We start from the raw sequence: 129,555 nt of genomic DNA on the forward strand, positions 1-129,555 counted from the left end.
CATACTGGCTCCAGAGACTGTGAATGCATGAATTATATCAGTGCTGAAGTTGGTCTGTCAATGGTACTCTGGTATCAAGGGTCTTGGGAAAGGAGTTCTCATGCATTTTAGGCCACCCAAGGTCTTCTGATCTCAAGTGGTATTTGGACTTGGCAGTACCTCTGCTGGATCTCAACCAAAGCTAGGATTCTTGATCAGAGCAAAGACAGAACTGTGTATGCTGCCTATCCTTTCCTGGACTCCTAATCTAATCTTCCTGGTGTGACGGATAATACTATCCTGTCAACAGTATGTCTTATCCTGCCAACAGTGTTAGTCATTCTTTGTCTCAGGTAGCAAACAGAGCTTGGTTGGCTTATGCTTGTAAAATTACAGAATGATATAGTTGGAAGAGACCACATGGGTCATCTAGTCAAACCCCCTGCCATGCAGGAAAAGCACAAAGTATTCCTAACAGATGGCCAGCCAGCCTCTGCTTAAAAGTTTCCAAGGAAAGAGCTTCCACCACACTCCAAGGCAGAGAGTTCCACAGTTGAACAGCTTGTATGGTCAGAAAGGTCTTCCTAATGTTCAGGTGGAATCTCCTTTCCTGCAATTTGAACCCATTGCTCCAAGTCCTAGTTTCAAAGGCAGCAGAAAAGTTCCCATATCAGTGGGATGACTAATCTACTCTGGGATTTAAGGTGCACTGTAGAAGTAATACAGTTGAGCTCAGTACATAGGATTTGTAGTTTAGTGATGCACCATCACTCTTTGGCAGTGAAAGTAGTGAAGACCTTGTAAAACTACAAGACACATGATTCCATAGTACTAAGGCAGTGCAGATAAAGTGGCTGTGAACTGCATTAGTTCTACAGTTTACATGTACCCTTAGTTTAAACTTTAAAAGAAGCTAGTTATCTAATCTACTGAACTGATTCAGAAGGAAAGCTTCAGCACCCTGAACAGCTTCTTTCAAATTCAGACAAAGGCTGCAGTGACTTCACTGCCAACCAAGGAGGACAGCAGTCACCATACACTTATGCCTGCCTGTCTGCCTGTGGTAGATGGCTCAAGGGGATCCTGCCAGGACTGGCCTGGCACCCTTTCTGAAAATACTCTCCATTGAAGAGCATCCACAATCAGGCTGCCATCTGGTCCAGTTACTCTCTTGGCTTTACTGTATGTTGCTTCCATACTAGCAACCCATATCATTACAGTTATTATGCAGTGATTATGTCATTTTCTTCTACATTTTAGTTCTTCCTTCCCAAAAGAAAAAATAATGGAAAAAGAATTGGGTAAAGCAGGAAAGTGAAAAATAAAAGTAAAATGTTATGAATGAGGCAATGTACAATGAACACTTCATCTGGAAGAATCCCTTGAGATGTTGGCGCTTTGCGACATCTTCCTTCTCCTGATCATGTATAATTGAAGAACCTCCTTGTGGTCAAAAGTAGAATAAGCTGCAGTAGAATATGCTGCCTCCTTCTCTGAGGATTTCAAAAAGAGTGTGGATGGCCATCTGTTGGGTCAGTTTGATTAGGTGTTACTGCATAGCAGAAGGTTAGACTAGATGACCGTTTGGATCATTTCCAACTCTATGATGCTATGATTCTATGATCTAGTGCAGTGATGTCAGGAACAGCACTGTTTATAGTATGCTAATCTTGAGCATGCTTGAACTATTCATAATTACTTATTGAATTATTTAAATAATTTTTCTTGTTATTCAATAATTTAGCCTCAGAGGTAGCCATAGTAAGCAGCACAGCCATAGTTGCTAGCAAACATAGGGCTTTATGAAAGCTCACAGAGGGTGCATCTATACTATAGCATTAATGAAATGCATTATTACTTTAACTGCCATGGCTCAATGCTATGGAATCTGGAGACTTGCAGTTTAAGGACCAACACTCTTTTCAGAGAAGGCTAAAGACCTTTTAAAACTACAACTAATATCACTGAGCCAGTTAAAGTGGTGTCAAACTGCATTAATTCTACAGTATAGAAGTATCCATAGTTAATTAGTCTTTTTCTGGTTTTTACTCTGATGAAGAGCTACAAGGAAGAGGGGAGCTTGTGAGTTCTATTTCAAGAGCCAAATTAATTTGGCTTTGTCTATGACACTATCTACCTAGACTTTGGACATGTGAGAAACACCATTTGCTACTCTGCTTGAAGCAGCAAAATGACTTGATCATCATGGACCAGCCATGCCCATTCATAAGCCAGATTTTCTCCTCCCTTTTCCAGCTGAAGTTTTATTTGAAGTATGAAAAAATTACCTTTTTATTGCTGTTCCTAGCACTCCCATGACATCGAAACCACATGAAGTTTCATCACCTGTGCAGCTACATTTTTACTGACTTAGGTGCATATAAGCTCCCGAAATAAGCTCTTCACTGGAGTTTATGATGTTCTGGATTTCTGTAAAAATGTTGTTTTTATATTATAGAACATGTGATAATGTGTTGATAGGTATGGTTATGCATTGTGAGTATTATATGAAATAAGATATCTGTTAGGAGGGAATGCTAGAAGTGAGGGATAACTAAAGTGAGTGGAGCAACATGATGTGGATCTTAGATGAGGCCAGGTATCATACCATGGCTGCCTCTTCAGCCTCACCTTGGTGAAACACCCAACCTCAAGAGAAATGCAATGTTATGTATTGCTCACCCCTGTCAGTTGTTTACTTTAAGATCAGCTCAGGGCACTCCTTCCCAAGTCACAGGACTTTATAAGGGCTTCATCCCACACATTTAAGAAATGGCAACCCACAGTGCCCTTCACACAACGCAAGCTTCAACCATGGGTATATACTGTAAGTATTTTTTATACATATAAATAATATTATAATAATAAATAGGTACTATAAACACATTTGCTAACAATTACAATCAAATGAAACATACTTAGTTTTGCAGTATTTACGGTACTTGCAACATTTACATTTTCTAAATTATTACAGTTACAAAACCAGGTGTGTTATTTCTTCACAGTTTTTTCCTTTGGTTTCAATTACAAATACAGTTATAGTTAAAAACACAATTGCAAATTCACACACACACACACACACACATATATATATCAGTTAATATATATATCAAACATTTCAAAATTTTCTTTTGTATTGATTATATCTATCTATCTATCTATCTATCTATCTATCATCTATCTATCCTACAACCCTTCAGTGATCCCAGGTGTGGTCTCTGCCAGCCAGGGCCAGAATTTTTTCCATCAATTAGAGGGCATCCTACCTCATTCCATTTTACTCAGCACTATTTTCTCTACTACCCAATTCACACTAGAGGTAACGTTTACTGGATTTTGAGTTATTTCTTGACATCTCCAAAAAAACAGGGCCAAGAGAACATAAAAGTTGATCAACCTTGTTGTTGACCAAGCAACATCCCAAAAGACCTTCTGGGTGTCCCCCTGCTTTCCCCTCTTCCTCTTCCTTCCTTGGTGTTGACATGGCCCCCAAATATTGGTTTCCAACTCCATTCCAAGTTTGGCCAGTCAAAGACAATGACCACCTTTTGCCAGATCTCTTTGGTTGAAGGGCAGTCCCTGATGAAATGTTCAGTGGTCTCCCTAGACTCATTTCCAGCAACACAGGCTTGTTTCTGGCACAGAAGTCTGGGACAAACTTGTTCTTTTTCTTTCAGCCACAGTCGGTTGTCCTTCACACAGTACATTTGATGGTAAAATCTCCATCAAATGTCCCAAAAACCAAAGGGGATCCTCTGGTCCATGAAATATTCTATTTTTTCTGGGGTTTTTAAATAACTTGACAGATGTTTCTTTGGGGCATTTTTTTCCAACTGTGGCTGAAAGAAAACCCCGCCCACTATCTCCCAATAGGCAAACAATTTCAGGTTCTTAATAACCCCTCTCTCAGCTCGGAACCACTCTGTCAATACATTATTTTGTTAGATCTATCCTTAGACCTCTATTAGGAAATTGGGTCCAGTGTGCTTCATGGCGATCATCACTCGGAAGGGCTCCTCCCTCCACCATTTCTGAGCCCAGCTTTCATTGATCCAGTGTTTTGCAAAAAAAAAAAAAGCAAGCCACCCCTCCTTGCCATCCTGTTGGTTAAACCCCTGGCCATATATTCCAAAATTCTGGAAAAACAGCCAAAAACTTCAGCCATAAAGCTGGTAAATCAAGGCCTCCTTGAGCCATCTTCCTATAGGCCACTGCCCTTGCCAAAGGGAAATTGGCTGTTTCCCAGAGGAACCGGAAGACCAGTTTCTCAGCTTCAACCATGAGGTTGAGGTATTTTGCCATTTCTATAGTGTTGGTTTCCCCAATGATTCAAGGGTGAAAAGGGAGGGGTATAAATATAGGAAATAAAATAAAATAATGATTCCCAAACCGGTTGGCAACTGACTTATTTTTAAATTTTCCATGTAGAAATTGGCAAAATGGCCAATTTCCCCATGTGATGTTAATCCCTGTTGCCTACTTGCAAACAAAATGATGATGCTGTGTGTGGGAGGAGCCAAAATGCCAATTTCTCCAATTTTAAACCACTTTCTATCCTTGTCAATAGAAAGACTTGGGGAAAGATCGGGGTTAATTTAACAAACACTTCCTATGATTACCAATAGAGAAAGATCAGGGTTAATTTAAAACCACTTCTATGATGGCCAATACAGAGACTTGGGAAAAGATTAGGGCTTAATTCTAAACCACTTCCTACAATCTGGGATAATTTTTTTACAAAGATAAATAATCAAAATCTTAGAGGGATAATGGGAGGAAACAAATCTCTACCAAACAGGAGAAGGTGCGATGGGAATAGGAAAATCATCCATTTAATTTCCAAATGGTGCATTGTGAAGCCTAAGTGAAAAGCAACAATACCAAACACTTTACTTATCTCAAGAGATGAAGTCCTAAGAGGGAGTAAACACCCCACCCTCAGTTTAAAAATAAGAACAGGCTCCTTCACAACCACCCAGTTTGTAGGACCTAAAGAAGCCACTCCAGGGCCCCATGTTTCATCAAAAAGGTGACAAGATGTACAATGACTCTTACATTCTCCTCTCAATACCTGTTATTGATAACCTATTTACAGACAGCATCCTGAGCCAAGCACCTGAGTCCCACAGATACAGCATGGGATAGATAAACAACAACAATAAGTGAATGGGAAAAAACAACTACCCAGCCCTGAGATAAGCAGCAAAGCTTATACTGCACTGAGTGGGACAAGTAGGTCATAAGATGAAGGCTGAAAAAAGGCTTGTGAAGGGGTGGCCTAGCTTAAATACATATGACTCTGTCCTGTGCAGGTGCCAGGATCAGCACTTAGCAGCTAACCCATGTGATAAATGCCCTCAAAGCCTGGAGGCCCATCAAAATGCCCCTTCACCTACACCTCCCTTAGCCGAGTGGACTTGGGAATGTATTATCACAAATGATGGGACTGGTGGGATAGGTGAGAGAATTTGGGCACAGTCATCACAAGTAGGACATGAATTTGCTTACTTTTAAATGCCCCCACCCTGCCATCTGCTTTATTTTAGAATTCTGACCATATTTCTAACCAAAGAGGCTGGCAGTCATAGCTAAGCCCAAGGCCTGTGTGTGTGTGTGAGAGAGAGACATAATTCTTCCTCCTCTCCAGAATCAGTCACTACTATGCCAAAGTGGAATTTCTTCTGTTTTCATTGAAAGGGATGGTAAAAGGAAAATTCTGCAACTATAGGAAGTGATTAAGCAAATTTGAAAATGGAGCGGAGGTTATGTACAAAGGAATAGAGATGGAGAGAATGGTTTGCAAAGCTTGCCGCCACCCCCACCCACTCCCCCCAAAAGAAAAAGAGCAGGCTGTTTGCCAGAGCTAGGAAGCATCTGCAAACAAAATGACAGGGGAGATGAATTAGTGTAAAGATGTGAGAATACATGCTTTGGAGAGTATGGCACAATGAGAGAGCAAAGTGCAGCTCCAGCCATGGATAATATCCAATTGCCATGCAGAGGGAGGAACTTGCTCCCTCCTCCGCTGCAGCTGATTGTGCTTTCCAATTAAAAAGCACACTGTTTTCCCCTGCTGATTAGTACTCACCAGCCAGCATGCAAATGCCAACAAACCCTCAGTTCATCATTTCCCAATCTAATTACTGGAGGAGAAGGCCAGCAGTGAGCACTGGAATTGAGTGTGTTATTGACTGCCCCATACATTGTCTGCTGCACATACAAGACAAAGATTACATATTAATTCTCTGGCCAGCTGATGTCCCCTCTAGCCTGTCATTAAATTAATTTTTTTTCAGTGAAAGCTGAGGTGGTTCTGTTCTGCAGTTCTGCTACAAAGTAATACAAGTCTCAAAAGAAATATTTTCAGCCATCTGTTGCTAATATATGTGTATGTGTCATTCCACAAAATGCACAAGTTCAGCCCATTTCCCAGATGTCTACAATTTCACAAGCTGCAGAAACATCCACACCCTTTAAATGCAAACCCTAGAGCAGATGGTGGTTGGGTGCGTCTTGACAATACTACAAGATCCTCAGATGGAGTTTTTAAAACTCAAAACAAGGGAAGTATAAATGACTTAAGACCAAGGTGCAAAAGAAACTGCTTAAGCCATGCAGTGAAGTAACATGTTGCATTCTGTTTTTGAAAATATGCAGCTTGCCATATAACACAAAAGAAAAGCTGGTATTTATGAAATACACGCCAAAGGTCCCCTTGAGGGCACAGATAAAGCTTGGAAATTTTACTGCTGAGGCTACAACTTCCAGAATTTCCAGCCATCATGTTTTATGAAGGATTTGTTGTGTTCAATGTGTTGTTGTTGTTTGCACCATTGAAAAAAATGCCTATAAGAGAGGTTTCTCCCAACCCTACCAAAATGGTGAGGGGGAGGAGGGATATAATGGGCACCTTTCTTCCCACCACATTGCAATAGTTAAGTTTCCATTAACATGCATTGAAGGTATGGTTTGCTGATTTTTTTTAAAACTATTGCTATTTTTTATACAACTTGTGGGCCAAGTTCCTGATATTTCTCCTCTCATTTCCCCCCTATGTTCCTTCTCCCTGGCCACATTGTATCCAATGAAAAGTGTGTGAAAGGAGTATCAGAGATATACCTGATTATGCAGCCAATCCTACATATCTGCAAATTCTCTATCCACAGATTCAACCATCCACAGCTTGAAGTAGTCAAAAAATAGTTCCAAAATGTAATCCTTGATTTTGCTTTTTGTGTATAAGGAATAGTGAATGGATCAATGGAATGACTACAGACTTGATTTTAATGACATGATTTTAATAACTGTTTTTAAATTGTGATGAAGTCCCCGGTGGTGCAGTGGGTTAAACCACTGAGTTGCTGAACTTGCTGATTAAAAGGTCGCAGGTTCAAATTCAGGGAATGATGTGAGCTCCCACTGTTAGCCCCAGCTTCTGTTTGAAAACATGCAAATGTGAGATTAATAGATACTGCTCCAGCAGGAAGGTAATGGCGCTCCATGCACTTATGCTGGCCACGTGACCTTGGAGGTGTCTATGGACAATGCTGGCTCTTTGGCTTAGAAATGGAGATGAGCACCAACCCCCAGAGTCACAAAAGACTGGACTTAATGTCAGGGGAAAATCTGTACCTTTACCTTTTTTTAAATCATGTTGTTTATTGGTGGGTTTTAATATAAATTTTATTATATTATCGATGTTTAGTTTTTTATGCTTTACGTCTAAATGCTATTTTATGTTCATGTTTTAATTTGGTTAAGTTAATTTACAGTTATATATTATTGTCTTGCTATTGTCTTTTGGTTTTTACATGTATGTATGGCATTGAATTTTGCCTTTATAATGTTGGAAACCGCTTTGAGTTCCCTTAGGGGGAGAAAAGTTATATATAAATGTAGTAAATACATACATACATATATATATGAGACACCATTTTACCATGCCTTTGTATATGATGCAAGCTGAAAATCCATGGATTTTGATATCCACTGAGACTGCATTTAACAAATCCTAATCCACTGTGTCTGGTGGATCTTTGAGTTAGGACTGCACTACTTATAGATTAATTTATACAATTCTGTATGCATCTCATCAAAATATTTATATCCTGTTTGGGATTTTATTTTATTTTTTTCTTATTTGGATTTTTTTGCTTAGAAGGCAACATACAAAGGAGTTGCTTGTAAAAACTGCAGATGGGAAGTGTCATGTAAATTAATGTTGGCTCTCCTGTGTATTTTGAATATGTAGGATTTTGGTGCAGCACATATGTTCATGGCCTAAAGTCTCTTTTAAAAAAAACTATTTATTTATGTTTGTTTTAATGTTCATGGATGATTTATATGGCATGCTTCAACTGACAAGTCCTTGGGTGATTGACAAGTAAATAAAGGTTGTTTGTTGTTGTTGTTGTTCTTAAAGGATGGTTGCATCTAGTTAATGCCTCCCGGCAATAAAATAACTTCTGTCAGTGGAAAAGGAGGAGGCAATTTACTCTTTTTCTGCAGCCCCCGTTATCTGTTGTATAGCTGATTTCAGGGAGTAAGACTTCAGAAGGAGAAAGCCAAGGGTATGTTCCACTGCACAAAATCTGTTTGCACAGGATCTCTCACCTTATACAAACAACAAACAAATAAAATACACAGCAGGGCTGTAAAAAAAAGAGAGAGAATACAGATCAATAAAAAGCTATTGGGAAAAAAACATTCCAGATTTTTTTGAAAAAATGATGAACTAGATTAGATGCTTGAAGTACTGATGAAATAGGTGTTTTGTCTGTCTGTGACAGGCTTCGGATTAGTGGGTCTGTCAACCCATATTCCACAGGTAGAGATCACAAGTGAAAAGGTGCTTTCTTCAGATACCACCCACTTAATTTCAGAAGGTGAGCAGCTTCAAATAAAGCTTTTAAAATGATGAAGATAAGAATCAGGCAGGAACATGCACAAGGGAGAAGACAGTCCTTCAGAAATACAGTTTCCAAGCCACCAGGGGCTTTAAGATATAGCGCAAATATTTTCAGTTGTGGCCTGGAAATGAATCAGCAGCCTCTAAAGCTGTTTCAAGGCTAGTATGGTGTGTTTCTAAGGGCCAGCCCTTGTGTGCACAGCATGACTGATGTCTTTGACTCATTTTTCAATTTTCAAATGCAAAGACATGTAGGTTTTTACAGCTAAATTCATAAACAGTTTAAAGTAAAACATTATTTATATTTATTTATTATGTTTACTAGCCATCCCCTGCCATGCGTTGCTGTGGCCCAGTCTGTGTATATGTATTTTGTGTGTGCATATGTATGTGTATATTTTTGTGTATATGTGTATATATGTGTGTTTACATATATGTGTGTCTGTGTGTTTGTGCATGTGTTGTAATGTTGTTTTTTTGCTTTTTAAATCTCTTCTGCTGTGTTTTTCAGTGTTCTTATGAGTGATGGTCAACCATTGGCCTGATATTGTGTCCAAATTTGGTGTCAATTTGTCCAGTGGTTTTTGAGTTATGTTAAATCCCACAAACGAACATTAGATTTTTATTTATATAGATTTATATCTTACTTTTTCTCTCCATACAGAGACTCAAAGTGGCTCACAGTTAAAAGTATTACAATACAACTTAACATATACAAATATACAAATATTAAAACAGTATTAAACATCATCAATATTAAAGACAATTCAGGTTAAAACCATATGTAAAAACACACAAAACCTACCCTGTTCTATTAAGGATTTCATCATGCCAGCAAGACAACAGTGTAGCAAAGACACAAAGCAAAGCAGTGGCAAACCACCTTTGAGTATTACTTGCCTAAGAAATCTCAATGAAAAATTCATGGGATTGACAGGCAACACAAAGGGGCATACAGATAGATAGATAGATAGATAGATAGATAGATAGATAGATAAGGAGAAAATTCAGGAAACTGGCAGTATAGCAATTACTGGCCCAGAAACTCCAACATATGGTTCAGGACCATGGCTAGCAATCCTGCAGCTAAGAGAGAAAATCCACAACATAAGGTTGCACAAGAATATTGTAATATCTTTAAGAACCGAGATAAATAAGTTGGTAGGGCAAGCTTTCATAGACTAAATCTATTTCACCAGATGAGTGCAGTAAAGTATCTAGGAACAGACATTTATATCCATGACTAAGCAAGCTTTTGGCACATCACCTGATTTCTTTGGGTCAAGGTCATACTTTCAGTCAGAATTGTGATGATGTCTTCTGGTGTCCTATTTCCCTCTGGGATCATGTGACTTCTATCTAGAGGCTGACACTCCTAAAACAGAACCCCTAATGGTCCAGGATGTACAAAAACAAGTGGTTTGGTTTTGTTTTGTTTTTTTTTTTGTTGTTGTTGTTTTTTACTATTCTTAAGCTTTGGAGGTTCAAACACACACTCTCTGGATAAAGCCATGGGGGTTTTTTCCATATCAGGAGCAACTTGAGAAACTGCAAGTCACCTCTGGTGAAAAAGAATTGGCCATCTGCATGGACGTTGCCCAAGGGACACCTGGATGTTTGATGTTTTACCATCCTTGTGGGAGGCTTCTCTCATGTCTCCACATGGGGAGCTGGAGCTGACAGAGGGAACTCAATCAGCTCTCCCTGGATTTGAACCGCTGACCAGTCTCTCAGCAGTCCTGTCTGCACAAAGGTTTCACCCATTGCACCACTGGGAGCTCCCCACCATGAGTATGGGCATGGCATTATTTGAGGATACTAAGAACTCCTCTTCAGAATGCTTTTGCTGGTGAGCTCAGTATCTGAGTTTCCTAGTGAGTGGCCAGGGCAGACCATAGTCAAAAGAATCAGCATTATAAGTTGCATGTTTAGTTCAATGAAAAATCACATCAGAGGTTTTGTTTGTTTTTTTAAAAAGGTTTTCAGTTTACCTTTCTTGCCAGCTTACCCCTTTCCCCAAACTGAGCACCCCAACTTCATTTCATTTGTTGTGCCAAAAAAATACCTCATAGTGCCATCTAGTGACATTTTAAGTCAGTGACATATCTTTGACAGCTTTCAGAGTCTTTTTTCGATTCTATCTCAGAAATTCATAGAAAAGATTATTATGCACTAAAAATACAGCTGAGACATATCTTGAATAATGACTGAAGATACCTTTCTTGACTGTTCAAATGGAAGTATAGGGTTTCCCCCAAATCATTTTAATTTTCTTGGGAAACAAATGGCTGCTTTCCATTACCAACACAGGATTTTTGTTATAGCTGCAGATATCTTTTCATAATGTCAGAGATTAGTGCCTGATGGAAGCCCTGAAAATGAAAAGATGAAGAAACTTTAATAAAACAAACACTGTTTTCTTATATTTTAAAAATAAACATACTAGAACTTGTGACCTCAGAAATGAGTGAGTATCCACTACTAATGGACAATTAAGCCATTCTCAGTGTGGGAGTTCTTTGTATTCCCTACACAAATCCTAGGACAAAATCTGTAATCTGTTTAAGATTACATCTGTCAAATATTTCAAATGCTGTTATGCATTCCACAACACCGAGAATTTCCAAAGCTTGTTTTGCTTCCACTGGATGGGAGGAGCCTGGCAGATTTTTTTTTTATTTATGAATATACTAGTACAGGATAAATAGAGGTATCCTGGTTTACATATAATACAAAAGGATTCACAGCAACATTGAACAGATTCCAGGCTGCACTTCCAGTAGCTAACTCCAGTTAGAAAGGTTAGATTCCAGTTGGCGACATACACAGACACAATGGGATTGCATAAAGAGGTATCCTGTACATCCTTGCACAATCCCCCTTGGATGTGCAAGCAGTTTAATCTCTGATAAGTCAACTATGGGAGTATACCTTGATACCTGGCCATTCATTTTCATGCACCCAGGGAGGAAGCCTGATTCTTCTTCTCCATATGCACAAGGGTCATCATAATACACATGGGCATACCCCCACACTGCCTAAGAGTGGAAGAGACAGAGAAGCACTCCTGAGCTTCTTGGAATGTGCTGCATATCTACAAATTAAAAGGGCAAAGTTGTGGTCCCACCATCAAAAGTCCCAATAGTATTTTGGTAAAGACTCACATTTTGAAGGATGTTAAATTGGCACTCAGTGTCAATTGGCACTCAGTCTCAATCGGCCTCCATTTCCCTCCATTTTCCTTATTTTCTTCTTGTTGATAAATGTTAAGCTATAACAGTCCTGCATACCCCAGGGAATCGGTAGTACATAAAGTGACATATGGTATTGAAGTACTCATCCATAAAATACAAATTAAAATCATTGAAAGTGTTCCCTTACAGAGTCAAGCAAACAGACCTGAACACCTTCAGAAATTTAACATGGTTTTTTCGTTCCACTTATTCTCTTTCTGTGTCCTTCAAAAATTACTGGCATCAATTGGAACCTCTTATCTTCAAGCCTTTGGCAATGCAGGGAAGGAAATTTTCATCACAAACATGGTGATGGTGGAAAGAATAAGCCTTCTTTTCTGCACATTGCAGTCCTCATGATAATTGCTTCCAAATATGTACGTCTGTTACGGGCATGGAGACTTTTTAGCATCTGAAATAGTTTGATTCGATGTTGTCTTCTCCCATCCCTTCTTAGAGGAGGGTGACCCTCTCCAAACTGTGGTGGTTATTCATTTAACATGAGAAGAGATTCTCTAGCTTCCCAAATGCTGTTTCCAGACCCAGAAAAAAAGACTGTAGCTCAGTGATAGAGCACATACTTGTATGCAAAAGTAAATAAAATCAGTTTTTTGTATCTCCATTTAGAGAAGCAAAACATTTTTCTCTGAAGTGCAGGCAGGTCTTAGTTAACAAAGTCTCTGACAGTCAGGTTCTCTTTCACAGACTCTATTTACACCCATATATGTCTCTGATGGCACAATGGGTTAAACTGCTGAGCTGCTGAACCAAAAGGTCACAGGTTCAAATCTGGGGAGCAGGGTGAGCTCCTGCTGTTAACCACAGCTTCTGCCAACCTAACAGTTTGAAAACATGCAAATGTGAGTGTATCAATAGGTACTCCTTCAGCAGGAAGGTAACAGCACTCCATGCATTCATGCTGGCCACATGACCTAGGAGGTTCTACTGACATTGCTGGCTCTTTGGCTTAGAAATGGAGATGAACACTACCCCTCAGAGTTGGACACGACTAGATTTAATGTCAAGGGAAACTTTTACTTTACTTATACCCTTTTCCTCTTCATTCTCTGTCACACTAGAACATTTTTAGAAGCATTATTGCGATGGAAAGCTGGAGAAACACAGATTTTCAGTTGCAGAAACACCCTGATATAAACAATACAGTAAACAAACCTTGAGCTCCCAAAGAATGGAACACATATTCAGTCAACCCTACAGTGTGATCCTGTGTGACAACAGGCAAGGTACACAGAAGCTGCCACCAGAATCCTTTACTGAGCATCTGTGGACAGCAAAACAAAAAAGGTGTGATCACCTCACCTGCTGTATTCAGCATGTTAAAAAATGATCTATATACTTGTAAAATGAAAATACTAAGAAAAGTGGAGACTACTGAAAGAAACAAAACATTCTATGGATATATTTCAGAAGAAGTCATCAACTTACTAAAAGATTCAAAAAGTTTTGCTTCTTGGTAATATACACAACAACTGGGTAGGAGCAGATTTGATATGTGAGCAGCTGGAATGGTCGGTCACCCTAAACTCAATCCCCCATCCTCCCCTGGGTAAAACACCACTGACCCTGAGAAAAAGCCCTGCGAATCATAGTTACTCCCAGGTCCAGCTAATCACTGGAAGGTTAGCAAGAAGGTGTAAGCCTCCAAGCTGTTTGGCCTCTGCTGAGGACAAAGACATAAGGCCCTTTCACACAGCCCAGAATACCAAGGCAGAAAATCCCACAATGTCTGCTTTGAACTGAGTCCACACTGCCATATAGTCTAGTTCAAAGCAGAAAATGTGGGATTTTATTCAGCCGTGTGAAAGGGGCCTAAGAAACCAGCCCCAAGAACAGGAGATTCTTTCCAACCCCTAGATTTCGTGATACACAGGAGCAGTTCTTATTTGCTATCCTACACAAAATATATCAGTAAATTACACCCCCCCCCCCCCAAGCTTTCTAGGAAAACCTATTTGAAGGACACCACTCTTAGCCACTATAGGGTAGATGGAGAAAACCCATAAATGGAGAGGGGGATTCCTACCCAGCCCCAAAATGACCTATTAAATTACACTATAAGAGGAGGTGGAAGAGTAGGTTTAAAAAACCAGAAGTGGAAGACTGGGGCAGAGCTATCTTTTAAAGAGCAGAGTAGATGCACCCCTTCACACTGTATCCAACTAATTGCCAGGACAAATCATGCCTGGCCTCCCCACTCTGGAGGCCAGCAAAACCATCTCTCATCCCACCACTGCCTTAGAGTGTGATGAATGGAACTACATAGGCAGGGGAGTGTGGGAGGCACAATTCCTGAGAGGGATCTTGCCTTCTGCAGGATCTGAAGGTATCCCAGTGGATCTGCATTGGCATAGCATTACTCTCTGCCAGCTATAAGTAGTGTTTTTCACCATATATTCTGATACTTACACTACATATTTTGAATCTGATAACTTGAATTATTTCTGCTGCATTTCATGGTTGTTTTTCTTCTTGTTACTTTTCAACTGCATTTTAAATATATTGATGACTGCAGTTAGATAGTTTTGCTTTGATTTTACAGAGATTTGTGAATTGCTCTGAGAGCATAAGCTGGAGAGTGAAGTATACATTTATAAATGAAATATGCCTTTAATGAAAGGCAGGAGGAATTAGGCAAGAACGTGCTTTGTAACTAACTCATGGTGTGGATGAACCATCATGCTACTTATACATCAAATTGTTATGGAGCTACACAAAACCTCTAAAGCCAAAATGTCCTGCTAACAAGGAATGCCAAATACTTGGTGCTTAGGTAATGAGCTAGTAAAATTCTAAATGTAATTGCAAAGAGTGCAGCACTAATATGAAGAAGAGTTATATAGGCCCCTTGGCCAGAAAATGCACATGTGGGAATCCCAGCTTTCATCCAAGCCATGGTGCAATGTGGTGGAAGCCCCCAAGGGCGCCGTAATCCCTTTTTACAAGACACCGCTTCTTTGTGTTTTCACGGCTCCTTCGCTTGCCCTCTTCTTTCTCTCCTGTGCTCTCCTCCTGGCACTGTGTGGATTAAATGCGATCTTCTCTCTTGCTACCGAGGATTAAGCATGTTATCCCCCTGCAGTCATTATGCAGCCGGCTTACCCTTTTCATTTCAAAAGATGCTTTTCATTAGAAAATGTCCTTTCCCCGGCCTTTTAAAGAGATTCAGCGGTGAAGCTGAGAGAGTGCCAGCAGTCAAGCAGAACGTGCACCGGTGTTGCTCTCATTATCGTTCATTAAATCGTGCCAGGAAGAGGCATCACCGGTTCAGGTTTCACAAGCTTGATAGCATCATGCAGCCCTACTTTGTAACCTACCCCTCCCTCTCTATCCTTTTCACTATACTGCCTGTGAGATTAATCAGAAACAAAAGACCATAGCATGGTAGTCATTATAGAAACAGAGACAACATCATGGCAGAATCAGATATGAATGGATGTACCATCACCTAGTAGATTCTTACTTTCTCAGAAGGAGATTGTGCACAAAACCACTACAGTGATATTCTCTACTGCCGAAAGCACAAACTGAATGGGAAAAGTGAGGTTCATGCATGCAATTATTATGGTTTCACATGTTTCAGAGCTGTGTTTTAATACTGAAAACTAGTTGCAATCTAACTCAGATTAAGCCCTCACAAATGGGGCAAATGAAAGTCTGGTAATGTTTTTTTTATCAGTTTTCTGCTAATAGTGCCATCACGGTGGTTTGCCTAGAGATAATACCTGGCAATAAATTGGAACTTTACAACGCAACGTCAATCAGCAACTTTAAAAGCCAGTGTAATCCTAAACTGCATCGATCAGTGTATAGTATCTCGATCAGGCATGGGCAAACTTCGGCCCTCCAGGTGTTTTTGGACTTCAACTCACACAATTCCTAACATCCAGTAGGCTGTTAGTAATTGTGGGAGTTGAAGTCCAAAACACCTGGAGGGCTGAAGTTTGCCCATGCCTGATCTAGATGGGGGGAATTATACCTCTCTATTCTGCTTTGGTTATGCCTCATTTGGAATACTGTTTCAAGTTCTAGGCAAATTTCAATAATGCAGATAATACAATAATAGTTTTGTGTATTCTGAGGAGTAGTCAAATATTACTGATTGAAAATTGTCCACTCTTGAATAATCAGGTGAACCTTGTAGCCATTTCAGTATTGCAATGGATCTTTCTCCTTTAACCAGAACTATTCTTCATTCATCTTTTACAATTCAGACAAACATAGAATCATAGGATTTTAGAGACAGAAGGGACCACAAGGGACATCTAGTCCAACCCCTTGCCATGCAGGAATACATAATTAAAGCACTCCAGCATCTGTTTAAACATCTCCAAATATGGAGAGTCCATACTTCTAAAGCATTCTATTACACATATCAGTGGGAATGAGTAGGGGTAAATTCATAGAATCATGGAACCATAGAACCATAGAGTTGGGAGAGACCACGGGGGTCAGACAACACTATCAAAGCACCCCAACATATAGTCACCCAGCTTCGACTTAAAAACCTCAGAGAAGAAGACTCCACCATGCTCCAAGGTAGCATTTTCCACTGCCAAACAGCTTTAACTATCAGGAAGTTCTTCCTAACATTTAGCTACAGGATTTTTTTCCTGCAATTTGAATCCATTGCTCTGTGTCCCAGTCTCTACAACACCAGAAAACAGGCCTGTTCCCTCCTCACCATGACATCCTTTCAAATATTTAAACATGGCTAGGCTATCATTCCGCCTCTCAGTCTTCTCCAAGCAAAACATTCCCAGTTCCCCAAGCTGTTCCTTATAGGGCTTTGTTTCCAAACCTTTGATCATTTTGGTTACCCTTTTCTGAACGCATTCTAGATCAACATAGATGCAGATCTGCGATAAAACTTCACTGAACAAGATGTTAGATCCTCTATTAAAGGACATCCTACCCAAAGTGATATTATCCACAAACCTTGCACTTCAGGTTTCACTGTCTCCAGCTTTCAATCATTGTGAGATGTGCAATTCCACACAAATGGAAAGTACAGGCAAAGGAAGACCATTCAAAAGCTACTGAGAAAGAACAAGCCAATAATGAAATGAGCCAGTAGGGAACAATGACAAAAAAAAAAACATGCCACTCTCTATAAAGCCCATGGTTTATTTAGAAAGTGAACAATTTAATGAACACATTTATTTTAAAAATGAACAGTACATGCAATAAATTATTTAAAGATAAATTAAATGATGTAGACCACCAAACGCAGCACCCAAACATGAATCAAGGAAGATGAAAGGCACTGCAGACTACTTCAACCAGAGAAGTCAGCCATAGCAGAGCACCTGATGAACCAACCTGGACACAGCATAGTATTTGAGATTATTGCACTGATGAATGTTACCCAAACAACATAACAATGTTTCATGTAGTTTGAAATATCCTACTGAGCCCATTTGAAACAGTGATTCTGTTTAGAGTAGGACTTTGGGGCACAAGTCCATTGCCATATTAAGAACAGAATGGCTTCTAAATACCGAAGTCAGCTCATCTTTGTAGCATTATTTTAAGAGCAGTGGGAGAGTAGGTAGCAGAGGTGAAAAGCAATGGGGAACATTAGTTAACAGTGTTTTATTATGCTCCAGTTTTCCAAAGCATCCCAGGGATTGATCTTTTTGTGTATGTAAGGAAGGAGCAAAGAGGTTTCCTGGGGATCCATAATGCTACACTAAGAAATAACAACCCAGAGCCCAATCATTTGCTTGCAGATGGAGTACACTTCTGTGTAATCTGTTTTACCTTTTGTTGGGTTTTTCTCTTTCTAAGACGAAATAACATTTAAAGTGATTGGCAGATTTTTTTAAAATCAGTGCCTCTTGATATATTTGTGTTTTTAGCAGAAATGACATTTGGAATAAAAAGTGGCTGTTTAAAAAGAACAATGGATTAAACTATGCAGAATAAACTCTATTCTTTAAAAATGCATTGCAAAGGAGGAAAAGAGCTAATTGAAGCACTGTTTCTTAGAAGCAACCATGGGTCACATATAGCAGCAAGCAGACATCTGCTTCCTCTTGTGTACTATTGAAACCAGGCACTTCCTTAATACCTTGCAGTGAAATCTTGTAAGATTTGTTTTATGAAATTAGGAAAAGTAATAACCAAAAAAAGAGGAAATAGGAAAAAGGTGCTGATTTGCACAGAATTTCCATATGTAAAATGCACATTTAGAAATAAATACTCCAATTTAAATAAGAATGCAATATATCTTACCACAGTGGGAAGAATTTGATGTGGGATAGTTGTTGTGCCTCTTTGACCTTTTGCTCAGATGCTTTGAGCCCGTGAACAACTTCAGGATCCCTGATTTCCTTTTGATTAAGCATATGCGTCAGATTCATCTGGGATCTAAATGAGAGTGGAATCTTTGGCCAGGCTCAGGTTCTTCTGACATGACATGAGCTTTTTGGTGAAGCTAAACCTGCCTAAAATCAACATTTTGATTTCAGATCTTGGAAAGATAATAGATTGTTTTAAAAATTGTATAATGTAAGTGGTAAACCAAAAAGAGAGAGGGGAGATTTATTTATTTATTTATTTATTTATTTGCTTGTGTGTTAATCATTTTTGGTGATCCAGACCCTTTCTTACTCCCAGCCATGCACCTTAGAGCAAACACATTGTGTTGCACTACCAGAATTGTTTCCGTGACTGCCACGTGGAAGGTCACTAGTTGGGTCCAGAATAATTTGAGTCCAGGGGTGCATCCAGACAGCCCTTTAAAATCAGGAGATCCTGCTTCTTCAAGTGGAGCGTCCAGATGACGTCCCACAGAAAAACAATTGCATTCACCATGAAGCAGGAAAACCCTGCTTTGTAGTGAATGTATTTGATAGTGGATTTGATCTGTTCCTTCTTGAAAGGCACGGGTCAAATCCACTATTTCTGCTTTCTGGACTTTTGAGAGGGTAGTCCAAACAGTAGCCCCACATTTTTCTGGGCTAAATCAGCCCAGAAAATAGCAAAGGCATCAACTCCCCCCCAAAAAACCTTTAAAAAGAAAATAACTTAGGAGGGTGGCATTTCCCTGCTGCTAGCCTTCTCCTGGTGCTTAGGAATGATAGGCCAGGAGAAGGAGGGAGGAGGAAAATTGGTCCTGGGCCCCCCTTCTCCTGGTGCATCATTCCTAAGTGCCAGGAGAGGGCTGGCACCATGCTAATGGTGGCTGAGTAAGGTATTCTATTTTTAAAAGGGGGTTTGGAGGTTGGGGAGGGAGTCTCCCTATTCTTCCAGTAGGTACTAGGAGGACATGTACACAACACCCATGGAAAGCACTGGCCTTTTTGGCAGTGTGCTTTCCATGGGCATCCACCCGACGCAAGTATTTTTTTTAACCCTGGTTAGAGCGGAATTTTCTGCTGTCTGGAACCACCCTTGGTTTTCCAAGCTACAACTTTATTTTTCAAGCCCTATTTTTTTCTGACAATATTCTGAATATTATACTATCCCCACTGGTAGCATGAAAGCTCCCCCTCCCATTCCACAGTATGCTTACCTGCACCTCGATAATACACATGTCCATTCACATACATATCCATTTACACTTCTACATATGGCCAGCAAAACTACACAGAAAACACACAATTTCTGCCCCCTGGGAAAATTATCCCTTGCCCCTAGTTTCAACTTTTCATCTTTAAACTGAAGTGTTTAGACTTGAAACCAGGACGCGGCAATGATTGTGGCTTCATCAACCATAATGGAGATGGCAATGAGCAAGGCATTATATTAGCAACTTGGGAGCGCAGTCCTGCTTGTTCCTCCCTTCTCTAGCTTCACTTGGCTCAACAAAAAGGTCTGGTTGGTTTGCCAAATCATCAGGGCAGTTAATTGCTTTTATGTTAAAGGTTTGGTGAATCCAATCTGGGATTTATTCTGCAATTCAAAAGAACTATTCAAGAAGCTGGACCTACTTCATAGATAGGGTTCAGCACCCTGGATAGTGTCTTTAAAGCTCAGATCAGATTCACTGAACCCTGAAATGAAAACTCTACCTGCTGACACTCCAAATAAACAAGAAGCCCTGAGTTCATATCTCTGCTTATGACACTTCTGCTCTGTTGCATCATTTTGTTATTCTTACAAGAACTCTTTAAATATAGTAAGTCACTATTCTTTCTGTTCACACATGGGGGCATCAGGCAGAAAAATATTGAATTGTTTTAAATAGTTTTTAATTTACTTGTTTCATGCGATTTTAATGGAATGGCTTTGATAATTGTAACATTTAATTCTATTTCAATAATTATATTTTGTAGATCTTTAAACTATACAATTTTAAGGTTGTGAGCCACTCTGGGATTAGGCTCTAGTCTAAGAGAAAAGTGAGGTACAAATAACAACAGCAACAACAACAACAACAATGAATGTAACTCACAAATGGAACTATGAAAAAGGAGACTGAGGGCCTGATTCTTGCAGCCCAAGAACAAGCCATTAGAACCAATGCCATCAAAGAATTGAAAAGTCAATGACAGATTCCAAATGTAGACTCTGCAAGGAAGCAGACAACATGATGGATCACATACTCAGCTGCTGGAAGAAGATCACACAGACAGAGTACAAACAGAGGCATAATACTGTTGCTCAGATGATCCACTAGAACTTGTGCCATGAATACCATCTGCCTGTGACAAAAAACTGGTGGGGTCACAAGCCTAAAAAGGTTACACAAAATGAACACGTCAAACTGCTCTGGGACTTCTGAATTCAGACTGAGTTTTGGAGCACAATACTCCTGATCTCACAACTGTGGGGGGGAAAGTATGGATCATCGATGTTGCAATCCCAGGTGACAGCAGAATTCATGAGGAGCAATGGGAAAAGCTTACACAATATGAGGATTTAAAGATAGATCTACAAAGTAGCACAAGCCAGAAAAGGTGATCCCAGCGGTGATCGGCACACTGGGTGCAGTGCCTAAAGACCATGGCCTGCACTTAAAAATAATCAGCACTGACAAAATTACCACCTGTCAGCTGCAGAAGGCCCCTGTACTTGGATCTGTATGCATTATTCGCTGATACATCACACAGTCCTGGACACTTGGGAAGTGTCCGACGTGTGATCCAATACAACAGCCAGCATAGTGATCTTGTTTGCTGTGTACTAATGTTGTTGTGTATCAAATAATAATAATAATAATAATAATAATAATAATAATAATAATATAGCTGACTAGAAATATTAAATATGGTCATTCTTCCTCATTCCTCACATGATTTTCTGTTTCAGGCCCACTTTTTCACAGGAACCTAAGTAGGGTTTCTTTTTAAAGAAATGAATGCTGGCAAATGACTCTTGTTTCCTAGCATTGCCTCCATTGGAGCTTGGTAAGATGAAAGCTAAAATATTACCTACAAACCCATCTCTCCCTTGGCCCATAATACTAAGGAAAGACAATTTCAAATATCCATCTTTCACTTTAGACCTTGGCTTCTTCAAACTCTTCCTCATAACCCTAGAGAATGGGGCTTTTGTGCTCCCCCAGCTGAACAGCCCCGGTCTTCGAAGAAGGCCTTTGCTTTCCTCTGTAGGCTGTCTGTGCTGCGAGAATGCACCTTAATGAGGAGGGGAGTTGTGGAGACAGAATGTGCCACTGGAACTTGGCAGGCATCTTACTGACTGCACAATTAGCAGCGAACAACTCCCTAATGATTGTTATAAACTTTTAAACCAACTAATGGGTCCTGGGAAAGAGAAGTTCACAGAAAGTACAAAGCATAAAAGAGTGAACACAAGCTGTGACATTTTAAATGAGAAAGCAGAATCCGGTCTCTCTGAAAGTGATTATGGAATTATAGTTCTGCAGTCGTTATCCAGTAGTCAGTGATGTGCTCAGAATTCAAAGCTGAGGCACTCTTCAGAGCATCCTCTGTCAACGCAGCAAGAAGGAATGATGTATTGATGGTTGTCATGACTGGGGAAAAGGGCTTCTCTTCCGCCACAGGGCCAGTTTGAAAGTGACACCGACACACTCTACTGATTACCATGGAGTATTACAGAAAAGCTGCCTTTCTAGACAGTGGCTGTGAAGGCTAGAAAATTATGGTAGTACAAAATAAAAAAGGGGGAAAATAACTTTCTAAGCACTATATAATCAAAACAGCAGCAGGACCCATTTCAATTCCATGCATTCTACATTCTGAGATCATTAACACACTTCCTTCTTATTAGCTCACTGCCAAGAGCCATTAGGTCAATTGCCCAACACATTAAATTCCATTGATTTAATGAGTTACAATGGGATTTAAGCCATGTGTGTGCATGCCTTCAAGTTCCCTGTTGATTTATGGCAACACCTTGTATTTCACAGGATTTTTAAGGTACAGACTATTGAGAGGTGTTGTCACAACACTCCTCTGAAATTCCTTGATGGTCCCTCATTCAATTAGGCCTCAACCTCTTAACTTCCAAGATTAAACACTATCTCATGCCAAGAGTGTTATATTGTTATATTTATGTTTTAGAGTAGTGGTTCTCAACCTTTGGGTTTCCAGGTGTTTTGGCCTACAACTCCCAGAAATCCCAGCCGGTTTACCAGTTGAAGGCCAAAACAGCTGGAGACCGACAGGCTGAGAACCACTGATTTAGAGAATAGAAGGGAGAAAAATGTCTAAACTATGGCCTTGAATGTGTTGCCGAAGACTTTCATGGCTGGAATCACTGGTCTGCTGTGAGTTTTCCAGGCTGTATGGCTATGTTCCTGAACATGGCCACACAGCCCAAAAAGCTCACAGCAATCCAATGGCCCTGAACTTCTGGAATGAAACTCCATTGGTGGCTCACGAGGCTCACCCTGCAGAGACCTTCAAAGAAGTTCTCAAGATCCAATTGTTTTGTTGATATTTTGAACTGTGGCATTGAGCTTCTATGAGCATGAAGCAATACCTAAATTATTCTGAGTATGGCCAATCTGTGGTTACTTTTGAGGGAATGTAAATATATTACAATCTCTGCTTACGAGGGGGACAGATTCCTGGATTTTGGGTGGATATGTAAAACCATGAATCATAGTAAATCCTATTGAAGCGAATGATTTATGATCTAAGAATACCATAGAATAATGCTGGAGGACCTAGAAAATTGCTAGAAAGTACATATTTTGGCAGACGTAGCTAAATAATCATTTATTCAATGTGACAAATCAGACTGTATGACATTTTTATTTGCAGTGTGGTCATGCTGATAGAAAATGAGTACATTTATCATTTTCATCTTTTTAAAAAAATCAATTTGTTTTTCTAAATTAAAATATTACTATATAGAATTGCACTTCAGCCACTACCAATCTTTTTAACATCATGACATGGTTGTTCAAGAGAGACAATATCTATATGACTTTGATGTAATCTAAACTGTCATTTTATATGTCAGAATTTAACTAGCATTGAGTGTGCATGCCACAAGGTAGAAATGGCTTTGTTTTGCTTACTTATTCTGTGATTATAATTTCAATTTGGTTATTTTTAGCAGAAACACGTGCTTTTAAGGAGAGCAGAACACTTTGGAAAATCAAAACGATTGAAAATGCACAAAATAATGATAAATGTCTCTAGTCTAATCCAGATTGCTTTTTTTACAATTGAAATTTAGAAGAATAGATGATTTCCTAAAAGCCCATCCCATTTCTGCACACGGAAAGCTAAAGAGGAAAGCAGTGAAACTCACCCCATGATGGTTATATCAACAACAACAAAAAAGCTAAACGATTTGCATAGTGTGTTGCACATTGTTATTATCTGCAGTGGTTAACATTATCTATCTGCAACCTTGACAAACTTTTCAAGGTAGCTCAGTTTTTCTATTCCCCTAAGTGAAAGTGGGATGACTGGGGCTGAATAGTTAGCCTAAGGGCTCCTGGTGTAGTCATGGAAATGCCCTGATTCATAACTCTGTCTCTTAGCTGCTGTAGTCATCAATGTCACTAAGCAAGAGTTTTAGACTGACAGTGGAATAAGAACTTGCATGAAGCACCAATGCTTCAAGTAAAGGCCACCTCCATTGTATAATAACTGTTTTTTAGCATCCAGGGATACAGTGGGCCTTTCAGATCCAGTCACTATGGATTATCATGCCCATATTAGTATGGGATTGAGTATTGAACACTAATATCACCACATTTAATAATAAAGGGCATGATTGTCTACTTTTTTTTTCATTTCTGCATTGTGTTCTGGAACCAAAACTCTGGATATGGCAGGTCCACTGTATTTGTTAGACATTGTTGGAGATACAATGGCAGCAAGAGATAACAAGCTTGACGCTCACTTTTAGTCTTTTTCTTAAAAGGATCTACATGACTTAGTATTAACTAAACAGTTTTGGGCACTCAACCCACCAACTGGTATCAGTTAACCAGCTGGTGGGTTTAGTGCTCCAAACTGTCTAGTTAATACTAAATTATGCAGATCCTTTTAAGAAAAAGACCACATTCCCAATTAGTTTGATGTTAGCTTTGACTAAGATAAAACTATGGCTTACAGGTCATTGTGCTAATTCAGTCTGGCTCATCAGGGTCTCTGAACCAGAATCAGCCAGCAACTTGCTGATAACTTGGTTTTCATAGACCTATATTTCCATTATTTTCCATATACTGTAGTTGTGACCCACTTTTGATGTTAGATTTCTACTTACCATTGGACTACATGGGCAATTGAGGTGACCCAGTATGGTCAGTATTTCTAATCTTCACTGTGAATGTAAAGATTTTGCTCTAGATTTAATCATATTTAGAGTGGATCAAATGAAGTCAATATGACTTCACTTAGCTGTGAGTGATTTCATTGGCTTTATTCTAATTAGGATTGAGCCCACACAATCTCTTGGGCAAAATTTCAGTTGGCAAAAACCAAACTGGCAGGAATTCTACTTACCAAACTCTACCACTGTTATCAATCTTGCTAGAGAGGTGAACTTATTTTGAAGAGACATATTGGAATTGTTAGTGTTTTACTCTGCTTTTGAAATGCAAGTGCTCCAGATTGACTTAATGCATGAAAAATGAGTGCGGTCCCTTATGACGATTTGCTGAACATCTATGTCATAAGACAAAGAGATCTTGTACTCAAGGTGAACTTCTGATGTTGATGTCACTTCCATCTAAAAAGCTCCAGAAATATAAGATCTGTGATTTATTTTCTCACCTGTCAAACTATACACAGGGGCTTATTGCAATTTCCTGCAAGGAAGTTACTTCTGTATAGCAGATTTGTCACTTGTGAAATGGCTTCAAGTCAGCTTAGATCCTTGGCTTTTGACTTCTAGGGTCAGAGCATAGGCAATGTGGCATGAGGGCCTTTTCCTTTGAGCTCCTTCCTCTGCCAGCCTGGGGCGATTGCACAGCAATTCTTTCAGCTTCATCTTGAAAAGCTTTTCTCTTCTGCCTTTTCAAAAGCTCTTCATTGGTTCCTGGGGAACTGAAAGCAGGGAGAAGGGAGCGTTCTCCTGCTGACATTTGCACATTTGCTATTTCCTTCCTCTCTTTGTCAGCAGCATGAAACTTTTGGTCCTCAGGAGCATCCTCCATTTCTGCCACAGTCTTCACTATTGCACTTGGGACAAAATAAAATAAAACCTGACCCAGGAAGCTGGTGTCTTATCCACAAAGCAATACAGGGGATGAGATGAATGCTCTGTCAATCTGCAGAAAACTAAATTTACAGCATATCTCTTTGAGCATCAGTCTGAATGCCAAACTTCCTGTTCAAGTCATCCCTCTAATCCAGTTCTGTTATTTGTATGAGAATAAGATATTGGCTAAGACCTTAGAACTGTCAGATATTACACATTTGTCAGATTTATTTATTAAAATATCTGTTATTTATTTTCTCTAAATCTGCCTAGATCTTCCAAGGTAGTGTACAGCAGTCAAAAGCAGACATAGCTTTCCTTATAAACAAATAAAAACAAATTTTAAAACCACTTTTAAAATACAGACAATTAGAAAAGCCTCCAAAGTGAACCTTGGTATTGAAGACCAAAAGCCACACAAAACTGTTCTGTCTTTGTTTCCCTCTCAAAGCTCAACAAAAATGATGGACCCAAACCATTTTCACTTTGGAGGGAATTCCACAAGAGAGGTGTCACTATTGAAAAAGCCTATCTTGTGTGTTCATCTACCTATGGGAGGAATAGTTAATAGGTAGCAGGAGCAGAATTCAAAATGATCTTAACAGATTAGAGAGGTGGACAAAATCTAACAAAATGAAGATCAACAGGGACAAATGCAAGATACTCCATTTAGGCAGAAAAAATGAAATGCAAAGATACAGAATGGGGGACGCCTGATTCGGTGGCAGTACGTGTGAAAAAGATCTTGGAGTCCTTGTGGACAACTAGTTAAACATGAGCCAACAATGTGATGTGGCAGCTTAAAAAGCCAATGGGATTTTAGCCTACATAAATAGGAGTATAGTGTCTAGATGCAGGGAAGTCATGCTACCCTTCTTTTCCGCCTTGGTTAGACCACACCTGAAATCAGTTTTGGGCACCACAATTTAAGGGAGATGTTGACAAGCTGGAATATGTCCAGAGGAAGACAACAAAAATGATAAAGGCTCTGGAGAACAAACCCTGTGAGGAGCAGCTTAAAGATCTGGGCATGTATAGCCTGAAGAAGAGAAGGCGGAGAACTACAATGGCCATATATAAATATGTGAGAGGAAGTCATAGGGAAGAGGGAGCAAGCTTGTTTCCTGCTGCCCTGGAGACTAGGATGCAGTACAATGGCTTCATATTACAGGAAAGGAGATTCCACCTGAACATTAGGAATAATCTCCTGACTGTGAGAGCTGCTCAGCAATGGAATTCTCTGCACCGGAGTGTGGTGGACGCTCCTTCTTTGGAGGCTTTTAAACAGAGGCTGGATGGCCCTCTGTCAGGGGAACTTTGAATGTGATTTTCCTGCTTCTTGGCAGGGGTTTGGTCTGGATGGCCCACAAGGTCTCTTCCAACTCTATGATTCTATGATTCTGAGATGTTATGATTCTATTACCACAGACTTCTGAGATGGAGAATAGGGCCTATACTTAGGATTTCAAATGCCACACAGACTGTATGGGACAGGGCAGATTTTTAGATATCCTGACCATTTTTATTTAGAATCCAGAAGGTCAAAACCAGCACCTTCAATTGACCTCAAATTGGAAGCCAGAGCAATTGGTAAAACACCATATTATTCAGCACTGGCACCACCGATTACAACAATATGCGGTTTCTTAAATCACGTACCAGGCAGCAGTTGCATGTTGCATTAGCTGGGGCTGTTGCATTTGGCATTACTTGAGAGATTCCAAACACTTTAGAAAAGCAGCCCCATGCAGAATTCATTTTGGTAGCCTAACCAAGAGGCAATTAAGGCGTGAATCACTGTGGTTAGAAAGGTGCTCAGCTGGAAGACTATTAAAATCCTACCCATCCCCATATATATGTTAACTAACTTCGCTCAGAGGACCCTATAAATCTTGGGTTAAGCAGATGATTTATTTGGGGGCATGGAAGGAAATTGGTTCTCATAGGCATGAGCCACTAATACACTATTAGACTGAGAGTGCATCTACACTGTAAATGCAATGCAGTGTGCTACCACTAACTGCCATGGCTCAATTCTATGGAATCTTGGGGTTTATAGTTTTACAAGTTCTTTAGCCTTCTTGGTCAAAGATTGGTCCTGTTCCACTAAACTACAAATCTCAAGATTCCATAGCATTGAGCTGTGGCAGTCAAACTGCATTAATTCTACAAAGTAGATAGACCCTGAGGCTAAAATCCTATATATACATTTACCCAGAAGTAAGTTCATCTTATTGTCGAAGGCTTTCATAGCCAGAATCACTGAGTTATTGTACATTTTTCAGGCTGCATGACCATGTTCTAGACGCATTCTCTGCTGAAGTTTCACCTGCAACTATGTCAGGTATCCACAGAGGTTGTGAGGATGCCTCACAATATCTGAGGATGACCTCAAAACCTCTGAGGATGCCTGCCATACAGCCCGAAAAACCTACAACAACCCAAGTTCATCTTAACCAGTTAAGACCCAATACAATAGACCTCAGTAAGATTGCTTACAAATAATGGGTTTTTATTTAGCACACTATATGTCAATTGTAAACTCCCAGGACTTTGAGTCTGATCACGAGGTCTTTGTTAATGAGCAAAATCAAAATATTATAAATAAATAAATGGTAGTGTGATGTAGAAGCCTACATAGCAGGAAATTCTTTTTAAATTTTATGAATCCACACTCTGCAGAATTGGGCTGTCCTTTCTCACAAGTGCTTTGAATTCTAAATCTCAATTTTCTAATCTTCATGATCAAAATGTGCAAGAATGTAGTAGCATAATCTGCATCAGAATCATCATTTGTCCATAGCTATGGGTTTATGGTTAAGTCAAAAGGAAGTACATCTGCAACACTTAGATGAAACTGCCTATTTTATTTATTTATTTATCATGTCAGAAATGAATTGAGAATACAGTTATAATGTATAAAAAACCAAAGTTAAAAACTTGGTATTATACTAAATTCCCTTTGACCAGAAGTTGGCCAAGTGCCTCTGGTGTCGCTGTATGGAAGTCCTCCATTGTACATGTGGCAGGACTCAGATGACATTCTAGTAAGTGGTCTATGGTTTGCTCTTTTCCACACTTGCATGTCATGGACTTCACTTTGTCGCCCCATTTCTTAAAAATGGATCTGCATCTCATTGTACCAGAGTGCAGTCTGTTCAGTGCCTTCCAAGTCACCCAGTCTTCTATGTGCCCAGGAGGGAGTTTTTCATCCAGTATCAGACATGGATTGAGGTTCCAGGTTTTAACCTGCCACTTTTGGACTCTCATTTGCTGAGGTGTTCCTGCAAGTATATCTGTAGATCTTAGGAAGCTATTTCATGATTTAAGGCATTGTCTTGTTGGCTGATATCCAAACAGGGGATGAGCCAGAGATGTCAATGCCTTGGTCCTTTCATTACTGGCTGCTGTTTCCCGACAAATGTCAGGCAGTGCAATACCAGCTAAACTGTAATTTCTCCAGTGGTGTAGAGCATAGACATCCTGTGATACTGTGGCATGTCTCATTAAGAGCAACATCCACTGTTTTAACATGGTAATATGTATACCACAATGGGCATGCGTATTCACCAGCAGAGTAGCAAAGTGCAAGGGCAGATGGGGAATGTTAGAGGAGACTCCCCGCAAAATGGTAACACATCTGGGTGTTCCCTGGGCAACATCTTTGCAGATGGCCAATTATGTCACACCAGAAGTGACTTGTAGTATGCCAGCAAACAAATGAAACTGCCTACCATTGGGTTAAAACCACAAAGAAAGCAGTTACTTAACTGGCCTGATAAGAAGCAAGATCAACCAGTATAGGTGGAACATCATTCAGCAGCTTTAAGCAGTTGTCAAAAGAAAGGGAAGGAGAAGAAAATAAATGAAAGAAGAGAACTAAGTAACTGGCAAATCACAGCTGGATGTTAAAACAGTGGATGTTGCTCTTAATGAGACATGCCACAGTATCACAGGATGTCTATGCTCTACACCACTGGAGAAATCCATCTATCCCTGCACACAAATAAAACTTTCAACTTCAAATAAGACTGGAAAATCAAAGATTAAAATGGGTGTTCTGGGTCTAGACATTCAGCACTTAAATTTCAGTCAGGTTATCTGGTGCTCATCATCCTTTTTTTAACCAATTACCCTTCCCATATACTTGCAATATTCAAATTCGAATGACCAATTAAAAAAGACAAAGAACCACTAGGGACAGAGTTCCCTAGCAGTAGTTTTGAGAAGAGAAAATTGTCCCCAGATATTCCCTGGCAGAACTACCCAACTTGGTTCCCACAAAAATGTTGGTTTCTTCTGACTCTAAGGAGTGGGCTTCAGACTCCTCCACTGGGTATGAAGCTAATGGGGATCATTTCTCAGACAGAGTCTTACTTTTCATGATCTCAGTCTTCAGTAAATAATGAAAAAACTGTATCCTATGGAAACCTGGGATTTGTAATTCAGTGAGATACTAAAATCATAGAGTTGGAAATGCCTATAAGAGCCATCCATGTGTACTTCATAATCATTGATTAAGAGGACAGTTTGGATTTGACTGTGTCACTCAAAACTTGCAAAGTGATCCTTGATTTTGTGTGTCACATTTTTGAAGTATCAGCCTTCTGTATTCGGGAATCATCCTTCCTACACAGAAGCACCATCTCTGCCATGCCCTTCCAAAAGAGTTCGCTCCACTCTTTTTAATATCCTTCATCCTCTCTGTTAAGTTAAAGTGTAGCTACATGGGCCTCAAGAGGCTGTACCTTCTTATCCAATAAAGCAATCACTAGTTTTCAGTTGCTGCAGATACTCTCTCTAGAAAACAAATATGGCATAGATGTAGCAGGTAATTGCAACTACATCATTTTCTTTTATAGGCAGCAGGACACCTTTTCATTCTTCCCTCTCAAAGTCCTGCATACCAATAACATCCCCATGGACTTTATTACAATTACAAGTTATGCAATGGTCAGTGGTAGCCAGTTATTACATTGTAAGGCTTTTCATTTAACTGTCATTCAGTTGACACTTGGCCAAAATTCTGTTTATATTGGAGGTCTGACTGGTGCTTGGTTAAAACATTCTGGTGCACAGTTAAAACCATACTGCTGCTGCTGTTGTTATTTAATTAAAGCCTTTGGGACTTAATTGATTTCATCCAGCTCTACACATGTGCCTGATTTTGAGCTGTTTTAGCTTGTTAAATAATTTAACATGCTTTTACTCTGCTTAAATTGTTGTTTACTGTTTTAAATTTTAGATTGATAAAATTGATTTTATTTGTGCACTACTCTGAGAAGTCATGCTCTAAGCCAGGATAGAAATATCTAAATACATAAATCCCATTTCGGAATTTATAGTGTTTTTCTTAAGAAAATATTTTCCTAAAATTGCTTTACAGGTAATAAATTAAAGAAATTAAATCAATATATTGAGATAATGTTGCTAAAAATAAATTATTTTAAGCAAACCAAAAGAGCTATCCCTGTAGTAACCTATGGTTGTGAGAGCTAGACCATAAGGAAGGCTGAGTGAAGGAAGATAGATGCTTTTGAACTGTAGTGCTGGAGAAAGATTCTGAGAGTGCCATGGACCGCGAGAAGATCCAACCAGTCCATACTTCAGGAAATAAAGCCCTACTGCTCATTGGAGGGAAGGATATTAGAGGCAAAGATGAAGTACTACATGAGAAGACAGTAGGCTTGTTTGATCAAGAAAAAATTTGGTTCTAAACTCGCTTCATTTCCAGGGGGCGCCAGCGTTTCGAATTTTAGAGGACTTCCAAAATTTAAGATTTCAAAATTTTGAAATTTCCAAAATTTCGTTAATTACGTATCAATTCGTTAATGGCGGACGCGATTGCGCAATGCGCAAAAAACACCTTCAAACGGGACAGGGGGAACTTCTGAAGCATCCCTCTCCCTCTGTTGCTGACTGTTGGTGATAAAACTTACAACTAACAGAAACCAAATTAAAATAAATTCAGGATGAAATTAAAATACATTAAGTTAGTAAAAATACAAATTAAAATCACTTAAAATTAATAAAATAATAAAATAAATAATAAAATAAAATAATAAAATAATAAAATAAGTAATAAGATAATAAAATATCTCCAGGAGGAGGAGGAGGAGGAGGAGGAGGAGGAGGAGGAGGAGGAGGAGGAGGAGGAAAGGCAACGCTGGCACCTTTTCTCTCCTTCTTTCCCGTCTTAATAATTACGAAATAATTACGAAAATTTGGAAAAATTGTTTCGATTCTTAATTACTCCTCACACTATTCCTGCATGGCTCGATATTGGATCGTAAGCTAATTTAAATGCGAATTAATAACGAGTTTAGAAACTAACGAACACGATCAAACAAGCCTAGAAGACAGGAAAGCTTAGAGAAGACAATGATGCTGGGAAAAATGGAGGGAAATAGGAAGAGGGGCCAACCAAAGGCAAGATGGATGGATGGTATCCTTGAAGTGACTGGCTTGACTCTGAAGGAGCTGGGGGTGGCCATGGCCGACAAGGAGCTCTGACGTGGGCTGGTCCATGAGGTCACGAAGAGTCGGAAGCGACTAAATGAATAAACAACAAAAAGAGCTATATTAGCATTATGAGAAGAATGGAAATGGCATTTAAAATCCCAGCAATCACCCTGTTGGACAATTACACACTAGTGACTGTTTCATATTCCTGATCGGAATGTGAGGATCAATTGCAATTGCAACCTGCTTCTGCCTGTTGTACATGCAATTACCCATAGGAGGTGGTGGGCGCATCACTCAACTATTTCCTGAACACATGGGAAAAGATCTACAGTAGCAGTGCTACATTGTAATTGGGATTGGGGGTATCAGGATGGGATAGCCCTGTGACTATCGTGTTTACTCATATGTGCATCCCTGGCAATATTTTTGTTTGAAATACAGGGAGAAAATCAAAGTTACCATCTTTAAAGATTTCACTACTGAAAAATATCCTTACTACTGGAAAAGCCCTGCATCTTGTATCTGCTAATCTACTTGAATTTAACAGAAGGCCTGCAAACAAGGTTCACGCAAGTTCACATGAGTGTCGGTGGTCCTTTCATTTTGTGCACATGAAGGGTACTTTGAATTGGTGTACATGGCAGTCCTCTAGAGAAAGCCATCTGGTCACATCCAGCTGCTATGTGCACAAGATTGGACTTTGCATGTTGTTTCAAGTTCAACTGATGTAATGTTATGGCAGCACGCAATGTATCCAAAGTGGTAACAGTTGCACACAATTAAATAAACATAGTGTGGGACCAAACTACATAGCTATTTAAGAAGGCTATTTCATGCCCGAGGGTTAAGCGAGTCTCTCCTACAGCTACAGAAATGAACGAATAAACAAAACAGAAAGCTACTGATTCATCTTCCTGAGTACCATGTAACGTAAACAAGATTGTTATCTCTAGTATATGGAGTTCAGACACCCATGAATGACCAAAGAGATCCAGCCAAAGGCATGCCTGAAGCATATTACAATTTTTTGTTCAAGGGCAATTATATAAGTAAACAAAACTGAAAGCTAAAAATAGATATCAGACATTCATGGTTTTTTTTCTTTAAATTAGCCAGAGGGGATCTGAACCATAGTAATAGGTGTTGGGGGATTGGCACAGTTCTTCTTGCCATTATTTTCCAATCTGAGCCCCTCTCCTGCCCTCAGTGGTTGCTAATCCTTTTTGAGATGTAGATTTATCCCCTAATACTAATCCAGCTAAGTTTAGGCCTATATGTTTTCCTAACAGAGAAAATAATAGTTCCAAAATAGTAAAAGAATAGTTGTATTTGTTATCAATGTTGACGATGTTAGAGAAATGTAGGAGTATTAATGCCCTTATTCCTATTGCTATGACCTCATCAGACAGGTGGTTTTCCCTGTCTTAGGGCACTGCTGGGACAGAGTCTGCCACAGCCCTTTGAATAATGCAGGGCTACTTCAAGTGGGGCTCTGTTGGGCTCCATGCTGGCAGCATGCTGGGCAGCATGCCAGCAACATGCTAAGAGGGAGCCCTGAGGAGTTGGGTGACTACCCATCTCCTCAGTGAAGAAGCACAGAAATATTGTGGGATGGCAGCCCACAACCCACAATGTCAAGAGGATGAATTTGGGCCCTGCCCCATGGTTCCCACTCTGTCCCCCACTGTCCCCAGGCTTCTGGACCTCCATGTGATAATGTCCTCAGTTTCAACTTGGTAGGCCCATTGCATTCCATATGTAGTGATTCACCAATTGATTTAATGGGTTTTGATTATTCAACTAGATTCAGGCCCACATGTTTTTCTAACACATAAAATAATAGCCCCGAGGAGGTAGTTTACATTTTAAACTATAGTATTATGCAGGACCAGATGAGATGGCTCGAGAAATATGCTGCCTACTGGGGGCAAAAATACACCATATCACTCAGAGGCTCACCAGGCTCCTCAAGCCCCATCACCGTCCTCCCCTCATGTTGATTCATGTAGGAACCAATGATACTGCTAGGCATACTTTTCAAAAGATCGTAAATGATTTTCAAGCTCTTGGATCAAAGCTAAAACAATGTAATGTACAGGTGGTTTTTCCATCCCTCCTCCCAGTTGTAAGGCACGGTCCTACAAGGGCCAGAAAAATAGTACAGGTCAATGACTGGCTTAGAAAATGGTGTCAGGAGGAACGCTTTGGCTTCCTCAACCATGACCTGCTTTTCCAGGAGGATGGCCTACTGGCAAGGGATGGGGTGCATCTCACACAAGTAGGAAAACACCTTTTTCCTCACAGACTCGCAAATCTCATTAGGCGCACTTTAAACTAGGTCCACCTGGGGGGGGGGGGGGGACAACAGCCTTGCGAACACTACTTAGCCACAATGTCAGGGAACCGCCAGAAGGCTAAACGGAGGGCTGCACAGACAGAACGAGGGCCAAGTACCAAAAGCACAATAATCCCAATTAAACAGCTCAGAGGAAGATCTCAGGGGTTCACATGCCTTTACACTAATGCACAGAGCAAGGGAAATAAACAAGACAAACTCCAACTTTTGAGTTACAAGCTGGATAGATTCGGGGAATGCCGTAGATGTAGCGTACCTGGATTTCAGTAAGGCCTTCGACAAGGTCCCCTATGACCTCCTGGCAAACAAACTAGTACAATGTGGGCTAGGCAAAACTACGGTGAGGTGGATCAGTAACTGGTTAAATGGATGAACCCAGAGGGTGCTCACCAATGCTTCCTCTTCATCCTGGAAAGAAGTGACAAGTGGAGTGCCACAGGGTTCCGTCCTGGCCCGGTCCTGTTCAACATCTTTATTAATGACTTAGATGAATGGCGAGAAGGCATGATCATCATGTTTGCAGATGACACCAAATTGGGAGGGATAGCCAATACTCCAGAGGACAGGACCAGGATTCAAAACGATCGTGACAGATTAGAGAGATGGGCCAAAACTAACAAAATGAAGTTCAACAGGGACAAATGCAAGATACTCCACTTAGGCAGAAAAAACGAAATGCAAAGATACAGAATGGGGGACAACGCCTGGCTCGAGAGCAGTACATGTGAAAAAGGTCTTGAAGTCCTCGTGGACAAGAAGTTAAACATGAGCCAACAATGTGATATGGTGGCAAAATAGCCAATGGGATTTTGGCCTGCATCAATAGGAGCATAGTGTCTAGATCTAGGGAAATAATGCTACCCCTCTATTCTGCTTTGGTTAGACCACACCTGGAATATTGTGTCCAATTCTGGGCACCACGATTCAAGAGAGATATTGACAAGCTAGAATGTGTCCAGAGGAGGGCGACTAAAATGATCAAGGGTCTAGAGAACAAGCCCTATGAGGAGCGGCTTAAGGAGCTGGGCATGTTTAGCCTGAAGAAGAGAAGGATGAGATGAGATATGATAGCCATGTATAAATATGTGAGAGGAAGCCACAGGGAGGAGGGAGCAAGCTTGTTTTCTGCTTCCCTGGAAGCTAGGATGCGAAACAATGGCTTCCAACTACAAGAGAAGAGATTCCATCTGAACATGAGGAAGAACTTCCTGACTGTGAGGGCTGTTCAACAGTGGAACTCTCTGCCCCGGAGTGTGGTGGAGGCTCCTTCTTTGGAAGCTTTTAACAGAGGCTGGATTGCCATCTGTTAGGGGTGATTTGAATGCAATATTCCTGCTTCTTGGCAGGGGGTTGGACTGGATGGCCCATGAGGTCTCTTCCAACTCTTTGATTCTATGATTCTATGATTCTAGGAGGGAGGCTTTACCTTCCCCTTCCCATAACATGGACTTAATGTAAATCTTTTGAGTTTTGCTTCTTTAAAAGAGAGAGATCAAAACACTGGTTGTGGATTTCCAATATCATGGTGGATATACAGCTGAGCTGGAAATCCTGTACCTCTCCATAAGGTGGCACATGATTCACCCCTGGTTTATCTTGTATTTGACTCCAAGATAACAATCCCTAAAAATCTCTGGGGGGGAAACAGTATCAAATTTTATTATGATACTTTGTTTATAGTCATTACTATTCCATCCACTCATTCTTCCAGGGGTCTATAAAGTTTGCTTACTACTCCAAAAGTTTTAGAGCTACTTTCTGTGTTATCTGCATTGGCAGTTGTTGTCATATTGGCCTGTATATGTTCATTTGCTTTTGTAATTTCTGCCACTGTTTGTTGCACAAAATCACCTTGCACATTGTCAAATCATATCCTGATGTGCCACATCAACATGAAAGGCCCTTAAATATTCTTATGCACAAGCACACTAAGAGCCTCTGATAAGATAAAATAATGTACCAGCGTCTAAAGGAACTATGATTTCCTTCCACATGTACATACAAACACTCTATTTCTTCATTTTGTTCTCTAAACTTGACCCAGCAGAATAAGAAATTTTGAGGTTTATTTAACCACATCAATGAAGTAAAATAATTCTTCTCAAATTCTCTTCTCAAAAGGGACCATGGTAGTGCAGCGAGTTAATCTGCTAGCTGCAAGAAATCTGCTGACCATAGGGTTAGCAGTTCAAAGCCGTGAGTCAAGGTGAGCTCCTGGCTGTCAACCCTAGCTTCTCCTACCTAGCAGTTTAAAAGCATGTAATGTGAGTAGATCAATAGGTAATGCCTTGGCAGGAAGGTAAAAGTGCACCCCATGCAGGCATGCACATAAGCTGGCAACATGATCAGAGAAGTCTATGGACAACAGGCTCCTCAGGATGGAAAAATTGAACAAAAGCACCTCTCCATGGCTGGAGTTGAGCATTGGCTCCTGACACTGGAGATGGAAGGAGGCGGCCTTTACCTCTGTCTGTGTGTTGTATATTATTGTTTACTGTGTAAAAAGGCATTGAATGTTTGCCTTATATTTATAAAACTGTAATCCACTCTGAGTCCCTCCTGGGAGATAAAGCAGAATATAAATAAAGTGTATTATTATTAGTATTAGTGTTAGTATTATTATTATATTTTCCATATCCTCTGCTTATTATAGTCCTCTTTGGCCCCATCTACACTGCCATACAATACAGTTTGAAACAGCACTATATAGCCAGTGTAGACTCATCTAATGCAGTTCAGAGCAGTTTCAAACTGCATTATATGGCAATATCGATGAGGCTCCAGAGTGGTGCTAGGGAAGGAGAATTATTTGTCTATTTCTCATAAGAAGGAGGTAAAGGAATCCAGTAACACTTCTGCCCATCACGTAATTCTGTTTTCTCCAAAGTGTTAGATAATTCTTCTTTCTTCCTAAAATCCACAATCCTGTATCGATTAACTCGAATTCCTCTCTGTGTCAACTTCAAACACTGTTGTTGAAGTTCACAACCATTATCTACTTCTGCTTTTTGATGCATTCAGTTCTTCAACAGATGCTCCTTCATAGCCTTCCTGTGAAGGCAGCTTCTTGTCTGCTTCGAAACCAAGTCCACTTATCACCTTCACACTGCTAGATGTTTTCCATTAATTTTTGCTTCCACGTTTGAAATTCTAATATTTTTGTCTTGTAGATATATAAAACCATGGAGTTGGGCCTGAAAGGACCAGTTTATCTGGCCCTTGTAGGAATACACAACTAAAGCTCTGCCAAAAGATGACCATCATAACTCTCTTTAAAGAGAGTCCACCATTTACAGAGGCAATTTATTTCACTGTTGAACAGCTCCTACAAATAAGTTCTTCATAATGCTTTGATAGAATCAAGATTTCTTCCAATTTGGATCAAGTGGTTCATGTCCTAGTCTCCGAAGCAGCAGAAAATATGTTTGCTTCCTGAATATAATCATCATCAGTGTGAAATCCTTTTCAGATTTTTAAAGAGGACTATCATGTCACATCTCATCCTCCTTATACACTGTCCTTATATCCCAGGATCTGAGCTCAGGTTATCTACTTTGAACTGGATTATATGAGTCTCCACTGCTCAATAATCTGGGATCAAATCCTGGGATATAGGACAGTGTAGAAGGGGCCAAAGACTCTTTCTTCTCCAAGCTAAACATATCCAGTTCCTAAAGTAGTCCCTCATAAGGCTTGATTTGCAGACACTTGATCATCTTGGCCAATAACCACCACTGTTTTGATATGTACAAGGTTGTCAGCATCCTACTTGAATTATGATGCATACAACTGAGCAAAGTATTCCTGATGAGATTTAACCAAAGCTGAAAAGAATAGTAATATTACTTTCCTGTTCCCTGGATCTGGGAGAGAACTGCTCTGAAATAAAGGAAGATAATCTGAGATTCCACAGGACAAAAGCAAAGATAGACACGTCAATCATTCTCTAGAGTGCAGGCAGTAGAAATTAAAACCCGTCAAGAAAAAAGTGGTAAGAAGCTCTTTCTTCCCTTCCTTTCCAACCCCTATCTATGTTCATGCCTCCTATTCATGCCACTCATGTTCAGAGCTTGGAGAAATTATGCTGGGCAGTAACTTCCATAGGCTCTCAACCTGTGATTCTGAAAGTTTTAGTCCAAAATAAATCTTTCCCAAACACTGACCCACCTCAGCTGGAGTAGGTCTTCAGCATTCTTCATCAAGCCTTCATAGCAAACTGCACCAAATTCCCTCTTACGTACATCTGTCTGAGGCCCCATCAACACTGCCACTAAAATACAGATTGAACTGAATTTTATGGTCATATAATACAGTTCAATGCAGTTCATAGAATGATAGAGTTGGAAGAGACCTCGTGGGCCATCGAGTCCAACCCCCGGGCAAGAAGCAGGCAAATCGCATTCTAAGCACCCCTGACAGATGGCCATCCAGCCACTGCTTAAAAGCCTCCAAGGAAGGAACCTCCACCGCCAGGCCCGTAGCCAGGATTTTGATTTGGGGGGTGGGCTCAGGATCTACCTAGCAAACCTTTTGTATCATTGTCCCAATACCCCCATGCATATGGGATATATTGAGCATGGTGATCAGATCATGATATGAATAAACATAACAGTTTAAATAATGTACCAGTAAGGCCTTCTCGCGGACCACCCTGAGAATTTTGGGGAGGGGGCTGAAGCCTCTCAAGCCCCCCTCCTCCCCGGCTACGGGCCTGTCCACTGCACTCCGGGGCAGAGGGTTCTACTGCTGAGCAGCTCTCACAGTTAGGAAGTTTTTCCTAATATTCAAGTGGAATCTCCTTTCCTGTTGTTTGAAGTCATTGTTCCATGTCCTAGGGCGCATCCAGACAGCCTTTTAATCTGGGAACATGCACATTTTAAAAATGCAAATGTTCCCAGGTCCTGATCTACACATGCCCCAGGCAGCATGTGCTTTCTGGGTTGGGTGTCCGAATGTGTTCCTGGAACCTGCTGGGAGAACACCTGGACACCATATTCTAATGTCTCCTCCCCAAAATCCATCAACCCCCTTATCATGGTAAAAGAGCTATCCTGGCATGTAGGAATTATGCACCAGGAGAAAGGAGAGGTAGAAGTGATTTTCTCCTCCCCCCCCCCCCCCTTCTCCAGGTGCATCATTCCTACACACCAGGAAAGCTCCAGCATCATGCTATTAGTGACCGGGTAAGTTCTTTTATTTTTAAAAGGGGTTTCAGGGGGCTTTGGGGAAGGGAATAGTGCCCTTGCCATTTTCTGGGTAATTTAGCCCAGAAAACCATGGGTCTACTGTCTGGACTGCCCAGAATTTTTGAGGGAGCAGTCCAGACAGTGGAAGTAGGGGGTTTATCCCGCATTCAAGAAGGTGCAGAATAATCCCACTCACAATTAAATTCACCACAAACCAGGGTTTTCCTAGTTTATGGCAAATGAATTCATGTTTCTCTGGGACGTCATCTGGATGCCCCCCTGTTAAATACAGGAACTCCCACATTAAAGGGGCTGTCGAGATGCTCTCTTAGTCTCCAGGGAAGCAGAAAACAAGCTTGCTCCCTCCTCCCTATGACATATTTATAAATTGCATTATATGAGTCTACACTAATTATATAATGCAGTTCAATCTGAGTTATAAAGGTAGTGTAGATGGGGCCTCAGCACCCATTCCCTAGTTCTCACTATTGCCTCACCAAGGCATACATGACTAGCATATATCTTGTGTAGAGACAGGGTCTTAAGCACAATGTACCACAAAGTTAAAACTTTAAGAGTACAAAGTGTCTGATGAGGTAAGGGGAAATCAATCATTACATTGGACAGGCTCATTGAAGTGAAGGAGCTGACAGAGAGAGCCAGGTTTAAGCTGCTTCATTAGATTAATTGGCTGTGGCATTTTAAATAAGAAAAGATGGATGGGAGGATAATAGGGTAAGTGTGGATTATTTTTCATTCTCCTTGGCTGCCCTCATCACCTGGGAGGAATCACCTTTCAAAGAGTTACCTTACCATGAATGATTTCCTCCCATGTGTGGCTTTTTTCATGATTAGCATAATCTAAGTGGGAGAAGTCACAACATAGTAGGTGCTCAAGGAATAATACGATTGATGTGGGACACGAATCATTCTGATAAACATTCTGCAGAAGGCACTTTTATCTTAAAATCTCCTCCTTTCAGTCATATGCTATATGAACACGGATTGCAGTGCATCTTGCAGAAAAATCGCCATCTTATTGCAATCTCAGGCTGGGCTTGTATTACTCTGCCCTCACCATACTGTCACTCGGTAGTTCTAGGTATTTAATGTTGATGACCTAACTTTGGAATAAATCTTGCCAATGGTTCTGCAATATTCAAAAATATCAGACATAAGATTCGGTAGAACAATAAGCAAAACAGGGCTGAGGAACAGACCTATCATTCCCCTTCAGGAAAAACCTGCTTTAAAAACACAGAATATTCAACCATCATCCCAAACCTCTGAATCATGATTCATTCTACAGACATTATTCTAATAAAGCTTCAGTTTATTTATTTTTCAGTATGTAGTTATACAAAGGTATAGAAATGACATCTTCTAACATGATGGGCTCCTACATCAAGTTGGGATAGATCGCATTTTCATTGACATAGATGCATCCAGCATGCCTTTGCTCTGATCTGGTGACAGATACTCAATGGCATTCCATGTCAGCCCACATCTAGTCACCTGGGCATATTAGTCACTTCCAGTTATTTACCACTACATGAAATCAAGAATGCAGGCTGCCTGAAGGACTTGTTGTATGCCTCATACAGCCTGTCCTTGCACAATCTCAAGGTGTCTACCCTATTAGCATCATCTATGTTGATGTTGGGAGCCTCTACCCTATGTATGGAACACAGCAAACCCTCAACCTGTCTGGAACCAGGTTAGCTGAATGGCTGCCAATCTTCTGTATGGAAAATGTCTGAGTTTTGATATCTTGTAGAGAGGTCTTCCCCCATCTCTTGCCAATCTACAAAGTCAATACTTCATCTTAGAAATGTTCCCCCTCATATTCAAAAACGAAATTCTTTAATCATTTTTTCCTGAAGGGGCAAAATAACCAAACAATGATAATCTCCAGAATTTGGATGAAGCTAGAATACTTATAACTAGCTAATTTTCCAAAAATTAATTTATAGCATTAGAACTATAATAAATAGATCACAACTTTACTTCTTTTGCATTATGGGTATAATTTTTTGGCTATTTTCATATCGCCCCTCTAAATGGAGGGAAGGATATTAGAGGCAAAGATGAAGTACTTTGGCCACATCAGGAGAAGACAGGAAAGCTTAGAGAAGACCATGATGCTGGGGGAAATGGAAGGAAAAAGAAAGAGGGCCCAACCAAGGGCAAGATGGATGGATGGAATCCTTGAAGTGACTGGCTTGACTCTGAAGGAGCTGGGTTGGTGACGGCTGACAGGGAGCTCTGGCATGGGCTGGTCTATGAGGTCATGAAGAGTTGGAAGTGACTGACTGAATGAATAAACAACAAAAACAAATGGAGGAAGGTTCATATGGTAGCTTCTTGTGTCACAGGATGCATTCTCAGCTGGGACACATCAGATCTATTTACTACAAGCCTTTATAGTAGTGGTTCTCAATCTGTGGGTCCCCAGGTGCTTTGGCGTAGAACTCCCAAAAATCCCGGCCAGTATACACGCTGTTAGGATTTCTGGGAGTTGAAGGCCAAAACACCTGAGGACCCGTGGGTTGAGAACCACTGCTTTAGATAATGCCCTGGTTAAGATTTACCTGTTTCTATTGCCCTTTCTGCAAAATTATTTTCAATGGGCCTTCACATATAAATAGTGTTAGCTCTTTTCCTTTAAATATTTAATACCATGTTGCACTTTGATAGATAGACCTTCCTCCGTATCCTCCAACAGGCCCAATTTTGCAAGAGCAGTCATAATCAATCTTTCACCATTCAAGTTTTACAATTCATTTAAAAAATATCCAAGTTTCTCTCTTTTCACTCTTCCACTTTGCCCTCAGCTTCCTTCAGCTGCTCCAGGCTGAATTTAAAAAGCAGAAGTTGTTTGTACTAGATGGAAGAGAAGAGGAAGGTGAAGAATCTTGCCCTTCCCAGTAGATTTAGACAAAAGCAAACTGCTGTAGACTCTCCTATCCTGTATGTTCTTCTGTATTAAAATAACTTTTGTAATCTTGATCACACTTTGATGTTGGTTTAATCACATGTATCCTGGTTTTGGTGAAATGTTGGAAAGTGTGCATTCTCGATTGTTTTAGCTGCTCTTTATTAATAGTTTTACATATAATTTTATAGTTTTCATTGTGTTTGCATGAAATTTTGGAATCATATCATCATAGAGACAAGAGCCAGCAAATTGCTATGCAGGAATGAAGCATTTCTAAAAGATGGCCACGTAACCTCTATTTAAAAATCTTCAAAGAAGGAGAGTCAGCCCCTTCACATCCCCCAATGCAATCTATTCCATTGGCAAACAGCTCTGATGGTTAATAAGTTAGTTCTAAAATCTAGTTGGAATCTTTTGTCTTGTAATTTGATTTCATTGGTTCACTGGTTCTAGCCCAGCAGAGTCCCCTTCATATAACTTCAAAAATAAATATATAGTAACATTGCAAAACCCATGGAGAATAAATAATGCTGGCTTTTCCCTTATTACTGTGGGTTCCTGGCTTCTCCTCTGATGTTGGATCATGCAACTTACTGACTCATTTGAGACAATTGTGCATACCAAGATATAAAAACACCATTCCTGTCCACATCAAATGCAAGAATGTTACTTGCAGCCAAAGTCCACTCTGTTTTGCATGCAATAAAAGCATCATATCACAGTAGTGGTTACTGGTGTCCATGGAGTGGTGAATCCACTCTGCGTTTTAGTCTGAGTTTTAGAAAGCTATAAAATGAATTGATTATCTCCCAAATTAGTTCATCAATTTAAATAGCTCCCTTAAAGCCCAAGGGTTATTTTAGACTTAAAGAGACTTTGATGGTCATAGAGGTATCAGGGTAAATGAGATGTAAGTCTGATGGCTGACTACTGTTGAAGCATCAGTCAAGATTGTCCACAGATTAAACATTCCAGGAAAAGCTATAAGCATCAATGTTTACCTTAATATGTATGTTTGGTAGCAGAACTATTGCATTTATATGTTTTGTTTTATAATTTGAAATGTTATATTTATTATTTATATGTATAATGTGGCATTGAATTTTGAGATAATCTGTAAGCCTCTCTGGGTCCCCTTCGGGGTGAGAAGAGCTGGGTATAAATATAATAAATAATAATAATAATAATAATAATAATAATAATGACCTCACAATCGTGTTAAAAAACAAAGTATGGATTGTCAATGTTGTAATCCCAGGTGACAGCAGGATTGAAGAGAAACAACTGGAAAAGCTGACACAATATGAGGATTTAAAGATTGAATGGCAAAGGTTCTGGCACAAGCCAGTAAAGGCGGTCCCAGTGGTGATGGGCACACTGGGTGCAGTGCCTAAAGACCTAGGCCTGCACTTAAACACAATCGGCGCTGACAAAATTACAATCTACCAGCTGCAAAAGGCCACCTTACTATGATCTGCATGCATTATTTACCAATACATCACACAGTCCTAGACACTTGAGAAGTGTCCGATGTGTGACCCAATGCAACAGCCAGCAGAGTGATTTTGTCTGCTGTGTACTCATCTTGTTGTGTTTCTAATAATAATAATAATAATAATAAGAAGAAGAAGAAGAAGAAGAAGAAGAAGAAGAAGAAGAAGGATGCAAAGACTAAACACCAAAGGTGAATTCATCCGCCACTGACCTGGAAGCCACTGGATACTACCACATCCAAAAATGTGAAAATGTTACAGCCAGGTCAGCACAGGTGCTGGAATTATTTTTGTGTCTCTACTGCAGATAATGTGAAAACTCTAAATGTAGATCGCTGCCTTCTGCCTGTATGGTTTGGCCATTCTTTAGGCAGCATTATTTCCCTGCCTACACGCAGTTCTATTCTTAGGGCTTTTTCATGCCTGTGAAAGTTCACTGCCTCCCCCAGAACACACAGTGCTGCTTTTGGGGCTTTGTGCAGCCGACTGAAAAGGCAGGCAGCTTGTGGAGTCCTCCTGCCCCACCTTTGACACTGGGCCACCGCAAAACAATCAGCCACTAAGGCCGGGTGGGCACCTGCTGCTCTATGACTTGGTTGCTCCGACCTCTAGAATGTCATGTGTGAGAATGGGCCTTAAGCTAAATAACATTCCTTTAGCACAGGTTCCTGCCTTTTTTTGTTCTGTGACCTGGAAAAAAGTTGCAGTGATATATTCTACACTTTCTGTCTAAAAAAACTGCCATTTGGAAAAATTGAGTTAACACCTCATTAATTTTGCTGTTCAGGCAAGACTAGTCCTCTTCAGGCATCCAGCCTGAGCAGGTTAGATGAATACAGGTAAGAGGGATAGGACAGCGGAGACTGGCCCTGCCAAGATGGAACGTGAGGGCAAGCAAATGACAAAATGTCTAAAAATCACAGTCTGTGAAGAACAGCTGAAGGATTTGGGCACATTTGGCATGGAGCAGAGAACACTGAGAGTGATATCACTAGGGGATTGCTGTGAGTTTTCCAGGTTTTATGACCATGCTCCAGAAGCATTCTCTCCTGACATTTCACTCACATCTATCGCAGGCATCATCAGAGGTTGTGAAGTTTTTTGGAAACAAGGCAAGTTTATATATCTGTGGAATGTGCAGTGTGGGAGAAAAAAACTCTTGTTTGAGGCAAGTGTGAATGCTGCAATTGATTGCCTTAATTAGCATTAAATAGCCTTGCAGCTTCAAGTCTTGGCTGCTTCCTGCCTGAGTGAATCCTTGTTTGAGAGGTGATGGGCTGCCCTGATTGATTCTGCCATAGCAGAGCACTTGATGAACCAGCCTGGACACACAGAAATGCTGGACCACTCTAACAACCACCATTTCAGACTACACAGAGAAGCTATTGAAATCCACAAGCATGTGGACATTTCCAACAGAAAGGAGGAAATCATGAAATTGAACAAAATCTGGCTACCAGTATTTTTAAAAACCCTCCAAAATCAAGTCAGTAAAGAAAGAAGAAGACTCAAAAACAGGAGACTTCCAGAAAAGAAACAATTAAAGCCATACAGCTCAGAAAATTCACAGCAACCCAGTAATTCCAGTCATGAAAGCCTTTGACAACATGATATCACTAATATAAACTGGTACTTATGCATCAATCCAGAGCCAGGTTTTCACTTTCCTTCTGAAGGCCAGGAGGGAGGGAGCTGCTCTAATGTTTATACTGAGGTGTTTGAGATAAACCCAATGTAGCTGCTAGATCCCTCCTCCCCACACTTCCCTTTTAGTAGGAATACCTAGGAAGACACAAAAAGCTTCATTTATGCACAGCATCATCCACACACAAGAAGGAGCTAAATTTGAGGGGATAGCAAAACAGGCCAATCAAGAATTAGTATGTTCAGTGGTCACAAACCACAAGCCAAGATCCTTCAATGAAGATGTGCAACATGAATGTCTGCATGGTTGTGGTATGCAGATTCGTGCTTTGAATAGCAGCATGTTACAACTGAACATGCAGCTAAATAAAGAAGCGAATGGGCAACTGAATGGACAAACAAACATGGGTCCACATACATGTCAACATTCACAATAACTCTCAATATGCAATTTTGAATCCATGACCTTTAAATGAATATAGATGCAGTGCATTGGATGAAAATGTGCAACCTTTTCCACAGGGAACCTGAATACATGAACAAGATGGCACCAGGGATTCCATCCAGAATGTTTGTTAAGGGAGACTGAAAAACTGAGGAAGGCAATGGAAACCTGGAAATCCAGTGGAATCCTAAATACAAGCACTTCAGACTGCAACATATATTTTTTGCAAGTCCTATTTTATTTTATTATACTGTAGAATGGTGTTAAACAAACAAAAACAAAAATAGTAATCATTGCCATAATGAACTGCCATGAGATGTTTGCCTCTGAGTCTGACTGACTAAAGTACAATGAAAATAACCGCAGATGGGTGATGTAGGAGGCTGTGAAAGATAATGTGCTGAACAGCTCATGGAAAATTGAAGAAAGAGACATGGAGGTGGAGCAAGGATGATAAATGACAAGCAGGCAAGAGAAATGGCCGTGTTTAATGATTACAGCTAAACCTGAGACCTTGGATTGCTCAGTCTTGATCCCAAACAGATTCTCATTCAAAGTCAATGCACTTAACATCTTATTCCTCACCTTTCTCAGCAATAAAACAACAAAAATTAATCATATGGCTGATATACACTTCCCAGGGGTACTGCAAACATTAAAAAGGGAGTCCAATATTTTGATGCATTACAAAATCACTCTGTTGTTATGATGACAGTTCTTACCAATAGGTGGCATCTTAGCACACCATATTGGCAATATTAATGGATATCCAAAAGGTACTGGAAGCATGTATGTTTGGGTGATTGGACACACCCAGGGGCACGTTGTTGGGAAGGTAGAAACATGGTAAACATCCGTCATGGACTGTTGAAGACTTTCATGGCTGGAATCACTGGAGTGTTGTATAGTTTCTGAAGTGTATGGCCATGTTCTAGCAGCATATTCTCCTGATGTTTTACCTGCATCTGTGGCTGGCATCTTCAGAGGATCTAATGGTGGTAAAGCAAATGAGTATATGTATATATGTATATATATGTATATGTAAGTAAGTAAACTTTATTATGGTCGATGACCAGATCATAACAGGGGGACCCACATTCACGTCAAACCCAAGGGGTTATATGCTTCAAATTTCAACAAATTTTAAATCTAAGCTAAAAACCACATACAAGTAGTTATTACAACCTAACTCAACCCATGATATCATCCATGTTTGTATGTGTGTTCATGTGTGTGTGTGTACATATATGTACACACAGAGAGACACACAACCCTGCGGAATGTCCAGAGTGGGAGAAAGAGCTATTAACCATGAAGGGTGCAGTTAGGAAGTCTGATTTGCAAGTGTTTGAGTGGGATCCATCCATGCACTGCTTTTGAAAGTCCACTAATTTTCGACAGAAGTTTGAATTAAAATGCAATGTGAAGTCCTTTCACTGGAGGCACTACAAAGATCTATGGATGGTTGCCTCATATGGTGACCTATCAAACTGAAAGCAGGAGCTTCTCAGTGAAGTATATTTGGCCTTCCACTGACCCTATCCATCCAAGTTTTACCAGTTGGAACAAATGTTATCTGAGCATGAAGTTTTCTTGGAGGCTCAGTTAGTCTCATGTTGCCTTTAATGCTAACCTCTGATTTGTCCTTTGGTGTTTGTTACTTCTTCAGCCATTGCTTCTTTATCCCACAAGTTCTGGATACTGATTGCCCCCTCAGTTCAAAATATTGTCCATGGACCAGGCCTGGAACTGTTTCAGTAGCACAATAACCACTGTGGTTGTTGGTTCTTTGGATTCAAGCTTTACCCCTATATCACCTTTTCCATTACTCATAACAACTAAATGACACTAAATGGCCCCAAATGGGAAAAGAGACAATTCTAAATGACACAAGAAATAAACACTGCTGTTTCTTTAAAACTACCTTCATTTCCCTCAAGACATTTTGTCCTTTCTGCTGCTCACACTGCAAAACGGTTGCCAAGGATTGCCACTTTGATGTAAAAAAGGAAGAATGCTTTATAACTGTGAGTAAGTTGGCATTGGCAAGCCAACATGACACTCAGCAAGGTCAAGGGCCAGGGGGTGGATTTCTGATGAAGACCTAATATTTATAGTACTAAACAAACCAGACTTCAGAGCAAGTGGCAAATGCCACAAGAAGAAGATCAATATAATAGTTAATGGACACCGAAGAGCAATTAAATGGGTGTTGTGCTTGATAAATTATTAGTGGGGTTAAGCACACAGAAAGCATCAGAGGCCTGCCTGCTCTGCAGTTAAATGAGTTAGCCAACACAAATTGAGCCCAGATGATTAATGGTTATGAGCTCCATTGTTTGAAAAGTTGACGAGTCATTGGGAGAGAAAAAAGCAAACTGAAATATTTTTAATTGGGTTATATATGCTTCGCCATCACAGTTTGTTAGAATAGGTGTTTTTATTCTCTGCCTTGCTACTTTCTCCACTGGACAATGAAGAACCATTGTGGCTTGTAGCAGAATTTCCTGCCTCTCATGATGTCAGCATGGAGCAGGCATGCTGTGACAATAAGCCAATCTTAAAGTTGGCACAGAGCCTGGAGTTGACCAGAAAGGAGCATGTGATGCCAGATCAGAATGAGCAGATCAGAGACAATGCAAGAAGGAAACAAATGTCAGGGATTGATGAAGATGGATTGGAGAATGGAGGAGCCAAACAGACAAAACCTGGTGGTAGCACATTGGAACTTGGAAGGTTGGACAGAATCAGACCGATAAGAGATAACAGGATAAGCAAAGGTTAAAGGTAGGGCTGGGCAATTCGTTTCGTTAATTCGTAATTCGTTAAAAGATTTGGTTAATTTTTGAATTACAAAACGATAACGAATCAGTCTGGAGCAATTTTTTAAAAAAACGAATTTTTAAAGCTATTTTGTAATTGTTTTGTAATTGTTTCGTTATTATTTCAGCTCCTGGCTGCAAAGGGGCCCGAGCAGGGGCAAGGAGAAGGAAAGGCAGGCGAGAGAGAGAGACTGAGCGAGCAAGCTCCCTTCCCGGCCTGGCTTCCTCCCCTCGCTCCCCTGGCTCCCCCCGCCCCCTTCTTCCCCCTTTTCCCGGCTCACCTGGGCATGCGCACACCCCACACATGCCCGGCCCGGCGCAGGGGTGGTCCGGCGTGCCCGCTCGGCGGGGCCCTGGCATCCGCCGCCCAGCAGCAGCGGCAAGGCCGCTGACTCCCCCGATCGCCTCCCCCGCCGGGAAAAGGAAACGCAGGAGGAGGCGCAGCAACAGCAGCGGAGCAACCACCCGATTCTTCTCTCTCCCTCTCTCTAAAGTGGTATGTGTTCCGCCTCTATCTCTGGCTGTGCGCGCACTGCGTGCGCGAGACGGAGGCGACCGCGTGGGTGGGAGGGAGGGAGAGGGAGGGAGGGATAGAGAGGGGGCGGACTAAAACTATTAGCCCTATGATTTAAGCCCTATGAGATTTAAGCCCTATGAGGAGCAGCTGAAAGAGCTAGGCATGTCTAAACTATTATTAAAAACTATTATTATTAAAACTATTTTTTAAAACTAATATTTTCATGTTGCACAACCGCGTCCGCCATTTTAATGAATTGATTCGTTAATAATAACGAAATTTCGTAAATACTGAACTTTTAAAAAGGAAAATTTTGTAATTATTTTAAATATCGAAACACAAAAAACCCCCAAAAAACGAATTGATTTTAGAAACAAATTTTTGCGTTGTTACCCAGGCCTAGTTAAAGGGGAAGGAAGAGAAAACTGATCGAGTAGGTGAAGGTGACAGCTGAGGTAGTAAAAAGATCACTGGAAGGAGAGCAAAGATGATGCAGGGACAAGAACAACCTAGTAGAGACATGGTATCATCAATAAGAGGTATCATAGGGGCTCAGGGAAATGTATTTCATAGCATCAGAGGGATCAGGAAAATATCTTCCATAATTACATTGATGGCACTAATGTTGACCATTTCCACTACCTTAGCAGCCACCTCTCTACAACAGCTGATATCAACACCAAAATACAACACTGTCTGAGCTCTCTGAGAGCAGTATTTTTTTTAATGAAGCCGAGAATGTTTGAGGATCAGGATGTTTCTGAAGATATCAAGATGCTTGTTTATAAAGCTATTGTACTTCCAACTCTGTTGTACATCTGCGAAACATTGATTGTCGGCAAATGTCAGTCTCGACTTCTGGAAAGATTCCATCAGCATTGCCTCTGAAAAATCTTGCAAATCATCCGTGCTCTCCCCAGATTCGAACCTCCGACCTGTCAGTCCTGCCGGCACAAGGATTTAACCCATTGCACTACCAAGGGCTCCTTCCTTTTAACCTAACAAAACAATAGTGATATGAAAAATGTAGTAGTATAATGGAGGCAAAAGCAAAATGAATAGGAGTCACACATTTGTTTCTACTGATGTTACACAAGTATACAGATGGCAATTTATTCATCTATATAATAAAGTAAGAGTAGAGCTTTAAAATTCTAGTCTAAAAGCTTTTTCAATATTCTTAAGGAAATCTTATGGTAAAATTCTGGAGGCTTATACATATAAAAGGGAGAAATGAAGGGGCAGGAAGCAAGGAAAGTGACAGCACTTTCAAAAACTTCCCTTGTTAAAGATTTGACAAACCCATGGAGAGAGAGTGTGTCTATATATTCACATGGCTTTATACTTCTGCATTTCAGTTGTTGAAAAAAGATAAGTGAGAGGCTGCTGTGGCAGTCATTTTGACTTATGGGCTTCCCATGGATAACTGGTTTGGTGCTATCTATGTGAACAGAACACAGGAGCCTGTTGACACTAGAGATTTATAGTGCCATGGTTTCTATTTCACTGGCATGGCAATGTCCTGTGGACTTCCATAGTTTTATGAGGCACTAATGTTGCCTAGTTGGCAATTCTAAATATCTCTCCTTACATTGCAAATCAAGATATACACCCGCACAGTATGGATCTATGACTTGAGATTTGGACTATAAAGACCAAGGTTCAAATCCTCACTCAGACATGAAAACCCAATGGTTTGGGCAAGTCACATTATCTCAACCTCCAGGGAAGGCAAAGGCAAACATGCTTTGAACAAAACTTGATAGGAATACCCCATGATAGGTTCACCTTAGAGTCACTATAAATTGGAAATGACTTGAAAGTACACAAACATGACAACTTAAAAATAACAGAATTCCATAGGACTGAAAATAGAATGGCAATTAAAATGGAACATAGCACTATCATTGTGTAATGTGAAAAGATTCCAGGACCATATATATAAGCCTTTTGTCTGACTCTCCTTGTATTCTTAAGGAGCCCTAAAAGGATTGCCTTTAGACATGCTTTAATAGTTCTAAAAGCACTGAAGCTTCCTTTGAAGTGATTATTCATTATTATCTGAGATTGTTAAATGCAGTGTGAAGGGGAAGGTTCTTCCTATGTTGAATTTACATGGGATTTTAAAAATTCTGGATTTGGTGCTGCAGGTTATGTGGGAAATGGCTAGCTGCTGAATAACAAAAAGGGAGGAGTATTTTTTACAAAATCATTGTTAGCATCAAAAAGCACTACAGATTAAACATGTGGGTGGATTATATGAAAAAGGCAAAAAGCATTATTCTCCTACAACAAGTGAGGGCTTTGTGTCTTTGTCTTCAGCACATAATCATTCAAAGAAGTATATGTGTCACTGTGATGTTATCCCATTCACGACATGATTTCTATTTGTTTGGTTCACCACTCTGGAAATTTGTGAGAAACAAGATCTTTCAAATGTGACAAACAACTAACAGTGATATGGTCAAGGCTAAAGTATATGGACCCCTCCCTTCCTCTCTTGCACAATGTTCAATGCAGCATAGTCAACAGGAGGTGCTTCTGATGTTCTACCACATTGTGAGGCACCATGACAGACAGGAGGGAAAGGCAGGGCTTAGGCTGTATGGTCTTCTGCTGGAACATATTTTTTTTAAAATATTTTTTATTAAACGTTTTGCACATCAACACAAGGAAAGAGGGAGAACAATAACGAAGAAGATAGAAAAGTAGGAAACCCTCATACCCCCCCCCCCCAAGAAAAAAAAGGGGCCAAAAAACAAAACAGGGCCCAAGACAAAAAAAAAAACATAAACTAACCTAAAATGACTTCCACTCCAGCCTCCGGATCTTCTCTCATTTCTTCTAAAACTCACTTATATTTTCTTAGCCTCTAGTGTTTTTCTATATTTTTCTTTTCATAGTCATAGAAAAAAGTCCAGTCTGTCCTCTTTAACGGTTTTCCGGTATTTTTCCTCAACAAAAAAGTTAATTCGTCCATATCTCTTATTTCTATAACCTTTTCCCTCCATTCATCCAAAATTGGAATCTGTTCATTTTTCCAATGTTTGGCAAAAATTATCCTTGCTGCTGTAGTAAAATAAGTAAATAGCTTATCTTCATTCTCATCCAGTTTTAAATCAGAGTCAGTAAGACCTAATAGATAATACTCCGGCTTCTTTTTAAACTTCCTCTTGAATATCTTTTGTATTTCTTCATGTATTAATGACCAGAACTTAGATGTTTCTTTACATGTCCACCACATGTGGTAAAATGTGCCAGATTGTTCACCACACTTCCAACATTTGTCTGAAACGTTTTTATACATATGGCTTAATTTGTTTGGGGTCAAATACCATCTATAAAACATTTTGTACCAATTTTCCTTCAAATCCATGGCATAAGTGTATTTCAGCTTTTTGTTCCATATTTGTTCCCATTCTCTAAATTGAATGGGCCTTCTCAGATTTTCTGCCCATTTAATCATACATGTTTTCACCTGTTCAGTTTCCGTAAGCCATTGCACCAGTTTATTATAGAGTATTGTTACTACTTTCTTTTTGGTTTTTAATATTTTGTCCCATGTGTTTTCCTCCCAGTCAAAACCAGTTTTTTTATCCTCTTTAAAATATTCTTTAATTTGTATATAATGTAACCAAGTTATATTGCCAAAAGAGCTCTTAAGTTGATCAAAAGGTTTAATCTCCGCTTTCCCATTAAGCAGGATGCCCTTATATCTCGGCCATACCCTCCATCCTAACAATCTCCTTTGGTGGGCCTCCATTGCAGAGACCCATAGTGGTGACATGATTTCTATTTGTTTGGTTCACCACTCTGGAAATTTGTGAGAAACAAGATCTTTCAAATGTGACAAACAACTAACAGTGATATGGTCAAGGCTAAAGTATATGGACCCCTCCCTTCCTCTCTTGCACAATGTTCAATGCAGCATAGTCAACAGGAGGTGCTTCTGATGTTCTACCACATTGTGAGACACCATGACAGACAGGAGGGAAAGGCAGGGCTTAGGCTGTATGGTCTTCTGCTGGAACATATGAAAGGAGACTGTCCTTGGGCCTGGCCTCTAGGTTGAACCCTGCATTAGAGGTCACGTGACTTAGGGATTTAATTGGTGGGTTAGCCTTTGACTAGATGACAGGTTGGAGCGCAACTCAGCAGGTAGGTTCTCCCTGGGGCTCAGGGGTTTTCACCCAGGAAAAATGGAATTGGAGATCTGGTGGGACCAACTGACCCTGCTAGTGTCACATGATATCCCTCCCCCATTTTACAGATCTAAGGGGACAAAGTTTAAATAAGAATTCATTTAAATAGATTGGATTACTGTAATGCACTCTATGTGGGGCTGCCCTTGAAGAGGGCTTGGAAATTTCAATTGGTCCAACAGGTAGCAGCCAGGTTACTAATTGGAGTGACCTACAGGGAGCGGTCTACCCCCCTGTTTAAGGAGCTCCATTGTTATTGCTGATATGTGAGTTATATTAATTGTAGTTTTATTTGCTTGCTGCTTTGTTGTTTACTGATGTGTTGTTGGGCTTGGCCTCATGTAAGCCGCCCTGAGTCCTTTTGGGGAGATGGTGGCGGGGTATAAATAAAGTATTATTATTATTATTATTATTATTATTATTATTATATAAAACGGCTCATATTTTTATCATATTTATTTATTTTTATTGAAAGGTAAAGGTAAAGGTTTTCCCCTGACATTAAGTCCAGTCGTGTCTGACTCTGGGGGTGGGTGCTCATCTCCATTTCTAAGCCGAAGAGCCGGCATTGTCCATAGACACCTCCAAGGTCATGTGGCCGGCATGACTGCGTGGAATGCCATTACTTTCCTGCCAAAGCGATACCCATTGATCTACTCACATTTGCATGTTTTTGAACTGCTAGGTTGGCAGATTTTTTATTGAAATATATCGTCAAATTTTTACATATCCTTTTTTCAGATACGTAAGAATTTTTATTGTTGTTTCCACATTATATAGTTCATTTTGTAAAAATATAATGTAATAGATTAACATTTGAAATGTGAAATCCCCATGTTTGAGTTTTCTTCCAGGGAATGTTTGAAGGGTTCCCAGTCTTTCTTGAATATTGAAGGGTCTTTTATCTGAAGATATTTTCTCAAAATGCCCAGAAATCTTGTGTGCTCTTCTTATTTCATGAGTGGGTCATCATTTACATAATTTAGAGGAAGGTTTCCGGGTGTAGTCTGGAGCCCTGAAGGCAATATTTGGGTTTAACTTTAGAAACATTCCCAGGAGACTCAAGATTGACCAGTTCTTTGCCTCTTTGTATTAAATTTCCTGCACTCTACAGATGGTGTACATCTTCAAATGCAAAAAGAGTTTTACAAAGGAACAATTTCTTTACTAAACATAAACCTTGTGGTTGAATGAGCCTCTTCTTTTCATTTCTTCTGTTTCTGAACTCTAGGAAGATCCTACAGTTCCCTGGATCGCTCTATACTTCTGAATGGGCCAATAAACATAGCTTCACTGCCTCCCAGCATTAAAGTAACTACTCCCTGGTATTTGCAACCTGACAATTTGTGCTTTCTGCCTAATTGTACACAATAGCAGGGATGGCCTTGCAGAAACTGTCTACAAACTGCATCCCTTTGAGCATTTTCTTTCATGCATGCCTGTTCATACAATGAGTAATTCTGCAAATAATTTGTTTACCTGTTATTATATTTATCACACAGTTGAATTTTTATTATGTAGACAATTAATTCATTACACTTGGTTTCCTTTTATTTACTCCAGTAACTATATGAGCAGGAAAGCTGCTGCTGCACATTGAGCATGAGCACTCTCCACTGAGTTACAGTTCTATTAGCACATAACTTACAAAAACATCGATTTGCACTCTGCATTAGTTTTGAGGGAAAATGCAACAAGCAATTGATTGCCTAGAAGGAAGTAGTGATCTTTAGGTCTCATATTTGAGCCTGTAAAAAGGCTGGCATGTATTACTCAGCATACAGGCACCTTGGGAATTGGAGCCAAACATAAGCCAATTAAATTTTAACATTCCTTCCCCCCCCCCCCCCACACACACACACACACACTCCTTTCCTTCTAGTATCCCCCATCATTAAAAATGATACCTCTTCTTTTCAACTCTTGACTGGCACTGTGAATGTTGCTACAGAGACAGAAGCTAGTTTATGGGACCAATTATCAAGGTCAGTCTGACACTACATTGTTCCAGAGGACTGTGTAGCTTCAGAAAGAGGAGGCGGCATTTGGCCTCTGGTTTCTCGGGCTGTTAAAATTCCCTTTCTCAGTTTCTGCGGAAGAAAAAGGCTGATATAGGGCCGCAAATGGTACATCACTAGGGACAGAACTAAACATTGTGAGAGAAACATGGGGAATGGAAGCAGCTACAGATAGTTGTAAAATAATATCTTTGTGGGAAAAGGTGTTTAATCTGTTTTTTTGTGCCCTACCCCATCTGACTTAAATTAATTTTTCTTCAGCAGGTACCAAAAGTGGACATAAAACCAACCCAGGAAGAAAAGAAAACAGAAGAGGCTTTTTGTAAGATATGCATGAAGGGTTAGGGATCTTTCCCCTCCAGATCCTCCTTCATTAATGTTCCCCACCTTGCATTCTTGTTAGCTCAGCAAGTGTAGGTTTGAGACCATAAATTTGCAGTGGCAACATTACTCAGTCACATGAGATCCTATGAATCTTTGGAAATTGGTATCTCTGTTCACTCAAGAAAAGGAAACCAGAGATGATCATGTCCAAAATCTTGTTACAAACATATGTAAGTGATGCATATGTTACCCTGGACCATCCAAACCAACATGATTAGTGAAGTTATGAACTGTAATAATTCCTGGTTAATGCAATTAATGTAATTGTGATAAAGATGTTACAAAAACTATAAGGAAGAAATCAAAGGAATTTTCAGTTGTTTTTTAAGGACTAGTGAAATTTCTTGGAAGATGTACCCTTAGGGAGAGACCCTTTTTAATATATCGCTGTCTTCACAGGTACAGCTGTTCCTGGGCTCTGTAATTGCCTCCCAAGGAAGACTGCAACAATACACTACATGCTATTTTCTCATTGGCAAAGGAATATTTTCTTTACTCAGATAAACTTTCAGAAATGTAGGCTTTTAAGAAAACCATTTGTTAGTGTGCTGTGTTGTTTACAATCATACTGTCCCAGCCTTTTAAAGTGTGTTTTCTCTTTTTAAATATTGAAACAGTCGTGGTTCCCCATCCCTGATCCTCTCTGATGAAAGAGACTGACACATGCCAAGCAAAAAACTTGAGTAAGGTGCCTCAGTGCTTCTGAAAGTAGTAGCAGGCAGGTTAAAGCCTTCTTATTCTGGCAGGCTTTTAAAGATGAAGATGTTTAAGATCAATTCAGGAGGTGCTGTGATTTTTACCTTTGAATTTGTTTTAATGGTTCTTAAATGGGAATGTTTTGACACTATTTATATTTAATCCTGTTTTAATGTTCATATATTTATATATTTTATATTGTTCTGTTAAGGTGCTTTGAGTCCCCTTCAGGGAAGATAAAGTGGGGTATAAATAATATAACAACAACAACAGGGTTGTTGTGAGTTTTCCAAACTATATGGCCATGTTCCAGAAGCATTGTCTCTTGATGTTTCGCCTGCATCTATAGCAGGCATCCTCAGAGGTTGTAAGGTGTGTTGGAAACTAGGCAAGTGAGGTTTATACATCTGTGGAATATCCAGGGTGGGAGAAAGAACTCTTGTCTGTTTGAGGCAAGTGTGAATGTTTCAATTGGCCAGCTTGATTAGCATTGAATAGCCTTGCTGCTTCAATGCCTGGCTGCTTCTTGCCTGAGTGAATAATTTGTTGGGAGGTGTTAGCTGTCCCTAATTGTTTCCTAACTGGAATTCCCCTGTTTATAAAGTGTTGCTCTTTATTTGTTGTTCTGATTTTAGAGTTTTTTTAATAAAAAAAATACTAGTAGCCAGATTTTGTTCATTTTCATGGTTTCCTCCTTTCTGTTGAAGCTGTCCACATGCTTATGGGTTTCAATGGCTTCTCTGTGTAGTCTGACATGGTGGTTGTTAGAGTAGTTCAGCATTTCTGTGTTATCAGATAATATGTTGTGTCCAGGTTGCTTCATCAAGTGCTCTGCTATGGCTAAATTCTCTGGTTGAATCAGTCTACAGTGCCTTTCTTGTTCCTTGATTCATGTTTGGGTGCTGCATTTGGTGATCATCATGTAGACTTGTCCACAGCTGCATGGTATACTGTAGGTTCCTGCAGAGGTGAGAGGATCCCTCTTGTCCTTTGCTGAATGTAGCATTTATTAGATTTTCTTAATGAGTCTATAGATAGTTTGTAGGTTGTGTTTTTTCATCACTATGCGGTCAGTGTTTCCCGTAATGTATGGTAAGAACACTTTTCCTCTTTTTGTGTATCTTTGTCTTTACTCTTATGGCAAGACCAAGAACAAGCATTATGAGAGGATGCTTCTGGAACATGGCCATACAGCCCAGAAAACTCACAACAACCCAGTGATTCCAAAGGCCATGAAAGCCTTTGACAGCACAATAATAATAACCATTCAATAATTATAGTGCAAGTGCACATGGCGGTGGGGAGTGATGTGGGTTGCTAGTTCTGCACATCACATCAGGATGAAAAGCACTGGTCTAGTCCAAAAGCTGACAGTGGAAGAATCTACAAATAAAGTATTCCTGATAAACGGCCATCTAATCACTGTTTAAAAACCTCCAGTAAAGGTGACCCAGTCCCCTTGCAAGATAGTCTATTCTACTGTCAAGCAAATCTTAAACAGTGGTCCTGAAAGCCAATCCCATGCCCCTTGTACTCCACTTTCCAATGTTCAGTAGAAGACAATATCAAACTGTCACTGTTAAAGAAAATACAGCAGCCTTTTCTGCCAGCTCTTGTACATGAAAAGAGAGGTTTCCATTGGGTCTTTGCTTCAAGCAGCAAGTCCTATCCCTTAAGCAGGTCCTACTATTCTCTAGAGATAGAGCAGACTTTTTGGCATTACAATTGCATCCCAATTTCAGAACCCCTTTCCAAAGGCCCAGTTCACCATAATCATGCCAACAATACACACAGACTCACACACACACATGTGGTGCCATAAATATTATGCAAGTGGTGTTTTGCATTATTGGTATTATTTAATAATAATAATAATAATAATAATAATAATAATAATAATTTTATTTCTAACCCGCCCTTTTTCTAACCTGCCCTCTCTCCCCGAAGGGACTCAGGGCGGCTTCTAAAATGTCCCATACAATATAAAACAACATCTTAAATTAACATTCAAATAAAATTAAAAACAGATAAAAACAATCCTCAACACACAAATGGATTATGGCCTCATCAAATGCATTGAGCAGTTAAGTTCTGTTTAAAAATAGGAGCATGAAATCTAAGAATATAAAATGACAAAAAAACCCAACAAAAATGACAAGTGGCACTACAATATAAAATGACAAGTGGCACTACAAATAGAGGGATACTAGCAGGGTAAGCAGTCAGATGGGGGCCATGAAATATTACTCAGCTTCCTCTCCATAAGCGAATGTAAACAAACAGGTATGTTTTAATAGCTTTTTAAGGAGAGGAGTGAAGGGGCAGTTCTAACCTCATTAGGGAAGGAGTTACAGAAAGAGCAACCATGGAGAAGGCCCTCTCTCTTGTCCCCACCAACCATGCTTGGGATGGGGATGGGACCGAGAGGAGGGCCCCCTCTGAAGATTGCAATTACTGTCTAGATTTATAAGCAGAACTGGGATCCTCAAATAGTCTAGGCTCAAACCATTTAGGGCTTTATAGGTAACAACCGGCACTTGGTATTTAGCCCAGAAACAGACCGGCAGCCAATGGAGCTGCCGCAACATTGAAGGACTATGCTCCCTGTGCAGTACTCCAGTTACTAACCTGGCTACTGAACCAGTTAAGCTTTCAAACTATCTTCAAAGGCAGCCCCACGTAGAGAGCATTGCAGTAATCCAAATGGGATGTGACTGAAGCATGAACTACCATGGCCAGATCTGGCATCTCAGGGGCACAGCTGGGGCACAAGATTTGCGCAAAGACGCTCCTAGCCACTGCTGACATCTGGGGTTCCAGAGTCAATGATGAGTCCAGGAGCACCACCAGACTGAGAACCTGTATCTTCAGGGGGAGTGTGACCCTGTCCAATACAGGCTGTAATCCCACACTCTGGTCCACCTTCTGACTGACCAGACGTACCTCTGTCTTGTCTGTATTTAACTTCAGCTTGTTGGCCCTCATCCAGTCCATTACTGATGACAGGCACCGGTTCAGGATCAGGATGGCATCCTTGGCTTCAAGTGGAAAGAAGTAATAGATTTGGGTATCATCTGCTTAAATTTGACACCGAATTCGAAAACTCTGGATGATCTCTCCCAGAACTTTCATGTAAATGTTAAACAGCATGAGGAACAGAACCGAGCCCTGAGGGACCCCACAGGCCACTGGCCAGGGGGTCGAACAGGAGTCTCCCAGCGCCACCATCCAGGACCAGCCCTCCAGGAAAGACCAGAGCCATTGTAGTGTCCCCAAGCCCGATCCCAGAAAGACAGCCCAGAAGGATACCATGGTCAAAGGTATTTAATGCCACTGAGATGTCCAGGAGAACTAACAGGACACACTCCCCCTATCTAGCTCTCTTCGTAGATCATCCAGCAAGGTGATCAATGCCATCTCAGTTCCAAAACCGGGCCTGAAACCAGATTAAAATGGATCCAAGAAACTTTGGAGCTGAGAGGCAACCACCTTCTCTAGAAACTTGTATTGTTAGTTTTGTTATTATTGCCATTTAGGATTTATTATTTATTGTATATGTTCATTATTGCTTACTATTGTTGTTGTTTATTCGTTCAGTCACTTCGTGACCTCATGGACCAGCCCACGCCATAGCTTCCTGTCGGCCGTCACCACTCCCAGCTCCTTCAAGGTTAAGCCAGTCACTTCAAGGATACCATCCATTCAAGCATACTGTTAATCATTTTTAACTGTTTAATTTTTATTGTTAGTACCGTTTTTTACCGGCATTGAATTTTTGCCAGAATTGTAAGCTGCGTTTAGTCCCTTCAGGTGAGAAAGGCAGGGTAGAAATGAAGTAAATAAAAAATAGGATTTGCAATGGCCTTTCACTATAAGCAATAAACTGTTACTCACTATATCATAGGAACAGCTAAAGAACATCATTACTGCCTCTTTCTCTCTCTATCCCTCTCTTTTTCACAAACACACACACAGAATTCAAGAATGGGTTGTTCTATCTGGAGTAGTGGTAATGTTCCTATAATCCTCTTGACTTTTTTTCTCCCATAGCAAAGAGAAACGAATGGATGCAACTATAGTGAGTACATGAGACATTTTAGACATGAGGAGAATTAAGTGATTGATAGGAAGAAAGAGGTGGAAAATGTTTTTTCTTAATGAAAATTGGTCACATGAGATCTGGCTACAGAGTACAAAAAAATATAATTTCTCACAATGCTACATTGAGTGATTAACAAAAAGCACTTTTTTCATTATATTCCATAAAATGCCAATAAAGCTGCATTAGGAGTCATTGATAGGGCATGGAAAAACAGGTAATGTGAGGGATACTTATTCTTTTCTCTATTGTATAATTTCATTTGCCCACATCACCTTCAAACAATTTCTCCAACTTCATCTGGATACCATTCCTGTATTTGCATAAGAAATGAGGAAACAAACTAGAATGGGATATAGTAAGATTTAGGGTGCACCTGCACTGTCAAATTAATGCTGTTTAACACCACTATAGTTGCCATGACCGATGCTACGAAATCCTGGGAGTTGTTGTTTAAGTTTTCTCTCCCAAGGTAAAGGTAAAGGTTTTCCCCTGACATTACGTCCAGTCATGTCCAACTCTGGGGTGTGGTGATCATCTCCATTTCTAAGCCGAAACGCCAGCATTGTCCATAGACACCTCCTAGGTCATGTGGCTGGCATGACTGAAAGGAGCGCCGTTACCTTCCCGCTGGAGCGGTACCTATTGATCTACTCATATTTGCATGTTTTTGAATTGCTAGGTTGGCAGAAACTGGGGCTGACAGCAGAAGCTCAGACCGCTCCCCAGATTTGAACCTGCAGCCTTTCAGTCAACAAGCTCAACAGCTCAACGCTTTAACCCACTGCGCCACTGGGGACTCCCATATAGTGTCAAATAGTGTCAAATATTATCTCCCAAATAGTGTCAAATACTGTCAAATAGTGCTGGTGCCTCACCAAAAGTGTTGTCAAACTGCATTAATTCTACAATGTAGATGCATCCTAAAATAAATTTTTACTACTGCAAAATAAATACATATCTTTTGATTTTTGTATTTGAGTCTAAGCAATTTTTATTTGCTGTGAAGACTTTAAAATATTACAAATCATTTTAAGGATACCGCAGGATGTTAGAGCATGCATATGCATAAATTAATTGGCAAAAAAAAAAGAGTTTCATTACTGACAGATGGTTTGTTAAAGCAATATGTTAGGTTTATTTTGCAAATATTTTTCAACTTTGAAAAGTGTCACACAAATATTACCATTTTTAAAAGGTTAGGAATATAGAAGAGGCATTCTAGAACAGAACAATGGTTTACCTAGGCCAACATATTGGCCAGATGCCAGTTGCCTATTGGAATCACATAGCCTGTGGGAGAGTTATTAACAAGATATGTGAAATTGCACTCTCCATTAAATTTCTCAGGAACTAATAGAAGTATACTGAGACCTTTTCCACACAGCTGTATAGAATCCACATTGAACTGGATGATATGGTAGTGTGGACTCAGCTAATCCAGGTCAAAGCAGATATTGTGGATTATCTGCCTTGATATTCTGGGTTATATGGCTGTGTGGAAGGGCCCCGGCTCTCAAAGAGTAGATGGTATAGCCAAGCAAGTAGAAAATGATGGTTCTAATCTTCATGAATTGACCTAATGTGCTTTCAAGGCTATCCAGAGGTCCTTTCACACTACACAGTTATGGTGCTATGATTCCACTTCAGCTGCCATGGTTCCATTGAGGGAGAAATATTTAGAATTCTCTGCTGTTCTAGCAACCTCTCCAAACTAAAAAAATACCATAATTCCATAGGATATAGTGAGGTAGTTAAAGTAGAATCATAGTAATATTGCTATATAGTGTGAATATGCTGTCTTCTTATGGAAGTAAACTTCGCAGTTTTACTGTGTATTTTTAACTCTGATGTTGAGGTAGAGGAAGAGCAAAGGTGTTTACAATACAAAATTATTCATCTTGACATTTGAAATTTGCTTCCAAGTTGAGACCAGTCCATTTTTCAAGTCCACCTGTAAGACTATCAAAATGTTAGATTTTTGTACGTAAGGAGTTTTTGACACAAAAGACATTTTGACACGAAAGACATTGAAAGATATGGGCTGGCATCCTGCTAGACAGCTGTGAAGTTGATGGCTAGATTTACAACCTTGTAACCATTTGGTATTCAGCTTTACAATCATGGCAGTATTAACATCCCCAAAACCCACCTTAAAATCCAGATGGCCATTCCAGGAGAGAGCAGTCCACAATCCTGTTGAATTGTGCATGGAAGGATGATGTATCCAGTAGGCCTGTGCGATCAATGTTTTGTAACTATGATGAAGTAACAATTTTTTCATTAGGTTTTTTTTTTAGTAACTAATTGAGCAAGTGGGAAACTTCAGGGGATCATTTCTCCCTCATTTTTAGAGCTATTGTGATGAAACTTGCTGTAATTGTACCACACATTTTCTACTGTTTGCCCACCAAGTTTCAGAATGTTACATTCATTCACTCATCTTTGGGGAATTTTAATTTTTTACAAATTATATATATACACACACACACACACACATAAAACTACAATAATTATCTACTTGAATTTTATATACAATGCACAAGATAACAAGTGTATCAATCAGAAAGTTTCAGAAAAATTCATACATCTACTGATTTTGGGGGATTTAGACAAAAATATGTATCCCCCCAAAAGCCACATCAGCAATCCCCTTGAATGTCTATCTAACAATGTGTCTCCATGACACCCAATTAACCATAGTACTTCAATTAGCACAGATTTATACTGTTACTTACTTACTTTAGTCCTCTTTGCAGATTCAATAATTTAATTTATTTATTATCAGACTGACTCTAAACAGCTGGTTGCTGCAGCCCTCATTGGGGCTTGCTTATGCTGCGCACTACATTCTGGGAAATGTAGTTTAGAGCATAGCCTTATAAATTTTCTGCCACAGAGGGCCATGCCTTCCCAAACTACATTTCCCAGAATGCTGTGTCCTCAGTCACACGTCCAGCTCAGCTAGTCCCACCCCAGCTGTCCTTATGACAACCAGTAAGCAACCTTGGTCTTAATTGTGCAAAGCACTAGAAATGGAGTCTTTCATTTTACCAAACTTGCTTAATGCTTATACTGAAAATTAAACTGACTTTGGGAGACTTCCAAATGTTACAGAATCTTAAGGAAAATTATTGGCGTTTTGAGTCTTACTTTTTTTCTCCTCCTTTCCTGCAAGTTTCTTAATAGCTATTCGCTTGCACAAATCTAACAAATAACTAATGATTTTTGGGGACTAACAATAGTTTTGCACATCCCTACTATCCAGTCTCTTCCCACCAATGAGCTGCCATGCAATGAGCAAAAGTAGGGACCTCTGTAGGGTCCTATTGCAACTCACACTACAACCTGCTGGCCAGCACCAGAGAACTCCATTTCTCATCCGTTTAGAGTTTAAGGTTTTGGAGGCTGGATTGAAAGACAAAGCATAGCTACTATATTGTGGCTACATTCTGGTGAACAATCTTGGCCGTGAACTCTCCCCACTATGAAACGGAACAATCCTACAAAGATTTTTAGTATGTGACTCTTCTGAATCTTAAACTTAGCTGTCCTTGTTCTGAACCAATTCTTATCATTTCTTAGAAGTCACTTTCATTATGCCACTGTTATGAACTCTGGATCAATTTCCTCTCCCTTTATCCCAGTTTATTCCCAGTTTTATCCCAAATAGAGAGAATCTGTGGCCTTCTAGACATTGATGGACCACAAATTCACTTATCTTAACCATTGGCATGGTAGATCTGAGGGTGATTGGAGGGGAGGTTCCGTTTCTTCCTCCTCCTCATGACCCCCTTCTAAGCAGGCAAAGGAACTTCCTTCTTTCAAAATATGACAAAAGAATAATTTCTTCCTTCCCCTCTCCATTGCCCTAAAGTTGGCAGGTAAAAAAAACAGTCTGGTCATCATTACTTACCACTCAAAACTACTCCATCCAAAACTCTTGCCTCCCTCATTCTCTTACTTGGCTCAACTTCATTCTCTTGCTACTCTTACTTCACTCACCTTTTTGAGCGAGATGCTGATTTATTTATTTGTTTATTACTTTTGAAATGTTGTACATTGAGACACCCTGTATTTCTGAGACAAACATTACATCTATCCAATTAAAGTCTTATTTCTATTGACAAACAAAGACAGCAAGTGTGTTGCAAAATATGATTGTTTTGTCATTTTTGTTATCATTATTCATATAACACCACCAATGTGCCCACTGCTTTATAGAGTCACAGCTTCCACAATGAAATTAAACAGAAAATGAACAGGGAAAATGGCATTGGGGAAATCAGAACTGTGTGGATATCTCTATTGCATGTACTTCTGGGCTTAATTATTGCTTTCCTTGGAAGTTAGATAGTTTTACCAAAGGCTTTACATAAAAACTAAGGGTTTGGGGAAGAATATGAAGGTAAGCAACAGAGATGGCATAACAAAGATGTTATGGGAGGCAGTTCAAGGCCCATGAGGTAACAAGAGAGAAGCAAAAGCATCTTTTGAAGGAGCAAGGGGCCTTCAAAGAATATCTTTGTAGGTTATCTGAAAATGAGACCATATTTTGAGGTTCCCATGTACATCACAATCTTCCTGCCTTTAGGCATCCTGCCTTTGAAAATATCATCTCCAGCACAATGGCAAACTTGAAGCAATGATTTTCTGCTGCTGAACTCTCTGGCTGTTCATTGACATTTGAATTCATTTGATTCTGCTCGGTGCATCTCCGACTCCTAATTCATTTACAAAATATTACTCTTGTGTCTGGACATTTTTTAATCTGATTGACCTTTATGTGCTGATCACAAATATCCTTTCTTTATTGAGTTGGTATCTGAGATGAAATAATTGTGAATTTTATTCCCCTTCACCTCTCTGATCATTTTGGACTATAATAAAGTTTGGGTTGCTTTCAGTCACAGAAAATAAATTACAATGGTTCATTCCCCCTCTCTTATGAGGTCTAGGTAATAGAATAAAGGTGATGGTCTCCTATGTTGGAATTACGGACACCCCAAGGCTGAACAAAATATCAGAATAAGTTTGCAAACAACATAGCTGTCAAAAGCCTTTGCCAAATTCCTCTGGCTCCTAATTTATACTTTGAATTTATGAATGGTACTGTCTGCTCAAGGAGTTCTGGCCATTTATGTGGTTCTAATAAATGTAAATGGTAGTTCTCAAGTATCCATACTACTAGATTGCAAGAAAACATGCAAAAAAAATTCTTCATAGATACAATTTAACAGTGAAATACTATTCCCACTGTGACTCATTGAAGCAAAGTCTGAATATCTTAAAGAAAATAATATTGTTGTTCAAGGTGCTTGTTGTTAAAAGGGAATGTGGGGATTGGGATGAATGTTCAATTGTTGTGGTTGAGAAAATTTAGTTATTTATTTATTGCCCTACCTGACTGCCAAAACAGGATCCAAGGCAGCTTTTTAATATATTTTTCTTAAAGTCAACTATCTTTGCATTCCTATACTCGGATATTTCATGTTTGTATTATAATGAATTCTTTATTGCTTGTTTTACCACACCTACTCCCTTTCTGCACTACTGTAACATGCAGCCATTTTATTCTTTCCTCTTTCTCGTCCATTGGGTCATATAAGGGCCTTTTTAATTAAAGTATCACATATTTAAGTATTAACCCTTGAGATGTGCAAAAAAGTGTGTGGAAATAGCAACCTCTCCAAGACCACCTCCCCAGCTTGTCCTACATAAAACATCCCAGCCACAAGGAGGACCCAAAAGCTGGGTTGTTCCCCAGGTAGCTGTCTACTGGAAAGCTAACCCAAGGATTCCACCCCCAAGTCACATGAGCTTTAAACCATCAGGCAGCCACAAGAATGGCTTTTCTTCCACTCCTTATAGATCTCATGATCCATAGAGGCAGTTCCAGAGACCTATCCTTCACCAAATGTGTGCCATTACTCCATCCCTATCCCCCAACAGGCTGGCCAAATGAGTCCTCCCAACCTGTAACAAATCTCTAAGAAATATTTGTTTTCCTTTTTCATGTCTTCTGCTATGTACTTCCTACTTCTGCAATGTAAATCGCCTGGAGCATCTCGGATGGAGGGCGATTAATAAGTAATTAAATATGACGATGATGATGATGATGATGATGATGATGATGATGTCAGGACCTTGGCAGAGGATGAAGATGATGGGTTAGAGCAGTGGTTCTCAACCTGTGAGTCCCCAGGTGTTTGGGCTTACAACTCCCAGAAATCCCAGCCATTTTACCAGCTGTTAGGATTTCTGGGAGCTGAAGGCCAAACATCTGGGGACCCACAGGTTGAGAACCACTGGATTAGAGGATTATCTCCCTGCAACCAAATCAGATGCAAATGTAGAAGAGCCATCAGACCAGCCTGAGACTTTGGAGCTCTTTAATGCTGATCAGGAGCAGGCCACCCTAGGCTTGGAAGAAAATGGGCAGGATCAAGCTCTTCAGGGCAGGACCAAGACCAGGAGTGGATTCGTCTTGCCCATCTCCAGCTAAGGGTTGATGCTATTCAGCTGAGAAGGTCCAATAGGCTGGCCCAGAAGAGGGCCTCTCAGGTGTAAGAGTTTTATTGGGCAGCAAAAATAACTGGTGTCTGCAATAAAACATTTGCTGTGCGCAACATTGGTGAAAGAGCTATAGCTATTACCTTTTTGGTGAACATTGATTTTTTGGACTTTGGACTACGTGTGTAGATTCTGACTTGGACTATTCTTGAATTTTGGTGAGCTTCTATGTTATTGACCTTTGAAATGGACTCCTGACTATTCTGCTGTTTGATCCTCTGTTTGAACTAGCTTCTGTGTTTGATCTTGGACTGCCTTGGACCACATGCTTAGGAAATGGCTGAGCCTAACACTTCACATGCCAGTTACTTGGCAGAGCTCTGGCTGTTAGGGAATTATATCTGGGTGCAGAAGAAACCCTGATTGATCTTCCTGGAAGCCATCTCAATATAACAAGAGGCCCCTTCCCTGGCAGGACACAATTGCTGACGAAATGATAACTACTCCAAGCTAGAAAGACTGGATGATTCCCACGGCCTCAAGCATTTGAAAAATCAAGGTCCTTCATCACTACCCAGGTGAAAATGATCAAGATGTGTGGCAGAGGCAGAACACCATACCACGCCACCATAAGCCCTTCTTGCCAACCATTCAAACATGCTCACATTGCCCAATTCCATCTGCGATTCAAAATGGCAATTGTGAACCTGGCATGCTGCCCAGCAGACAAAGCTGCAGCTGTACATCAGAACATGATGGCTTCTCATCTGTATCTTATAATCTGCAAGAGATAACAAAGCAACACCTGCGATGGCCAAGCATAGATCCGATAAACCAGCGTCCAATTTTCTTAATAATTTGAGAACCCGTGCCCATTGCTGAGGCTTCATCAATTCAGAATGAATTAGTTCCAAAATTAACTTTTTCTCCCCTTTCCCCAAAATGTACAGTTTTTTTAAAAAAACAAACAAACAAATATGCAACCACCTGGACGCTGAGTTGTTCTAGTTTGTGTTGCTTTGTGCACCTGGGCATTTGTGATTTATATTTGCTGTTGAGTTAATATAAGATTAACTCTGTGTTTGCAGACACACAAAGAAAGGTGGTACAGAGAACGGGGGGAGACAAGTGATGTTTCCTAATAGATGCATTGCACCTGGTTCTGCCCTAGAGACCTTAAGATCATGTTCTAGGTCAGAGATCGGGCACACTAAAGGGTATGGCTAAAGTTGAAAAGTAATGGTCAGAAATGAGAGGAAGTGTGATGGGTACTATAAGCATGCTGGGTGAGACAAACTATTCCTAAATCTAACAATAGAACTCAAGCCTACAGGAGAAAAACAAATGCAGCACCCTTCTATTTTCTGGAATATGATTCCAGACCCTCATAGATATCAAAATCTGTGGATCCTTAAGTCCCATTATATTCAGTGGTGTAGTAAAATGGGGATTCTTATATAAAATAGAAAAATGAAGTTTTGCTTTTGGGATGTTTCAAAATATTTTAAGCCATGGATGATGGAATCCGTGGAAATGAAGAGCCAACTGTATATGAGGGTAAGCGATTTTGTACCATCTCTCCTCTCTCATGCCATGACTAGAAAGTATTGTTCAGAATCTTTCCCCAGACTGAAAACTAAATTTTACTAAAGTTCAGCTCTTTATCTGTCCATTATTTCACCATGACATTGTCCTTATATGATGTAGCTAGGGACATACTATCCCTCCTCCCGCATCTACTCCAGATCTTAATTTGATCTATATTGTTTCGGAATTTGACTGAAAGAAATGTATATTTCTGAACAGAATAATTCACTGATATATTATGAAATGTTTGAATACTGAGTGACAATAGGGGAAAATTCTCCTTTTCTCCCACACTGAGGTCAAAACTGGAAATGTTTTTGGTGGACTCCACAAACAGGAAGGCAGTTTTTCAATATGGACAATGTGGATGAATTTTAACATCTTCGTCCAAATTTCATGCTGATATATTAATATCTTGCATGAAAGCAGAGCATTCTTAACTGTACACCTGCAGATAGCACCAAGGGATACATTAATTCTCACAAAGCATTTGAGTACATATGAGCTCTCTCTGGTTAAAGCTTACACATTATCTTTCGTAATAAATTTGCCAGTAGCCCCTGTATTACATAGACTTTTTGTTCATGTGAATGTTAGTGCTTTTTTGGTTCCAGTGTATTCCTTTGCAGTGGGTATTGCATCTTCTATTTGCCATGGCCTTGCATCATCTTGGACTTTGCGATGGGAAATGAGGTCCAGGTTTTTGAGTGAGCAATACTGATGTCAAGCTAGAACCATCTCTATGATGGATCGAACTCTGGCAGTCAATTGGTGTCATACATAGAGTCACACTTGCAAAGCTGCCACTCGTTTTGGGAAAGGTGATAGTTTGACAGAGTTATGGTGAACCCATTTCTAATGATAGTGTTTTAATTGATTCCTCTACAAGAGAACCTATGCAATAGGCAGGGGCGGCTCAACCAATTACACAAAGTAAGCATTCGCAGTATAGTTGATTTTGCCCAGGGGCACTTTTGAGGCGCTCTTGGGGGAAAATAAACCTTGACATATGCAGGTTGTAGTTACTGGGATGTATAGTTCACCTACAATCAAAGAGCATTCTGAACTCCACCAATGATGGAATTAAACCAAATATGGCACACACAACTCCCATGACGAACAGAAAACATATATCAATGATTGGTGGGGGGGGGGGGGGGGCAAAATACTGTTTGCTTACTGTTGAAAATTACCTAGGGTCGTCTCTGGCAATAGGAGTTGTGCCTTTTGCAAAATGGGCACTTATATAGCCTATGTTCCTTTATCCTCAAAAAAGGTTTGTAGACCAAGGATGACTTTGCTATTCTGTTTCCATACCAATTGGTTCCATAGGTTCTATCCTTATAAAAATTATTTCCCTGGGGTCTTGAGCTGATCGTCATATTTTTAAAAAGACAAATGCTATCATCAACTTCCCTCCCAATTCTGCTGTTGAAATAAGCTATGTGAAATTGCCTCTTTGCATAAAATGATTTGATTTATGTGGCTGCTATTTGTGGTGCATGTTAGCTTTCAAAAGGTCTTTGCCCAGAAATTGTGTCTTTTAAAAATCTAGCAGTCAAGAGGATAAAACATATTTATGTCAGCCACTATGCACCTATCCAGGGAGACACTAGAGCTAAGAGAGAGGAAGCACTTACCAGAAGCCCTCAATGCTATACAGTCACACCAGTGTGATTCCATGGACCTTATCGCATCCCCCTCCCCCCGCCTTCCCGGTGTTATTTTGCCAGTAGGGGAAAGTGTTGCTCAACTGGGACAAAAGTGTACTGGCTCCATTGGAGCCAGCGCAAAATGGGAGCCTTCCTATGTTCACAAGGAAGCATCCTAGAATACTTCCACGCTGGTTGAGAGTAGAGCCTCCACTGGAAGTTGAGGGATGTCCTGTGATGGGCTGAGTGCTCACCCATTCCCCAATTGGCTGGCAAGTGATACAGGTTGAGCACCCATTATCTGGAATTTTGATACCTGAAATATTCCAAACTTCTATACACATAGGTGGCTGAGATAGACCTTTGATTTTTTTTTTTTTAAAAAATCTGTCCTCAGTGTGTTTTGGCAGAATTAAATTGATGCATCCTCTACTAGGAGAAAGTGGGGAGAGAAACTGAGGCAGCTGAAAAAATGGGATGGCAGAGGATTTCTCATGGTTGTTCCTGGCAAATCAGGACATTTGGAGGGTCTCCTTTGAAAGAAATGCAGTTGAGCGAGGCACTAGAGCTCATTGGGAGAGAATTTTAAATAAGCCCCCCTTAATTGGAAATCCCAGGTTTCCACAAGATGAAGCCATGACTGTAAAAATGGACTCATGCTGTCATAACTGTGTAGCATGAATGTTCCTTTGGGCCATAGGCCCATTTCTATGCAAAGTAAGTATGGCTACAATGCCAATTTGTTCCATACCCAACATTCTTCAAGACCAGTCAACATGCAGAACTGGGCTGTGTCTTTTCAGAAACAATGCAGAGATTCATTACTGGCACAGATATTTCAGACTGCAGAAATGTTATTTTTCTCGACAATGCCTCTCAGAATTCTCCAGCCAGCACAGCTGACAATGATCCCAATTTGTGGTAATTACCAGTGTAATAAACAACCACCAGTGGCATTGTCAGTTATTCCCTCTGAGCCATATTCTTACTCATGCCCTTGAGGAATTTATCTAGCTAACATGTGCCTGCACTCTCCAAATCTGGCTGGGTATATGAGAACAAGAGCCACAATTTATAGTAGGCTATAGCTTTGAACTGCATACAGATACTGGAGTCCAGAAATGACTTCATTGCCTTGAAAGGCAATCTCATCATCTCTCTTTCTATGTGCTGGACACACACACACACAATGCTATCTCTATTCATCTTCATAGACCAGAAGTTTAATAGCAAGCTCTGATGCAGAAAAGCTCCCGTTTCCACGATGGAAACAGATGATAAAAATGATAAATCATTTTCAAAGAGTTATGATAATGGATTATTGATTAATAGGAGAGGGCAAAGGAAACATGGAACATGATGGAGGTCATAAATCCTGTAAATTAGTTAACCCATTCTGCCCCTGAGAACTCTGTGAATTTGGTGGTCAGAGAGCAAGCCAAGAGAGAAAGAGAATTCCTTGGATATTAATATTCAGAAAGAAGAGGCTGTTGTGCCAAGTTATCACCATTTGTATTTGTCTTTCTTCAATTTAGCCTTTGAACTGCTGATCCCATAGCCTTTTGCAGAATGAACCCCATACAAACCCACATCCTGAGCAAATGCATGATATGAGTTCATAAGTTCATGTTTAAGGGATTCTTTTAACTAGCTTGTGGCAAGATATTTCATTTTAAAACATCATGTAGTTACTCACCTTCACATATTTTCCACAATATTTGTTTCTTCCTCCCAGGATAACAGACCCCATTTTGTTTTCCTTTTTGTTTTCCATATGAATGCTTGCAGAGTTTTGGAAAATGTTTGTTTTTTGTGCAGTGCGTGATACTCTGATAAATTTATAGAAGTTAACCAAGAGAAGAGAATATAGACAGAGCCAGTTTCTGGGCTTTTGGAGCCAGGGGATTAAGACCTCATGAGATGGGGCTTTTTTTAGTAGCATATGCCAGTTCAGCTATAATTTAACCATGGAGCCTGCTGGTTCCCATCCCATGATGTAAAACTACTTCTGGCAGGCTGTAGTGAAACTGGTGTATACTACCACCATAGCAATAGGGAGGTTTCCCATGTTGGCCAACAACAATGGGGGGGGGGGGGGGGGGGGAGACCAGGCTGCTGACACTTACCCTCATAAGATGGAGTTATGGCAAGTGGGGCAATGATTTCCTCATGCCCTCCGACAGGCACTGCCAATTCTGGCAGCCAGTATGATAAGGTCCTTAGTCTAAGAAGAATTAATCGCAGACTGACATGGTATCAACCTAAATCGCTGAAGTTTTAAATGTTCGTGGACGTGGTGGATCTTAATCTATATAAATAAAAATGTAAATGTTCATTTTTTCAAAACCTCCAATCTCCCAAAATACTTCACCGATTGCTTTGAAATTTTGACACAACGTAGCATTTGAATAGGCGCATGTTTTTATGTTTTCATATATCTATTATTATATAGATGTCACACCTGTGACAGGTAAAACTATGCTTTATTTCAAAAACAGCACCATCTGTTGAATGTCAAAGCAACACATGCTATGCTACATATTTTACAGTTCTATTTCAATATTTATGAATGCATTGCTACATAGATTTGGAATTATTTACATTTTGATTTAATTGTGTTGGAATTGAGATGTGTCATTTACCATAGCTTTCATTTTGTGAGTATAGTTTATTGTTGTCTTTCTTTGCTTCAGCCTTGCTCTTTCCACCCTGAAGGGGGTGGGATTACATGGGGGTGAAAGGCGGGGGAGGACCTCGGGGACATGCCTTTGCTTTCCCCCCTCAACACTGTTTTTTGCCTCAGTCCAAAGTTGCACCCAATGGGAGTTGGAGCGCACCTCAGCCACTCACCCAGGCTTCTTTGGTCAGGTAAGGTAGGCCTTGCCTCTTGGGCTCTGTGTGTTTATTTGGCTGCCCATGCCCCCTCCGTTGGCTTTCCCTAACTTCAATGCCCCTCTTTAAGAAAGCCCTCACTGTCAATCATTGTCTCAACTGAGGGAGATAGGCCTTCCCTCCTCTAATGCCATCTCCACCCACAGGAATGTTCTGGGTTACATGGCTGTAAGGAAGGGCCCTAAGTTTTCCCTGACATATAATCCATTACAAAGCTGGCATTGTGGATTATCTACCTTGATATTCTGGGTTGAAGATGGTCTCATTCCTTGCATCCCTATGATTCCAACAGATATGCTATTTCAAGTTCAGAGACTTCAATTCCCAATTTGATTGGCATTTGTAATCACCATCAACAAAACTCAGGGATGATCTTTAGAATAGTGTGGTTTGGATCTAGACACGCATTGCTTCCCACATGGACAATTTATACATTGCATGTTCTAGAGTCAGCAAACCAGACAATCTCTATATCTACACAGACAATGGAACCACAACAAATATTGTATACCCACAAGCATTCTGATATTAAATATATTAGAAACGTGCTCTTTCTCTTTTCTTTCTTTTCCATTTAACCAGACTGGGTCACAGCAACGCGTGGCTGGGGACAGCTATTATATAAATGGATAACTGCCCTGGGCAGCAGATGATAGACACAATAGAAGCAACCCCTCCACTGTTCTTCTTGCACCCTCTAAGGTAGGGTATTACCACACACTTACTACTATCTTGTGCCATTCCCACAACGGCAGATAGCAGCAACATATCATTGTGGTGACAGATACCTTTGCACAGCTGCTAGAGATGCAAGATTGCAACACTTTTGCTGTGTTAATTTTCAGTTGCAAGTAGGCATTACTATTCTTATTAACAGCAATTGCAAAGTGCTGGGTTAATTTTTTTTTTCAAGTAAGGGGAGCACAGAAGATGCTGCCACAGAAGCTATCAAGCCCACCACACAAGGTAAATCTCGGGACAGTGGTGCAATCAGAAGCTATTGATGGTCTTTTCTCAACAATAGCCCCTGACAGGTTCATCACAAGATGGCGGACTGACAATGGCTATTGCACAACCAAAGGTGATGGTCTCTGCTATGGTGCCTGTTTGCTACCTCCATGATGGAAGGCCCTCACCTCTTGCCAGAGCTGAAAAATAATCTGAGTGCTAGGCAAATCAGCTTCTGCACATGGAATTTTATGGGGGAAGCTACATTTCTTGAGTCCGTTCTGTTCAAAGAATGTAACTACTCTAATAAGGAAAGAAAAATGGAAAGGGTTAAATCAAAAAGTGTGCTTTTTTAAATAGTTAAATAGTTGTGAGATTTTTTAAAGGTTTGAATGAGAAAGGATACCATCAATAGGCTGACTCACAATACTAAATATTTCTCATCATCACTGGAATTCGTTGGGGATATGCAGGTGCTAGACCAGCTGGATGCTGGATGACGGTCAATAAACTGAAACTGTAACTGAAACCCAATAAGACAGAGATCCTGTAGACTGATGGTGCTGGAGTCTGGCAAATGGACAAGCAACCTACCTTGCTTGTGGTTGTACTTTCTCTGAAGGACTTGATATGTTACTTAAAGCATTCCCAAATCCATCTTTGTCACTGGAGGCCCAGGTGGTTTGTATGGCTTGGAATACTCAGTACAAGGCTTTTATTAAAAGTGCCTTAAATATAAAGAAGGCAATTTTCTACAGTTTTAAAAATTATTTTGTGCATGTATCAGAAAACAAAGATGGCACCCATATGGCAATTTCAGATTTTGGAATATTTCAGATTTCAAATAAGGGACACTCAACCTGTATTGTATGCAACATAAGCTTTTGATATTAGATATCAGAGTCAGATACACTCAGTGTGGTTTAGAGGTTTGGATGTTAGACTAGGGACTCTTCCAGGCATATCAAAATACATTCCTCTCAGGATTTTATCCCCACTCCAACCCCCAAACCTGGGCTTTCCCTCGGGGAGGTGGGGTGGCTAGATGCCTTCTCAGGTCAACCAAAAGTTGATCTGGAAGGGCATCCAGCCCCTCTCCAGCCTCCCATTTCTTCCCCAAAATTTACATGAGGGGCCTATCAGCCACGTAGCCCCCTCTGGAGAGTTCTCTAGTCATGCCAGAATGATGCTTTGGGGGGGGGGGGTTCTGACACAACTACAGAGCTCTCCAGAGGGACCTGCATAGCTGGCAGCCCCTTGGGTAAGTTTTGGGGGAGGGAATGGCAGGTGGGGAGGGAGTACCATCCCGGGAGTCAGTCCCCACAGGGCCCTCACTTTTAAAGATCTGAAGTTTAAGGTCCAAATCTTTAGAGGTGTTTTTAAAACCTGGAGTAAACTGATCAAATTCGGTTTGCTGTAGGTTAAAACATATTAGCTTAAAATATCATCTGGATGCCTCTGGCTAATCTGTTTTTTAGTCTGAATTTTAGGACTGTGTAGAAGGGCCCTAGGACTCTGGGTGGCCAAGATTCAAATCCTACTCAACAACAGAAATCCATTGGGTGACCTTGGGCAAGTTGTACTCTCTCGGCTTCAAAAAAAAAGACAATGGTAAATAGCCTCTGAAGAAATCATGCCAAGTAATTTCAGTGGTAAGTTATCTTACAACAGCTATGAGTTGAAAATGACTCGAAGGCACAGAACAACAATAAATTAAATAGACAGACAGGGAAATATAGAGACAGATCTAGATCTTGATCTACACTTGTCTACAATGAAAAACTATTTCTACATGCCATAATTTACCAGCTTTTCTTTTCTTTTCTGCATTCCTCTTGCCAGCAGCTTCTGGGTGTTACAGACACACATTTTTTACACTTTGTTCCCTTCGTTCCCATTTCTCTTCTGCCACTTCATGATCAACCTTTGCAAATTATTTACATAGCTCAATGCTATAGGCTGGAAATGAAAGTTAGATCCTGCTCCAATTAATTTACATTATTCTATATGCTGAAATCTGATAGAATTATATTGTTTTATATGCTGAAATCTGTTGGAATGGTGGTACATACTGTTAGAGAATTCTCCCCAAAATAGCAGAGCATCCAAAATACAAACAGGATACTTAATTGAGCATTCAGCTCATAGCAAGCAGAAGGTGAAGTGTTGTGGCTGCAAACAAATTCTTAAGCTTAGAGGCAAAGATGCAGAGTTCAGTCTTTAAAGTTTCAATAGGTTTATTTAAAAATATACAAGAAGTTCATTTCTTGAGAGGGAGAAATGAAACTAAGATTATCTCTAACTTCATTACTTCTGAGGTTCAAAAAGAGGGGGGGGGGGATCTCCAAACACTACATTTCTTCAAACACACAGAGTAGAGAGAGATCTACATACAAAGGTGGAAAAAGCAGGAGAAGAACATGAGGTTTCAGTTAGAAAATGGGAGGAGTAAGAGATAGAGAACAAATTGATACAATGGCAGACATTCAGAAGTGGGGGGGGGGATTCCCTCAGCATAGCCTAAAGCTAACTAATTGCTCCTTATTGAGGATTCAGACTTGAACAGTGTGAGGTTGATTTCCAACACATACACCTACAACTCCATTCAGTGCCAAGGTTAGTGAAGGATAGACATGGATTCCTACTTAGAAAACTTCCTCTTCCTTGTTTGTATTTTGTTTTAATGCTGTAAGTTCCTTTCTAAGATTTTCAGGCAACTCAGCTTTATAGGGTTATAGCTGTTGATGCCATTGCTGTTTTTATCAGTCCCACCTTCCTGTATTCCAAAACTGAGTTATATGAAGTCACTCAGTTTGCACTTATTTTCAGGTTGAGCTGAGCGCAATTAAGGTGGATTCAGATAACCAGGGAGACCTCCATTCACACAGCAGTGAGCTTGTCATTAATAGATATAGCACAGTAAATGATTCTCCAAGACTGCTAATCCTATTAACACCTACATGGATGTAATCCGCACTGAATATTGTAGAGCTTATTTCTGAGGACCTGATCATATTAAGTGATAGTCCATTTCTGAGGTCGTTTGCATATGAATCTCATCGGGTCCCATCAAATAAAGTTTGTTCCCGTCATCGTCAACCCATTGAAAATTGTGTGCAAGGGGTGTCAGAAACAGAGCATTTGGACATGGGTTTCATATTGTGTTTTTAAATATAAATTGCATGAAAGGTGCTGTTTTTATGTGTGATCAGCGGAACAGTAAGCATTCTGTCCCCTGTGCTGTGACATTTCCTTTGGGAGCATGTCTGTGGGTGCTCCCTACAGACCCTGGAATTTGTTATGAAGACAGCAGTCACCATTTTTTCTTTAACTACATGATGAGAAAAGACCTCCATAATGGCAACTCTGAAGTCCTCAATCCTTTTTAAATGTGTTTTCAAAAGAATTTTATAGGAAAATACCTCAGAATACTTCCGTACAACGCAATAGTAATCACTATTTGCTGGTCTACACCAAATTACAGAGATAGCAGCTCTCTACTATGCAGATATGAGATCTACGAATCTTGCAATACCATGCCTGTGAGACTTCCATCTGGCAGAGAGTGACGTACACAGACATTATAACAAATTGGGAGGAGCAACGCTTTTGTGGTGTGAAGAGTCAAACCGGATTACTTTGAACAATAAGATTTTCATGTGACTGGAGGAAGTATGTATCCTGTCAGGATCCTGTAATTTAAAAATCAGGGATGCATACTGATTAAGTGTTTCAAACTTTAAATGTGATGAGGTTATGTGTACACATATATATCAAGATGAAGATAGGATGCATATCGGACACAGGGAAACTGTGGGCCTCTTCATCAGTAGTACCTTGGGCACTAGCCAAGAGATATCAATGGCATTCCTGATCTCAATCCAAAGTGCCTAATCACTTGAAACAGGAGTGTGTGCTTACCAAAACACATACCCATAAAAAGAGAGAAAAGTCATTACTGAGTTACAGTTAGAGATCTTCTGAACCACCACTGAAATCTTGTACTGGGATATGTACATGTATCATGTTGCTATGCATCGATTGCTATGCCCCCCTCCCACCTCACCTTGCAAGTTATACAGTTCCCCATTTCAGTGTTAATGGGGACATATCCATGTTTCTTTAGCTGGATGTGCGGCAATAGGCATCTGCATGCAGTTTTAGAGTCACTCAGTTCTTGTGGGTTTTTTCGGGCTATATGGCCATGTTCTAGAGGCATTTCTCCTGACGTTTCGCCTGCATCTATGGCAAGCTTCCTCAGAGGTGAGGTCTGCTGGAGCTGGGAAAAAAAGGGGTTTATATATCTGTGGAATGACCAGGGTGAGACAAAAGGCTTTTGTAAGTTGGGCTAGGTGTGAATCTTTTCAACTGACCACCTTGATTAGCATACAATGGGCTGACTGTGCCTGGAGCAAACTCTTCTTGAAAGGGTGATTAGATGTCCCTGCCTGTTTTTCTCTCTGCTGTTTTAATTTTAGAATTTTTTAATACTGGTAGCCAGATTTTGTTCATTTTCATGGTTTCTTCCTTTCTGTTGAAATTGTCCACATGTTTGTGGATTTCAATGGCTTCTCTGTGTAGTCTGACATGGTGGTTGTGAGAGTGGTCCAGCATTTTTGTGTTCTCAAATAAAATGCTGTGTCCAGGTTGGTTCATCAGGTGCTCTGCTATGGCTGATTTCTCTGGTTGGAGTAGTCTGCAGTGCCTTTCATGTTCCTGGATTCTTGTTTGGGCGCTGCGTTTGGTGGTCCCTATGTAGACTTGTCCACAGCTGCATGGTATACGGATGAAGTCAAGATGAAGATCCACCCAGAGGAAAAGTGTTCCTGCCATACATCAAGGGAACCACTGACCACATAGGGAAGCTGATGAGGAAACACAACATACAAACAATCTACAAACCCACCAAGAAAATCCAACAAATGCTACGTTCAGCAAAGGACAAGAGGGATCCGCTCACCTCTGCAGGAGTCTACCGTATACCATGCAGCTGTGGACAAGTCTACATAGGGACCACCAAACGCAGCGCCCAAACAAGAATCCAGGAACATGAAAGGCACTGCAGACTACTCCAACCAGAGAAATCAGCCATAGCAGAGCACCTGATGAACCAGCCTGGTCACAGCATATTATTTGAGAACACAGAAATGCTGGACCACTCTCACAACCACCATGTCAGACTACACAGAGAAGCCATTGAAATCCACAAACATGTGGACAATTTCAACAGAAAGGAAGAAACCATGAAAATGAACAAAATCTGGCTACCAGTATTAAAAAATTCTAAAATTAAAACAGCAGAGAGAAAAACAGGCAGGGACATCTAATCACCCTTTCAAGAAGAGTTTGCTCCAGGCACAGTCAGCCCATTGTATGCTAATCAAGGTGGTCAGTTGAAAAGATTCACACCTAGCCCAACTTACAAAAGCCTTTTGTCTCACCCTGGTCATTCCACAGATATATAAACCCCTTTTTTTCCCAGCTCCAGCAGACCTCACCTCTGAGGAAGCTTGCCATAGATGCAGGCGAAACGTCAGGAGAAATGCCTCTAGAACATGGCCATATAGCCCGAAAAAACCCACAAGAACTGAGTGATTCCGGCCATGAAAGCCTTCGACAATACAGTTTTAGAGTCCTTGGAGTATCCCTTCTAATAGCATCCTTGTAGTGCATCCAGATACGGGGAAATAAATGGCTGCAGCCTTGCTTCTCCTCTTCTTATCCCCTGTTTTCCAAGGTTGGGAACAGGGGGAATCTACATTATATACAAGTTGGGTTGGAGAGATGTTGGTTGCTACATGATTGGAAAAGTATTCAAACCTTTGCAATAAATGAGAAAGTGAGTTGTGATGACATGCATCTGAAATACACTGTCATAATTCATCAACAGGATGCCTGCCCATATTTCAATCTTATTCCAGCACAATAATCTGGGAACCAATATAGATTGGGATATAGGAGCCCCCAGTGGTGCAGTGGGTTAAAGCACTGAGCTCATCAAAATGTTACAGGTTCGAATCCGGGGAGAGGTGTGAGCTCCCACTTTTACCCCCAGCTTCTGCCAACCTAGCAGTTTGAAAACATGCAAATGTGAGTATATCAATAGGTACTGTTCCTGCAGGAAGGTAATGGCACTCCATGCAGTCATGCCAGCCACATGATCTTGGAGGTGTCTACGGACAACTTTGGCTTAGAAATGGAGATGAGCACCAACCCCCATAATCGGACACGACTGGACTTAATGTGAGGGGAAACCTTTACATACAGATTGGGAACATTGTGAGCAGTTTAAACCAGGGATAGGAATTGTGTGACCCTCCAGATATTGTTGAATTTCAGATTCCAGCAGCTATAGCCAACATAGTCAATGGTCAGGAATGCTAGGTGTTGCAGTCAATTAACATTTGGATTGCTGCACAGTTTCTATCCCTAGCTTAATCCTCCCCTGCCCTCACCACCTTTCCTTTCCTTTAAACTCATGATTCTACCAATCAGTGGCTAAAGGCAGGGAGGGAACTTTAAACTGTACCAATGAATGATTATCTCCCATTTTTATGTGAGGAGGACGGAATTGTAAGAAGAAGAAACAGCCTACGTAGGAGAGAGAAAAGTTTCAACATTCTCTGTCCATAAATAAAATTCTGGGTTTGATTGGGTCTTTTCAGGTTTACTTTGGAGTAAGATGACAAGGCTTAGTTCCATTCTGTGCAGTTCACATAGTGTGTAATATAACCCCAAATCTTCAGTAAAATTCCCCCCAAGGAAGCAACATCTTGACTCCATGTACTGTTTGGCTTGCCAGACCAAACAGAGAGAGACCAGATTCAATTTTCCAGACACTGGGTGACCTTGGAGCCAGTCATCATCACCCAGCCTCACTTACTTACAGAATCTGGATTTTTATTTTTTATTTTTTTGCTCAAATTGGCTGGAGAATTCTGTATGTTATAACTGGAAAGGGAACTCTGTTGTAACATCAGGAGAGAATGCTTCAAGGACATGGCCATACAGCCCGAAAAACCTACAACAACCCAGTAACTCTGCTTTTTCACACTGTGGCATTTCCCCCTCTCTACTTCTGTTCTCCATTGATAGTGAGAAACCTGTCTACTTCATCTAAGAGCAGATGCAGTTGGATTTTCAGTCTGAAAAAAATATGCGGTGTGTGCAAGTGTTTGCTTCTTCATCCAAACAGCCCTTGAGAGAGTCCTAGGTGCAAAAGTACAACCATCTCTGCACCTGACACATCCTAATTGGAATGCTTGCAGCATCCTTTCACATTCCATTTTCAGACTGCTAACTAAATGCAGATTTCATGGCTTAAACATCAGTCATCTTCCCCCCCAACACCACCCACCTCCATTGTTTCATGGATTACTCTCAAGCTTGATAAAGAGTTCTGGAGAATTCAAAAGCTATTTTGTGACCTTGTGGTAAACAATTAAAGGTATTGCCCTAATAACGAATTTTCAAATTCTGCTTCACAAGGGGATAAAATGTAGGGGGAGATGTATACATCTCCCTGAGTTCCCTTGTAGAAGATCATGATATAAATAAGGAGCCCCCAATAGCATAATGGGTTAAACCCTTGTGCTGGCAGGACTGAAGACCAACAAGTCAGAGGTTTGAATCTGGGGTAATCAAGGATGAACTCCCTCTGTCAGCTCAAGTTTCCCATGCTGGGACATGAGAAGAGCCTCCCACAAGATGATAAAACATCTGGGTGTCCCCTGAGCAACATTCTTGCAGACTGCCAATTCTCTCACACCAGAAGTGACTTGCAGTTTCTCAAGTCACTCCTGACACAAAAAAATTGATAGCACAATGATGTAACAGAAGAGTTTTTTCACACAAACAGGACACCAAAAATGTGTCCTTTTCATCAAAAAATAAAAAGATTATAGCCGTAAATGTTCTTCAAATATAGATCCATTCTTTCAGCATTTAAACTTAACTCTGCTTGCTACAAATCTGAGGTATCAATACAAGAAATTGTGGTCTTGAAATTACAACCAGTCCTCTTTAACAAATGATGTACATACTATCTTTTGTCAAATATTGTACCCATTTCTAGACATAGATTCCTACCACTGATCCTACTGGAAAAAGAGAGGAGGCACTCTTCCTCTTCTGCTAGAATGAATTTACCTTTGTGGAACTTACCCATTTCCCACCCTACCCTTGCAAAGCTTTTTTTCTTTATCGTATCTAGATAATTTTCAACCTGCCAATGTTAGACAATGAAATCAATGCAACAACCAGTCTGGGAAATATTTGGGATTGTCTTAATCACACATTAAAGTAATATTACAGTTGCTGCTGCTGGGTAGTTTGCTCTAACACTACACTGCCCTCTTGTGACTTCCAGTGTAATGGACTGCAATAAAGAAGCTGACAGTAAGCAAGAAGAGGTGTTAATGTTTCCTTGACCTGGAGACCTGCTGAAATGAGCTTTTTTTTTTTCCCCTTCTAGTGCAGACTCCTGGATGTAGAGTCTGGTGCTCTCAGGGAAGAGAGCAAATTGTACCAGAATGAAGAGAGAGTTTTGATGAAGAAAATGACTTCCTCAAAAATGGAGTAAGAGGCACAGCCAAGGAGACAGATAAATATCCACCAATAGTTCTGCAGTTTTGACTTCCATTAAGTCCCTTCATGCTAACATTGCATTCACAATGGCTGTGGCCAATTTATCACTTGGTGGCCAGTCTTCTCATGATATACCTCTACGTTTTTAACTAGCATGGTTAATAACAAATGTTGCTATTCGGATCCGGGGAGAGCACGGATGAGCTCCCTCTGTCAGCTCCAGCTCCCCATGCAGGGACATGAGAGAAGCCTCCCAGAAGGATGGTAAAACATCAAAAATATCTAGGCAATCCCTGGGCAACGTCCTTGCAGACAGCCAATTCTCTCACACCAGAAACAACTTTGATGCCAGGGTGCATTAAAATCCTTACCAGCTTTACCTTTATGCCAAAACAAATTGACACACAAATCAGGTGCCAATGTTTATATTATCTGTGTATGTAAGAAGAGGTTCTGTAAGTGTGAATGGGATTGTCTGAATTTCCCTTGTGCCACATATATTCATGCACAATTCTAATGAAGGTGCTAGCTTATTAAAGATAGTTCTTTTTGAAGAAGCAATGGGTAATGTTAACAATTTTCTTTTTGCTGAAAGAAAGTCTTTGGAAATGGAAGTTTTCAAAAACTATTTGCAGTTTTAGACTTATTTTATGCAAAAAAAAAAAACATGTGGTATTTTCCACACAGCAAATGCTTTTTCTGTGCTGAAAATGCTACCTTTTCTGCAAACTGTAAGAGCTCAGCTGTATTAGATATGAACTACCAATACTTTTTGATCTCACAATAAACCATTATCAGTTCCCATATCAATCTTATTACAAAACACAGTCTTATTTCTAAGCCTTCCACAACAATTGAACCATCTGAGTACTAAAAGAGGATACAGCAAGGACAGCTCCAGTTAGACATCATCCACCCTTAAAGTCTCCTGAAAGCTCTAAACATAAAAGACAAAGTCAGTTTTGGTTTCTTGAAAATAGCTCTGTTTATGCCTTCTCTTTGTTCTTCTGATGCCTAAATGGATGCATTCAAGAAATATCCCAGGGACTTCAAAGAGACCAATAAAACCATTTACAGTGACAATGGAAAACAGAACCTTGATGTGAGATTTGGGAGTCATTTTCCCTATAGAGAAAGTATGGTGCCTCTGCTGTTTAAGCCAGGATATAACAAGTGGAGCAAAAAAATAGACAATTTTAATTTTCAGTGACACCTTGTCGATAACAAATCTGGAATTTAAGGAAGACTTTGCCTTTGGTATCAGATTAAGAGCTGATTGTCCATTAGAGATGATGCCCTTGTTCTGCTGGCTTGGCAGATTTGGCTAGTTTACTATCTTAACAAGTGCTAAGCAAGCAGTATCATTTTGTGACCAGCTTGAGGGTTGTAACCCCTGCTGAGTCAGGGGCCTAAGAGCTTCTTGCTGGCCAAGCTAGTTTAACAGGTTATAACTCTTTGAAAGGTTGTGAAAGCAGGACAGCAAAGAAAGTTGATAGGAAGAAAATCAACTGATTTCAAAGGTAGTGCTGGAGAATAATTCTATGGATACCTTGGACTGCTAAAAGACAAGTAATGGGTCCTAGAGCAAATCAAAACTAAACTCTCAATTGAAATCGAAACTGTCATACTTTGCACATATCATTAGAAGATGTACTAGAAAAACAATAATGCTTGGTAAAGTGGAATATAGCAGGTAAAGAGGAAAAGTTGTTGTTATGCAAGTCTAGCTTTCTCTAACCAAGAGTTCTGGTGCCTTACCAAACTGCAAATTCCAGGATTCCATAGCATTGACTCATGTCAGATAAAGTAGTGTTAAACTACATTAATTCTATAGTGTAGATGGACCTTATAGAAAGTCTGATGGATAGACTCAAGCAAGCAAGCCCTGTCCCTGAGTCTGCAAGACATCAGCATAGCAGTTTGGAGGTCTCACATTCATCGGGTCAGCATAAGTCAAAGTTGATTTGATGTCAAAGTTGATTTGATGGCAGTCAGCAACAAATGTCTTTACAGAATCTATACACTCTACAGACCTGTATGTGTTTGATACAATTTGAGCTGCTATGGCTCTCATCAAGATGTCCAAAGAAATTTAGCTTTCTCGAGTTGCAGAGAATGCTTTTAGACATTGATCTCTATTCAAGCTGTAAAGTTCCCTGCAGAACAGTAATTAGTAATATACAGCAAGCAATGAATTTGTTCAAAAGGGAATTTGCCTTTACTTTACTGTTGTACAAAGCTGAAATCTACATTTGCTTATTTTTCTTTTCTGGCCCCGTTCCTTTTTGCCTTTTATATCTTGGCTGTTAGAGCTAAAGTCTGCAGGGCTTATAACAATCCCACAAATGAAGAGTTTATATTGCACCAAATTAAAACAATTTTTAAGCCCACAAATGCATTTGGCAGAAATTCTGTTGGCAGGGGGATATTTGGATAGTCTAGGGACTTCACCAGCATCCCAGTGTTCAGCCTGCAAACGGCCAAGCTTTTCTGAGCCCTCATTTTGATCACATAAAAGACATAAAAGTGAAAAACATAGTATGCATATCTGCAAAAAGGATCAAAGATACTAAACCATTTGACTCTGCTGTTTACACAGAAGAGTTTAGATTTGTGGGAAAACAAGTAATTGGGCAAACATTTACTTCCCATTGATGGGGAGAGCTTACAAATGTTATTTCTTGGAACATAACTCCCAGAATACCACTGCACACACTGCCTGAGAAATTCTGGGAGTGGTCATCCAAAGAAGTGCCTGGTGAATGTCAATTCCACATTTTCTTAAATAAAAGTTCCAGTTCCAGAATTCCAGATAGCCACTTTGGATCCGATTTTTGGGAGAAAAGTAGAATATAAATCCAATAAATAAATAAATACTTTAAATTATATCAACTGGAATTTTGTTGGTTAGTCCCAACTAAAATAGACAAAGTGAATCAATAGGTGATGGTAAATTAGTACTTACATAAATCCAATTGATTCAGTTATTGTCTGAACAGTGTTTAGACATTGTGCATAACCCATCATGTGAGGGGAAGTCATAGGGAGGAGGCTTGTTTTCTGCTGCCCTGGAGACTATGACTGTGGGAGCTGTTCAGCAATGGCACTCACTAACCCAGGCTGTGGTGGAAGCGCCTTCTTTGGAGGCTTTTAAGCAGAGGCTGGATGGCCATCTGTTGGGGGTGCTTCAAATGTGATTTTCCTGCTTCTTGGCAGGAGGTTGGACTGGATGGCCCACTAGGTCTCTTCCAAATCTAGGATTCACTGATTCTAAGCCAGGATCTGGTTGTACCATAACAAAATATATAGGAAAATATTGCATAACAAAGTGGGGGGGGGGATGAAAGCCACCACTGCCTCATTTGCCATCCTGCAGCAAATTTAAAACTAAAAGAAGCTCTGTGAATCATCAGTTCATGACTTGGATGCATAATTGTGTGTCTTTTTGCTGACTTATAGTGACACCAAGATGAACCTATGACAAGGTTTTCTGGTGCTGAAAATAGATGATACATACAAGGTTACCCAGTGGGTTTTTGGGGCCAAGTGGGAAACAGAATCCTGGTCTCCAGCATTACAGTCCAATGCTCAAATCACTACAACACACTAGTGTAATTATTCATAATTGTTCATATATCTCATAATTTAACTGCAAGATTTAACCGTATAAAGAGAAATACACATGTATGGATCTGATCACAATCACTAAAAAACTCAGTTTCTTCAATAGGCATTGATATTATAAAGTTTCCCACTGTTTGGTAATGCTACATAGATCACGAAGGTCTCTGGTGCTGTTATATGCAGAAATGAACTCTGTGTTTACCTCTTGAGCAGTGGTTCTCAGTCTGTGGGTCCCCAGATGTTTTGGCCTTCAGTTCCCAGAAATCCTAACAGCTGGCAAACTGGCTGGGATTTCTGGAGTTGTAGACCAAAACACCTGGAGACTCACAGGTTGAGAACCACTATTCTTGAGTGGAGAAATGGGTAAATAAAAGTGATGTTGCCCTCAAATCTGGCATCCCAGACAATCACTTAGCTTTCCTGCCTTTAGTCTGGCCCATATTTAGAAAATGCGGCAGCACAGAATATTTCTGTTCACATGTTGAGGCACTCTATTCAAGAATTTGGGAAAGTTGTGGCATTTTTTTTAACTGACTGGGATATTTTGGGAGTTGTACTCCAAACCAGCAAGCTCTGCTTCATTCCATATCCTTCCCATTTTCCTCATCAACATCTACAGCCTCCAAACACACTCAATCATCATTGAACTATTCCTGGATTTATTTCTAAAGATTATACACACACACACACTTTCAGATGCTCTGAGTTTCCCAACTCTCAATATATTCCTCTATCTCTTATGGGATAGTGGGATAATGATGGGTAGTGGGATAATGGTGCCATTTTGGCTACATATGTAATGGCACGCATGATCTGAACATCAAAAGTAACAGCAGTAATGACACTTGTGACTTTGTGTGCAAAATAAAGTTAGCTTGATGAGCTCCTTGGGGGAAACCTCACAGTCCAAGTTCATATATTTTGCTCTGAAAATTGACTTCAACAAGTGACTTCAGTTGCCTGTGACAACTTTAACTACTTTGTCTCAGTGTGTGCATTGTGGACTCACAAATCATTACAAATAATTACTGAGGCTGGTATTTCAGCCTGATATCCCATAATTAAACATAATGATTTCATGGTGCTTTGGCTGACCAAGAACCAGGCCTTTGAAGATAATGGCTTTCCTTGCATTTTATTCGAAGTGCATTAGGTTCTTTCACTGCCTGAAAGGCAGTTATTAACACAAGTGCATTTTATAATTGGGTTTGTTCTGACTTGCGTGCTATTCATTAAATACTTACAGTCAACCCTGATAAGATCCTTTCTCTTGGATAGAGCAAAATTGTGTTCTTCACTAATAGGCAATCTTATACTTTTTGACATGACGTTTTATCACTGAACAATCACCACCATTTTTAGCATCTAGAAAGCATTTGTAATTATGTTAGGCAATAGATAAGTCACATCAGTGCAGGTTACAGTTGAGGCAAGTATGTACAAAGGACAAAAAGCAAGAAAGACTTGGGAAAGCATATTTCCTTCAGTGGCATCTTCTAGCTCCTATGCAGACAAACTACAGCCTTCTATGTATTGCTGAATTCCACCCCCGATCTGCTATAGCCAACAAAGCCCATGTGAGGAATGCTGGGGGTTGTAATCCAGCAACATCTGGAGGGCCATCTTTGTTTCAAAACCAATGCTAGTGGGTTTCACAATCAAGGTTAATGCCACTTAAATATCTCAACAAAGACATAAGAAAGCTAGGAAGGTCTTTCCGTTTTTCCCTGCACCAACCTTGACTAAAATGAGCTAACAATGACGGCTTCCTCCAGTGGACAGAAAATTTTGCCGTTCCAATGAACTGATAAAAGTGGTCAAGAAACTGCCATAGCTCTATCTGCTTCAGCTAACAGTAAACAAGCTGTTTACTGTTGGTTTTAGTTTGGAAATAAGCTGGGCTTTTTCTGCAACAGTTTGGAAAAAGTTCAATTTATTTTCAAGTTAATAACAGATTTCTTTTGTTCCAAAAACACAGAACCCCACTTCATCTTTGCAATGCAGTTTTCCCAAGGGTAAGAAGAACCTTTTTTCCAGCTTGATGTTACCAATTGTCCTACACATCAAAAGGAAGAGTGAAACAAAAGACCTCTCCATCCTCACAGTTAAAATTTTACCAAACCCCAGCCAGTAAGTAGTGGGAGAATATGGGAGGGGGAACTAGTGCTGTTTGGGAAGGGAATCCACTGTGGATTAAGGGCTTTATTAGACTAGCACAGTAGTCCTCAACCTGTGGGTCCCTGGATGTTTTGGCCTACAACTCCCAGAAATCCCAGCCAGTTTACCAGCTGTTAGGATTTCTGGGAGCGGAAGGCCAAAACATCTGGGGACCCACAGGTTGAGAAACACTGGACTAGCATTTTAAAGCAGGCTTTCTTGGCATCTTCTGCCTCCTGCAGAATTCTGGAATATGGAGTGTAGGGCAGGGCCCTTGCAATTCTCAGCTAGAGAGGTCCTTGCCTTCCCAAACTACATTTCCAAGAATTCTGCAGGAGGCAGAAGACACTAAGAAAGCAAGGTGCCTGCTTTAAAATGCTAGTCTGATAAAGCCTTAAGTCTGACCTTTAGGGGAACTATTCAAGGGTCTGAATCTCCAAAGTAGATTCAGTTAAACCCTTTAAAGTTCAGAGTAAAACACCATCTCAGTGACACATATCAGGTTTTGGATATGTGGGTTGGTGAAAGGGAATCAAACATTCTTTTCCATCTTGGATTGGTCCTCCTTCCTCATCTCTTCTTTGGGATGAGAGTTATGATACCACAACTGTCTTAATGGAGACTTGGGTTATGCCTTTTTGTCTAGTGACTCTATAGTTTTTAGTAGATTTAAAAACATTAAGAGACAAGTAGTCTTCTTTAGTTCCTAACAGAATTATCCTCTTGTGTTACCATCTAACTCATGTGAGGAAGAATGTATAAGAACCATTGTATTTCTGAGATGCATTATATTGCCTGAATTGCTCTTGGCTGAAGAAGATATTCCTGACCCCACAAAAGAAATGGCTAGCAGACAAGCTGGATTCTTTGGGATAAAGCATAGGTGAAATGATGCAACAAGGACAGCTATAACTGCGGCATAATAGTGGTGTAGACAGGGGAGTATCAGGCTAAAATATGTAAGTTTCCAATTCTTACATGTTAGTCACAGCAACTCTACCAGAATCTTGACATTTATTATTTATTTCTTTTCTTTTCTTTTTAAATGAAGAATATATATATATATATATATATATATATATATATTCCCTCACTTTTTGATACATAAATAAAACTATGTAAAAAATAAAAAAAATTCTTCCTAGCTCGAAGGTGTTATTTCCTGTTTAATTGTGGAGTACTTACTTTAAAACTCAAGAAACTGTTTTGTGGCTGCCATTTTAACCTTTCATATCTCATTTTTAACCTTTCATATGCCATTTTTAACCTTTTGTGTGGACCACAAAAACAAAGTTTTTGTTGTTTAATAAATTTCTTTCATATTTTTATGATAGAACCAATTAAAAAATGACATTTATAACCCAGGAACAAAAATAGTGTTACATAATGTAATGTGTCTGGAAATACTGCTGAGTGAACACATTAGAATTTTTTAATGAAGTGAGATTATATATATATATATATATATATATCCATATCCCTTAGTATAGGATACATAAAAAAGATGCTGTAGGTGTGATGAGGAGCACAAAATGTTCTGGTTAATGGGCTGTTTCATAATAAGGAATGAGAGCGAAGAAGAAAATGAGAGAGACAGTCGACTTTGGCAGATGCATTAATTGGAAGATAAGCTGCTTGATTTGTATAGATGCTGTGAGGAGGGATGTTGTATTGAACATTGATACCAACAACATTGGAAAATGCACTGACACTGCCCTAGAAGACAATGTCATCAAAATCACATGCTTCAGTAAAGCGTTTTTAGAAACTCTATCTATTCCAAGTGCAGGATCATTAGAGAGTAAAGCTGGGAGTGCGTGGGTGAGAGGGTGAACTCAGGAGAAGGGTTTAGATTTACTTGTCATTAGAGAAGACTTTTAGATCACATGAAGCCTGTACAAAAGGTAATAGTGTTTCTTTGTGGACCACCCACATCATAGAGCCATCTAAAAATAACAGTGATAATGAGGATGAAAATGATGGTGGCATTTATATCTTCCACCAAGGAGCTTAAGTTAGCACACACAGATCTCCTTCCACTTTATCTTCACAATTATGGCCCAGTTCTACACAGATTGGTGTTTATCTATTGACAAGTGTTAAGTTATTAGTTTCATGCACTGTACATCTCCCTTTTTCTCCAGTAAGCACAATATAGTGAACACGGCTTTCCTTCTCTCAATGACACAGGGCTGTAGTTATCCTTACAACAATCCTGTGAGGAAGGCAAAGCTCAGAAACATTTACTAGCCCAAGGTCACTCAGTAAATTTAAAGTCAAGTTTCAATCCACTCCAGACATTATATCATATTGTTTCTCATTATTTTTCAGGTTCCCAGAACATGCTGGCCTTTTAGAAGTTTAGTGCACTTCATAATGAAGGTTCTGCTTAACTAGTATGGCTGACAGGAAAGTTTTCTAAGGGGCTTAATAGATGGGATGAATTTTAGATGGGTGACGCTAAAGCATGTGGGTTGACTTGTGATGGAGTAAATCTCACTAGCAGCCAAAATGACTAAAATAAAGCTATCATACTTTGGACACATCATAAGATAAGATGACCTCTGGAGAAGACAGTAAGGCTGAAGTAGAAAAAGAGGAAGATTATTATCAATCAAAAAAGCCACAGCCCTGACTTGTAAGAGCCAAGCAGAGCTGTTGATGGCCAGGGATTGTGGAGGCTTCTCATTAATAAAATCATCATAATTCAAAGTTTTCCATGTGGCAAATAAGAACAACAACAATATATTTGTACCAAACCACACTGATTGAAATGTTAATTGGAACCATCAGCTACCGCTGAATAAAGACAAGTACATGAATTGTTCAGTTGCTTCTGGCAAATTAAAACATAAACAGTGTTGTTTTCTGGAATATAACATCTGGAATACTGTGTCCAATTCTGGGCACAACAATTGAAGGGAGGTGTTGACAAGCTGGAATATGTCCAGAGGAGGGTGACTAAAATGATCAAGGGTCTGGAGAACAAGCCATATGAGCAGCTTAAAGAGCTGGGCATGTTTAGCCTGAAGAAGAGAAGGCTGAGAGGAGACATGATAGCCATGTATAAATATGTGAGAGGAAGTCATAGAGAGGAGGGAGCAAGCTTGTTTTCTGCTTCCCTGGAGACTAGGACGCAGAACAATGGCTTCAAACTACAAAAAAGGAGATTCCATCTGAACATTAGGAAGGACTTCCTAACTGAGAGCTGTTCAGCAGTGGAGCTCTCTGCTCTAGAGTGTGGTGGAGGCTCCTTCTTTGGAGGCTTTTACACAGAGGCTAGATTGGCCATCTGTTGGGGGTGCTTTGGATGCAATTTTCCTGCTTCTTGACAGGGGGTTGGACCAGATGGCCCATGAGGTCTCTTCCAACTCTATGATTCTATGACACTATGATATCCTAAGCATCTTTCCTGCATCTTTTTCATTGATTTGTTATAAAAAAAAATATTCTTGATTCTTCAGTTCCACGTAGGTGATCACAGCATAGAGAGAGTACCTCGGCCTACTTTGCACTGTAGGTGATATCTCACAAACCTGGAGAGGCTTGGGGAAGTTCATGCTCATTTTGCAGTAATGTCTGCTTTATTGCTTTCTGAATTATTTAGCATATAATCCCTTTTTTAAATATTGAACAATTAAAGCTGCTCATTGTTATGTTTCTAGTGATATAAGAACTCAGCAAACCTATGACCTCCTTCACCTCTTATATCCTCTCCAGCCCTGCAAGAAGTGTTTTTTCGAAAAATAATCTCAGCTGAGGATGATTTGGGTTTTCCTCATCCATTTTTAAAGTTGGTTTCAAAGGCCCATTTGCAGAGCGACGGCAGCAAAGTTAAGTCTTTGCTTCAGCTTCTCATCACGGAATGTCTCTGAGAAATTGCACCACTTACTGACCTTTGTGCCGCATGCCTTTGCTCTGAGCTGTAACAACCTCAATAAAGAACTTCCTAAATATTTTATAAAGCCTTGCAATTGTTTCATTAGATCCTGTGTACAATTTGGCCAGGACATAATGTTCAAAAGGATCTCCTGGTGCCTGCTGGGAAACTCAGAGTAGCATTTTTATTTGATACTTTGTAATTGTCTCCAATGAATTAATTATCTTCCTTACTTAAAGTTCTTAGTTTGTATTCTAGCACTTCTTTATAAATGTTAACTATCTTTCCACATGCATTTTTGGAGACGTGAGATGAGGAAGAGAGGGAAGTTGTCAATCCTTTCCTTACTATGATGCTGTACCTGATTTCCAAACATAAATTTGCAGTGATGAAAAAAAAAATATATGCGTCTATGTAATGCCCTCTGGATGTATCAGCCTGCAGCTCCCATTATCTTGAACAAACATGAGTCTTGACAAGAATGAAGATGATAGCCCAACACATCTGGAGGATACCAGGTAGGGAAAAGCTGAATAATATTGAGGTTGCTTCCAAATGTCAACTGTGTGTGCTCTCAAGTCACCTCTTGATTTATAGTGACTGCATGAATTTAATATTGTTTTCTTAGGCAAGGAATACTCAGAGATAGTTTTTTTTCAGTTCCTTTATCTGAAAAATACTCAAAGGCTCTGCCCACATAGTCCATCTTTTTCCCCCTTGACAAATTATTTTGTGGTAAGAGAAAGGGGCTGAAAAACAAAAACAAAAAAAGAATTACAAATGGAAGATGAGGACATTTCAATCTTCCCTATATGTGAGACAGAGCAGTCAAATTATAAAGGGGTTAATTATATCAGGTAGCAAATCGCAATTACAGCAGAACAGCCTTGGACTTAGCACATAACATTGCTTCTTTCCTGCTGCTTTTCCAATGGGAAAAAGTGTTTCTGATGGAGACACAAATAATCTCCTAATAGTCAATGGTCACTGAGAGGTCTAGAAACACCAACAGTAACACACTCCCTTTGTTGGTCTTAAGAAGGATATCATCCACTAAGGTGACCATAGCAGTCTCAACTCCGTATCCTGTCTGAAGCTGGTTTGAAATGCATCAGGAAAGTGTGTGTCTTCCAAGACCTCTTGGAGTTGAGTGGCAACTGCCTTCTCAATCACCTTGCCCAAAAAAGAGAAGTTGGATACTGTTCCATAATTATTAAGGGCCATAGGATCCAGTCTAACTACTGCTTTTTTAAAACAGGGTGGAAAATGCCCTTTCTTGAGAGATGCATTAATAATTTGTTGTATGTGAGATCAAATTGAATCTCCTCCCTGGAAGGCTAGCCAAGAGGGACAGGGATAAAGAAAAAAGGCTGTCCTTCTTACCCTCCCCAGCAGTGTGTCCTCATCCTCAGTACTCACCAATTAAAACTGATCCAGTGTAATTCCACTCACTGAGTTGCTGGACACCTCGTTGTTAGCTTCTGCTCCAATGACTAATCTAAGTTGTCTCTTATGTGAGAGATTTCATCTGCAAAATGGTTGTTAAAAGCATCACAGTGAGCTACCAAAGTTTATAGCAATGGGTTTGGAGATGAGGGCACCTGGGTTAAGTCTCTCACCACTCTGAGCAGCTGAGCTGGATGTGAACTGCAAATGTAGTGCATGCAGAAAAGAAATCTTTTTTCACTGTGCATATTGCCACTTTATAGGAGCAATACAACTGTCTTAACAATAGTTCTAAAAGAGGAGTGGACAAAGTGAGGTGCTGGTGCCACATGATTCCTTCCCCAAATATCTTTTTTGTGGCCCTTGACACTTCCAGCATTGTGAGACTGACATTTTTCTGTTCAATAGACAAAGTAAATTTGTTCTCTTAGTTGCCAGCAGGTGCACTGATTCAGAAAATTACATTGGATAGATTACATTAGGTCTAATTTCTTAGATATGGTTATTAGTGTTTTTATGGTCAAGCAGATGAAGTTTTACTGGTATATGGGAAATGTTCTGTATCTCAAAAACTGGAGATGATAGAAGAAAACTTGAATCAGATGGTTAAATATACTCAAAAGCAGGTCTAACATTTGAGGCACTAAAATGTGTGTTTGTCAATGTAATATCAGCAGCAAAACAAAGGAATGCTACAATCTAAAAGCTAAACAAATGTTTTAGTGTCCTGAAGACCTTATCATAGGCATCAAGTTCACCTTCCCTTTGCTGCAGTGAAACAATCCACAGATAGAGTGCTACCATTGAAAAGGCCATCTCAATGTTTCCATCCCCACGCACCTCGAATTTTCTATTTCACTTTTAAAACTCTCTAGGTTTTTCAACTGAAGGACAACCATCTAAACAGAATGCAGGGAAAGTGAAATAAAACCTGCAATATCTTAAAGTATGTGAAGAGGGCCTCGGGCAATTATTCTGCTTCCAAAAATAGTATACATTTCCCTGGTGTCCCTATTTTTCTTTGTGGGTTGTTGAAAAGTGTGAACATTGGACTACACTACAATCTGGAGAGCCCCATGGGACATAGTGTAGTGTTTAAGTAAACCTCAAGGGTTTATCATTAATTGGTCACTTTCAAAGTCTCCTGGATTATAAAATTATGCATCAGAAAAACAAACAGGAATTCCTCCATTTTTTTCAAGACCTTGTTACTTGTGCTATAAATCAACCAGACACCTTTGTACTTTAAGAGTATAAAAACTGGAGATCTGGAAACTGCAATTTGTTTCATAAAGATCAAGTAGACAGAACATATTGTAAAGAACAAAAATAACTTTCTGGCCTTGCATCACACATTTTAGTGCAAATATTAAGACACAAATAGTGTTCAATTCAGCAAGTATTGCAGAATGTCATGCCACAGTCCACTTCAAAAAGGGTCATGACATGCAGCTGTTAATAAAATGCTATAGTATAAAAAAAAGTCACATGTTAAATTCATAAAATATACAGTGGTTTATTTGGATGATTGGAAATAAATTCTGGCTAAAAGGAGACAGAATTTATTTAGACCAAATTTCTTTTTTAGAAATTGCAGAGATTGGGAAAAACTGCTATGAAGATCCAATGACATCTGATCAGTTTTTACTTGTTGCAGAAGAGAATATATGAGGGACAGAAAAGAGGAAAACCGTAACTGGGATGGCAGTTCCTGTGAGAGAATTTGCAAGAGTTGGCAAAGAGGTTTTCACTGTACAGTATATTATGGAACTGCAAATACTTTGTAATATGTCTGTCACTTGGGACCCATGCTCAGCGAATAAAACAAATGAGAGCAGGCCATGGCAGCTGGAATCCTTCCTGCTGCTGGATACACTTTAAATAAAGAGATTTGGAAGTACTTGATCCTGGCTTATCTCCTTGTGAAAGAAGGGATTTAGCAACAGCTTCTGTACTGACATCTCCTTCTTTCTTTTCAGCTGAAAGCCACTTCATGGCTGTTCACAACAGCAGACCTCTCTGTTCCTGCTGGGGACAAGGAGACACCTCCTTTTATAAGAATTTCTTCCTCAACCAAAATTATAGTCTGCCATTTAGAATGAACTTTCCAACAAGTCTGGCCAGAATCTCTTCTACACTTCCCTGTTTTAAGCCATTTGGAGTCAGTTAACAACCACTCCTGAAGACAACTCCATTTCCATGCACTGTAGAAACGGAGCCCCACAGAGGACAGCACATTTCGTAAGGGCACTTCCATGGGGAAGAAACGGAGCCCCATAGAAGTGCCATTACAACATGTGCTGTCCTCTGTGGGGCTCCCATGGGGCTCCTGTATGGCTCCATTTCTACAGCACATGGAAACAAAGCCAAAAGTCCATCTGATAAGGACCTTAGTGAAGAAGAACATTCATGCTAGGAAAGACTGCAGTAGTTTGCTTTTGCTTGAGACTACTGGGAAGAGCAAGATTATACCTTCTCCATTCCTCTGCCCCTTGCTAATTGACTTGAGTGGAAACTACATTTGCATTTAGGACTCAGTTTGCAACCCCAATGAATTTCATAGGGTCTTCTTAGTGAAGGAATGTTCAGAGGTAGTTTTGTTAGTTCCTCTAAAACAAGTCTGTTTAACCTGTGACCCTCCAACAGTTTTGGCCTCCAACTCCCAGAAGCCCTAGCTAGCTTGTCCAATGGAGTCCAATTCTGGATGCCCAAACAACTGGAGAGCAACAGGTTGTGCAGACTTGCTCTAAAATATAGCACACAGCACCTGGCATTACTGGCTCAAGGTAATATCTGTTTTCCTTTTGGAAGGATGAAAGTATAATGTAATATACATCAGTTAATGGATCCAATTTGATTATAAAATGCTTATACAACTCTGAAAATCTAAAAAGGCAATACCAAAAATCCTGCATCTTTTCTCTCATATCTTTTCTAATAGATCAGGATTTTTGCTCATAGTGAAATTCTACAATTCTTCATTTATCTTCTTTCTTCCCAGAATGCAATGGTTATTGTTGTTTTTGGTTAAATACACAACATATGAGTCACTCAACCATATGCTGCCACTGCTAATCCTAATTCTCCAAGGGATCACACTGAATTACACTCACAGAAGGTCAAGGTCTGAACTATTCTTCAGTCTACAGTCTGAAACCTACTCCATATTGCAGAGCAGATTTTGTGCAGGAAAAAACAGGGGGGAATGGGAAGAAGGAGAGAGAGAGAGAGAGCAAACCAAAACATGTCAAATTTGCTACCCACCCTGTTACTATTCAAGTTTTTCAGCTGTGACCAATTCAGCATGAATTGGAAAGCGATAAAACAAAAGTCCAAGACTGGTAATATAACATTATCTCCCATCAAAGAAACAGAAACTAATGTCAATGTGATATCCTAATAAAGCCCTTTCCCCGATGGCTGATCTGTGAAGATACTTATATCCTTCCATAAGGAAGACAGATCTTATTTTGAGCCAGTAATATCAGGTGCTCTAAGCTATATTTTAAAGGAACTGGAAAAATTATTAAAACTACCAAAACTGTGCAGTGTTAAATGACTCTTGATGCACAATTTTAGAGAATTTGAAAAGCTTTTGCAGTATTTTGATATATTTTGGTTGGCTTCATCAAAGGATGTCCATTTCTACAAATCTTTGCCCAGTCCTAAACAATACACCACATCTGTACAAACTGTGAAACAGTACAACCATTTGCCTAATGTTATTCACAAAAAAGAGGAGGTACATCTAAAAACCGAGACCTGTTTCAGTTTTTATTGGAGGCGTCCAAATGACACAGTTGGTAAAAATGAATTAATTTCCTTGGTTTGTTTCAAATTAATTAGATACCCCATTAGATACAGGCCTTCCTGAAAGGGGCTTAGTTTCCACTGCCATATTGCTTCTTCGGGCTTCCAAAAACCCATAGGAGCAGAAGTACGGCCTCCTCCCCTCCGCATTCCCTCCTCTAAAACTTACTCCACGGGTTTGCCAGGCATGGAGGGCCTCTCCAGAGAGCTGTGGAGTCACTTCAGAATGATGCTGAAGGAGAGAGTCGTGAGGGATTTCCCTCTCCCCTCCTCCAACTTAATTCTGAAGCAAGTCCACAGCTCTCCAGAGAGGCCCTCAGTGCCTGGCAAGCCCATGGGGTATGTTTTGAAGGAAGGAATAGAGGGATGGGGGGTGCCTGGATGCCCTCCCAGGTCAATCTTTGGTTTACCCAGGATGACATATAGACACCTCAGGAGGGAAATCCTGGAGTTGTGGGAGGAGGTGGGGGACTAGTGAAAATGGGTCTTATTAATGAATCTGTGTGTGTGCCTTCAAGTTGCTGGTCAACTTATGGTGGATCCATGAATTGCATAAAGTTTTCTTAGACAAGGAATCTCACAGGTGATTTTACCTGTTCCTTTCTGTCAAATATAGCCTATAGCACCAGATATTAATTGGTGGTCTCTCCTGCAAGTACTAAGCATATCCTGTACTATTCCCAATCTTCCCATATCCACTTACAACTCAGAAAGGCAGTAACTTTCCAAAGCACTGCTGAGGACAATATTCATTCTGCTCATAGAAAAATGAGATAAAGACCACTACCACACCTTGCCAAGCAGGATACAGGAACATTTGGTATTTCAAAAGGAGGAGCTCAGCATGTCACAGCTGTACAAAGAGATGAAAACTCATCATTCTGTTTCAGTCCATTTGAGGGACTGTGTACATATTTCACCAAAAAAATGGATTTATCAGAATTCAACAGGCTCCTACAGTAACCTTGATAACTGGCCAAAAAAATAAATCTGATCCATTGGGAAAGGGAGTTGTATTCATCTATTTATTAATATTACACTTTAGGAGGCTAACCAATCCCTTTCCCTTGCTTAGTATCAGCTTAAACCAACAGATTCAGACTTTGTATAAACCTAAATATGCTTTTTATGTGTCTTCAACTTGTTTCAAACAGGTGATGATCCTAAGGCAAACTTATAATGGGGTTTTCTTGGAAAGATTCAGAATGTGTTTGTTTTTGCCTTCCTCTGAAGCTGAGATCATTCTGTGGGTTTCCATAGCTAAGCAGATATTCAAACCCATGTCTCTGGAGTCATAGCCAATTGACCAAAACATTTCAACATGTTGGTTCTGTAATGAATATGGATTTGCGGAATATTTGCCTTCTTGTTAATGAAAGCAGGATATTCTTTGGAAATATTCCCAAAGAAATGCAGAGATGTATACGCTCACCCTACCTATTTGACTTGTATGCAGAACACATCATGCAATGTGTGGGGCTTGATAAAGCCAAGGCTGGAGTTAAAAGTGCTGGATGAAATATTAACAACCTTAGATATGCAGATGATACCACTTTGATGGCTGAAAGCGAGGAAGAACTGAAGAGCCTTATAACCAAGGTGAAAGTAAAAAGTGCAAAAGTTTGGTTGCAGTTAAACATAAAAAAACCAAGATTATGGAAACCAGACTAATTGATAACTGGCAAACAGATGGAGAAAGGCAGTGACAGACTTCATATTTCTAGGCGTGAAAATTACTGCAGACACAGATTGCAGCCAGGAAATCACAATATGTTTACTTCTTGGGAGGAGAGTAACGACCAATCTTGTTAAAATAATTAAGAATAGAAACATAGTTAAAGCAATGGTATACCCCGTAGTAACCTATGGATGCAAGAGCTGAACCATAAGGAAGGCTGAGCAAAGGAAGATAGACGGTTTTCAACTGAGGGATTGGAGGAAAATTCTGAGACCGCAAGAAGATCAAACCAGTCCATCCTCCAGGAAATAAAGCCCAACTGCTCACTGGAGGGAAGGATATTAAAGGCAAAGATGAAGTACTTTGGCCACATGATGAGAAGATAGGATAGCTTGGAGAAGATAATGATGCTGGGGAAAATGGAAGGAAAAAAGGAAGAGGTCAAGATGGAGGGATGGTATCCTTGAAGTGACTGGCTTGACTCTGAAGGAGCTGGGGGTGGTGATGCCCAACAGGGAGCTCTGGCGTGGGCTGGTCCATGAGGTCACAAAGAGTCGGAAATGACTGAATGAATAAACAACAACAGCTCTCAGGCCTAAGATGCAGCCAACACTGACCATTTAATGCAATTCAAAGCTATGTTCAAACTGTGGTGGTCAGACAACAAATGCCCAGGAAAGAGTGTAAAAGGAAGCCCTTAATTCACAGTAGTGCTCTGTGGTTTGTGTAATATCACCATCCAGGCTTCAAACTGATTCCAGGATGTCCTATATAATCATCTGTACAGCAAAGCCACATTCTTCAATACCAGTTTGAAACTGCATTTAATGGTCACTATAAATGGGGCCTCATCTGATATAACTGAGAAAAGGCTAAGTCTTTGGTTCTCATTTGGTAGTGTGTAAATAGCACACAACAAAGCTAAGAATCATATATGCTACCTCTTGTCACACCATTTTAACATGACATACTGCAGTCTTTAATGCATTCATTCTCACAACCTCCCTGCCGCTTGGATATGTTGAGGCAAATAAAGGGCTTAGCCTTTAGGAGTCCTGTGGGAAGGGAATAATAAGCAGTCCATTTGCTGTGGCATCAGCAGCTTTGTGTTACATCCCTTTGCCATGCAGATGAAGACGATGAAGATATCAGAAAGGTGACACTCAGTGGTGTGAGACTTGACTCTTCATTACTGACTCATCAAGCTGTGGGATCGATTCCATTTTCCCACAGTTTATTGTAGTTCAAAGCTTGGTTAGCTTTAGCATTTCATTTTCTAAAGGGCTCCCTGCACTCCTAAGACAGACATCAAAGCGAGAGCGGTATTAGAGAGGTCAATGAAGCACTCGGAAATGGCAACGGCACCTGTGGAAATGGATCACTCTATTCATTAAGATGTATGACAATAAGCCTTTGCTCAAAGAACACTTGCAAGCAATACAGCCTTGAAAGAAAAGACCTTGCTAACTTCAGCACAAGAGGGTAGTTTGTTCAATCATCCAAGTCTTAACAGTAGTTCAGAGACTTGTATTTTGAATAAAAATATGCATATTCTGCCAGTATGGTGAGCTATTATTCTGTGCTCTGCCATTCTAATTGCCTTTCCTGCCAGGCTCACAGTCTCTTAACATGGGCTCTGTAATGGGAAAAGGTTTTGTCAGACTTCTCTGAAATTTTGACCTGGGATTTAGGAGTAGCAGGCAAGTTATGTTGTGTTTCCTGCATGCTGCTGTCAAATAGGTAGCAGAAAGAGATCGCCATTATCTAGGAAAGGGGTTGTAATTTTTCTGTTGTTACTCTTTCTTATTTGATGAGTCTGTATCTATTTTGAGGCATTGAATGTTTGCCTATTTAGTGTAAAACATCCTGAGTCCTTCCAGGGAGAGAGGGCAGTCTAGAAATAAAGATTTATTATTATTATTATTATTATTATTATTATTATTACTATATAGGAAACTCCAGAGACCAACCATCTACTTGTCATCTGCTGTGGGCTGGTCTCTTCTGGTTCAAAATAAATCTTATTCCAGTCACTTCTGGTTTTTATAAAAAACACCATCTTATTTTAATAATGTGTATATTATATCAGAAGTGAACTGAGGGTACAGTTGTAGTGTATTTTTAAAAAACAAAGGGTTTAAAAACTTGGTATTTTACGAAATGTCCTTTGACCAGTAGCTGGCCACTTGGAGTGCCTCTGACGTTGCTTTAAAAAGGTCCTCCATTGTGCATGTGGCAGGGCTCAAGCTGCATTGTAATAGGTGGTCTGTAGTTTGCTCTACTCCACACTCGTATGTCGTGGACTCCACTTTGTAAAGGTTGGTAAAGGTTGATGAGAGTAGTAATCCAACTAGAAAAACTGACATTCTTATCCCTTTGGCATTAGATTGGACATAATGATTCTAGGAGCCCCTACTACTTTTACAATTATTCTTTACTGCAACAAAATCATGCTTATTCCCTAATAAACATGCGTTGTGACAAAATAGTAGAAGCAAACTCAATTATTACTCTATGGTCATGAAAATCCTGTGACTAAAGTGAGTTTAACATCCAAGTGCACGTGCCTGAGGCATTTCTTTTTCCTTTCTTCTTTGTTGACAGGCTGGTTGTTGTTTGATTATTTACAGAAATGTTGCAATAATTGCAAAGCATGGAGTAGAAGAAGGGGAAGAAAAACACATGGTTCACCTGAAGGAGTGGTTCTGCAAAACCATGGATAGAGAAATCGCATCCCACAGGCAGTCCTAATCCCACCCCCACCTTTTTTGTTGCATTCCAGCAGTGCCTCTAGTTGCCCAAAAAATCTTTATAATATTTTAGCAGACATTGCAATTTGCTGCCAACATTTGGCAGCAAACCACTGCATGTATCATGGTTAATGAGAAAAGGAGATAAAGGCAGCATAATCAATGGGATAATCAATTTAGAGCTTGTCTACACTAATCAGAAAATTCAGACTCATTGTGAATCCACAACTATCTCCATGACACACAGCAACTTTTGGCGAGTATCGTATTTATTCCACATTAGTGCTTTAGTGCTGCTTTGTTGATCCACGGTGGCACACACACACCCACAACACCATTCTGACATTGCATTTTGACCCCTATATGACCTACTCTGAACATGTATACTTTTCAATTTGTTTCATTTTCTTTGCTGTAATTTTGCCAGATATGCAGATGACACCACTCTGATGGCCAAAAGCGAGGAGGAGCTGAGGAGCCAATATGTGGCTTGATTAGAAAATCAAGGTGAAAGAAGAAAGCGCAAAAGCTGGGTTGCAGCTAAAAATAAAAAAAAACAAGATTATGGCAACAAGAATGATTGACAACTGGAAAATAGAGGGAGAAGATGTGGAGGCCGTGACAGACTTTGTATTTCTAGGTGCAAAGATTACTGCAGATGCAGACTGTGGCCAGGAAATCAGAAGACGCTTACTTCTTGCGAGGAGAGCAATGTCCAATCTCGATAAAATAGTAAAGAGTAGAGACATCACACTGGCAACAAAGATCCGCATAGTCAAAGCCATGGTATTCCCTGTAGTAACCTACGGATGTGAGAGCTGGACCTTAGGGAAGGCTGAGCGAAGGAAGATAGATGCTTTTGAACTGTGGTGCTGGAGGAAAGTTCTGAGAGTGCCTTGGACTTCGAGATGATCCAACCAGTCCATCCTCCAGGAAATAAAGCCCGACTGCTCACTGGAAGGAAGGATACTAGAGACAAAGTTGAAGTACTTTGGCCACATCATGAGAAGACAGCAAAGCCTAGAGAAGACAATCATGCTGGGGAAAGTGGAAGGCGAAAGGAAGAGGGGCCGACCAAGGGCAAGATGGATGGATGGCATCCTTGAAGTGACTGGACTGGCCTTGAAGGATCTGGGGGTGGTGACGGCTGACAGGGAGCTCTGGCGTGGGCTGGTCCATGAGGTCACAAAGAGTCGGAGACGACTGAACGAATGAACAACAACAACAATTTTGCCATTATAGTAATACACTCAGTTAAAGGAGCAATGAGAGTCCTTCCTTGCAAGAAAAAACTCTGGCAAGCAAACAAGGATTGTCATCATGTTTTTGAAATGAAAACAAGCTGGGTGCACCCCACCAAAGAAACAATAGGATTTCTTCCTTGTGAGCAGAAATCTTCCCATGTCATTACTTCTTTGGGAAGTGGGAAGTCGGGTGTGTCATGCCAAAGGAGGAATGGGGGTCATTACATGCAGGAGTAAGGGAGGGGAAAGGACTCAAAATCATGCTCTAAGATCTTTAAAACCACATTCACACACATTGCATGACTACCTGATAAGTGTAACTGCAGCAGGAGAAATGTTTCACACATATATCCATTATGGAAAAGCAATTGGGAGGTATTGGTGAGTTCTACTCATCAATTGAAAGGGGCACAATAGGAATGTGTGGAAAATGAAGTAGCAACAGAACAGAAGGCATCATGCTGTAATGGCCAAGGATTTCATTATCCCATGGAAAGGACAGATGGCATCATGCAGTAATGGCTAAATACACTATTATCTCATGGAAATGTCACTTTACAAGTCCCGTGTGATAAAGTCCTTGGATCCACTAAAAACAGTGTTAATCACAAAGTCCTTAATAATCCTTGTTTCCTTAAAGGAAAATAGTAGTTTGTGCTTGCACTCTGGGGTATTTTCTAATATGAACTACAGTTGTTTTTTTAATCAATGTCTATAAGATTTTTTTGTAACGCAGATTAATGTGAGACAGCAGTAAAGACAACTGGTTTGTGGTTTGTGTTGTTTTTGTACTAATTCTTAGTGGAGCCTGCCAGCTGCTTTGACCATTCCCTTCCAACCTTTTGTGATCATCTCTTTATATTGTTATGATAATATGTGGTTATAAGAAAGCTTATAGGCATATATTTAAAAACATTGATTCATGTCAATAGCCTGTGCTGGACAGTGTCACATTCCCCCTGAAGACACAGGTTTGCAGTCTGGGGGTGATCCTGGACTCCTCACTGACCCTGGAACCCCAGCTGACAGCAGTAGCTAGGAGGGTCTTCAGACAACTAAAATTTATGCACCACCTGTGCCCATACCTTGAGACGCCAGATCTGGCCACGATAGTCCATGCCTTGGTTACTTCCCGTCTGGACCACTGCAAAGCTCTCTACATGAGGCTTCCTTTGAAGATAGTTTGGAAGCTGCAACTAGTTCAGAGATCTGTGGCCAGATTACTAACTGGAGTGCCATATTGTGAGAGTATGATTCTCATGTTGCAGCAGCTCCATTGGCTGCTGCCCTGCTTCCAGGCTAAATACAAAGTGCTAGTCACTACCTATAAAGTCCTTATTGGTTCAGACTCAGACTATCTGCAGAAACGCATCTCCGTATACAAACTGGCTCAAGTTTTGCAATTTGCAGAGGAGGCCCTGCTCTCAGTCCTACCCCCATCTTGAGCATGGCTGGTGGGAATGAGAGATGGGGCCTTCTCTGTGATTGCTCCCCGCCTCTGGAACTCCCTCCCAAAAGAACTAAAAACTTCCCCTTTTCTCCTCACCTTCAAAAAATTGCTAAAATCCATCTGTGCACCCTGGTATATGGAGAAGAGGAAAACTAACATGTCTCAATCTTCCTCCTCGCTTAGATACGTTAAATCTTGCCTAGATACTGGAATTGACTTCAGGCAGTTGGTTGCTGCAAATCACCTCATCTCTCTATAAGGTTTTATTTATTAGTTTCTAGATGTGTTTACTCAGTGACAAATTTATACTATGTGTCTATGTTTGTATGGGTCAATTAAGTTTTTATCATTGGTTATTTTTGTTTGTTATTAAGTTTAAAGTTAGGCTGCCTCTATATTGCTTGATGTGATCTGTTTTGATGAAACTTGTTTGTATGTTTTTCCTTTTTGTCACTGAATGTTTGCCATATATGCTGGAAACCACCCCGAGTCCCTTTGGGAAGATAGGGCAGTCTACAGATAAAGAATTGTTGTTGTTGTTGTTGTTGTTATATTAGAAAAAATCCCAAGGTGACCAGATTGGTTTGAAGTCATGTTTTCTTACATTGCTAGGGTATACACTATCCTTTGAAATGTTAAGAGTATTGGACAAGGAATAGACTGAAAGCTGTTTGCCCTTCTTCTGACAGAATCCCTGTGTCACTAACAGCTCTTTGACAGCCTTCAACAGCTACAGCAACCTTTTCCAACTTCGCTTGCTGCATCACTCTGGCAAATCCCTGCACTATTATCAGCTTCATGTCAGGAAGTTAAGGAGATAAAGGTTTCCCACCAGCTATATGCTAAAGAAAACTTCACTTGTTGAATTTCTATCACTCATAGAAAGGATAAAAGGCATAGAAAGTACCCCCAAAATGCGGCACCTTGGGCTCTTTTCTCAGGCCCTCCTCTTTCTCATCATCCTATCCTATCCTTCCTTCTCTCTTTCCTTCCTCCCTCCCTTCCTTACCTCCCTCTTCCTCCCTTCCTCGGTCCTACCTTCCCTTCCACTCTTTCCTCCTTCTTTCCCTCTTTCCTCCCTCCTTCCCTCTCTCAATCTTTCTCCCTCCCTCCCTCCTTCCTTCTTTTCTTCCCTCCCTCAATTTCCTTCCAAGCTTCCTTTCCTCCATCCTTCCCTTCCCTGGGGCTATTTTCTCAGGCCCTTTTTTCTCTCCCCATCCTATCCTTCCTTCCTTCTCTCTTTCATTCCTTCTTCCCACCCTCCCTTCTTTCCTTACCTCCCTCTTTCTCCCTCCTTCCTTCCTTCCTTCCTTCCTTCCTTCCCTCCCCCTCTCCTTCCTTCCTTCCTTCCTTCCTTCCTTCTTTCTTTCCTCCCTCTCTCCTTCCATCCTTCGTTCTTTTTTGTCTTTCCTTCCTTTTCTCTTTCCTCCTTCCCTACCTCCATTCCCTTCCACCCTTTTTTTCCTTCCATCCTTCTTTTTTTCCTGCATCCTTTCCCATCATGCCGCCCCCAAGTTAGAAAGTCTGCCCAAGCCTGATTTATACTGTAGAATTAGTGCAATTTGACACCACTTTAACTGCCATAGCCCAGTGTTATGGAATCATTGGAACTGCAGCTTGGAGAGCACTCGCATCTATTTGGCAGAGAAGGCAAAGGACCTAGAAAAACTACAACTTCTGTAATTGTGTTGCACTGAGCCATGGCAATTAATGTGGTATTAAACTGTATTTATTCTACAGTATAGATGCATCCCCTGAGAAAGCCTGTCCTATTTTGTTTAAAAGAAAACCCTTTCCCGTGATGGGAAAGCTTCACTCACTTCTATTCCTGACACAAAGAAGAAAGTAAACAAAATATCTTTGACATATTGAATAATTGTCCTTTGCCACATAGATTGGATTTTCTTTTCCTGATAGGGGTAATATATTTTAATATCTGAGACATCAGTTTATAATGACTTTACAATTAAGGGTTGCAGGCCAAACCAGAGGATAGTAGTCAGCTGAGGCAGATAGAAATGGCTAGCTAGAAGGTATTACAAAGTCTCAGGATAATACTATCAGCACATTGCCAGGAGCAGAATGTATCACATTCCAGCTCTAATGCAATGTGCAACACTCTGAAGTGGAAACAGTCAGCACCTGCTGAACTTTGCTGATATCTTGCAGTTTAGGTGGCTTCTATCCCCTCCACTGAGCCTTTTTGTTCAGTGACATTAAAATCCTGGTAAGTAACATTTACTAAACATGGCATCTCGGAAAGGTTGGCAGCTTTCTTTTTCACCTGGCTCAGTGACCTGACATCCACTAGGCTCCACTGTCAGCTAGAAGGCATGTGTGCAAATGGACACACCGAGCCTAGCACTTCTGGAGAAGGGAGATGGTTAAGTGCCTGGCAGAGAAAAGATGAATACGAGATGCTGATCTTTAATTGCAAACAATTACATTTGCAAGAAACAAGCTCATCCTCATGCATGTCATGCAGTGTTTAATTAAATGTTAAACACATTCATTTCCCCCCTTTCTCTTCTCCTTCTCACCCCCCTGGATTTTCTGTAGAAAGTAATTAACAGCCTTGTCTACAGGTAAACCATTAATTAATACTGTGCTCATTATGATCAAGATCAGATTGCTTTGATTTATTTAGTGTTCACTTTTCCCTTAATGGAATTATACCCCGATTCTCAGGAAGGGGCAATGGTGGCTGATCTTTCATGCATGGGAAGAGTCAAATTTGAAAGTGTGTAAGCAGCATTTCTTACTTGGACCAAAGTTTAGGTCAGTAGACAAAGCTTCTGGCTTCCATGTCAATAAAGCAATGGATCTGCTCTGGATTTTAGTCCAAATTCCAAATTCTTCCAAGATGCCAAACCTACTTTGGGGATGAATTCAGTGTCTTGTGTTGGTCCTTTAAAATTCAAGCTAAACTCAAGAGCATACTGAATAATTCAGTCTATCACAATGTTCTGCTACCCATTAAGATCTAATCGGTATGTTTACTATTTTGCCCACTTTAATAGAATAGCTAGAGAGCCTCATCATTCTCTACTATAAAAATTCTGAAACTGAAAGACTTAAGAGTGTTTAGAGATTAACTGATAAACAACAAAGAACACCCAGTCCTTCAGTTTAAAGACACAGAAGTGGGGAATGATGTTTGTTTCAGAACACAGTTCCAAAAATGGACAATAGCTTGGTTGATCCAGAAGAACGACAAAAAACACCAAACACATGATACAGAATGCAGGTTGAGCATCCCTTATTCTGAATTCCAAATTCAAAATACTCAAAAATCCAAAATTATCCACATAGGTGACTGACAGAGTGACACCCATTTGCTTCACGGACAAAATTATTTTATATTGTATAAAATTATCTTTAGTTTATGTCTGTGTGGTGTTTATAAAATAAATGTATTTCATGTGTAGACTTATGTCTCATCTCAAAGATATTCATTATGTACAAACAAATCCATATTTCATTGCCACAGCATAATACCCATACCCCTATTTTGGGGGTGCCAAAAATGTTATTTTTGTTTTCCTCACACATTAGTTGCAGCCCATTTGGGACTGATTTTCCCTTTCTTCCTTTTTTTCTTGGAAGGCAATTGTAGCGAATCATACCTTTTGTAGGCCGAAGCCGAAGTCTCAAAGACAGTAAGCCGGCCTCCATCTTGGTGAGGGAAATACAAGGGAAGCCAGTTCAGCAGAGGGGAGGAGTTTAGCTGCCCCAGGATTGGCTAGGACAGATGGGAGGAGCTGAAGCTGTCAGTGTAAAAGGGAGGCAGGCAGCTTCTGACAGGGAGAAGTGATTTAACATCAGATAGAGAGAGAAGGGATTTTAAGGGTCTAAAAGCAGAGAAGGGAATAGGATTTCAAGCTGAGGGAAGACGGTAGTTTGAGAGTGAGTGGAAGATTTCCTGAGGGAGAGTGTTGGAAAGGCAGGTGTGGCTATAGAGTGGCCTGGAGAGCCAACTAGCCGCCTGTGAACTGGTGTGAGAGGAAAACACACTAGTTGTTACACACTCTAATGCTCAGAGTATTCTAGTGGGATCTAGATGCGCTGAGGGAAATTGCTCACGTCGAAGAACAGATACCCAGTTGAGAAGTTCAGCAAGCTTGTTAAGTCTTAGTTAACTGTTTAAGAAGATTGTGCTGTGCTGACCATATATGTTTTCGTAATTCAAAGAAGAATCCAGTTGTTTGTTCTAATATATTTAAATAAACTTTATTCTAGTTCAACTTTACATGAAGTCCTCACATTGATTCATTGTCTCAAGTCGGTTCCAGTAAATGTCTAGCATCTTTTTGCCTCAGACACTTTAAAGAAAGTTAAGGAAAGGACTGTGGTACACTAAGCTTTACCTCACACATAACATCAAGTTATAATCTCAAAAGCTATTTGAGTGGTGGCAGTAATACCTTTAAGAAACACATAGAGCTCAGGTTGATCCTTACAGCATGTAAGTTTAAAAACTTCCTCCCTTCTTATTCTCAGCCACCCTGAGTCCCCCATCCCCCCCCCTGGGGGGGTGGTGGTGAGAAGGGCAGGGTACAAATATTTGAAATAAATAAGATAGTTTACAAAACTTAGACTGAAGTTCTTTGCAGAAAGGAGGAAGGAAGGAAGATCCAAATTCCATAGCCCTCCATTTCAGGTTGGAGGTGTCTGGAATTGCCTCAGAGGAAGAGGAAAGGAGAAAAAAGTGGATCTTTACCAGGAGCCCCAAGGGACGCAATGGGTTAAACCCTTGTGCTGGCAGGACTGTTGACTAAAAAGTCAGCAGTTCAAATCCGGGGAGTGAGGTGAGCTCCCATCTGTAAGCTCCATCTTCTCATGCGGGGACATAAGAGAAGCCTCCCACATGGTGGTAAAATATCTGGGTGTCCCCTGAGCAACATCCTTGCCAGACTCACAACAGAAGCAACTTGCAGTTTCAAATTTTTGAAAATTCTCCAAAAATCTGTGGATAAGTGAAATGTTCTGAAATTTGGTTAGCTAACAGTGGTAATTGTGTTCTACCATTGTATCAAGTTTCACCTTAATAGGTTGTAAAATGAAGTAGAAAGGAGCCCCTGAAACTTCCCCAATTATGGTAATTTATTTATGTGCAATTACTGTAATGAAATAGTAACAAAATTTCGTTACACTCATGATAGAATCATAGAGTTGGAAGAGACCTCATGGGCCAAGAAGGAGGAAAACTGCATTCAAAGCACCGCTGACAGATGACCATCCAGTCCTCCAAGGAAGGAACCTCCACCATGAAATTTTCACTAAGTATATTTTAGAAAAAAAGTGCCAGCACCCCCCATTTCATAAATCCTGTGAAACTTGCACACCCTTAATAGTTAGCACCCTCCCACCTTACTAGAATATTTTGTATTTCAGTTACATTTCACATAAGTGTTATTTCAGCTGCTCAGTGGATTATATGCCATCAGATCCTTTGCTGAAACAAATTGATTCTTCATAAAGGAGACACCAACTATTTTTACCTTTCCTTTATCCTACAGCCAGGACTCTTTTTCCATTTTCAAAGAGTTTATGCGGTCATCTGAGCTCAATTCATAACACAACAGCTTCTGCTTATATATTTGCCAACTTCCTAAGGTTATTACCTTTCTGAAAAGTAGCAAGAATTTTTAACAACCACACATGGTGAAGTTTTTTGGCATGGAGTTGTAAAACTCTCATTGCTGATTTCTTGCAGTTAACCTTTGACCATTAAAATAAAAAATGGCAACTCCACAGGCTCCAATTCCTATTATGCATACAGATGCCGCAGAAGGGACTGCTAGGTGTTGCTGTCCATCAATTTCTGGAGAGGCCATGTAAATTCCCCTTGCTATTCTCAATACTAGTCATGAAAATGCAGGAGGAGGGCTATGATAAATGCAAACATTTATCCTTTTTACCTACCAAATTCTTACATGGCTTTCTCAGAAGTGAACATCTTTTGAAAAAGCTGCATGTACTACATTTTTTTTTTTATTTACAGTATTTATATTCCACCCTTCTAACTCAGGGCAGATTACAATGCACATATATATGGCAAACATTCAATGCCATTTAGACATACAACATATATAGACAGACACAAAGGCAATTTAACATTCCAGCTTTTACGGCTTCATGAAGGTATGTTCAATTGCGGCCACAGGGGGAGCTGCCACTTCAACATCTGCTTGTGACACCAAGTCCTTGATGGAGTATTTCCTCATTCTTATGCACACTGCTGGAAGGTTTTTTATGGTGTCATAAATTAGTTAAGTTAGTCTCCCCTATAAAGCAGTACTTTAATTTCCTACTTGACAGATGCAACTGTCTTTTGGGCTGCATAGGTTAACAGCAAGCTAGATATTAATCTAGCTTGTCTGAAGCCAGTCCAAAGTTTGAAGCCAGTCTGACCTGGGCTGGCTTCGAACTCATGACCTCTCGATCGGTAGTGATTTAATGCAGCTGGCTACTAACTAGCTGCGCCACAACCCGGTCTTTGGACAACTCCTTAATTTTAACTGGTTTGTGCTGCACATTATTGTTCAAAAATTATTCAGGGAATTATGAAGCCTATGCAAAAGCAGTGGTGAGAGGGGGAGCAGAATATGTTAGTTTCTTTGGAGATTAAGATCTTCTGGAGAGGCCCTGCTCTCGATCCCGCCAGAGTCACAGATGCGATTGGCAGGGATGGGCCTTCTCAGTGATCACCCTTCGGTCCCTCGGATATGGAACTCCTTCCCTGGTGAGATTAGATTAGCCCCCTCCCTCCTGTCCTTCAGAAAGATGGTAAAAACTTGGCTGTGGGACCAAGCCTTTGGGACAGTGAAATAAGGCAACAATAGGAAACTTTACCCTACTGACCAGATTAGTATGGATGATCTGAGATGGTTTAAAACAATTGATTTTAAAGTGGAGATAACTGATTTTAGTGTTTATGCATATTCATAGTTTATTTTATGTCCCAGCATTGAATATTTGCCATATATATATTGTGCTCCTTCCTGAGCCCCCTTAGGGGTGAAAAGAGCAGAATATAAATGCTTTAAATACATAAATAAAATATTTATCTGTAGGCTATGATGTAACATGGACACATCACCAAAACGAACTGCAGAAATCGCAATGAAGGGCACATGAAACCATGATACATTAACTACAAGGTTAATGCAAAATCTCTCTTTCTGATTACATTTCTGATTACACAGTATTTTCAGGGTAAGATATAACAAGAAAATGATACCTTCTTGGAAAAAGACACTACTGAAACTATTTCTCTGTGGGTATTCACTGCAAGGCAGCTTTATAATGCTTTCGGTCATCTTGCGCCAAATCAGCAATGTGACTTTTGCATTTTAAAAATATTTGTAATCATAAGAATTGCCACTAGAGGATGCCCTACACTGCAAAATGAATCCAAACCCCCGGGCAAAACAACACCTTCTGAAACACACTGAGGAAAAAGTTTATTTCACCCAGAGTGCTAAAGCTGTACAACCCAGATGTTTGCAGTGGTTTTTAATATGTATTTTCTGAGTGATTAAAACATCTCGTTAAATGAATCTCTTCCTAAAATAGATCTGGGCATCATAACCTGCTAACTGTAACAACAACAACAGCAGCAGCAGCAGCAGCAACAACAACAACAACGCTCTATCAGATGGACAAAGTTTTGGAGCACAAAACTCCTGATTTCATGATCAGTCGATCGTGAGGATCATCGATGTTGCAATTCAAGATGACAGCAGGATCGATGAGAAGCAACTGGAAAAGCTTGAACAATATAAAGATTTAAAGATAGAACTGCAAAGACTCTGGCACAAGACAGTAAATGTGGTCCCAGTGGTGATCAGCACATTGAGTGCAGTGCCTAATTACCTTGGTCTGCACTTAAAAACAATCGGCCCTGACAAAATTACCATCTGTCAGCTGCAAAAGGCCACCCTACTCCATTCTGCATGCGTTATTCGCCGGTACATCACACAGTCCTAGACACTTGGGAAGTGTCCGATGTGTGATCAAATACAAAAGCATAGTGAACTTGTTTGCTGTGTATTAATCTTGTTAAGTATCCATAATGATGATGATTATGATGATGATGATGATAATAATAATAATTTTCCCGCTACCATCCTCCGGAAGGGACTCAGCGTGGCTCACATAAGAACTCAAAAGCACACATAAACTACAACAAGTACATAAACATATAAAACAATGGTAATGTAAGCTACACAACAAATTTTACATAAAACATATAAACCCTTATTGATTTAAAAATTCAGTAAAACACAGCAGTGGCTGTAGATGTAAAATAGGCTGTATTCAATTATCAGTCCAAAAATTGCCAGGGAGAAATGAATCACTAAGTCCCGAATCATTAGTGTCCCGAAAGACAACAAGTGAAGAAATTCTCATCTCCCTCCCATTCATTCCTGGGCAAAGGGATCGAGTATGGTAACCAGAAATCTGACGCCCCAGTATTAACCATATCTTTATAAGCTTGAAAGTATAGAAGCATTCCTTATCATGGTTTCAAATATGCCTTCATTTTATCTAGTAAAGATGGATATTCAAACGTGGCTGAACTTCAAAGCCAAAAATATAGAATTTTAGGTATCCACAAATTACATCCCATTATTGCATTAACGTGTAAAAATGAAAAAGGTGTGGAGAGAGTCAGAAACTCTGAAAACTTTAACCCACCCAGTTTTGCTACCAAAAAAAAACAAATATTCCAAATATTATGGCTTGGGGAACTTGTGACCATTTCAGAGAGCATGACATCCTTGCCACTGAAAAATGAACCCCTAATGTGAAACAACCAATGTCATTCTCAGCCGCAGTCCTGCAATGGGAACATGAAGTGTGGGTGAAAATGCAGAGGGGTATAGAGCAGCGTCCTTCAGCTTCAAGAACTGAGAATTCTGTGGCTCGCGTGAAGGCTGTCCTGTACACTTCCCTACCCATAGTACAGCCCTGACATTGGCTCCATGCGATTAATTTCCCCAAACTCAAACCCACCTCGAAGGATATCAAGGACCGGGCTGTGGCACAGCTAGTTAGTAGCTAGCTACATTAAAACACTACTGGCCGAAAGGTCATAAGTTCGAATCCAGCCCAAGTCAGAGTAAGCTCCCAACCATTAATGGTCTAACTTGCTGTCGACCTCTGCAGCCCAAAAGACAGTTGGATCTGCCAAGTAGGAAATTTAGGTACCACTTTATGCGTGTGTGTGTGGGGGGGGGGGGGGGGGTAATGTAACTAATTTACAACACCATAAAACCTTCCAGCAGCATGCATAAGTATGAGGAAGTACTCCATCAAAGGACCTTCTTCCTCTGCTATGAACAATGTCAGCTATGCTGGAATTGCAATATTCAATCACAAGGAACCTATTTGGAAGGGAATAAACTGTAACCTAACCGCATGTATCTTAAATCATTTTTTAAAAAATAGTTCTCATTTATTTTAGGACAATCCACAAATATTATACAACAAATATGTTCCAAAACAGCAGTATGTTTCTCTCACCCAAAATGGATTATAATTCCCCTCATTACTTATCATTGATTATGTTGATTGGAGCTGATGTGAATGGGAGTCTAACAATGTTTGGAGTCCTGATTGGTATTCATAAAGACTTGAAGCAGGTCCTTTCTTTAGACAAAAAAATGAACAATCCTGAGTAGGTCATGGGAAAGATTATGATTTACCCTCAACTTTAGGCTTATGCCCCCTGCTATTATTTGCATGAGAAAATTTTCTGTTGATCCAAAGCAATGATGGCATTAATATAACCACTCCCCTTAATCTGCTATACTATAATTCAAAGTGTTTGCCTGCCTGTTGTGTGACATATAAATCCACACTGCCTCCTCATAAAGTCATCAAATTGCTTTGTTATCTAATGCGACCAAGATCAAAAACTGCAATAAGGTTTTCACCCAATCTAGCAGAGCCAACATTAAGAAATGGGGCCACAAAGTGGAGTCCACAACATGTGAGTGTGTAGAAGAGCAAACCACAGACTACCTAACACAATGCAGTCTGAGCCCTGCCACATGCACAATGGAGGATCCTTTTATAGCAACACCAGAGGCACTCCAAGTGGCCAGCTACTTGTCAAAAGACATGACTAGTAGCCAAGTTTTTAAACTTTGTGTTTTTTAAATATATTACAATTGTGACCTTGGTTTGGTTCTGATACGATACATAAATAAACCCAAACTAGCAATTACACTAGGAAACTACTGAACTGCTTGGTGTTTTTTATCTCGAAAATACATTTATGAACCAATTTTGACCAAACATATTATGCATGCTTTGCTTAGCAGCTTTGGCTTTTAGGAGAAATGAAGTCCTGTTGTTTCGGTCCATGGAGCATGATGTGAAATAAATTTTAAGAATGGTATATATTACTGCTTAAATTTCTGCTTTGCCCAAATCCCAGCAAATATACAGCCAATGATATGTACATTCCCTAGTTGTGGGGATAACATCTCTATTTAAAGTGCTAATTTTACTATCAATCTTTGATTGTATTGTATTGGTAGGTTGCCCCACATGCCCTATAATGCGTAGAAGATTATTTTTAAAGAGGAGAGTGGTTTATGAGTATTTTAAATGTGTGAATGATTGAGCTTCTGCCAACCTAGCAGTTTAAAACATGTGAATGTGAGTAGATCAATAGGTATCACTCAGGCGGGAAGGTACCTTTGCAATCCTCATCCAATTACCGATAAAGACTAAACTTGGCACACTGAGTCTCCATAACGCACTCTACATCCTGGTGCAGTTTGGAGGAGGATGCGCCATGGACAATGGGATTTGCAATACCTGCACTCCCTTCCTACGACCATTACAACTGCCAACAATGATGGATTAGGACCGCAATTCACATAGAGAACCCGCATGACCCACTCTATATTCTGGTGCGGTTTGGAAGAATTTGGCAATGGATGATGGCACTTGCAGTCACTTCACTCACTTCCTGAGACCACTGAGATTCTCGCCAATGAATGATCAAGACCAAACTTGGCACACAGAATCCCCATGATGCACTCTACATCCTGGTGCACTTTCGAGGAGGACAGACCATGGATGATGGGACTTCAAGTACCTCCACTCCCCAAGACTGCTGAAAAACTCATCTAATGATCAATCAAGACCAAATTGGCACACAGAGCCCCCATGACCCACTCTACATCCTGCTGCAGTTTTGGAGGAGGGTTGACCATGGATGATGGGACTTCCAGTACCTTCACTCACATTCTGAGACCGCTGTTAACCTCATCCAATGACTGATCAGGACCAAACTTGGCACATAGACCTCTCATGACCCACTTTACGTCCTGGTGTCATTTGGAAAAATTTGGAGATGGGACTTTCACTCACTTTCTGAGACCACTGAGACCCTAATCCAATGACTGATCAAGACCAAACTTAGCACACAGAGCCCCCATGACCCACTCTACATCCTGCTGCAGTTTGAAGGAGGATGGACTTTGGATGATGGGACTTCATGTACCTTCACTCACTTCCTGAAAACAATGCAGCCATTATCCAATGACCAATAAAGACCAAACTTGGCATACAGAACCGCCATTACCCACTTTCTCTAATAACCCGGGCAGCGCCGGGTCCCCAAGCTAGTATACTATAAAAGGCACTTCCATGCTCTAGTTGCCAGATTGGAAGCTGCAAGTTTGTTGCACTAAAAAGAATGCAAGACACTTGTGGTTCCTTTTTGTTATCTTTCCTTCCAAAACCTCATCAAAACTCAATAAGCTAAATTAATATCATTTAACTAAAATTCATCTTTAAAAAACTTAGTAAAATTGACTTTGGAACTGTTCATACAAAGTACGATACTTATATACAAAGTGCAATACTTATATTGCAGCATTACTTGAAATGACGGCACTGAAGAGCTATTTTGGCATTCTCTGTTGGGTATTCATTTACTCCCTTCTCCCATCCTTAAACAGTAGGAGCTCCTGCTACTTCAGAAACTGGGTTTAGAAACTCCCTTTCCTTTTATGTTAAAAGATATTTGCTATCTTACCTGTGGTTTGTTTTGTGTGTGTTTCACTTCTGGTGTGAGAGAACTGGCTACCTGCAAGGATGTTGTTCAGGGAATGCACAGATATTTTACCATTCTGTGGGAGGCTTCTCTCATAGTCCCACATGAGAAGCTGGAGCTGACAGATGGGAGCTCACCAGCTCCCTGGATTTCAACTGCCAATATTTTGGTTAGCAGTACTGTCAACAAAAGAGGTTAATCCATTGTGCCACAGGGGGCTCCTTGCCTTTGGTTTATTTATTATTTATTTATTTACTTTGCTTATATACCGCTGTATCTCAAGCCCGAAGGCGACTCACGGCGGTTCACAAACAGTAAAAACAGTAGAAACAGCAGTGGTTCCATACAACATATAACAATTGACTTAACACATTATCCATAAATTACCAATACGCAATTAAAATGCACAATTATTACAAAAAACAACCGTACCCAATCTTCTCATCATCCACACGTAGTCCAGGTTCGTCGTCCATTGTTCCATTCCTATGTTCCATTACCAGATTGCACTAAATTACTCAAACGCCTGCACAAACATGCAGGTCTTCACCTTTTTGCGGAATACCATTAGAGATGGTGCTAGTCTAATGTCCGTAGGAAGGGTGTTCCACAGCCGAGGAGCCACCACCGAGAAGGCCCTATCTCTCGTCCCCGCCAGCCGAGCTTGAGAAGCAGGCGGGATCGAGAGCAGGGTCTCCCCGGAAGATCTCAAACTCCTGGTGGGTTCATAGGCAGAGATGCGGTCAGATAGGTAGCTTGGGATTGGTTAAGGGGGATTTTATTCTACCAAGAGAAGGAGAACTCAAAAGTGTTTTAGCAAAGGTGGAACCAGATAGGCACTTTTCCTCTAATGACAGGGTTTTTTGCTCAGAGATTCTTGATCTTGGGAAGACTTATTAAAATGGTTTTTTTTTTTAATGAAACCTAATTTTAAGATATGATAATTCTCTGCAAAGGTCCATGCTTATCTAACTGAAAATAAATCCTGTGTGGGTCATACAATGTGTACCTTCTATTTGTCCTCCCTATAATTTATGTATTTTTCCACATTTCACCTCACTGCCCACCCCAGTATCCCTTATTCGTGGGTGGCCCTTTAACAGATTGCATCCCTCTCTGCCATGCTTCAGTTCAATTCAAAACACTAAGTATATTAACATGAAAACAAGAAAATATGAATGTCACTAAAAATCTAGGACTGAAAATAAGGAGCTGGTTTAGATGGATCATTTAAACTTAAAGCAGGAGGATCCATCTCTGGTGGCAGAGAAAGGGCCCTTCCACACAGCCATATAACCCAGACTACCAAGGCAGATAATTTGAACTGGATTATCTGAGTCCACACTGCCATATAATCTAGTTCAATGTGGATTTTATACAGCTGTGTGGAAGGAGGCTAAGATTCTTAAGAAGCATCTTACTCTGCCACCTGCTGGATCCCAATTGATGCATCAGAGAGTTTGTTTACTTCTGTTTCCCGACATATCATAAGTAGCTATCAACCTATTAATCTGGAACACTCTGTTGTTCCATTGTGCTAACTCTATCCAATACAAAAATGTTATTTCAGACTCCCCTTCCCATCCCATCCAAACAAGGTTATTTCACTACTCCAACCCCCACCTCATTGAAAATCCCTACTGTGGTCATATACCCAAGTAGAGAACATTTACCCTTTCATAAATTAAGGATATGTAGTTTACAACCAGCATAGGAATTGTGATCCAAAACATCTGGAGGATGAAAGGACTCCTTCACCTCACAGCATTTGGCCTCTCACTATAGTTATTTTTAGGCACATATAGTTGTCCTGCAAAGCACACCTAGGAGCAGCCCTATACGCCTGGCCTTCATTCAAAATGAATCATTAACTATTCCAGGAAACCCTACCCAAGCCAAGATACAATAATTGAGCAAAATAGTAGTAGACAAATGGAATGTGTACTCTCAAGCAGGTGAATGTTTAAGATTGTTGACGTGGGAGCTTAGTGACTAGCTAGTTCTTATTTGTCCTGTGGCTTTCCTGCAACTCCCTGTAGACCTAATTTCCCCCAAGACACAGAGCTTTGAGTAAGCGGCTTTCTCATCCTTCATTTTCTCTGGGCTTAGTCGGTCTCATTCTCCTAACACCCCACACTCGCTTCACAAAACACACTTTGGATGTTTGAAGAGCAGCAGCTTCAGCTATTCAACAAAGAGCTCCTGACTCAGCAAATCTCAAATCTTCTGGCAAATCTAAATAAAAGGCCCTGGGCTCAAGGGAAAGGCGGACAGGCAAGAATGCCAATCCCCTCCTCATGGCCATCACATGAATGTGCTCAGAGCTCCCAGTCTTCGAAGGAAAGGATTGAAGTGCATTATGGTAATGATTAAGCTGCTTTACAGTTGTTTGAATGACTGCCTCTGTGTGTCAAGGGACTGAGGAAAGAAAGGTCACAAGGACAGGTTTGTTCTATGCCAAAAACAGGGGGGAAACCTGATCCCATCTTCAAACCAAGGTTTGGTCCTGGAAGAAAGCATCACTGTATTGCAGGCAGCAGCAACACCATCATGGCAGGCTAGCAAGGAGTGAAGTACAAGGATTAGCTACAGAGTTATGAAGATAACAGGCAGGTGTAGTTACAGAAAATCCCAGTCATGTGTGTGTATCAACGAAGTCAATGAAAAGTTGTCCCAGAACCATATTAGAGATAGAGCTACAATTTCAATACAGAGAAAGACAGGCCACGTGGCACATTTCCATATTGGTTTGCAACTGAGTTCTAATTGCCAAAAGTGGGGATCAAGTTATATAGGTGTAAAAAATTACAGTGAAAAAGGGCACATCAAAATAAAACCAATATACTGTCCCCTAGTTTACATAAAGTGAAAAGCAAAGAGGACACCAGTGCAACCTTCAGCAACAAGTCAATGTACATGAATGCTATCTTCCCTAGAACCAACTGTGTTTTTGATTTTCCATCTTTATTTAAACTATGACAGGGAAGTCACATTATTGTGAGCAAGTTGCCCTTTGACTTCTATTGTTAGAATGATTTTGAGCCTGTTGAGTTTCTCAGTGATGGACTTAGCAATAATTATGACAAGAAAACTATGGGTCCGATGTTATTGTTTTTGTTCTCGATCCTAAAGGAGACTTTTTCCACATATATCTACACTATTCAAGGCTCTAAATGCAGAATTTTCTAAAACAACAACAAATTAACAATATTCTAAGGGCCATTCCTTACAAGCTTCTCCATGTGGCTTGCAAATTGCTCACGACAGGAATAATGTCAAATTCATGTTTCTGTATCCTAAGATATTGACACATAAGTACATGGGGAAGTATGACTGACTGGGTATGCACATATAAGTGCTTGTGAATATGTGGATTAAAAAAAATAACTCAGGTACGCAAAATGTTTTTTTAATTACTGCTAGTAAAATTATCTATGAAGAAAATGCAAACCAGAAAGTAAAGAGAATGGGTCCTCTTCAATGTTGCAAATCATGGGAACCAATGCAAAGTCGTGAATTTTCCAGTAATCATCAAAGACACAACGTGACCAGGTCATCAGCTGCTTTTCTAGGCAGCTCTGTGCCATAGCAGTGGCTGAGATAGAAAAGTATTTTAAGGAGATGCCATTTCTGAAAAGGGCAATAAAGATAACTTTTTCTGAAATGTGTCAATTTCATATGACGAAACCCACAGTGAAAGTACTTCCAAGTCTTTCTTTACTGCTGCCCCCCCCCCCAGCATTGACTTGTATCCACATCAGTGTTACAAAAGACGCCCATGATTGGATCTTCTGCCATTTTCGTCTTTAATAGATAAAAAAACCACACTACCCTATTTTATACAAGTAGTGACAGTAAAAAATCCAGCAACCTCTTTTTGTTTGGCAAGATTACCACAGCTGGATTTCACTCCCTCCAACCATGCAAGGATGGAGATCCATCCACAGATGTGTTGCATCTCAAAAAGAGTATTTGGGAATGGGCAGCCAATTCAAGAATACTAGAAAAGAGATCTGTACAGATGGCTATAAATGGGACTGATCTTTAAATAGTTACATTAGAATGCAATACTGAAATCTATTTAAACCAACTGAAATCTATTTAAACCAACAACCCATAGATCTGAGATTCCATCTAAACATTAGGAAGAATTTTCTGACACTGTTCAGTAGTGGAATGTGCTGGAGTGGTGCAGTCCTCCCCTGGAGGTTTTTTGCCCACTTGTCACGAGTGCTTTTGATTGGGTGTTCCTACATAGCAGGAGGTTGGACTGGATGGCGCTTGTAGTCTCTCACAACTCTGATTCAATGATTCTATGATCAAAAGAGATCAGGCATGTCACTAGCCTTAGAAATAGCCTAGAAATAAGAAACAAGGACAAGTTTGTGAAACGTATTTTTAGAATAACTGCCTAGGATACGATCTGTCCTGCACAAATGTTTCTATCACTATTAACAGACAAAATTGATCTATGCCATTGAAATTCCTTTTTAGTAGAAACATGTCCTGAAGACATGAACACTTAATCCATGATGCTCTGCAGTTCTCTGTTCGCCTTGCTATCTCTGAGATTGTTTTTCCTCCTTTGTATCAGCACACTGCAGTGATGACATGGTAGAAAATAGTTGCATGGCATCTCCATCAGTAGCAACTAAGTCTGGGGTGCAGAAAGGGAGGAGACAAAAGGAAAATGTTATGATCTATTATGTACCATAATAAACCCTGGATACTCAGCGAAGTAGTTAAACATTGTGGGAATGTGATCTATCATGTGGTCTTGACCTTCCAGGGGGGAAAAAGTGAAAATGTGGCTATTTGAACAAGCCTTCGGAATCTAAAGCAACAGTCAAACACTGAATTAGAGGAAAGTGAATATTGGAATGGCCCAGAAGACGATTTTTTGGACAATAAGACTAACAATAAAGGCATTGGTTTTATATGTTGTTAAAGGTTTTATTGAATGTACTTTTAATTCTATTAATTGTATATTGTTAAGACATCAAATTGCTGCCTGGTTGTAATCCGCCTTGAGTCACCTTTGGGTTTGAGAAAGGCGGGATAGAAATATCGTAAATAAATAAATAAATAAAATAGGACAACAACAAAGACAATGTTTGGCAGGATCACTGGAAAAGAATTCATAAAACAAGCTGCACAAATTCCTTTCAAGTAGTTTATTTGTACAGTTGCAGGAGTTATGGAAAGAATCTTGCCTGCATCTCTTCTGTTTATTATTTGCTAGCAGTAAATCAGCAAATTCTGTGATAATCAATCAATACAACTAGGTTATAAAGGGCAAGTCTACACTGGCCACTAATCCGTAGCCATTCTGAAGTAAAAGTAATCTGGATTGGTCCTGGAAGTGGCCAGAGGCACCTGGTCGAACTTCCTGTGGCACCACATTGGTGGTTGGGGCCCACACAATCCAGCCAAGTGAGACTGACTGCATTGGCCCTGTTGTACTGTCACCTTACCCTCCATGTTGATTCTGCCGCTCCCAGCCAGACTTAAGAGCTCCATATGAACTCCTGGCCATTGCAGAATATCAAGCCCCCTCATAACCAGGAAGGAGCAGGAGCAATCTCTCCATCTTCTCCTTGGTTCCATGAGCAGTTCTGCTAATGTCAGAATGCAATGCCCATGATAGTCAGGCAATCGCATGGAGCTCTGGCTAGCTGGGAGTTGCAGCGACATCAGCAGCATTCATTCCGTTCCCTGAACTGATCAGCACAGTGAAAGGTGATGGTGCCAGTGTTCCATCTGGACAGCAGACTGATCTGAATTGAATCCAATCCAGCTGCAAGATAGTTTGGAGTGGCAAAGCCGGTTTAGCCATAATAAACCCTGGATACTCACCAAAGTAGTTAAACATTGTGGAAATGGGTTGTGGTCAATTCAAAGTGAGTCTTGATTTTCTTACCATTGTAGCCTTACCCAAATTTACTCAAGTCTAATGCGACATCGAATCTAATGTGCCTCTCAATTTTCAAAATCCAGAAACCAAGAAAGATATTTGATGCTAAATCTAATGCACTTAGGCAAAAAGTGCACTTCATAAGGAGACCCCGAATTCGGCCTGATTCGGACCGCTTTTCCAAATTAACTATTCCCAATAGGTCTCCTAAGGTAATTTGGTGTAACCAGGCGAGCGGGCCCTCTGGCTTGAAGGTGGTGTTGTTGAACGCCAGGTCTGTCAACGGGAAAACAACTTGGATTCAGGACTTAATCCTGGAGGAGCGGGCAGATCTGGCGTGCATCACGGAGACCTGGCTGGATGAAGCGGGGGGCGTAAATCTCTCCCAGCTTTGTCCTCCAGGTTTCTCCGTGCAACACCAACCAAGAGCCGGAGGACGGGGAGGCGGGGTCGCAATGGTCTATAGAGATACCATCCATCTAACCAGGAGCCCCATCCCGCAGACCACAAATTTTGAATGCGTCCACCTGAGGGTGGGTGACCGGGACAGAATAGGGATTCTGCTAGTGTACCGTCCACCTCGCTGCACTACAGTCTCCCTACCTGAGCTAGCGGGGGTGGTCTCGAGCCTGGCGGTGGAGTCCCAACGGCTTCTTGTGCTGGGGGACTTCAACATCCACGCCGAGGCAACCCTCACAGGTGCGGCTCAGGACTTCATGTCCGCCATGGCAACCATGGGGCTGTCCCAACAAATAACTGGCCCCACCCACTGTGCTGGACACACATTGGACTTGGTTTTCTGCCAGGGATGGGAGCAGGGTGGCGGTGTGGAGGAGCTGTCCATCTCTCCGTTGCCGTGGACCGACCACTTCCTGATTAGATTTAGGCTCACTGCGCCCCCTAACCTCCGCAAGGGTGGAGGACCCATTAAGATGGTCCGCCCCAGGAGGCTAATGGATCCGAACGGATTCCTGACGGCTCTTGGGGAGTTTCCCGCCACCGCGGTAGGCGACAATGTCGAGGCCTTGGTCGCTCTCTGGAATGGGGAGATGACCAGGGCCATTGACATGATCGCTCCGGAACGTCCCCTCTCAAGTAACCGAGCTAAACCAGCCCCTTGGTTCACCGAGGAGCTGGCAGCGATGAAGCGAAGGAAGAGGGTTCTAGAGAGCGTGTGGCGATCGGACCCAAGCGAGTCAAACCGAGCACGGTTTGTGTCCTTGCTGAGGGCATACGCCGCGGCAATAAAAGCCGCAAAGAAAACTTTCTTTGCGGCCACTATTGCGTCTGCAAAGAACCGTCCGGCGGAGTTGTTCCGGGTTGTCAGAGGCCTTTTAACTCCCCCCACCGGTGGGAGCCCTGACAACTCGGCAACGCGCTGTGAAGCATTTGCTCGGTTCTTTGCAGACAAAGTCGCTTTGATCCGTTCCGGGCTGGACGCCACATTAGATGCAGTCTCCGTGGATGTGACACAAGCACCTGCTTGTCAGATTTTGTTGGATTCTTTTCAGTTTGTGAAACCCGAGGATGTGGACAAGGTACTTGGAGGAATGAGACCCACCACGTCCATCCTAGACCCCTGCCCATCCTGGCTTCTTAAGGAGGCCAGAGGGGGATTGGCCGAGTGGGTAACGGTGGTGGTTAACGCCTCCCTTCGGGAAGGCAAGATTCCAGCGAGCCTAAAACAGGCTGTTATAAAGCCGCTGTTGAAGAAACCATCACTTGACCCCACTAAATTGGACAACTTTCGGCCTGTTTCCAATCTTCCCTTCTTGGGCAAAGTCATGGAAAGCGTGGTGGCCTCACAACTCCAGGTATTCTTGAGAGACACGGATTATCTGGATCCGGCACAGTCTGGTTTCAGACCGGGACATGGTACCGAGACGGTCTTGGTCGCCTTAGTGGATGATCTGCGCCGGGAGCTAGACAGGGGGAGTGTGTCCCTGTTGGTGCTCCTGGACCTCTCAGCGGCCTTCGATACCGTCGACCACGGTATTCTTCTGGGGCGCCTTGCAGAGATGGGTCTCGGGGGCACTGCTCTGCAGTGGCTCCGGTCATTTCTGGAGGGTCGTACTCAGATGGTGTTACTGGGGGACTCCTGTTCAACGCCACAGCCGTTGACCTGTGGCGTTCCTCAGGGTTCCATCTTGTCCCCCTTGCTGTTTAACATCTACATGAAGCCGCTGGGTGAGATCATCCGGAGTTTCGGGGTGCGGTGTCACCTGTACGCAGATGACGTCCAACTCTGTCACTCCTTCCCACCTGCTACTAAGGAGGCCGTCGAAGTCCTGAACCGGTGCCTGGCCGCTGTAATGGTCTGGATGAGGGCGAACAAACTGAAATTAAATCCAGACAAGACAGAGGTACTCCTGGTCAGTCGCAAGGCCGAACAGGGTATAGGGTTACAGCCTGTGCTGGACGGGGTCGCACTCCCCTTGAAGGCGCAGGTTCGCAGCTTGGGTGTGACCCTGGATTCATCGTTGAGCCTGGATCCCCAGGTTTCAGCGGTGACCAGGGGAGCATTTGCACAGCTCAGGCTCGTGCGCCAGCTGCGCCCGTATCTTGGGAAGTCTGACTTGGCCACGGTGGTACACGCTTTGGTCACATCCCGCCTCGACTACTGCAACGCTCTCTACGTGGGGCTGCCCTTGAAGACGGTCCGGAAGCTTCAGCTAGTCCAGCGCGCGGCAGCCATGTTGTTAACGGGAGCTGGGCGCAGAGAGCATACAACGCCCCTGCTGTCCCAGCTCCACTGGCTGCCGATCTGCTACCGGGCCCAATTTAAGGTGCTGGTGTTATCCTACAAAGCCCTAAAGGGTTCCGGCCCAAAATACCTTGCAGACCGCATCTCGGCCTATGAGCCCACGAGGGCCTTGAGATCATCCGGGGAGGCCCTTCTCTCGGTCCCGCCTGCCTCACAGGCACGTCTGGCGGGGACGAGGGAGCGGGCCTTCTCGGTGGTGGCCCCCCGGCTGTGGAACGCCCTCCCTGCTGAAGTTAGACAGGCGCCCTCCCTGATGGCCTTTCGTAGGGGCCTGAAAACATGGCTCTTCGAGCAGGCCTTCAACTGAGTGTATTTGAATGACAACGGAATGAACTAGGACTACGAATTTTGGCTATGACCCCAGGACTTGACGAAGCAGATTTTTAGTTTAAGTATATGTTATGTTGTATTGTCTGGTTAGTATCGTCTCGGCTCACTGTACACTGTCTTCTTTGTTGTTGTTCACCGCCCCGAGTCGCCCTCGGGCTGAGAGGGGCGGTCAATAAATGCAAGAAATAAATAAAATAAATAATACAGTTGCTGTATTCTTAGAATTCCTTCTTTTTTAAAAGAAGTGTTAAAACACTAAAGCTTCTATGGATGAAAACAAGCCTTGGGATGCATCTGTAGAATGAATCAACTTTAACTGCCCTGGCTCAATGCTATAGAATTATGTTGGCTCTAGTCCTCCTCTGCCAGAGAATGCTAATGTCTTACCAAACCACACATCCCAGGATCCCATAGCATTGAGCCATGACAGTTAAGTCAGAGATGACATACCTCAAATAGGAGCTCCACCTGCTTCTGAAGCAGCTTCCCCTTTTGCATTGCCTCAACACAAAGATTACCGTATTACACAAATCTCATGCACACCCTAATTTTAGCAAGGAAAATTAGCCAAAAAAGGCTAGCAGTAGATTTGAGCTGAAATGCTAACAAAGCATTTCAGTGCCTTAGCTTAATAGTTAAAGAATTACTCAGTCATGTGGGTTGTATGCACAGGAATATAACACGGAATAGAAAGAAAATACAAATAGTACAAATTGGTAAACAGTGAAAGAATTATTATTATTATTATTATTATTATTATTTATTTCGAGTACTTCTACCCCACCCTTCTCAACCCCCTAGGGGAGGACTCAATTAGCAGCTAGAGTTTGTATACCTTGCAAGATTTACTTGCCATCATGGAAGAGAAAAGTGGAAAACAAATGCAAACTCAGTGGGAATTGTCACAAATGCAAGTTTTGTTGCTGTTAGTCAAGTACTTTTAGTTTACAATATTGTGAAAAATAGCTGTGCTCAAAAAGAATGGCTCAGGTACCTAGAGGAAACAACAGTAGTGAGTTTTCCTATTTTGAAAAGGTTTTTTTCAATTACAAAGCTTTATTTGATAAGAAACCAATCTGCTCATTAAAGACCATAGCAATAGACAAATAGTTTTTGCATGTTACTTTACTGTTTGTGTTTCAGGCTAGAGCTTCAGAGTTGGACTCCTGCCCAGGAGCATGTCCTGAAGAAGCAAAAGAGGACAGATGTACTCAGTTACTAAGCCTCCAAGGCTCAGCAGATCACAGAGATCAAGATAAAGGTATGCTATTTCCACACCTTGAGCTGCTTCCTTCAGTTTATTTGAGAGCAGTTTTATTTATTAGCACGGCCAACTAACAGACTCAATATAAGCTGATGTTGTTTGAAGATCCATAATTTGCATGTCTGTTACGAGCCAGTATTTTCTTTATGTACGCATCTATTACTGCAATGCTCCTAAAGGTACTCCAGGGAAAGCTGCAGCTATGTGAGAGGTGTTTACTGTGAAATATGAAATATTCAAAAGATCCCGCAAGTTCAAAATACAGAGAGAATGCCTGTTCTACACCTCCGCATAAGTCAATGCTCCAATCTATTTGCTTATAGCTACTGCCATTCTCTCTAAAGTGTTATAACAAACTAGCTCAACCACTATGATATGGTTAAAATGAAATACAGCCTCATAGATCATCTGAGTGGCTAAAAGTAGAACAGTAACATTGTCTTTGATGCTAGCGTGTTCTTGAATTACATGGATTTCAAACATTAATTTGGAGCACCCAGTGGTGCAATGGGTTAAACCCTTGTGCCGGCAGAACTGAAGACCGACAGGTTGGCGGCTCGAATTTGGGAAAAGCGTGCATGACCTCCCTCTGTCAGCTCCAGCTCCCCATGCAGGGACATGAGAGAAGCTTCCAACAAGGATGGTAAAACATCAAGACATCCGGGTGTCCCCTGAACAACGTCCTTGAAGACAGCCAATTCTCTCACACCAGAAGTTTCTCAAGTTGCTCCTGACACAAAAAAAAAAACATACATCCATTTTGCTTTTGGACTTTTACCCACCCTAGTTGACATGTTCTCAGGGCAAGATACAGATGGTGTCCATGATTATTTGTTCTCAGAAAAATATGAACCAGGCTAGAAACTTTGCAAGATTAGTTTATTGTAACAGGAAATAGTTATCGTGAACTCTTGACACATGAACTTCTGAACATATAACAACTTGGTATTACAATATTGCAGCTCAATACAGTACAATAAAAATTTCTTTATACAAAATACTCTATTGGCTTTATAAACGTATTCTAAAGTATGAAAATACCCTGACCTGTTCTTTGAGAAACAATTTTAAGCAGAATGAAATTATATATATATATATATTTTAAACTCAGCAGCCAAAACAATAGTATGGAGAACTTCACAGTGCAGTGTATAATACTGTAAAGGGACATCAAGAAGCTTTAGCAAAGGAAAGGTCACTTGTCAGAAGGTATATGTCTGGGATGGGAGAAGAGAGAAGCCAATTAATTTAGTCATCTTTATTCATATAAACCTGAAGAAAGAATCAGTTTCTAGCACTACTATTTGCATAGCATAATAAGCATATAGAATGCTTCTTTTGTTTTGTTTTTTTTCCCCAAAAAATTATTAAACTATCTAAATTCTGTCTTTGATATGAGCTTTGACAAGACAGGAATTTTGTAGAAGATTATATGCTAATGAAAAAATTCAGAATACACAATGAAGGAATACCACAGATTTGAAATATATGGTTTCCAATAGTTTAAACAGACACATTGACTTCAGTTTTGGAGAAAAGATGTCATCGGTTCAGGACTACATTCCCTCAGTTTAATTTTTTGGGGAAGGTATGCTAGTGGTGGAAAGGCTGAAACCAAAGTGGATGCTGCTAGACCAAGAAGGCAGGTTGATCTCTTTCCACTCTCTCTTTCGATCTCCATCTTTCTCTCTCTTTCCTGCTTCTCTGTCTCCTGCTCACTCTTGCAGAAGTCATCACTTGCAGAGGGCTTTAGAATTGAAGGTAATTAATACAAGAGATCAAGACAAAAGTCCATAGTTACTTTTTGGACTAGAGCATTATGTTATGATTGGTGCTTAAAGATATGTTTGTGTGGGTTCATTATGCTGAGTACTTACATTTCTTAGCCACTGGTCTCTTCAACATTTATGAGAGCAAGCATCCGTGCTACATAGCCTACACTCTACTAGCTTTCATAAACAGAACAAACACAAAACATCACCTCT

At 40.6% G+C, this 129,555-nt stretch overlaps 1 long non-coding RNA gene across 2 annotated transcripts; it reads right to left on the bottom strand.

The window, feature by feature from the left end:
- Positions 1-7,256: 7,256 nt before the first annotated feature.
- Positions 7,257-108,914, bottom strand: LOC132772619 (uncharacterized). Of its 2 annotated transcripts, none has more exons than XR_009631245.2 (4): positions 108,843-108,914; positions 11,819-11,925; positions 11,105-11,259; positions 7,257-8,630 (listed from the first exon to the last, which is right to left on the bottom strand). It is a non-coding gene; the product is annotated as an uncharacterized lncRNA (long non-coding RNA). The 2 variants fall into 2 exon arrangements; XR_010909903.1 differs by lacking the exon at positions 108,843-108,914 and adding an exon at positions 13,294-13,398.
- Between the last annotated feature and the right edge of the window lie 20,641 nt (positions 108,915-129,555).

The sequence above is a fragment of the Anolis sagrei genome, chromosome 4, assembly GCF_037176765.1.
Source record: "Anolis sagrei isolate rAnoSag1 chromosome 4, rAnoSag1.mat, whole genome shotgun sequence".
Lineage (NCBI taxonomy): Eukaryota > Metazoa > Chordata > Lepidosauria > Squamata > Dactyloidae > Anolis > Anolis sagrei.